Genomic DNA, 144,179 nt, shown 5'->3' with positions numbered 1-144,179 from the left:
GTAAAGCCTCCATAAGGCAGGCAGGCAGGCAGGCAAATGTGCTCAATGCATGGTTCCTAGCTGCTGACATTTATTGCTGTTATTACCACTACAGCACCCTCAGCGGCTCTTCTGAACAACTGCCATCCAACACTAGCAAGGGGGCAGCAGGGGGGGAACCTCTCCGCAAACCTTATTAACCCCAGCTTTGTATCCATTTCTTCCAAATCCACACAGCAGGGAATCCACATTTCCCCAGTTATGTGTGTGTGCCTGCACATGCCTAAAGCAGAATTTACCTATATCCTTTTCTCTGTCCTGGCTACAGCTGTACACAGATCCAGAACTTTGTGTTAAGAATGTGTTCCTTCTACAATAGTAGTGGAATATAAGTAAACTGGCCCAACTATACAGACCACAGCATTGACATATCAGTGTTCAGAAACAAGATGGGCTGTGGTGGCACAACTCATGGTGTTGTACAAGTACATCAATGCATGTTGGTTCTACTGTTCTAGTAACAGACCTTGCCATTTGATTCAGTACAGCAAATTTTCCTACAGGTCTGATAAAATGTGGCTAGCTTTTCTTCCCAACTTTTGTCTCTCCCCCGGCTAACAGGTTTAAACTGTTGTTAATGTTGTGATTTAATGCTGTTGTAACCCACCCTGGGACCTTAGGGTGAAGAGCAGGTAATTAATAATAGTAATTACTACTACCACCACCACCACACTGGGGTCTGTTTTAGACTCTAAACTCATTGGGAACAAGGACCTATTCTGTGTGTCTCTGTAAGACACAATGTTTAATGAGAAGATGGTATACATGACAAACAACAAAAATAAAAACTTGACTGGAAGAAACGCTCCAGGAGCAGCAGTGGGTTTTGCTTACAGTATGCTAATATAATGGCCATGAAACCACCAGCTGTTACATAAGTTCAAGTAAGGGATAGACAAATCTGTCACTTTTTGTTTATCTCAGTTTCTAATTTTTCCAGTCTTAAATTCAATTATCCACATGCCATCAACTGACAGCGGTGAGGCCAGCTCAAGATCCAGAAAATCTGGGCTTGGCTCAGACTCTCCAAGAGTGCTCTGTTTGCAGGCTTTCTGTGGCTGGGGATCCCCCCAGCAGTATTTCTGCGTATTCATTTGGCGGACAGTATGGAGAGTTCTGCACCTATGGGAGTGACACTGGCATTACCATTTGGCAGATGCCGGCAGGGATGGGTGGAAGGAAACCTCTGTTCAATCCAACCAAGTCCAGTATAAAAGGGGTTTGGATTGCAGCCATTTGCACTGCAGCGTGCCATGAACCAGTCACATCAATCTATAGGAATCAAGGGTAAATGGAATATTCAGCTATTTTAGACAAAATACTGGTAAAGTACATGAAGGAATATTAGGAGCTGCAGAACAGCCCATGGAACTTTTAAAAATCACTAGCTAGAAAAAAAACTCAAATGGGGAGGAGGGATTCAGTAGAACTCAATCCACAAGTAGCAGTAGCAGGCAGAAAGGAAACCTCTAACAGTTGTATGGAAGAGGTGAGATAAGCAGATGCAGCTTGTCATCCGAGGATGAGAAAAGGTTTTTCCTGGTTGAAGTTCTTTGTCCTGCATAACTCTTAAAAGTAAGGAAACTCAGTCCTCCATTGACTACTCGCTTTATTCACAAGCATAATAGGACAAAATATATGAATCACTTCTTCAAGTTTCAAAAAGCAGATGCCATGGGCAGATAACCCTTAAGGCGTATAAGGAGGATGTGTGGGCCTCCAGAGGCTGCTGGTCTACATCTCCTACTGGTCATGCTGGAGGGGGTGATGGGAACTGAGAACATTTGGAGGGCCACTGGCTCCATATCCATACCTTAAGGCCTGCCCACACTTACTGGTGGTGCTGTGTGAGCTGCTTTCTTTCACTTCTTCCCATGCCTCACTGGTAATAATAGAATCATAGAATAGGTACAAGGGGCCTATAAGGCATCAAGTCCAACCCCCTGCTCAATGCAGGAATCCAACTTAAAGTATAAACGACAGGTGGCTGTCCAGCTGCCTCTTGGATGCCTCCAGTATTGGAGAGCCTAACCCTAGGTAAGTGGTTCCATTGCTGCACCTCTCTTAACCGTTCAGAGGTTTTTCCTGAGGTTCAGTCGAAATCTGGCTTCTGTAACTTGAGCACATTATTCCATGTCTTGCACGCTGGGATGAACGAGAAGAGATCTGGCCCTCCTCTGGGTGGCAACCTTTCAAGTACTTGAAGAGTGCTATCTCCTCTCATTCTAATCTTCTCAAAGCTAAACACACCCAGCTATGTGTGTGAAGGAGTCATAAACATGAGACAATGCATGATTCCTTCCTATATGATCATTACCCTGCCTCCCACATGATTCCTATAGTACCATATTGAGTGTTTTTTTCTCTGTGTGTATTTTGTACTTCCAATGCCCCAGATTTTGTACATTCAGACACTGAACAATCAACATATTTGTTCTGCCCACTCCAATTTCTCTACATTTCTGCATGCAATTGTCCTTGATCAAGGTTATAGCTTAGAGGTAGAGTAAATACTGTGCCCACAAAAGATCTCAGGTTCAGTCCCTGGAAATTCCAGGTAAGACTGGGAAAGATCCTTATCCGAAACTCTGGAGAGCCACTGCCAGTCAGTATAGATCAAGTGTCCTCAACCTGATGCCAGGGAGTTGTACAAAACATCTTTGGGGAGGCACCAGATTGGGGAAGGCTGGTATAGATAATACTGAGTTAGACAGACCAGTGGGTCAGCTTTGGTACAAGGCAGCTTCCTGTTTTCCTGCAACAATACGCTGAAGCCTCATAAACTCTGTGATAGGCAGCCCTAGTTACTGACACCTAATCATCTGTCTTTCATTTTGTATTTCCTCTCTCATTTTCTTATTCCACCATGACATAATACATACCTTGTCTATAGTTACTTTCTTTTCCATATTAAGTGTATCCCGAGGCAAAGTGAGGCAAAGTCTTTCATTATTTCCACCAGAAAAAAACTAAATGAAAGAAGAAGATTGTATATTATGTCTACTCACTTTCTCCACATGTTTGTGGAGACATTTATTATTATTTTACATTACATTACATTATTATTCACTTGTTACCCAAAAGGTCTCCAAGCAACTTACATAACATAAACATAAATACATTATGGCATGGGGGGGGGAGAAAAATGCACATAAAACATTAACATACAATATACAAAAAGCACATCCCCCCAGTAGCAGTGATAGGAAGCTTTGGCAGCATATTATCAATAAACACAGTCTCTATGTCTTGAGAAAGTGTAGCCTCCACAATATTTTGCTCTAAAATCAAAGCTCTTTATATAGGGTGCACCAGAAGTAGCTTTACACTGCTCCCTAAATTAAAGAGATGAATTTAAAAACGTAGGGAGCCTGCCTTCTTTGGTACTTCAATTTCCAATGCAGATTCTTCATACTTGATGTAGTGAAACACAAGAGGATCAGCAAGATGCAACTCAGAGCCCAACACAAAGTCCTGGGTTTCTTCATAGGATCCTTGCACAGTAAAGGTGAAGTTTTTCTCTACAGGAAAAGGACAAATCACATAAATAACCTTTGCATTCAATTCATGAACACATTCCCATAAAAAAGCAACACACATTCTAGCTAGTGATCTCCAGATGTTGTTGGACTACAACTCCCATCATTCCTGATCAATAGCTGTATTGAATGCAACTGTTGGGAGTTGGTCCAACAATGTCTGGAGGGCACCACATTGGCTATCCTTGTCCAAATTAATCTAAGATGGCAATAGTATAATCCTCATGTGACCACACTCTCCCTCCCACATGCTGGTGCAGACAGCCGAGTACCAGATAATTCCATGCAGACTTGAGGAACAGATGTACAGCTGTGAAACTACCAGTGGCCCACCTTCATGTCTAGCTAGAGGAGATTGTGACTCTTCTGGTGAGTTGCACAGTTTCATGGTTCTATAGTTTACTGTCACATTTGCACAGGGTTTTCTGAAGCTCAGCTGCTGGCACTGGTAATGCATGGGACAGGGGCCAGAACTCTAGGGATCAAGATCCAAGTTCAGAAAAGAGCAAAAATGTATATACCAACATCATAACTAACAGTAGAGATAAATGTTCTGCACACATATGCTATTGAGAATGAAATTATGATTTCATAATTACTTGTCCTAAGGCACTAATTGTGGTTACTGTTACTGCTGGCATTTTTATGCTGCCTTTCAATCAAACTGGGCCTGGAAATGGACTGGGAGCCAGTGTAGCTGGCATAGAACAGGCATGCTAAGATAAAATGCTACCTGGAGCTGGGTTATAGGAGCAGCTGTAATTCTAGCTATGGGATCTTTGGGTGAATGGCAAGTAGTACATTATGATGATAATAATATACTCTATTTTATATATTGTCTTCAAAAGTACCCCCACATTCAACACATTGAGATCTACAGATCATGAGTATCTTCATTTACTTAATATGTAAAATATACTAAATGAATATAAAGTCTTAGGTTATACTTCACCATTTAAATCAGCTTCGATTGTTTCACTCAGACTTACGCTTATGTTTGTGTGCAAAATCTAGATTCCTGCTACTTTATATTGAACTGTAGTTTTACTTGGTCAATTATTCTTAATACAATATATAGACACTAAATAGCACATCATATTAAAATATCAAAATAGCCAGTATGTTCATTGGTAAAGGTTCAGAAGTGACACCTTGATTTTTAAAGGTTTTTATCATTAAAACTTCTTTAATTTACTTAAAACTGATTTTAAAAAAGGTGCATAATAACCTCCTGATTCCTCCTTTGTTGTCTTTCCCCCATTCACCTGTACTTCCAGGCAGGAAACTTCACGAGACTATTAGAAGACAAAGGCAAATAAAAAAGCAAAAGGTAAAATCTTACTGGCCATAAGATAGCTGTGAAGTAGGTCTTTATCTGGCAACTTTTAAATAAGTTAGAACCAGCCTGGAACATATCAGTGGGGTTGGCATGTGGCCCTCACCTTGATTTAATGTGAGTAAGTAGGAGCCCGAAAGGAGAGAAGATGTGAGGGAGAAGAAAAAAAGGGGGGAGAATTGAAACTGTTGCAGAGTGTAAGCAGGAGGGGAAACTGCCTTCTGTGAGTGAACAGTTCAGACTCTGACAAGAGTGATCTGTCCATTTCCTGGCTGCCCACTGGGTGAGATTGGAGGGGGGGGAGTTCCCCACCTCAGTCACAGAGCCAATTATTTGCCTGTTTTAAATACATGAAGTTAACATACATTTGCATTAACATGAAGAGTGCTAGGCCCCAAGAGACATACACGATGAACTTTTTCATTGCTGTTTTGTTCTGAAATCCCCTAGCTCCACCATCCAAATGTAAAAAAAAAATTTGACCAAGCTTCTAAAAACAATAATTATCCTAAATTACAGCTGCAATCATATGCATGCTTACTCCCCACTGGATACAATGGGCCTTACTTTTGAGTAAATATGGATAGATGCATACTTCTTTGCCTGCATATATAGGTTTGGGTGCAAATTGTGATCCTGACAGCCAGCACATCAGGGTCTTGCTTCTGTCTCATACAGTTCCATGTCTCATCTACCTCTCTAATATAACACAAGTAACATGGCATCATCTTAGGGCTTGTTCAAACTGACCCGGATAATTCATGTTTTCCATATTCGCTTTGTCATCTGACAGTCCTCACTTTGCCTGTTTGTTCGCTCTTTCCCGATGTAAAAAGATATGCTTTTTTTGCGCCAGCACACGCAGCAGGAAGATCCGTAAATTCTTTTTGCTTTTCCAAGCTCAACCTGTAATACCACCCCTATCAACCAATTGGTCCACAAAATATGACGTATGCTCCTCTCCCCCTTTGCACCGAAGCACAATAATGCGCATGCACTTGAACGTAAGAGCACAAAAGTTTGAATTCCCTGATGGTTTGGTAGTAGTGGCTGTAATGGAGTTCCTTGCCGCTCGCCACTCTGGAGCAGGGCTGGTCGGGTGTGTGTCTCCAGGTGCCCCTGACCGTCCAGGGGGATTGTGGGCAGTGCAAGGGATCAGTGCTTGTAATTGCCGGGCAAATCCCCCGTAACCCCTGGGCTCATTCACTGCAGGGCGTTGTGCAGCTCGGCGGCAGGAATGCTGCCCCCAAGGGAAGCAAACAGCCTCCCTGGCGGGTGGCCACTCTGGGCTCAGGCAGGGAATGCAGGCAAACAGCCTGGTGTGCTGCTACGTCAATCTGCGCTGAATCACCCAGCACAGGCTTTGCAGTGTTCCCTCTGATAAAAGAAACATGCAAACCACTTATATGCCAATAATTCCTGTATTTTTATTTGCTTGTATTTGCAATATTTCGCAGAACCAACTGTATGCTTTTCTGCCTTTATGCATATTAAAGTTTCTGGAGATACAGACGGCTGGCAATTCCACTTATTTCTCCAGAAAAGCAAGTAACAATGTGTCATGACTAGGAAGGTAGAGCACCAGTCTCTATGGTTCCAGGTGGCCGAGACGCTCTAGCAAACCACTTGTATGCTTATGCCAATAATTCCTGTGTCATTTTTTGCTTGTTTAGCGATATTTTGCAAAACCAACTGTATGTATACAAGACACAAGGCTGGTTGCCGCTCTTCCACTTGCCATCAATGGCAGAGGGTAAATGCTGAGCTTTTCTAGAGTGCAGCGCTCAGTGGCGGCTCCCAGTTCCTCCCCATTCTCTCTCTCTCTCTCTGCCTGCCTCTCGCTCTCCGTAGGCAGCGTCAGCGTCAGCGTCAGGGAAGAGCCACCAAGAGAAGCTTCCCAGCAGCTTCCCAACCACTTTGGGCAAAACTTGATGCTCCATTGCCTTCCCCCCTTCTCCCTTTCCTTCCTGTGGCCCTTTGCAAAGCGCCAGGCTCTCGCTTTTCTCCGCTGTGTGTGCCTGTGCATGTCTGTCTGTCTCCTAGCAAGGAGGAAAGAGCAAAGCGAGCTCCCTGAACCAACCAGCCGCACTTGAGTGAGACCAGCCAGGAAAAGGGGGGCTTTACAAACAACCACAATTACAGATCTCACCTGGAGTGGCTGCCCAGTTCGCAGACTGGCTAAAACTTAATGGCTGTTGCTGCTTCTGCACAAATGCACATTTTTGCATCTGTGCAGTAGAAGTTGCAGAGCCCCCCCAACACCACACTCTGATTGGTTCAGTTTTCCCCGGCTTTCCCCAGACATTTGCGCACATGCGCAAAGGTGGAAATACATGATTGGCTGGGAATGAGGGAAGGGGTATGGGTAACCGCCCAAGAACCGCCCATGAAATGCCCACAGCTCAAAAGTCCGCGGTATTGCATCCGAGCGCCTGAAGGTACAGCGGATGATTCCCAATTTAAAAAAGCAAATCGCTTTTTTTGCGGTAATGCAAATGCGGATTGAACCGCGAGAGAATGTGGAAAAATGGGTGACGTTGTATGGACCACTGAACATTAATGAATGCACAAAGCAATCATATCGCACATTATACAGTCGTCTGGATGAGCCCTTAGTGTGAGTTCTTCCCACTTTCATTACCTACTAATTATAGGGGTCAGGAAATCTGATATAACATCATGCCCTTTGTATTCATAGATGTTATTAGGGAGGGTAGTAGTAGGAAAATGTATGGATGTGGCTCTTGGAAGTGACCATAAGAGCTTTGTAATATCTAATTTGTTTAAGCCAAAGTCTTATGAGAACTAAAGGTTATGTGATCTTCAGGAGAGGCCCTTCTCTCAGTCCCAACACCTTCGCAAGCGCGATTGGTGGGGACACAAGATAGGGCCTTCTCGGTGGCTGCCCCCAGGTTCTGGAACTCTCTTCCTAGGGAAGCACAAATGGCCCCTTCCTTGCTATCCTTCCGTCGGCAGGCAAAGACTTTTTTATTCCGACAGGCTTTTGGACTAGAAGATGTTTAAGATAGGGCCTCATAAGGTCTGTTGTTTACTTATTTATTTATTTATTTTATTTTATTTTATTTATATACCGCCCTAAGCCCAAGGGCTCTCTGGGCGGTGTACATAAAATAAAACAGTCAGGAATATATAAATACAATAATACAATAAAATCAAGCCAACAAAGGTAAACAAAAATAATCAAACAGCAGCAAAATACAACAATACATATAATAAAACGCATTAAAATGCCTGGGAATATAAAAAGGTTTTCACCTGGCGCCGAAAAGATAGCAGCGTCGGCGCCAGGCGCACCTCATCGGGGAGACCATTCCATAGTTCGGGAGCCACAACCGAAAAGGCCCTATTTCTAGTCACCATCCTCCGAGCTTCTCGATGGGATGGTACTCGGAGGAGGGCCTTAGATGTTGAGCGCAGTGTACGGGTAGTTTCATATTGGGAGAGGCGCTCCACCAGGTATTGCGGTCCCATGCCGTGTAAGGCTTTATAGGTCAAAACCAGCACTTTGAATTTAGCCCGGAAACAAATAGGAAGCCAGTGCAGACGAGCCAGAACAGGTGTAATATGAGCGGACCTTCTTGTCCGCGTCAACAATCTGGCCGCTGCATTCTGGACTAACTGTAGTTTCCGAACTGTCTTCAAGGGCAGCCCAACGTAGAGCGCATTGCAGTAGTCCAATCTAGAAGTTACCAGAGCATGAACGACTGAGGCGAGGTCGTCACTGTCCAGATAGGGACGTAGCTGGGCTACCAATTGGAGATGGTAGAAAGCATTCCTTGCCACTGAGGCTACCTGAGCCTCAAGAGACAAGGAAGAGTCGATAAGAACTCCCAAGCTACGAACCTGTTCTTTCAAGGGGAGTGTAACCCCGTCCAGAACAGGGTGAACATCCACCATCTGGGCAGAGAAGGCACTCACTAACAGCGTCTCGGTCTTGTCTGGATTAAGCTTCAGTCTGTTAGCTCCCATCCAATCCATTATCGCGGCCAGGCAATGGTTTAGTACGTTGACAGCCTCACCTGAAGAAGATGAAAAGGAGAAATAGAGTTGCGTGTCATCAGCGTACTGGTGACAATGCACTCCAAAACTCCTGATGACTGCGCCCAGCGGCTTCATGTAGATGTTGAAAAGCATGGGGGACAGAACCGATCCCTGCGGGACTCCACAATGGAGAGTCCAGGGTATCGAGCAATGTTCCCCAAGCACTACCTTCTGGTGGCGACCCACCAAGTAGGAGCGGAGCCACTGCCAAGCAGTACCCCCAACTTCCAACTCCGTGAGTCTTCCCAGAAGGATACCATGGTCGATGGTATCAAAAGCAGCTGAGAGATCAAGGAGAATCAACAGGGTCACACTCCCCCTGTCCCTCTCCCGACAAAGGTCATCACACAGGGCGACCAAGGCTGTTTCGGTACCAAACCCAGGCCTAAAACCGGATTGAAACGGATCGAGATAATCAGTGTCATCCAAGAGCCCCTGGAGCTGGCCGGCCACCACCCGCTCCAGAACCTTGCCCAGGAACGGAACATTCGCCACAGGTCTATAGTTGTTCAAGTTATCTGGGTCCAAGGAGGGTTTCTTCAGGAGTGGTCTCACTACCGCCACTTTTAGGCAGTCAGGGACCACTCCCTCTCGCAAAGAGGCATTGATTACCTCCTTGGCCCAGCCGGCGGTTCCGGTCCTGCCAGCTTTCACCAGCCAAGAGGGGCAAGGATCCAGCACCGACGTGGTCGCCCGCACCAGTCCAAGGATCTTGTCAACATCCTCAAGCTGCACAGACTGAAACTCATCCAATAAATAAGGACAAGACCGTGTTCTGGATGCTTCATTGAATCCAGCTGCTATAATATTGGAGTCTAAGTCCCGACGAATGCTAGCAATCTTGTCCTGGAAGTGTCCAGCGAACTCATCACAGCGGGCTACAGATGACTCTATAGTATCCCAAGGGCCAAGATGTAAAAGCCCTCGTACAGTTTTAAAAAGCTCTGCTGGGTGGGAGAGTGATGCCTTAATACTGGCAGCAAAATATCTCTTTTTTGCTGCCCTCACCGCTGCTGTATATCGCTTAGAGCAGGCACTTACCAAGGCATAATTGCATTCGTCGGGAGTCCGCCTCCATCTGCACTCAAGCCTCCTCCTCTCTTCCTTCATCACTCTCAGCTCCGGGGTATACCATGGGGCTGTATGAGCTCTACATAGGAGGGGGCGCATGGGAGCGATCGTGTCAACCGCCCGGGTCATCTCCGTATTCCACAGTTCAACCAGGGCTTCAACAGGAGCGCCAGTCTTCTCAGTCGGGAAATCCCCCAGAGCCCTTTGGAAACCCTCAGGATCCATTAATCTCCGGGGGCGGACCAGTTTAATGGGTCCCCCACCTTGCAGAGGGAAAGGGCCGCCGTAAGCCTAAACCTCAGCAAGCGGTGATCTGTCCATGACAATGGGGTAGATGAAAAACCCCCAACCTCCAGATCACCATCTCCCTGTCCAGTGGCGAAGATCAAATCAAGGGTATGTCCCGACACATGCGTCGGGCCAGTAACAAACTGAGACAGCCCCATGGTTGTCATGGACGCCATGAAGTCCTGAGCCGCCCCAGATAAAGCAGTCTCGGCATGGACGTTGAAGTCCCCCAGTACCAGCAGTCTAGGGGACTGCAACAATAACTCCGAGACTACCTCTGTCAGCTCAGTTAGGGAATTTGTTGGGCAGCAGGGCGGGTGGTACACCAACAAAATTCCCAGCCTGTCTCTCTGGCCCAGCGCAAGGTGGAGACACTCCAATCCAGTCGTCACCTGTACAGGTTGCTCGGTGAGTGAGAAAGAGCTCCTATAGACTACGGCGACCCCGCCTCCCCGACCTTCGGCTCTACCATGATGCTGAACCATATACCCAGGTGGGCAAAGCTGGGAAAGAGCAACTCCTCCTGTATCACCCACCCAGGTCTCGGTTATGCACGCCAGGTCAGCTGCCTCGTCCACAATTAAATCATGAACAAGGGAGATCTTATGCTGGACCGACCTGGCGTTTAACAACAGCATATGGAGATCCGAAGGCTGACTGTATTGTTCTATGGTCCTATTCTTAATGTTTTAAATTGTTTTAGTATCTTAAGTGTATGTCTCATGATTTTAATGTTACAAATAGTTTAATTCTATTTTAATTGTATATTTTTGTATGTTTTTTACCTATGAGTAGTTTTTATTTGTAAGCTGCCCTGAGTTCCAGTTTTGGAAAAAGGGCGGGGTAAAAATAAAGATTAATTCATTCATAGGTATATATGACTCTCTTCTAATCGCTTTTTAATTACCCGTGGTTAATAAAATAAAGCCTTGGTGGTTTTATTAGTTTCAAACAAACATTTGCCATAGAATATGATGAATGGCAGACTGGGTTTGTTTTATAAGCAATGAAAATAGTAGGGGACAGATTTTGAATCCTTTAGTACATATTAGGCACAGTATTTAACTAACACATCCTCTCAATGCAAGGATTTCTGCTTGTGCAATGGAACTTTCCCTCTCTCTCCTCCCCCATGCATACCCCAGCCCCCTCCAAATCTGCTCTGGAGGGTTAGAGAAACCCCTAGAATAGATGAAGAGGCTGCATGGGGGGGGAAACATCCTGTTGAGCAAACAGTCATCCTTGCACTGACAGAACATTCATGTAGCACTATGCTGGATACAACCCTAGATTTTAATGTTAATTTAATAATAATATTAAAACCCTAGGTTTTAATATTTTTTATTGACAATGATGTGCATAGTTTTGGACAACATTTCTTACAACAAAATGTAAATTATAAATGTAAACAGGACTGCCCTATTTCACTGCTATTTCCCGTCAGCATTTTCGCACTCTATTTCCTCCCACATGTCTGCCCCACATCCAGCAGCAGGGCCACCTTCACCTTTAACGCTAATAGTTGCACAGAAGAGGAAATTTCAGCAGGAGTAACTGGTCATGACCTGCTGAAATCTCTTTCACACAACTATTACAAGTGCAGGAACTCTGTACTCTTCTGCATCTGGCCACCTTAGCCACATCCCTTACATAACTAGCTCATCAGGATGGTCTTTTGTAACTACATCTTTTGTAACTATCCTGTTACAAGTCGGCAGTTTCATTGCAAATGAAATATGCTTTAGAGGTAATTTAGAGCATGCGTTTCATCTATCCCACACATGTTATCCACTTTAATTTTAATTCCCAGCCTGCTGATTGGATTATCACTATAGAAGCAAGTGACCACATGACTTGCAGGTCTCACATGTGCCATATTCAGTGTACCAAAATTCTTTTAAAATAAAATCACTGTAATGAACATTTTGTCTCACCTCAACACACCAGCCTGGTAAGCTATAACTACCACTACTTTGACCACCCTGGAATATGTGGCCAAATGATATTAGAAGCAAGAACTTTTTTAGAACTACACCAAGATATCACAATCATATGCCCACACCTGATTTGATTTAAATATGATTTAAAAATGAGATTACCACTAATGCGCCATTAGTAACAATATGCTCATGAAGAACTGGGCTGCAAAACAAAATAAATATATTTGACATGTCACAGCCGGTCTTCAGTAATTGAAATCTAAATTTCTAGTTGCTAGCATGGCACTCTATGTTAATTTAATTGGCTAAACTTAATCCATATCATGCCAGCTGATAGAATCAGGCACTGAAAAGGATCTCCATTTAATTATCGGATAGTTACCTTTGGTGACCTTTGCCAGATCACAAGAAACTTGAGATCCAGATCAAGTTGACTGACATGCAACACAGTTCTGAAGTTTATTCTTCTGATACTATATATTGTTAAATGTGGGATGTACTTACATACTCTCCAGGCTAAACTCTACCTCCAGATTTTCTTGAATCTGTAAAAGAATAAATACGTTGTTTTGGGCTGAGATAATGTTTTTCCCCCTCTGTTAACAGGAAGAAAAAAACATGTACAAATGTGATAAATGTTTGTATATTGACACAAATGTGACAAATAATTACCAGATCAGTGATGCATCTGTTAAACACGGTCCATGGTTAGAAATTATTAGATACCCGGGGAAATGTAGCAACTTATGTTGCTTTTGATACTCAGTGTTGTAACAGATACAAATCAAGCACTCTTCCCAGTAGTTGTCTGCTCCACCAAGACATCAGTCCTGATACTACTGCTCCTCTAGCCCACAGTTTGTAGGTGAAGCAAATTCCTTTGCCAGATGAATCAAGAGGCTCAGTAGGAATGAACAAATCTCTCAATTTTTGTTTCTCTCAGCTTTTCACTTTTCCAATCTGAAGTTCAGTTTACCCGATTTCCACATCACTTTGTAAACTTTAAGTCCACATGAAAATTCATATGCATTTTATGTGCATTTCTCCCAATAAATACATTTTGCAAGCAATTTTCCATAACGTAATGCGCATTTTGTTTACACTTTCCCCTAATATATGCTTTTTGTACACATTTTTAGTTGAAGAACTGCATCATGAAATGAGTGGAAGTGAAAATGCTGGAAGATAACTATGTTCCAGTCCATATATTGTTACAGGAAGAATGAATTGGGTAGGTTCACATTCAAATGCTAACGGAATGAGTTTTTCCCCACGCCTAGGTGTAAGCATTGTTGTTGTGTAAATGTGTGTGTGCCAGTGTGTGCCTCTACCTAAGTAGCAGGCTTTTACCCTGCATTGAGATCACTGAGACTTAAGACAGTAAAATAAGAAAAGCTACTTTATTTATAGAAATACATAGTAGATAGAAAGGCATACCTAGTTCTAACTAAGTTGGAGGTGGAACGCCCGGGGTTGGGAGTTGCTCTCATGGCTTAGGAGAGAGAGAGCAGAGACAAAGGTGTCTCCTCTCTCTCGGACAGTCGAAGATGAGAAGAGAGGAAAGGGCAGAAGGAGGAGAGGCAGATAAGCTTCCCTAAGACATATCAGTCTAGAGATGGAAGGAAGTCAGTCAGAGCATCACAGGTAAAGGTAATCAAGCCTATCCATCTGGAGGACCCTAACTCTATCTCCCTTCTGGAACATAAACAAAAGAACAAAACAGGAGTTGCTCTTGCCCCACTTCCAACACCCCTTCTCAATGAGTGTTTGGTTCAGCCCACAAGGTTCATCTTGTCTCACAGCTTGCAATGTCTGACTTTGCCCAACGCCTTCTTGAGAGCATCTGCAGTCATGTCTTCTGTTGGACAATACTCCATCTTGAGTAGTCCTCTGCAGTAGATATCTCTAATGAAATGGTGCTTCACATCTATGTGCTTGGTCCATGAACTCACCCCTTCTGACTCCATGAGTCTGTTGCATCCTTGATTGCTTCCCAGTCCTTCTTGGTTGGCAAGCTGGTTTTTCTGCACAAGTATCCCACCGCTACCACCATATCTGGCCTGGTAACAGTATTGATATAAAGACATTTTCTGATGGCTTGTCTTGTAGGTGATCCAGTGGACATAGTGTACTTAGACTTTCAAAAAGCGTTTGACAAGGTACCTCACCAAAGACTTCTGAGGAAGCTTAGCAGTCATGGAAGAAGAGGAGAGGTCCTCTTGTGGATAAGGAATTGGTTAAGAAGCAGAAAGCAGAGAGTAGGAATAAACGGACAGTTCTCCCAACAGAGGGCTGTAGAAAGTGGAGTCCCTCAAGGATCGGTATTGGGACCTGTACTTTTCAACTTGTTCATTAATGACCTAGAATTAGGAGTGAGCAGTGAAGTGGCCAAGTTTGCTGATGATACTAAATTGTTCAGGGTTGTTAAAACAAAAAGAGATTGCGAAGAGCTCCAAAAAGACCTCTCCAAACTGAGTGAATGGGCGGAAAAATGGCAAATGCAATTCAATATAAACAAGTGTAAAATTATGCATATTGGAGCAAAAAATCTTAATTTCACATATACGCTCATGGGGTCTGAACTGGCGGTGACCGACCAGGAGAGAGACCTTGGGGTTGTAGTGGACAGCACGATGAAAATGACCCATTGTGTGGCAGCTGTGAAAAAGGCAAATTCCATGCTAGGGCTAATTAGGAAAGGTATTGAAAATAAAACAGCTGATATCATCATGCCGTTGTATAAATCTATGGTGCGGCCACATTTGGAATACTGTGTACAGTTCTGGTCGCCTCATCTCAAAAAGGATATTACAGAGTTGGAAAAGGTTCAGAAGAGGGCAACCAGAATGATCAAGGGGATGGAGCGACTCCCTCATGAGGAAAGGTTGCAGCATTTGGGGCTTTTTAGTTTAGAGAAAAGGCGGGTCAGAGGAGACATGATAGAAGTGTATAAAATTATGCATGGCATTGAGAAAGTGGATAGAGAAAAGTTTTTCTCCCTCTCTCATAATATTAGAACTCGTGGACATTCAAAGAAGCTGAATGTTGGAAGATTCAGGACAGACAAAAGGAAGTACTTCTTTACTCAGCGCATAGTTAAACTATGGAATTTGCTCCCACAAGACGCAGTAATGGCCACCAGCTTGGACGGCTTTAAAAGAAGATTAGACAAATTCATGGAGGACAGGGCTATCAACGGCTACTAGCCATGATGGCTGTGCTGTGCCACCCTAGTCAGAGGCAGCATGCTTCTGAAAACCAGTTGCCAGAAGCCTCAGGAGGGGAGAGTGTTCTTGCACTCGGGTCCTGCTTGCGGGCTTCCCCCAGGCACCTGGTTGGCCACTGTGAGAACAGGATGCTGGACTAGATGAGCCACTGGCCTGATCCAGCAGGCTTTTATGTTCTTATGTATCTCTCAGCACTTCCTTTAGCATCTGGCTTTTTCTTGAATTTCCTCTTGTAGCCTGCAGCTTTTCTTTCTTGAGGAAGCTTGGTCAGTGTCCAAGTTTTACTTTTGTGTAGAGCTTCTAGCCCTTTCTTGGCTGCCTGCCTCCACCTTTCAACTTCAGATTTGGGTAAGGCTTCAATCTCTTTGGACACATAATGGGAAGACAGGATTCACTAGAAAAGACCATAATGCTGGGAAAAAGAGAAGGGAGTAGAAAAAAGATGAAGGCCAAACAAGAGATGGATTGATTCCATAAAGGAAGCCACAGACCTGAACTTACAAGCTCTGAACAGAGTGGTTCATGACAGATGCTATTGGAGGTCACTGATTCATAGGGTCGCCATAAGTCGTAATTGACTTGAAGGCACATAACAACAACAACAACATGTCTTCTCATTATGTGTCCAAAGTATGATAACCTCAGTTTCATCATTTTAGCTTCTAGTGATAGTTCTGGTGTAATTTGTTCTAACATCCAATTATTTGTGTTTTTCGCAGTCCATGGTATCTGCAAGTAACATACATGGAATCTGCAAGTAACATACAAAATGTATTACATTAGGAGAAATTGCTTGCAACATGTGTATGTTAGTCAAAACTCTGTATGTGTTTATTAGGAGAAACTTGCACTAAAATACTGAAAAATTTACATGAGATTTTTTTTAAAAAAAATAGCAAATTTCTGCAGAAATGTGGAGAACTGAATTTAAGATTGGAAAAATGAGAAACAGAGGGAACTGAAATTCAGATCCTTCCATCCCTACTTGCCTTCCTTGCTTGAAGGGGGTGAGGAAGTCTGGAGCTGAAAGACTCCAATGTGTTACCTACACAAACCCACTTGCCCTTGCCTTCCCCCCAGTAATTCCTTGCAGTGATTTCACTTGTTAATAATATCCTCCCAGTGGCCTCCAGTTCTACCTTCTTACTTTTGGATCCAATGGAATTGTGATGTGAACTGTTTCTCCAAGCTGGATTTTAGAAACATCAAAGAAAATAGTGAGGAGATGGCCATCCACAAGGCAGTTGTTGGCATCGTGAACTGTCATCTCTAAAACATTCTGAGAAGGGAAACAAAGTTAGTCATCAAGCCTTGCTTCTGGTCAACAAAGAACTACAGGAAGCTTCAGATGTCAGTGTATTCACTCTATATGTTAGAAAGGAAGACAGAAAAGCAGTGGCACCTAGTGACTCCATGTTAGTGGGGCAGCAGAATCTACTCCAGGTTTTAGTCTGATGGTTTTGGGGAATTAGTTTCAGCCCCTTGGACAACTCCTTGAAAGTTCAGAGTAAAACCCAGTGCAGATTCCACTGCTCCACTAACATGGAGCCACGAGATACCCCTGGGAAAAGGATAAGGATGGTATGTGGTTATGAAATTGACATAAGCTATCTTTCAAATATGAATGAGATGTTGAATCTTATAGTTTAACTTTGGTTTACACCATGAACCCACAGATAAAACAACAGCTTATCTGGTGGCATCTTAAAGACTAACACATTGAGGAAGTGGAGTCTTTTGATTATTGGTTCAGAAATTGTGTATGATCATTTTGATTTTGGCTGTTCATTTATTTTTTTTGTAATTTTGTATCAAATTGTATTTTGTACATAAATCACAATGAGCCTTTTAAAATGTGATATATAAATTATATTATTAACAACAACAACATGGCACACATATCTGTAGTATCTTACGGTAAGCAACTGTGTTGAGTCCATCTTTTATGTTCCCTGTCAGTTGTCATTGAACTGAAGCAGTTTAGGTCCGCAATGATGTACCTGCTCTTTGAGAAATAGATAAATGTCCTTGGGATGAGTTGTTGCCAACCAAGCCTCTGGCATAAACCATTTCTTTTCCTAGACACACTTTTGGCCTATATAGGCACAATTTCTATTGTTTCCCACCTAAGTATTTACTGGTAGATTTGGGGTTGCCCAACTCGTGATCCAGCTGCCATTTAGCATGGCCCACCAGAGGCTCAATAAATCTCATAAATTTGCTGCCTGCTTAGGATTTCAAAAGTAGATGACTTGTTGTTAATCTACCAGTACTTCCTAATCTACCTTCTGCCCCCTCCCCTTGATTTATGGCATCAGTCTGGTGCATTCACTTAAAAAGTGGATTTATGAGTCTTGGAGTCCATGGTTTAAATATGACTTCCTGAACATAGGCAAGTTTCTATTCTCTACCCCTTAGTTTCTAAAACAAAATTTAAAAAATTCTCCACTTCTCTGCTTTAACCACAAAACAGCAGTGACAAAGATAGCCTCTTCATAAGAGCCACCTTTAGCCAAGGCAAGCCCTGAGGAAGGTGAGAGAAACCCAGCAGAACCTACACCTTGCTGCTGTGGCTTCCTGCAAAACTCTATCTGCAGGCTTCCTCGGGTGTCAGCCCTTACTCCCTGCAAGGCCTACTCCCTTGGGTGCCAGCTGAAGCCACTTGGGGCTAACGAGGGAGAGAACAACTGCCAGAGGGTGGGGCAGAGACCTCTCCTTCATAAGAGCCACCTCTATTCATTTGTTTTAACTTATTTTTAATTTTTCAGTATCAGGCTCCTTTTAACATGTGTCGGGGTAGGCGTAGTCAGGAGCCTGCCACTGAGGTAATATTGGGCAGGACATAATAGTGGTGGCAGGCAGACTGGCCGATACAGGGGAAGGGATACAAGACATCTTTGTGCTTGCATCCCTTCTGGTCCCCCTTCCAACCTCTGGGACAGTGGTGGCTATGCTGGGAACTCCCTGGATCTTACTGTCTTGCTGATGAATGCAAGGTCAGTGACTAATAAAAATACTTTAATTCAGGATTTAATCCTGGATGAATACACTGAGCTTGCTTGTATTACCGAAGCCTGCCTAAATGACCAAAGCAGAGTAGGTCTCTCCCAGCTCTGCCCACCAAGTTTTGTGGCACTCCAGCAGCCTAGATCCAGGAGATGGAGAGGTGGGGTCGCAACTGTCTGCGGGGAATCTATCTCCTGTCAGGTACCCTGTCCCTAACACTTCTGGCTTTGAATGTGTGTGCCTGGTGTTGGATCAGGGAGACAGAGTGGGGGTTCTGTTGGTATACTGCCCATTCCACTACCCAAAACTCTCCCTCCTGAGCTGGTGGAGCTGGTCTTGGCATTGGTGTTGGAGTTCCAAGGCTGATTGTCCTGGGTGACTTCAACATACTTGCTGAGGTTAGACTCACAAGTCCGGCTCAGGTCTTCATGGCTGCCATGACAACCATGGGACTGTCTCTAATATCATCTGGACCAACGCATGTGGCAGGACACACACTTGATCTTGTGTTTTGTTCAGGACAGGAAGAAGGTGATCTGAGGGTGGGGAGATTCTTAGTGACTCCGTTGTCATGGAAAGATCACCACCTGACAAGGTTTAGACTATGTGCCCCCGGTAACCTTTGCAGGGGTGAAGGGCTGATTAAGATGGTCTGCCCCTGGAGACTCATGGATCCAGATGGTTTCCTGAATGCTCTGGGGGATATTCCCAGCATGGCTGACGATACTGCCGAAGTCCTGGTCAATCTCTGGAATATGGAGGTGACCCGGGCGGTGGACACTATTGCTCCAAAGCGCCCTCTCCCACCAGGGAAGGCCTGTAATACACCTTGGTTTACTCAAACCTTGGGCGTGATGCAATGGCAGGGACAAAGGCTAGAGTGATGATGGAGAAAAACTCAATCTGCTTCCAACCAAACACAAGCTAGAGCTCATTTTCAAGCCTATCATGTGGCAGAGTGGCAGTGAAGAAAGTTCACTTCTCTGCCACCATTGCGTCTGTTCAGTGTCATCCGGCACTTTCCGGGTGGTCCGGGATCTTTCGGACTCTGGCCCTATATTGGACTATGAGTCTTTGTGACATGTTTGTGAGGCACTTTGAAGATAAAATTGCTCTCATTCGGACTGACTTGGACTCTTCATTAACTACAGTTGTGCCAGATGCCCCCGAGGCTTCAGCTTGTAAAGCCTGAGGTTGTGGACAGGATTCTGGAAGAATCAAGGGTCACTACTTGTTCTCTTGACCCTTGCACATCCTGGTTAATTAAATCTGCCAGAGTGGGAGTGGTTGACTGGTCGGCATATTTAATTAACACCTCCCTAAGGGAAGGTTCTATGCCAACATTGTTGAAGGAGGCTCTGATATGACCTTTGCTAAAGAAGCGTTTGTTAGACCCTGCGGATCTTAACAATTTCTGCCCAGTCTCTAATCTCCCCTTTTTGGGCAAGGTGATTGAGAAGGTAGTGGCTGCTCAACTCCAAGTTTTCCTGGATGAATCAGACTATCTAGACCCTTTTCAATCAGGCTTCAGCCCTGGTCATGGGACAGAGACTGCCTTGGTCACCCTGCTTGATGACCTACACGGGGCATAAGACAGGGGAGTGCATCCCTGTTGGTGCTGCTGAGCCTCTTGGCAGCCTTCGATACGATCGACCATGGTATCCTTCTGGGCCATCTAGCTGGGATGGGATTGGGAGGCACTGTTTTATGGTGGCTTCAATACTACCTGATGGACAAAACCCATAAAGTGATGCTGGGAGACTACTGCTCGACCCCCTGGCCATTGGCCTATGAGGTACTGCAGGTTCCATTATGTCTCCCATGCTCTTTAACATTTATATGAAACTGCTGGGAGAGGTCATCCGGAGATTTGGAGTACAATGTCATAAATATGCTGATGACACTCAGCTCTATCTCTCCCTACCACCTGATCGCAGAGAGGGTGCTTGGAGGCTGTGAAGGGCTAGATGTGGGCTAACAAACTGAAACTTAATTCAGACAAGACAGAAGTGTTGCTGGTCAAGGGGAAAACTGCGCCAGGGATAGGGTTGCACTCCCCTTGAAGGAGCAGGTCTGCAGTTTGGGAGTCCTCCTGGATCCTGCCTTGCTGATTGAATATCAGGTGGCTGCGGTAGCCAGGAGTGCTTTTGGCCAGCTCAAAATGGTCTACCAGCTGCATCCGTTCCTGGAAGCGGTTGACTTGGCTACAGTGACATATGCATTGGTGACATCGAGGCTTGATTACTGTAACGCACTCTATGTGGGGCTGCCTTTGAAAATGGTCTGAAAATTACAGTTGGTTCAAAATGCAGCAGCCAGAACGTTAACTGGAGCACTGCGCAGGGAGCATATAACCCCTGTGCTTTATAGACTCCACTGGCTCCCAATTTGTTTCCGGGCCCAATTCAAAGTTCTGGTTCTGACATTTAAAGCCCTAAACAGCCTTGGACCAATATACCTTAGGGACCGCTTACGCCCATATGTACTTGCCCGGGATTTAAGATAATCTTCCTCTGGTCTCCTCTGTGTGCCTGGAATGAAAGATGTTAGACTGACAGGCACACGGGAGAGAGTCTTTTCAGCTGTGGCCCCCAAGCTTTGGAATACCCTACCCCAAGAAGCCCACTCTACTCCTTCCCTGATGGTTTTCTGGAGACTTCTAAGAACGATCTTGTTCCGGAGTGCCTTTGGGAGGGACTGTGGGTAGAGCCTGACATTGATTTTATGTATTTTAATTTATTTTAATGTTTTTGTGATCTTTATTGTGTACAATTTTATTATGTACATGTTCAGTTTCATTGTAAGTTGCCCTGAGTGCCCTATTATAAGGTAGAAGGGCAGGATAGAATTTTTTTAAAATAAATAAATAATAAATAAACAAAAATCATTCAGAGTTCTTCAATGCTCCACAGGCAGCTTTTAGACAGCTTCACATCTTGTGAAGCCCATGGACTTAGAACAGAGAGACACGAGACATAGAACCTCATAGAGATAGAGTGTACAGAAAAGGAAAGAGTCCAGAAAAACAGAGAGAGCAACACAAGGCTTTATGGGCGCCCTGACTTGATTCAAAGTGGGCTAATTTTTCTATGATTGTTTTAAATTGTTTATTGATTGCCCTACATTGTTTTATACTGCTGCTATTTAAAATGGTTATGGTTGACTGCATTGTATTTTATTCTGTATTTATATTGTATTTTATTAATTTTACTATGTACGTTGCCTAGAGTGGCTTCGGCCAGATAGGCGACACAAAAATTAAATTTTACTTTTTTTACTTTTACTTTATAATGGTTCCACTTATGGAAGAGTAAAACCACCCCAATTCACCTCATTCTCCAGCCCTAGCACAGAGGGCTGCACACCCCTGCATGGCACAAATGACTCTGTCCTCCAATACCTCACCACCACTCCCTACACCCCAACATCTACTGCCTAAGGCAGCTGCATCATTCTGATGATAGGACCATGATAGGGCCTGCACGCCACTACATAGGGAGCAATCCAAACCCATGATCTACCAGGATCTGTGAGTTTGGAATAAGCAGATCTTGGGCAGCTCAGCCTGTGCAACATCCTAGCTCATCTGGGAATACATAGGTGTAAATCCCTCAACCCAGCTGAACTGGGACTATGCTGGGCTCGGACAATGGAATTTAAGCCAGCAGAACTTATGTCATCTTAAATCCAAAAAGAAGAAGAAGAAGTGATCCAGGTACAGGACAGGGCAAAGAGAGACTTATACCCATTCCAAACCTCTTTCAGCTCAGTCAAGTGACCTGGCAACCTGGTGGAACTTATGCCAGCAAAAAGGGTGGTGTAAATTAAACTCTATTTTAAAGGCTTGTTTTCCCTCTGCCAGGCTCAGGCCTGCTTCACCCAGCAGTAGCCCTGCTCCTGAACAGAGTTTGGAATATGGGTAATTTATGCTGGTTTAAGTTAAACTGGTGTAGATTTTGCCAGCTCCCTATACTTAGGATTGCTCTGTTAATAACTAACTCTTCTTATCCTCCATACCTGAACAATTATTTGTGCTGAAAGCCCTGTGTAGCTGATAACTTGGGAAAACAGTAGTCTAAACATGGCTGAAGAGTTCAGACAAATTATTAATCATTGACTTTGTGCCTTACTTTGACCCGATTCTGTATCCTGAAGCAGAAGGTTTCATTCCACTTTGGGTTCTTACAATCCTTAATAGTCTTGGTCTGGGCCCTTTCAAATGAAGCCGTTGGCAGGAACAAGCTCACATAGCAATCCAACTGGCTAACTGTTTTAAAAAGGGTGAGTTTAAGCAGCATTCTTAGGCTACATTAAATCACTAAACTTTAATATTTACCATTGTCATAACCACACAATGTTTACAACAAGAGAATACATGGAAACCAAGTCACTTCTTAATTGTATCCCATCTCTGTGCTCATCTATGCTAAGATTTATATCATAAAAATCTGTGACATCACATAAGTGCAGGGTGGGTTGCACTAATGTTGTATCTTCTTCAAGGCAAGTGGAACAGTTTTGTCCTGCCCTCTCATAAAACTAAAACTTGGGGCCATTCAATGAAGTGGGATGTTGGAAAATTCAGAACAGACAAAAGTAGAAGGGGAAGGGCTGTAGCTCAGTGGTACAGCATTTGTCTTGCATGCAAAAGATCCCAAGTTCAATTGTTAAGATAGGGCCATCAATACATCAGCTGCAAAGAAGCTTAAAATAAAACTACCACTTGAATGCCAGATACATAGGGTGTGTGTTGCCTGAATATGTTCCAGGGTTTCCTTTTCCATGCAGTTCTACCCCTCCCCCAGCCCAATAACTGGGGGGGGGAACGGAAAAATTGCTGCAAAGGGGGTACTCTTGTTGGAGGCATTCCATGGAAAGCATCCACCTGCTTTAGCCCAGCATTACCAAAATAGCAGTTCTTAGAAGAAGTCTATTTTTATATTTATGGTGTCTATCATATTTGTTGTGTTTATGTGCTTTTATGATAATATACACTTGATTGATATTTGATTAATAGAAAAAAGAACATTTCTTTTTAAACACCACCACATCTATTGACTTTACTCATGGACACCATTCACATACTGCTCTTACACACACACACACAACACACACACAACACACAAACAACACACAAACAACACACACACACAAGACCAGTTTTTGTTCCAGTGGTTTTAACACTTACTTATGTAATTTATTTCAGAATTCATAAACCACTCTGCATTTAAAAAAGAAAAAAAAGAAGCAATCATTTTTTATGGATCAGATTTGCAACAAATCAGAACAGAGGTAGCCAGCATAGTGGTGCTTGGGCTTCACTTCCCATCAGCTGCAACTAGCATGGTCACTGGTCAGGAATGATGGGAGTTGAAGACTAACGACTTCTGGAGGGCGCCGTGTGGGCTACATCATTTCCATGTCTGAGCTTACTCATAGTAATCATTGCTTCTGTAACCACCAAGCGGAGTGAGAAACCATATAAAGGATGGTCCAGACTGGTGGTATCCCTGGTGGTGCCTAGTGAAAGGCAGTAGCCACAAGCAGGTGGGAACCTGACAGGGAGAACCAGGGAAGGGCGTCACATGTGGTGGCTGTAGCAGTGGGATACGAACAATAGAGAGTCCCTAAAAGTGGTGTGGCTAAAAGAAATAACAAATAAAGATTACTTGTGAGAGTGACTGGCAAAGAGTGTGTGGCAAAGTGTGAGTGAACTCCTAAAAACATGGCTGAATATATAAAGATGAAAAGAGAGGAGCTGGTGGAGAAGTGCATAACATTCAATTTACCTCACGAGGGTAAAGGGGTAGATGAATTGCGAGTAGCATTGATAGCATTCGCATCTGTTCAACAAAAACAACCTGTCAGAGAAGAGAACCCAGAAGGGTACTCAAGCAATCCCGCTTATATAGAGTATTTGAGAGAGAAGTTAAAGTTGGAAACTGAGAGATTGAGGATGGAAGGTGTAGAGAAGGAAAAACAGCGGGAGTTGGAAATTGAGAGAATAAGAATGGATACTGAAAGGATGAGAATGGGGTTTGAGGAGAGGGAGAAGCAACGAGCATTGGATGCTGAGATACAGGTGGAAAAGTTAAAATTTGAAAGAGAGAAGTTTCATTCTGATGAAACAAGAAAGGACAGAAATGAAACCAAAATAAAGGTTACACCAAAAGATTTTGCGGTGTTTGAACCTGGACAAGACCAGAGCTTGGAAAAGTTACTTTTTTGAACTACAACTCCCATCAGCCCCAGCCAGCATGGCCACTGGATTGGGCTGATGGGAGTTGTAGTTCAAAAAAGTAACTTTTCCAAGCTCTGGACAAGACCCACAGATTTACCTCAACACCTTCGAAAAGGCAGCTCAGATGTGGGGGCTACCGGAGGATAAATATATGCAATATTTATCAAATCTGATCAAAGGGGAATTGGCAGAGGTATACCAATATTTCCCCTCAGACAGGCCCGTCACATATGCCGAGTTTAAAGAGGCAGTGTACAAAAGATTCAGACTGGGACCTGACTACTTTAGGAAGTTATTTCGAAACTGTCAGATCCAAGCAGGGAGGTCTTTTGTTGAACTGGGAGCAAAATTGATGGACATATTTGGAAAGTGGGTGGGAAGTGCCAAAGCTCAGTCAGTGGAAGAGGTGAAAAGCCTCATGATACTGGATCAATTATACCATCAGTTACCACCAGAAATAAGGCTCCTTGTCAAAGACCGTTCCCCTACATCTGTTCAAGAGGTCACAGAGTTGGCAGATCACTTTGCCTGCAATAGAACTGGCTGGGTGGGGAAAACATCAAGAGAGTTTAAACTGTATCGAATGGTCTCTAGTGAAGAGGCAGAGCAGTTCTGGGAAGAGCTGGATAAGGATGCAAGTTTGAAGCAAAGTTACTGGTATGATAGAACAGCCAGAGAACGTGTGTATGATGTGGGAGATATGGTTATGGCATTCATACCCAGGAAACACGATAAATTACAGGCCAACTGGGAGGGACCATATACCATAAGGGAAAAGCTTGACACAGTGACGTATGTGATAACCACAGCCCAATTAAAAAAGCATAAAGTGGTTCATGTAAATATGTTGAAACCTTATCACACCAGGGATGCAAAGGTGTTGCAAGTTACCTTATTCCCTGAGGGAAGTGAGCCTGAACTTCAAGATTTGGTACAGGAAAGCAAAGCAAAAGGAGGGGTAGATCAATTGGAATGGTCGGAGGAGGTGAAGGAAGAAGTCAAGAAAGAGATTCTAAGAGTTTTAAAAAATTATGGGGATCTCTTCAGCAATAAACCTGGCCGAACCAGTATAGCCAGACATTCAATTGATACTGGAAATCATGCCCCAATCAGATCTGTTCCGTACCGTGTGAATGGGAAAGTTTTGAATGAAATTAGAAAGGAGGTTGAAGACATGTTGGAACTAGGAGTGATCAGGGAATCCATCAGTCCCTGGGCCTCAAGTATTGTACTGGTTCCGAAAAAAGATGGAACCACAAGGTTTTGTATTGATTATCATTTAATCAATAAAATTACTGTCCCAGATGTGTATCCTATGCCTAGGGTGGACGCAATGTTAGAGCTATTGGGAGCAGCAACCATTATCTCTACCATAGATCTGTGTAAAGGATTTTGGCAGATGGAATTAGACGAGCAATCCAGAGCCAAAACTGCCTTCAGCACACCAGATGGGTTATATGAGTTTGTGACTTTACCCATGGGACTAAGGAACTCACCAAGTTCATTTCAGAGACTAATTAATACTGTGTTGCGAGGCATGTCAGATTTCGCAGTGGCCTATATAGATGATGTGGCCATTTTCAGCAGGTCGGTGCCTGAGCATGTCCAACACCTGACAGCAGTATTAGAGGCATTTAAGAAAGCAAGGCTAACAATAAAAGCCAAGAAATGCCAGTTTGGGTTGAATGAAGTGATCTATTTAGGACATAAGGTGGGGAGTGGGAAAATAACCCCCTTATGGAGCAAAGTTGAGGCAATACAATCGTGGCCCATCCCCTTAACTAAGAAACAAGTTAGGGCATTTCTAGGTGTGGCTGGTTTTTACCGTAAATTTGTAAAAGATTTTGGGGAAATTGCAACCCCCTTGCATGAGCTAACAAGGAAAAAGTGTGCTGAGCGTGTGGTGTGGACGGATGAATGTCAAAAGGCTTTTGACCTTCTGAAGCAAGCCTTGTGCCAAGGGCCTGTATTAATAGCACCAGATTACGAGCAACCATTCATCGTGGCTACGGATGCGTCGGAGCTAGCGCTGGGAGTCGTCTTGCTACAAGAGAGAGGAGGCACCAGACATCCAGTGGCGTATCTTAGTCACAAGTTGACATCGAGGGAGAAGAATTATTCGTCGGTCCAAAAGGAGTGCCTAGCGGTCGTGTGGAGACTGAGCAAGTTGCGCCCATACGTGTGGGGATGAAGATTTACAGTGACGACGGATCATCGAGCATTGTTATGGTTACAGACTATGAAAAATCATAACACTATGCTGCAGAGGTGGTCCTGGGCTCTACAAGATTACCAGGTGGACTTCAAGTTCATAAAAGGCAAGGACAATGTACTGGCCGATGGACTTTCAAGGCAGGTGGCCGGGACTGCAGTGACGTGACCCAGACGTGGGTGCAAAAAAAAAGACATTTTCCCCAAAGAGACTTGTTTTTTATTGTTAACGCGTCGTATGAATCCTAGAGCAGGAATAATACTTTGCTGTTATTTTAAGGGGGGGGGAAATGTGATGTTCCTGCTTGTAGTGTAAATATGGTAAGTGCTGTTTATATAGAAGACATATGGTAAGTGGAGTGAAAGAGGAGGGGGGAGTACATGAGCAGTAGAATGCTGGATGGTTGGCTGAGCGTTTGAATGGCTGGGAGTATAAATGGAAGAATGACAGTTGAATCTGGGTGGATGTTAGTAGGGTGGAGAAGAAGGTGTTTGGTGGTGGATGTTGGGAGTGTGGAGAAAGAGGGAGTTGGAGTTCTGATTAATAACAAGTCAAGTACAAAACAGGAATAGATGAAACCATACGCTTGTGAAACATTCTAAAACTAATCTTGTTATTTCTGATATTTAATAAATACTTATTTGGTTTACCAAAGGCCTGATCCTTGGCTGGGGGATATACATACCAGAAGGGAGGGCAAGGTAATTACCAAGGCTGAACAGAAACAGTATCTAATGGTGGCAGCGGTGAAGGGAGGAATAATAACAATTCAAGTATCCAGAGCAACCCAGAGTTGTATGCGTTATCTATAAAGATACAAGGGGGTTGGGAACAGCATAAGCATGCAGTCACAAAAGTAACCAGCTAGAGAGAGACTCAGGCAAAGTCTCTGGGAGTATTGGTTATAGGACGTGACTGGTGGTGCTGCCTAGCAGGGGGATCTAGTGAGATCTGTGCTAGAGCGGAGTGAGAAACCATATAAAGGACGGTCCGGACTGGTGGTGCCTAGTGAAAGGCAGTAGCCACAAGCAGGTGGGAACCTGACAGGGAGAACCAGGGAAGGACGTCACACGGGGCCCTGCAAGTATGGTTGTTTCTGGGTAAAGAAACCTCTTTTGCCAGAGAGCTCTCCTTCTTTAATGGGGAAGTGATATCCCAGCACTGAGCACTCCCTATGGATGAGCACAAATGGCAGAAGTTCAATCTGATCTATAGTTTTGATATAAACTCCTCTCATTCCCTTATCCAGCTCCTTTATCTCCACCTGCATTGTGCCGTCTATGTGACTGAGATGCTCTGAAAATCATTGCCCTCCTGACCACCAGACAGCATCTGTCTATTCAAATTATAATATAGCATCACAGCTTTTGCAAGATGTAGTCCAGCTATTTGCCTCTGTAGCTTATTTTGCACATACTATGATTCAAAATATTAACACAGGCTGCCTACAGATGTTGTGATAGGAGCTCAAAGTACTTCAGTCAGATCATTTGATTTGGTGCTTGTATAGAGGATAGACACCCTGCGCAAGAGCTGCTTGGGAATGTTGCTCCCCAAGCAGCCCTTATAAAGGGAGGCAGAACAATAAATCCCCTGGTCAAAACACTTCTCTTCTATATGAATGAACATACAGATCATATCACTCCTGACATGAAGGACTGAGTACAGATTATCATAATTGAAGGAAGAACCACCATGGTACATACACTCATTTTTTTCTATTCTCTTATGTTCAAAGAGATTTTGGAGAGGGTTTTGTTTTGTGTTTTTTTCAAAGTGCCATGGAGCTGTTTGGAAATGAACCAACACAATTCAGAAATAATTAACTTTTTATAATCTGAGCCAAAATCCCTTTGAATTTCATCTGGGCTTGTAAATAGATTTGGGTCATTCTGAGTTACCCTCACTCCCTTCCTGTTTCCCAAAACTTACCTTTCAGAGCAGCAATAGGGTACTGCCTCAAAGGGAAGGATTGTTCCTCCAACCTTAAGACTGAAAGCATTAACAACGTGAAGTTTCCAGTGCAAAAATCTCTGGGATGTATAGTTTGTGGGTTTTATGGCATTCGTGTGATGTTCCTTTTTATCAATCTCCACAATTTACTCTTTGAAAGAGTAAATTAAATTAATAAAATAAAGAAATGAATAATAAACTTCATAATCTTAGTAGCTTCTCTACACTCCTGTGTCCCTACACTGGAGCAGCAGTGTTGCTGTATTATCCCCATGTGAATGTGTCATGTCTGGGCAATTCTGCTGTACAGGATCCCTGTTGGAAGCGAATGTTTCCAGGATACTCACATAGATCTGCCTTTCGTAGATTTTTTATTTGTATGATTTTCACAGACAACAAATTGCAAGGTGATAGTTCCATCTGTAGAATGATGACACAACAAAACATTTATTAAACTATGCATGTATCTGTATGAGGATGCATCTGATGAAGTGGACTGAAATACCATAAATAATTTGCTAGTCTTCAAGGTGCCACTGGGATCTTTGTTGGTTTTGCTACAAGAGACTAAGGGTGCAATCCGATTTGTATTTATGCCTGGCTGAGAGGAGTTGGATATGGCGGACCCCCAGCTGAGCTGGGACCCTGACAGCTCAGCCAGGGGTCTGCCAGGGAAGCCCAGCCCAGCAAAGAGGTGCCGGCAGAAGCCACTGTAAGGCCCGAAAAAGGGACAGTCCAGCAGCGTTTCAGAGGAGGGGCTTGGGGAAGGGTCTTACACAACATCCAACTCCCGTTCAGAGCACTCCTATGCGTCCCGATCTGGGCCAAAGTTACACCGAGAAAAAGGTCATTCTAAGAAAATAATTCTACTAAAGTCAATGGGGAAAACTTACTCGCTAGTAGGAGTATTTGTGGGATCTGCCTCTTTCTTTTCCATTCCTGTGTGCAGCTCCCAGCTGAGCCAATGTTCAGCTGGCCCGGTGGCTCCCAAACGGCAAATCAATGCCACAGAGCATCCCGCTGGCTCCTTCTCCACCAGCACCCCTTCCACCAGCTTCCCATGAGTTTCATTGCTCTGTAACCTTGCTACCCCTCTGTTAAATTAACAGACTTCTTTCTGCAGGTTCACCATTATGTAGAGAGCAGTTTTCAAAATTTTCAGTCCTCCTGCAACCTACCTTTAGCCCAAACATGCATTTGGGAAGTCACTTCTTAATTTTTTACCATATTTATTTATTTAAAACATTTATATACCACTTAATAAATTGCATTTCTAAGCGGTGTACATAAAAACAAGCCAGACACAAAATAAACGATAAAATCATCATAAAACCAAACACTACTTTAAAATGTCTGCTGGAACAAGAACTTTTTTTTTTGTATAGTGCTAGAGCTGCTGTTGCAACCCATCTTAGGTCAGGTCCTGGCCCACCAACTGAAGACTTATAATACAGACAGGGGGTGGAGAACCTTTTTCAATCCAAGGGCCACATTCTCTTCTGGACAACCTTCTGAGGGACACATGCCAATGGTGGGCAGGGCCAGAGGAAAGTCGGCAGAGGAACAAACATAAAATTTACCTTTGTACAGTAGGCTACTTTCTATACTCATTCACACAACCCTCACTATCTCTATCCAGACAAGAAAGAGTCATCATTAGAGTTCAAGGACCCATACCCTGATCTAGTCCATATAGCCCCATCCCAAATTCGGTTTCTTAGTCACAGCAAAGCAAGACATAATTTTGGAAGACCTCAAAGTGAGTTAAAAGAGTGCATTCTTAATATATATAGCAAATTTTTGCTTTGAAAGAGGTGGTGATCTGACCACTCCTGGACCCATTTGTCTGCAACAATTACCAATTGGTCACAAATACCCCCTTCTTAGGAAGGTGACTGAGAGGGTTGTGGAGCAGCAATTGCAGGTACTCTTGGATGTCACAGATTATCTTGACCTATCCCAGTCTGGGTTCAAGCCTGGTTATGGGACTGAATTGGCCTTGGTTGCCCTGACGGATGACCTATATCGGGAGATGGACAGGGGGAGTGCAACCCCTGTAAGTAAGTAGTCAAAAAATACTACCTTTCATCAAAAACCTATGTAAAAACTGAGTGATGTGTGCTATGTGATGTGAAGAGACAGGAGAAGCGTGTTCCACAATCAAGATGCCAGCTTGTCAAGTTTCCTAATAAAATTCACAGTTACATGTTATTATGTAAGAACAAAAGAAGAGCTCTAGCGGATCAAACGTAAGGCCCATCTAGTCTATAAGCCATGAGGAGGAGGCTATAGATATTTTAATACTGGCTGGGCATTTATATAATGGGGTAAGGTTTTACTGAGGTTAGGCCAGGTTTTACTTATGTTATTTACTGCTGAATTGTTGCCGTTATGACTTTGTAATTAAAATGATGTGTTATTTTGTATGATTTTTTATTCATCAAGTGTTATTTGCCCTGAACTCCAGATTGGAGGAAGGGTAGGAAATCTTATATAAACTAATCAAACAGTCAAACATTTTGTTCTCACAGTCACGAAACAGATGCTGTAGGAAGCCCACAGAATGACAGGAAATGAGTGCAACAGCACATTGCAGTAGTGCAATCTGGAAGTTTTCAGGACAGGAATAATTGTGTCTTTTTTAAAGAGAGACTGCTTTCTTTCCAAAACCATCCAAAACTGGTTAAAGGTGTCATATCTAACAGCAGATCCTGATCTTTTACAACAGGAACAGAGAATCTCCAGTCCACAGGCCAAACTTGACCCATGAGATCATTTCCCCAAACCACACCCACCTGCTTCACACCAGACATTATATGTGATGCCAGGTTTGGGGCAAGAAGAAATGTGGCTGGCAGTGTACAGTTGGGAGCGTGAAGTTAATACACACTGATTGTGTGTTGACAAGGGAAAGATACTTCAGCTGTATCACCCATTCACTTATGTGGAGCAAAGCCAAAGCTCTGTGCAAGCAGTTTCTAACTACATGTAGTTTTATTTGTAAGCTGCCCTGAGTTCCAGTTTGGAAAAAGGGTGGGGTAAAAATAAAGTTTCATTCATTCATTCATTCAAGCCCTGCATGGTACTTTGAAGTCTGACTGAAGGTGCCTGACACTGATTTTATGCCTTCTATGTTAAATTTTACCTTTGTAGTCCCATTAGTACCAATCCCTATATATGTGTGTGTGTGTGTGTGTGTGTGTGTACAGTATTTTATGTATTGTAATTGTATTTTATATATTTTAATTTATTTTAATGTTTTTGTGATTTTACTGTTTACAATTTTATTATGTACATGTTTGATTTTATTTTTGTAAGCCGCCCTGAGTGCCCTATTATAGGGTAGAAGGGTGGGATAGAAATATTTTAAATAATAAATAAATAAATAAATAAATAAGTCCAGCTTCAAAGCACCCAATCACCAGACGTCATTGTGACATCAGCTGATTGACAGGTAGATGGTCCTGCTGAGGCTGGGATCAGATAAGGATCTGGCCCATGGAGCTAAAAAAGTTCCACATTCCTGCTTTACAGGAACTTAAAGCTACATAACCTGCCATTTCCGGAAAATGCAACTTCACCCATAACAGGCCTAATCTCTTCTTGGTGAGCTATGTCACTCTCCAGAGGTATCTTGGTCTTATCTAGATTGAGCTTTAGTTTGTTAGACCTATTAACAATTCCAGAAGACACCTGTTCAGTATATCTATAACCACACCTAGCACAGATGGAAAGGAAAGATAAAATGTGTGTGTCACCTGCATACTGATGACATTTTGCTACTGATTTTAGATTATCTCTCCCAGAAGTTTCATGTAGATCAGGCTGGGATACCTGTGGCTCTCCAGATATCATTGGACTCCAACTCCCATCAGCTCCAGCCATTGTGGCAATACTGGAGCAATGGTGGTCACAGTTGTATTGGAAAGTTTATTGAATAATTACATAATAATCACCTGGGATTGTTTTAAACCTGTGGGATGCAGGCGGGGACCCCATTCCCTGCTCTCTGCACCTGTGGGCCTGGCCCTCATGTGACATGCTCATGCTTAAGCCTAAAAATGCCTGTCAAATGATCTCACATATCATGAGCTCGATGAGCTGACAACAGCTGTCCAGGTCAGTTGGTTGGCCCTTATTCTGAGACTCTGCCCAGTAGCCAAGTACTGGCATCTCCACCTTCCTGGAGAAGTCCCCTCTGTCTTTTGATTACTATGACAGGAGTATATTGCCAGTTTTCTGGGCCCTAATTCCCCCCTTCTCTATTCCACCTGCTGGGTTGTGGCACATATCATATTCAACTTTGCCTTCACCTCTTGACTTCCTAAAAAGGGGCACTAAATCAGCTTAGATAGCAAGAAGGTTAACCTAAAAGGTACCCCAGAAAGCCAATGCAAAACCAGTGTGGTACAGTATAGTGGTTGGTATATCAGACTAGGACCTGGGAAACTAGGGTTCAAATCCACATTATTTTGCATGCATTACCTGGTTGGAGAATTGCATTGCAAAATTTGGAGAAGTGTGAAGGATAACTGTGCTTTGGTTTGTGTATTGTTTCAGGAAGTGCAAATCAGTTAGATTCATCTTTAAATGTGAACTGAAACAATTTTACCTCCAATTCTAACTCATGATGATGACAGACTGCCTTCAAGTCAATTCCGACTTATGGCAACCTTATGAATAGGGTTTTCATGGTAAGCGGTATTCAGAGGTGGTTTACCATTGCCATGCTCTGAGGCTGAGAGGCAGTGACTGGCCCAAGGTCACCCAGTGAACTTCATGGATTCGAACCCTGGTCTCCCAGGTCATAGTCCAGCACCAATGAAATGCCATGGACTAGCTGTGTGTGTGCATGCATGTCATGCTGCATGTTCTGTTCCTAGCATGAGACTACAGATTTTAATGAATGAGGCAAAAATCCAACCAAGTTCTCCTGCAAAACCCTGCTGAAATCAAGCATGGTAAAGACATAGTAGCATGATACAATGCAAAATAAACAAATCACGAAATTAAGTTCTTGTTTATATTTGCAAGCTTCCATAGCCTTCTTATGGTCTGCCCTTGTGTCCACAAAGTACACTGTCCACATTCCTCCACCTCAAAAACTGAATGGAATAGATATGTCACAACACTGAATATCTGTTAGTCATGCATCAAGACTCTGGCAATTTGTCGTAATGCTTGGATTAAAAGAAGATGATGAAATCATAATATAAATTAGAAACACCCTAGCTGCCAACAATTTCCACAAGGCATACAGTGTAATAATTACAGAGCAAAGGTGAACCTGGTATTTACAAGAATTGGCTATTGAAAATGGAAATGGACTGCCTTCAAGTCGATTCCGGTTTATGGCGACCTTATGAATAAGGTTTTCATGGTAAGTAGTATTCAGAGGTGGTTTACCATTGCCTTCCTCTGAGGCTCAGAGGAAGTGACTATTCCAAGGTCAGCCAATGAGCTTCATGGCTATGGGGGGATTTGAATCCTGGTCTCTCAGTTCATAGTCCAACACTTTAACCACTAAGCCACATTGGCTGTCACATAAAGGTTACAGCCTTTTAATTAATCCAGAATAGCAACCACCTCTTGCTTTCTGTATTTATATTCAATAAACATTATTATTCCTTCTTAATCAACAAAACATACATTGAAAGTATAGCTATTTAACCAACTTTATTTTGACAAGCTACACAAACAGCACAATCTTATACATGCCCCTCCAAAGGAAATCCCATTGAGTATACGATTGCAGTCAGAGAGTGTTAAGGGATCACTAATCAACATAGAGCTTGAGGTATGCACCCTAAAGTATGACTTTATTCACTAATAGGCAAAAAAAAACCCTTGCAGTTTAAGAACATACCTATAGCCAACAAATATTTCTATCAAACTTTAAAAAGCAGGGAAATTGGGCAACTATAATGAATGCACCAGGGGAACAGGAGACCTGACCTCCTTTCTGAGATATTGTACTGCCCTACAAATATGTAAAAATGGCAAACACAATTTTGGTTGGTCTTTCACAGTCCAATCCACTTCCTGCGTAGCTTGAAAGAATTTGGTAACGTGCCCCTGAGCATATGGTGAGTGGTGGCAACTCCTGTCATCTCCAAAGATTACATTTTTGTATGTTTGTTGGTGTTCTTCTTACTTTGCTTCTTTCCTGTGTTACTACTGTTTCTACAGAGAATCTAACGTAGAAAATTATATTTCTTTCATTTTTATCGTATAAATCTGTGTCATATTTATTTTTATTAATTTCAAAACCTTTTTATTGGTCAATGTCATATGATGGTGAAGATAGCCTTTTGTATTTTAAACTGGAGGTTATGTTCTATTTTTATTTGGGGTGCTTTAACACTTGAATCTGAAACTGCAGTTTGATGTAAAATCAAACTGATTACAATATGTTGCTACTTAAGCAATGGATCTAGCTGTTGGAAAAAACAAACTTGGCCTGCCCAAGATGCATGTTTTCAGCTTGCTATGCTTAAACCACTCCACTTAAGGAAAGGTGGACATGGTCAATTAAACACACCTAGAACACACCTTGAATTTGCTAGAATATATTTCACCTCCCACTGTTTTATTTTGTACAAATTGAGACACACCTCATGTTCACTCGAGACTATTCTGCAGAACAGTCAGTGCCATTATTCCACAATAGTTTTTGGAGTTGCTGTAGTTCACATATTCACAGTAACAGAAGCAAAAGAGAATGATTTACTAAAGGAAACGTCAATAAAATTGCAAAGTAAATAAAAATATTTAAAGTGACTATCTGAACTATATCAACTGTCTTAGTAATGTTGCTTCCTCCCTGCTAAAACAAGATCAGGACAGCACATGTTTCTGTTATTTGGGCTGATTGCAGTGGTTGCCAGCACTCACTATGGCTGCATAATAAAGGTCTGGCATGAGTGTGCCAGCCAAAAAGAGAGAGACCTCTCCGACTGCAATAAAAAATCATCATTTTTCACTCTCTGCTGTTTGCTGTTCTGGCACCTTGAGGGCTCCCTCTCTTTGGCTGGAGCATCATTGGGTGTCTCCCTCTTTGCTTTTTTGCTGGTGTGGGTGTGGCCCCCTGACTAGCCGAGCCAAACAGCTATGAGTCTGGCTTTTAGAACACTGACAGTTGGTTCTTACTGAGCATGCCCAATGTTATAATAGACTTCAATGCTAAATTTCTTAAATCAATTAAAAATCAGCCATGCATTTTTTTTTAACTTTTAAACTGCAGGAGATGAAGGTCAGAATATGGGGCAAGGTCAGTAATAGGATTACAGGTACTCTGTGAACATGGCTGATTTTTAATTAATTTCAGCAAATTATGAGACCACTGACAGAAAAAAGTCCAACAGGGGTCTGGATTTTTTTCTCTTGTTTTACATTTTGAACTCTCGATTCTCTCTGACTGTTGTGTGTATCACAATGAAAACTTAGAGAGTTAAGTAAGCGTTTCTGAGTTCAGGACTATAAGTTTTGTAAGGTTTTGTTTTGAAATATGCTTATGGGAAGCGGCAGAATGGCATTGGGGGGTATTTTCAATTTAACATTGCGAAATGCGAAAAATCCATGCTGGCTATAGTATACAGCCACTCTGATGGCAGTATAATTACATTGTTTCTCTCTAGAGTTAGATACTTACATGGTTTTCAATTATATTATTACCATTGTACCATGCAGATATAATAATATATTATTCTATTCTCCTCCCATTAAACCAGATTATCACTTCTAGGACAAATATATTCCACTAAATAAAAGTGTGGACTACAGAAAATAGCCTTTCATAACCTGTGGGTATAAAGAATACAGACTACTCCAGTCAGCCCTGAAATGGAAAACAATGCATGCATTTTTGTCTAAATAATTGGATATCTAAACAACTGAATAGGGAATATAATATTAATCCTCATAGTTTTCTTACCACCTTTGTGCTGTGAAAGGATGCCATCATCATCTCAGTAGCATAGAGTCAGAAATATAAACTGGCTCTTGTGTATTAGGACAATACCTCTTGAAAGAGGACTGCAAACTGACAGCTATTCATGAGCTTGCATTTAATGTATACAGGCACAGCCTCGCCTCTTTTGACGTTTCAGGAATGTGAGGATAAAGGAATGAGTGAACAAGGGCCAAACTGGAAGAAGCTTTATCACATAATTTGTTGTTGCTTGAATTCTTTTTTTTTTTTTTTTGACATGGAAAGTGGAAATGGACTGCCTTCAATTCAATTCTGACTTATGGCGACCCTATGAATAGGGTTTTCATGGTAAGCGGCATTCAGACGGTGTTTACCACTGCCTTACTCTGAGGCTGAGAGGCAGTGACTGGCCCAAGGTCACCCAGTGACCTTCATGGATTCGAACCCTGGTCTCCCAGGTTGTAGTCTAACCACTATGCCACACTGGGTCTCACTTTGTAGACATACCCAACATTTGTTTTAAGAGATACCCAGGGAGAGGGCAAGCTGGAGCAGAATGTAGGCATGGAGGAGGGCTGCTTCAACTCTTTGGCCATGCCACATTCCAATTGGAATCACCTCCCCCTACCCTGCACCTGATATTCGCAGTGGAAGTTTTTCTCCCATTAGGAACAGCAGGCACTGGGAGAGGGGGATTCCTATCAAGGCTGCAGTAGGGAGAAAAGGGTTAAATCTCCTCATCCTGTGCATGGTCCTAGTCCAGCTCAGGACCCCCTGCACTTGTTATTTGTAAAACAAAACAAAAAACAGCTACACAGTGCACTACGCTCAACATCCAAGGCCCTCCTCCGGGTGCCTACTCTGAGGGAAGCTTGGCGGATGGCAACAAGGGAGAGGGCCTTCTCAGTGGTGGCCCCCAAATTATGGAATGATATCCTTGATGAGGTGCACCTGGTGCCAACACTGTTATCTCTTCAGCACCAGGTCAAGACTTTCCTATTCTCCCAGGCATTTTAGCATGTGTTTTTAAATTGTTTTTATTTTATTTTTAATTGTGTTTTTAAATTTTTTTGTCTGTTTTAAAATTTGTATACTTGTTTAAATGTTTTTAGACATGCTCCTGAAAATGGGAAATTAAGAAGAATGGGAAAAGAAACCAAACAGTAAGAAACAAATCATCTTCACAGCAGAATCCTTCAGTAGGGTGTCGTTTTTAATCAAGTAATTTGTAGACCTGCTTTTCACCATATTAGTAGGTCAAAGTGAATGTGGCATCAAAGAACTTATAACACCACAGTATAATTACTGTTTAATATAATCAAAGAATATTAGCTAAATTATTGAACAGTGACATTCAAAATACCAGCCAGTGATTAATGGTAATCAAAAAGACTATTCTTTTTTATTTTTTATTATTACTTCACTTTGGGCAAGGTCCAGATCTCTCCAAAGCAGCTCATCTCACATGCAAACCAACCCTGATTCAGGGGTTGGGCTTTGCCTGAAGTGAATTCACACCCTTTTTTATTTCTACAAAAACAGCATGGCAACCTAATCCTTCAGCTTGACATTTAAGGTTAGCCTCCATACCCTCTGGACACAAAATACACAATATGATACTGTCTTTCATACTGAGCCCAGAGAGGGCATAAATGAGACAACGAGCATGGAAAAGAACTGGGTCTATAGAATCAAGAGAAGCTTCACAACCACTTACCCTGGGGGTGACTGGCAGGAATCAGCAGCCTGGTTCAAAACAGCTTCCCTTTCTTGCGCTCACCGAGTAACATCCAGCTAATTTATTGTTAGTCACATATCTCCAAATATGAGCAATATTCAGAGTGGAGTGGAGGAGAGGAGAGGTCACAAAGAAGGGGGAGACAGAGCTAGAGCAGGACTCCACCTGTGGGACTACAGCACTCAGGCAACGCAGTGGCAGCACTAACAGCAACAATACCCCAATGGCAAAACATTAGAGGAAGTTGCATCAGGAGTTTTACCAAGTCAACCCGGCTACCACTGATGGAATCCTCCCACACAGAAATCAAGACAAACTACTAGAGGAAGCAGTTGCTAAGGAGCTACTTCCCAGCTTGAACAGCACTCCACACCATATGGTTATGGTGTCTTACCTGTGTAATATGCTCCCCAGGGGAGGCTTGCCTGGGACCAGTTCTTCTACCTTTTCAGAAGAATACCTTTTTTCTTTTCCTGGTATTTTTTAAAAAAAACATTTTAGGCCTTTTAAGTCACTTTCAGGGTATTGTTTTAGCTGTCTATTCTGGTGTATATTTTGATCGGTTTGTGTTTTATTTGCTCCTCTGTGTAATTCTGTGGATTTTTATTGATTAATCATCCGGACTTATGGCTACCCTATGAATAGGGATTTCACGGTAAGCAGTATTCAGAGGGGGTTTACCATTGCCTCCCTCGGAGGCTAATTCTCCCCAGCTGGCTAGGGCCTGCTAAGCTTGCCACAGCTGCACAAGCCAGCCCCTTCCTTGTCCACAACTGCCAGCTGGGGGGCAACTGGGCTCCTTGGGACTATGCAGCTTGCCCATGGCTGCACAGGTGGCAGGGCACGTAAGCCCTGAGCCACTCACTGTGGGGGTGATCTTTAGCTGCCCCTTGAACCCCAAGAGACACGAGCGGGGATTTGAACTCACAGACTCTGGACTCCCAGCCAGGCTCTCCTCCCCACTGTGCTATACCAGCTTATCATTGCTTTAATAAAGGTGTTCAGTGGTGGGGTCCTCTTTGTTTCCTATGTTTTCAAGTCTGCTTCTGTTGAGGTATGCAATCTAGTAGAACAAGGTCGCTTCAGTGAATTGCACAAGGAGATCTGAGGAAGCTGTACCCATGAAAACATCGGGTAGGCAGCACACAGGAACTGTCTATTAAAGCCTTTTTTCCCAAAGGGTTTTCAGCAGAAGGGTTTCATTTTCCCCAAGGCAACTAGGGAAACAGGAGAAATTCAGGCCGGTTTACATTTTAATGCAAACCTACCTAATTCACACTTCCTGAAGCAATACATAAAGCAAAATACAGCTTTCCTTCTACATTCACACTTTGCAGTGCAGTTCTCCAACCAAAAGTATTGTTGCGCGCCTCCCCAATCTCTGAGCGGTGAGATTTCAGGGGTCCCCGTGCTTCTCCAGGGTTTGGTTTCCTTTGGGAAGAAGGTCAGTGGAGACTGCAGTGTCTTTATCAAATATGGTTTGTTTATTTACACACATTCCAACCTGAGGTTAGGAAGGAGGGGTTCAAGGCATCAGCAGTCCAATATCCAGCTTTTCCATCTGTGTTGCAGGAGGCATCCTAAAGCCATGGTTCAGAGGGATAACCTCTCTGCCTGCCTGCAGCCCCAGCCATTCTCTCCAAGAAGGGGGGGAAGGCTCTCCTGAAGAGTTTCAATGACAAAAGGGTCTTCCTGGCCCATTCACCAGTTGCTGGGCAACTGAAAAACCCATTATCCTACCTGGCCACTCTATTTGTTTAACATAAGAAATTCATCTGGCCAGCAGAACCAGCCCCAATGCTCATAACAGTATGTACAAAAATGTGAATATTAGGGATGTGTGCATAAAAATGCCTCTATTAGTGACAATAACATCTGGAAATGGATTGTACTAGAAAAATATACATACATATCTAAATAGTAGTAGAACAGTATCTAAATAGTAGTAAAAACGCACATTAAAATCCGGGCAATTTCTGTGAAGGCATTTTAAATTGCAAATTGATGTGGAAAACCGAACTTAAGTTTGGAAAAATGAGAAACTGAAATTGATGCATTCCTCCATCCTATTTACTACTGTATCTTTATTGCCTGATCTCAGACTGGGGGGAAAAAGCTTCCTCTTGCCCATAGCAGTCTCCATGTGAGAACTCTGTTAGGGTGCCCTTTGAACTCCGGCTGGGTTAAATACCCCCATCACTTTGTGGGACTGTTCAGCTGGAACCAGTATAAAGGGGAGGGGATACTGGAGACTTTTAGTGGGTAAGCAAAATCCAATCTTATTCCTTCCTCCCACTCTTTTGTTTTCTCCCACCCATCCCTGAAATCAATCAAATCTTCAGAGGGCATTTCAAGTACCACAAAGTGTCCCCCCCAAAAAAGCCTAGGCTGAGAACTTCAGCCCAACTTTACTTTTGCACCCAGAGATCAGGGCTGCAAGCTGCTATTAGTGAAGAGCAGAATTGTTGCCGGGAGGGAAGAAAAATATGGAGCAGACTTCTATTATGGAAGAGAGAATGTTATTCTCCTAGCATTTTTAGATCTGGTATTAAAAATGCTGGTGCTTGCTTGCTAGGCTATGCTATGGTGCCAATGGAAGTTGTTTGTCAGCTTGCATGGAAAGAAGAGAAAGAAAGGCAAGGGAGCTGTAGAACTGGCAGAAGAGACATGTTTCAGTTTTGTAGAGCTGCTTGATTGTTGTTGTTGTTGTTATGTGCCTTCAAGTTGATTACGACTTATGGTGACCCTATGAGTCAGTGACCTCCAAGAGCATCTGTCCTGAACCACCGTGTTCAGATCTTGTAAATTCAGGTCTGTGGCTTCCTTTATGGAATCAATCCATCTCTTGTTTGCCCTTCCTGTTTTTCTACTCCCTTCTGTTTTTCCCAGCATTATGGTCTTTCCTAGTGAATCTTGTATTCTCATTATGTGTCCAAAGCAGAGCTTGGAAAAGTTACTTTTTTAAACTACAACTCCCATCAGCCCCACCCAGTCAGTCAGTCAGTCAGTATAACTTTATTGCTTAGCCATAGGCCATCGCATGTCACACCATATAATCACAGGTTATACAAAAGTTTAAAACAGACACATATCATCTGAAGCTAAAATCCTATACGGTTTCTAAAACCAATATAGAGGGTCCTAAAACACTTGTCCCCGACTGTCCTGTCAACAGTCCATATAGTCTCACCCTAAGTAACCTCCCAACAATTGGACTCCAGCTCTGTGTCAGCTCTGCACTGAGACAGCAGTGCAGGGGGGGCTGAAAATTCCTGGGTATTTAACAGGGCAGGAAAGTCCTTAGCTGGCAGCTTGGTCATAAATCTGCCAGGCTAACAAGGATGAAGCGTGATAAGGGCAAGGCCCTTTCCAAGCTTACATGCCAAGCCAGAAGTCCAGAAGTAAGGTCAGTAGAGGTCCGGGTTCAATTGCTAAGGGGTCAGTCCAAGATAAGGTTCAGGGAATCTGGAAACACATGAAGCCACACCTGCCATTGTAGTCAGCAACAACCTGAGCCAAGGTTTGTCTTTTAAGGAGCAGGTTTGTCAGCAGGTGTGAGCCATCAGCATTTTGGCCTTAAGTGGACAGGCCTGCCCCTCTTCTGCCTGACCTTCTGTTGTCTACATTCTGCAGGTGAGGGGGGAGTATCCTGTTCCCTGTCTGCATCTGGCTGAAGGGCTTCAGCTGTGTCTGGGGTGCTCTGCAGCTGAGGGGGAGAAGGAGCTGGGTTCTCAGGAGTTTCCTCCGTTGCTCCTTCTGGGTCTGCTGCTGTTACTCCCTAGTCATCCTCGTCTGATGAGTCCTCCAAAGGGGCCATGACACTCTGCTACATGCTTTGCGCGCAGCTTTTGCGCCACCAGGGCAAAAAGGGCAACTCTGTATGTGATCGAGGGGTCTGTGTCCGATAGGAGAAAGGAGATACTGCGGGGACCCCACACCACACTCTGGCTTGGCAGCAAACCATTCAAAAATTTAGCCCGTGGATGGGAGTATAACGTACACTCTAACAGGTAATGGGGCAAATCTTCAACCACCGGATCACCGCAAATACACAACCGCTGACCCCAAGGAACCCGGTTGTAATGGCCAGTTAGGATCGCGTTCGGCATCGTTGAGAGCCGTGAATGCTTGCCTCAGATTTATTGTTAAAGGCTGGGCCAAGTACCGTGCTCTAAGATGGTCATGTTTTAAAACTCCAAACCATTTAGAGAATTTGGAGTTACTTATTACCAGTCTATCTAGCCAAGCACAATGTTGAAATATTGCCTCTCTCAGCCGCACACAGGTAGAAGGATTAATGGAGGCCAGCTGAGATATGTGATATAGTTGGTAAATATTGGCTAGTCTGGAGGACCAGAAATTATCGGCAGAAGCCCTTTCCACACAGGCTTTCAGTATTAACTTGGCTGGGGCATCTTTAACATTTCTCCAATAGTTAAGTAGGGCAAGATGAATTCGGGTTCTGATTGGCGGGAAGCCCACCTCGGCACGGATTAAAGCCGCTGGTGTACCTACAGGCAGTGACAAACGTTTTTTCAGGAAATTATTTTGGATAGTCTCTAAAATGTATAGGTGGGGGTTCTCCCAACCCCAAACAGTTGCACCATAAAGGATCTGAGCTAGCACCTTACTCTGAAAGATTTTCAATGCCGGGATGATAAGTTTACCCCCTGCTGTCCGATAAAAATTGAGTATAGCTCCACATGATCTAAGAGCAACCACTTTAGAAAACTCAATATGTTTCTTCCAAGAGAGATTGTCCGCAAAGTGCAAACCCAAATACTTGAAAACATGACATTGGTCAATTTGTTGTCCCCCAACAGACCACCTGAGGTTAAGGTGCCTTTTGCCAAACACCATGACCTTTGCTTTTGCGTGATTAATTTGGAGATTTTCTTTGGCACAATAAATGTTAAGTTTTTCCAAAAGTCTCCTTAGGCCCATGTGGGTGATGGATAATAAGATCATGTCGTCTGCATAGAGAAGTATAGATACTTTCCTAGCTCCCAGGGAAGGAGGGAAAGAATCCGGGTTTGATAGTTCAGTTACTATGTCGTTAAGGTAGAGATTAAAGAGAGATGGTGCTAAAAGGCACCCCTGTTTCACCTCCTTCCCAATGTCAAAAGGGTCTGATAGTGAGCCCGAGATACCATCCCTTACTCTAGGACTGGTATTGGAATGTAGTTTTTTTATAAGAAACAAGAGCCATCTGTCGATGTTAGTTTTTGCTAATTTTGCCCACAACAATGACCTATCTATGGAATCAAAAGCGGCTGCCAGATTGACGAAAGCGATGTATAGATGTTTCATGGGGCCATTCACACTCTGTCTGGCTAAGAAAAAAAGGGATAGACAGTGATCAATTGTACTTTGCCCTTTCTGAAAACCAGCTTGTTCAGGAAAGATGACTTGATTAGCCTCTTCCCATTCTTCCAGTTTAAGCAAGAGATATTTGGCATAAAGCTTCGCACCAATGTCTAGCAGGGAGATCAGGTGATAGTTATTAGGATCATGCCTCGGCCCCTTTCTGTAGATTGGAATGAGAATGCTCTGGTTCCATCTCTCCGGAAACATGCCTGTATTATTTATTTGTGTGAACAGCCTGGCCAGGACAGGGGCCCACCAGTCCAGGAATCCAGCACGGCCACTGGATTGGGCTGATGGGAGTTGTAGTTCAAAAAAGTAACTTTTCCAAGCTCTGGTCCAAAGTATGATAACCTCAGTTTCATCATTTTAGCTTATAGTGACAGTTCTGGTTTAATTTGTTCTAACACCCAATTATTTGTCTTTTTCACAGTCCATGGTATGTGCAAAGCTCTCCTCCAGCACCACATTTCAAATGAGTTGATTTTTCTCTTATCCACTTTTTACACTGTCCAACTTTCACATCCATACAGAGAGATGGGGAATACCATGGGGAGTTTGGAAAAACTAGGGTTGAACCTATTGGAGGATGGAATATGTTTCTCTGGGACATCGTTCACTTACCGAGGAGGAACAGACAATGTTTAATTCCCAGAGTGACATGCATGAATTGAGGTTTTTGTGGCCCAATGCCATCAGTGTTATTAGCCCTTCTTTTTGGTTCCATGAGAGCAGCAGGACACACTTATTTGGTGTTAAGGAAGGGCACTCCACATGAGCTCAGATAGACTCTTACTATATTTCCATTGGCTAATCAAAATTAGCCAATATTGCAAGCTGGCTGCTGTAAGGTAATGTAACGGGACTATGACTTGTATCTTTGACCTAAAGGAGGGCTATCTCCCTGGAAAAAAGAGGAAAAGCCGAGAAACAGAGACAGGAAAAGAGCTACAGTCTGAGCACAGATCTGTGGGGGCTGGTGAAGCACCACTGGGGACTCAGAGTGGAGAAGAAAATACATTCTAGTAGTCTGGAAACCAAAGTTTCCCTGGGATTTTTGGTAGGCAAAGTGGGTCTGCCCTCTCTGGCATGCACACCTTAACGTGGTGAGGGGGTTTCAGAGCATTGAAGAAGCTGAGAGCAATGCTGTCAGGAGTCTAGACTCCTAGCAGGGGCACCTAAAGCAGAATGGTCTAAGCTGACGTACCAGACTAAGATGCATCCAGACTCAGAGGAAGGCAATGGTAAACTGTGATGTTCCTGCTTATAGTGTAAATATGGTAAGTGCTGTTTATATAGAAGACATATGGTAAGTGGAGTGAAAGAGGAGGGGGGAGTACATGAGCAGTAGAATGCTGGATGGTTGGCTGAGCGTTTGAATGGCTGGGAGTATAAATGGAAGAATGACAGTTGAATCTGGGTGGATGTTAGTAGGGTGGAGAAGAAGGTGTTTGGTGGTGGATGTTGGGAGTGTGGAGAAAGAGGGAGTTGGAGTTCTGATTAATAACAAGTCAAGTACAAAACAGGAATAGATGAAACCATACGCTTGTGAAACATTCTAAAACTAATCTTGTTATTTCTGATATTTAATAAATACTTATTTGGTTTACCAAAGGCCTGATCCTTGGCTGGGGGATATACATACCAGAAGGGAGGGCAAGGTAATTACCAAGGCTGAATAGAAACAGTATCTAATGGTGGCAGCGGTGAAGGGAGGAATAATAACAATTCAAGTATCCAGAGCAACCCAGAGTTGTATGCATTATCTGTAAAGATACAAGGGGGTTGTTAACAGCATAAGCACGCAGTCACAAAAGTAACCAGCTAGAGAGAGACTCAGGCAAAGTCTCTGGGAGTATTGGTTATAGGACATGACTGGTGGTGCTGCCTAGCAGGGGGATCTAGTGAGATCTGTGCTAGAGCGGAGTGAGAAACCATATAAAGGACGGTCCGGACTGGTGGTATCCCTGGTGGTGCCTAGTGAAAGGCAGTAGCCACAAGCAGGTGGGAACCTGACAGGGAGAACCAGGGAAGGACGTCACATAAACCACCTCTGCAGATCTCTTACCATGAAAACCCTATGAATAGACTATCCAAAATGCAACACGAGATAGTGCTGCAAGATGAGACCCCCAGGTCAGAAGGCACTCAATGAGCTACTGGGGAAGAACAATGGACAAGTATGAGTAGCGCTGTGACTAATGATGCCACTCGGACTCGGTGAAAGCCAAATGGAAGCCCAGAGGCGGATGTGCACAGATGCGAAAGGAGAGTCTGGAGTTGTACAAAGTACACAATAGGAACATGGAATGTGAGAAGCATGAACCAGGGAAAGTTAGAGATTGGCAAGCAAGAAATGGAATGCATCAACATTCTAATACTTGGCATGAATGAATTAAAAGGGATGGGAATGGGACATTTTCAGTCAGGCAATTACAAAATATTTTATGAAGGAAATGAGAAAATTAAGAAAAAACGGGGTTGCTTTAATAGTGAGAAGTGATGTAGCAAAAGCAATCAGGAGCTATACTGCAAGGTCTGCGTGAGTGATATCAATGAGATTAAACTGAAAACTTATTAACATAACCATCATCCAGGTCATGCTCCAACAGCAAAGAAGAGGACGTGGAAAGATTTTACTCAGAAGTACAGGAATAAATTGATCACATACCAAAACAAGATGTGAATTCTGTGAAGCCAATAACTTGTTTCTTGCACGCACATTTTTCGAGCAACTGAAAAGACGACAATCATAACGCCAAAATACAATTTAAATAACATCCCAGAAGAATATAAAGATCAAATAAGGAACAGATTTGAGGCTTTAAACATAGTGGATAGAGAACCAGAATAACTATGGATTGAAGTTAGAGACATTATCAGGGAAGAATGCAAAAAGACAATAACTCTAGTTAAAAAGAAAGACCTCAATGACTGATGAAACTCTTAAAATGGTTAAAGAGAGAAGGAAAGCAAAAGCAAAAGGATATAGAAACATTGTTAGAACCCTAAATGCAACTATACAGTGACTAGTATGTAGGGACAAAGAGAACTATTACAATAGTTATTGTATAGGAATAGAAGAGGACAACAAAAAGGGTAGAACAAGAGCCCTATTCCGAAAGATTATAGAGAAATTGAGGGGATATTTAAACCAAAAGTAGGGATGTTGAATAATCAACAGGTGAGCATACTGACTGACAGAGATAAAATAAAAGGAAGATGGAAGCAATACACTGAAGAACTCTGTAAAAGACATGCAAGGATGACAGATTCATTCACAGAGGAACTGTATGATGAAGAACCAGAAATTTTAGAATGTGAGGTGAAAGCTGCTCTTAAAATACTTGGAAGAAACAAATTCAGGTTGCTGAATTATGGTTAGATACATGAGTCAATATTGCATAAAATGGGGTGGGGGTAGGATGATTAATAAAATTATAATGTTATAAATTATAACATTATAATGTTACAAATTACAATGAGTAATGTTTAAATATAGGGGACTTGTAATACTGTAAGGGGAGAATTTGCACATTTTAAGCAAGATTCATACACAGTAGTGGTTCAATCTGCACCTCAGCTTCGTGCAAAGAATCCTGCTGTGCTTCATAAGGGCCAAGGAAGAAGTGGGGTCTGATACTGGGGGTTACATTAAATCCCCAGAAAATGAATGGTACAACCCTGATACTCTTACCCTCCATTTCACCAGCAACAAAGTTCTGAACTGTGAAGACAAATGAGTCAGCCTTTTTAAATAGTGAACAAAAGTAGATTCCCTTATGGTAAATGTTGCCATAGTTGGGTCTGCATAAGTACACAAAAGCAATTGTATAAACAATTTGTTTCTGTCCCATTGGGAAGGCCTGGGCTGAACAACTACAGCAAAACAACCTGCAGAACATATTAAGATTATTAATTTACCTTGGCTGATTTTGCCCTAATTTCCAAAGGCCAAAACATGTAGGTCTTCCAAAAAAGGGCATAGCATCATAGCAAGACATCTGTGGAAGGAAATTCTATAATTAAGGGCAGCCACTCAGAATGGTGTAGATTATTTGCAAGGGCTCTTGCCCTCATGTCCTGCTTGTGGGCTTCCCACCAACATTTAACTGGTTACTGTAAGAGCAGAATGCTGGATTAGAGGCCTTTGGTCTGATCCAACAGTGCTCTTCTTATATTCTTTGGGACTTTAAAGTACATGTTCTTATGTTTTAAGGCTACAATCCTACACATGCTTACTTAGGAGACAATGGGCCTTATTTCCAAGCAGGTGTGCTTAGGCTTGGGCTGCCCATGCTATATTACCCACTTAGATCCTTTGGGTTAATCACAGATGCAATGAAAACTAAGGCATGTGCAAGTAGTTTCTCCTTAGTTTTTAAACAATTAAAAATAAGCATTAAACAGATATTCTGATATATTTAATCACAGATATGTGTTTTTGTAATGTATTTCATAGTGCAACTCATGAGAGAAAGCAAGTTCAGTAACACCTTATGTGGAGTCCTTGACTTTTGATTAGAGATAGTCTCTGGGATTCATTGTGTGGGAAGTTAATCTAGCACCCTAGTCTATCCATAACATAATTCACGTGGGTTGCATTAATAGTCTGGCTAGTTTTAGGGCATGTTTGCACATGAATGGTTCCCTCTGGGGGGAATACACAGATCATGAAGAGACAGTAAAGATTATTACTGGGATTCTGCTAGTTCAGGCTGACACCATCATAAAGCATAATAAGACTTTACGGAACTTAATGGAATTTATGGAAACACTGATAAGTTTTTTAATTACAAAATGTTTTACGGCTAAAATCAAGGCAATTTCAGTGTCTTAAAAATAAAAATAATGGTGTGTGTGTGATCCTACATGTAAGGGCCGAACTCAGCATGATGGGGTAACTGTTTAATGTGTCATCTGCCCTCTTCACATATAAAATGGGGTCAAATGGTCTTCTCTTTCTTTTGTTCTACCTCTTTTTGCAAATATGTTTTTAAAGAATGAGCAGTAAACTGTTATATTTCAAAGTTTAACACTAGCAAATTGTTAAATTTTAAACAGTAGTTGCTGCAGCTGAGGCAATCTTCAAGCCCCCCTTGACAATGTCTTGCTCTGAGGAAGGCCCCATCTGCTGTGAGAGTCATTGGAGATGGAGAGCTTCACTTCAGTGGCAAAAAAGTGGCAGAACTTCTAGAGTAGTAAATGGTTGCAGGTGAGGACTGGTGTGATAGCCTGCTGGGTGGCGAGGATGCACAGATCCTCTGTCATAAGAACATAAGAACATAAGAAGAGCCTGCTGGATCAGGCCAGTGGCCCATCTAGTCCAGCATCCTGTTCTCACAGTGGCCAACCAGGGGCCTGGGGGAAGCCCACAAGCAGGACCCGAGTGTAAGAACACTCTCCCCTCCTGAGGCTTCCGGCAACTGGTTTTCAGAAGCATGCTGCCTCTGACTAGGGTGGCACAGCACAGCCATCACGGCTAGTAGCCATTGATAGCCCTGTCCTCCATGAATTTGTCTAATCTTCTTTTAAAGCCGTCCAAGCTGGTGGCCATTACTGCATCTTGTGGGAGCAAATTCCATAGTTTAACTATGCGCTGAGTAAAGAAGTACTTCCTTTTGTCTGTCCTGAATCTTCCAACATTCAGCTTCTTTGAATGTCCACGAGTTCTAGTGTTATGAGAGAGGGAGAAGAACTTTTCTCTATCCACTTTCTCAATGCCATGCATAATTTTATACACTTCTATCATGTCTCCTCTGACCCGCCTTTTCTCTAAACTAAAAAGCCCCAAATGCTGCAACCTTTCCTCGTAAGGGAGTCGCTCCATCCCCTTGATCATTCTGGTTGCCCTCTTCTGAACCTTTTCCAACTCTATAATATCCTTTTTGAGATGAGGCGACCAGAACTGTACACAGTATTTCAAATGCGGCCGCACCATAGATTTATACAACGGCATTATGATATCGGCTGTTTTATTTTCAATACCTTTCCTAATTATTGCTAGCATGGAATTTGCCTTTTTCACAGCTGCCGCACACTGGATCGACATTTTCATCGTGCTGTCCACTACAACCCCGAGGTCTCTCTCCTGGTCGGTCACCGCCAGTTCAGACCCCATGAGGGTATATGTGAAATTCAGATTTTTTGCTCCAATATGCATAATTTTACACTTGTTTATATTGAATTGCATTTGCCATTTTTCTGCCCATTCACTCAGTTTGGAGAGGTCTTTTTGGAGCTCTTCGCAATCCCTTTTTGTTTTAACAACCCTGAACAATTTAGTGTCATCAGCAAACCTGGCCACTTCACTGCTCACTCCTAATTCTAGGTCATTAATGAACAAGTTGAAAAGTACAGGTCCCAATACCGATCCTTGAGGGACTCCACTTTCTACAGCCCTCCATTGGGAGAACTGTCCGTTTATTCCTACTCTCTGCTTTCTGCTTCTTAACCAATTCCTTATCCACAAGAGGACCTCTCCTCTTATTCCATGACTGCTAAGCTTCCTCAGAAGCCTTTGGTGAGGTACCTTGTCAAACGCTTTTTGAAAGTCTAAGTACACTATGTCCACTGGATCACCTCTATCTATATGCTTGTTGACACTCTCAAAGAATTCTAATAGGTTACTGAGACAGGACTTTCCCTTGCAGAAGCCATGCTGGCTCTGCTTCAGCAAGGCTTGTTCTTCTATGTGCTTAGTTAATCTAGCTTTAATCATACTTTCTACCAGTTTTCCAGGGACAGAAGTTAAGCTAACTGGCCTGTAATTTCCGGGATCCCCTCTGGATCCCTTTTTGAAGATTGGCGTTACATTTGCCACTTTCCAGTCCTCAGGCACGGAGGAGGACCCGAGGGACAAGTTACATATTTTAGTTAGCAGATCAGCAATTTCACCTTTGAGTTCTTTGAGAACTCTCAGGTGGATGCCATCCGGGCCTGGTGATTTGTCAGTTTTTATATTGTCCATTAAGCTTAGAACTTCCTCTCTCGTTACCACTATTTGTCTCAGTTCCTCAGAATCCCTTCCTGCAAATGTTAGTTCAGGTTCAGGGATCTGCCCTATATCTTCCACTGTGAAGACAGATGCAAAGAATTCATTTAGCTTCTCTGCAATCTCCTTATTGTTCTTTAGTACACCTTTGACTCCCTTATCATCCAAGGGTCCAATTGTCTCCCTAGATGGTCTCTTGCTTTGAATGTATTTATAGAAGTTTTTGTTGTTGGTTTTTATGTTCTTAGCAATGTGCTCCTCAAATTCTTTTTTAGCATCCCTTATTGTCTTCTTGCATTTCTTTTGCCAGAGTTTGTGTTCTTTTTTATTTTCTTCATTTGGACAAGACTTCCATTTTTTGAAGGAAGACTTTTTGCCTCTAAGAGCTTCCTTGACTTTGCTCGTTAACCATGCTGGCATCTTCTTGGCCCTGGCGGTACCTTTTCTGATCTGCGGTATGCACTCCAGTTGCGCTTCTAATATAGTGTTTTTAAACAACTTCCAAGCATTTTCGAGTGATGTGACCCTCTGGACTTTGTTTTTCAGCTTTCTTTTTACCAATCCCCTCATTTTTGTGAAGTTTCCTCTTTTGAAGTCAAATGTGACTGTGTTGGATTTTCTTGGCAATTGGCCAGTTACATGTATATTTAATTTAATAGCACTGTGGTCACTGCTCCCAATCGGTTCAACAACACTTACATCTTGCACCAGGTCCCGGTCCCCACTGAGGATTAAGTCCAGGGTTGCTGTCCCTCTGGTCGGTTCCATGACCCACTGGTCTAGGGAATAGTCATTTAGAATATCTAGAAACTTTGCTTCTTTGTCATGACTGGAACACATATGCAGCCAGTCTATGTCTGGGTAGTTGAAGTCACCCATTACTACCACATTTCCTAGTTTGGATGCTTCCTCAATTTCATATCTCATCTCAAGGTCTCCCTGAGCATTTTGATCAGGGGGACGATAGATCGTTCCCAGTATTAAGTCCCTCCTGGGTCATGGTATCACCACCCACAACGATTCTGTGGAGGAGTCTGCCTCTTTTGGGATTTCGAGCTTGCTGGATTCAATGCCTTCTTTCACGTATAGAGCGACTCTGCCACCAATACGTCCTTCCCTGTCCTTCCGATATAGTTTATATCCAGGGATAACCTGTTCCACCATGTAAGGCAAAAGACCAGGGCCAGTTCTAAAAAGCAGCCAGGTAGGGCACTGGCTCGAGGGCCCCTGGAGCTATAGGAGCCCCTGAGGGGCCCCTCTGCTCACTTTCCACAATCTGCAGCAGCAACTTCCGCCTGCCTGCCTTTCCCTTGCCCAACCTACCTGCCTCCTTTTAGCATTGCCCTTAATGAAGATGGCGGCCAAGGTTTCCCTAAGGTGCTGAAGCCCCTGCCGCCATCTTGGTTGGTGGCAGAGATGCACGTGCATAGCACGTGTGCATGTAGCATGCACGCATGCCATCAACCAAGATGGCAATGGAGGCTTCATCCCCTTAGGGAACCTTGGCCACCATCTTGTTTAATGGCAATGCTAAAAGACAGGTGATAGGTAGGTGGGGGGCTCTGTGTGCATGCACGTGCGCACACACACACACACACCAGGGCCCGGGGGAAGCTGATGTCCAAGGGCCCCGGCGTGCCTGGGGCCAGCCCTGAAAAAGACTCAGTGTGTCCAAAGGGCATACCAGCTTTTCTCATTGCACAATAACACAAGAGAAGAGATATTCCCTAGTAGTAATGAATTACCCTTCCATTTTAAACATACTACTTTTATATTTTCAAATATTCACACAGTATTAGTTACTACTCAGTCCTCTAACTTAGCTCCAAATGTCTTGTATAAACTTTCCCAGTGACATCAAGTAATGTAATACATTTATAATTGCCTGGATTTTTTCTTCAGCCCTTTTTATGTATTGCATATTCACACAGGTAAACTTATGTTATTGTTTGTTGTTTTTATTTTTAAAATTATGATATACCTGCCCATCAATAAAAAGATGTTTGTTTATTGTTATAGTGTCGCTAGTCCTGCCCTACCACTAGTACACTAATACCATAATATGCCAGTCCCATCTACTGGATGGTGTAACATTGTTGCATGGAACTAGTTGTACGTATACTCTTTTTAAAAGCTAAGGAGACAGACATACAGTAGTTTTTAAATGAAAGAAAAAAAGAATAAGTTTGACAAAATACCAAGTATTTATACAAGAAACAATGTATCTGTGTTAATGTGAACCAGTAGTTCACTAGTAGTCCTCTACTAGAATGGTGCAGTAGGAAGATGGTTAATCAGCCTCTAAAGATAGGTTTTAATTTGACAAGCTAGTTCAGAGAGGTGGTTTTGCCTTTCATTAATGATGCCATAAGCACTGTAGGCACCTTTGATCCTGACATTCCACAGAGCATTCCCCATGGCAATTGGTGCCCTTGCTGGAAGAAACAGGACTCTCATTCACTCATAGGGATGGGTGAATTACAGTGCATTCCTATATGTTTACTTATAAGTAAGACCTGCTGTGTTCAATAGGAATTACTTCCAGATAAGTGTGTCTAGGGTTGCACCCTTTGTCTGTTGTAGTATGTATCCTTTTTGCATGTGTTCACCTATAGGTCCATTCTGTCCCATTTCTGCGTTAATCTGTGTGATGTCCTTATATGTTAAAACCTGTAAATATGGTAAGTGCAGGTTTATTAAGGGATATATGGTAAGTGAATTGAATGAGACGGGGAGAGCATGGGTTGGAAGGCTGGAGAATGCTGGATGATGGTTGGCTGAGTGTTTGAATGGCTGGAGGTATAAATGGGAGGATGACAGTTGAGAGGGGGTTGGTTGGTGAGAGTTATTGGAGAGTCGTTAGTGGAGAGTTATTTGGATGGGTTGGTTGGCAGAGTTCTGAGGGAGGGTTGGATTATATTTGGCTGATATTTAGACAGTATATATATGACCAGAAACATAAAGAGTGACACTATATGAAACCATATGCTTGTTAAACATTCCTAAAGTAATCTTGTTATTTCCTGGTGTTATCAAATAAATACTTTTATTGGTTTACCAAAAGCCTGATCCTTGGCTGGGGATATACAGACCAGAAGGGAGGGCAGGGTAATTACCAAGGCTGAAGGGAAACTGTATCTAATGGTGGCAGCGGTGAAGGAAGAAATTGTAACATTGTCAAGTATCCAGAGCAACCCGGGATTGTATGCTTTATAGACAAAGATACAGGGGGGTTGTGGACAGCAAGGGCATCCAGACACAAAGTAACAAACCATAGGGAGACTAAGTAATAATAATAATAATAATAAAATTTTATTTGTGAGTCGCCTATCTGGCTGAATAAACGGCCACTCTAGGCGATGTACAATATCATGATAAAATACAATATAACCAGAAATATAATAATTAAAATTAAACAGCACTAAACAACATTAAAAACTGACCTATCCCCGGAGATCCCATAGGCCTGCCTGAATAGCCAGGTCTTTAAGGCCCGGCGGAAACCTGTCAGGGAGGGGGTGTGACGGAGATTGTAAGGAAGGGAGTTCCAGAGGGTGGGGGCCACAATCGAAAATGCCCTCTCTCTGGTCCGCACCAGCCTAGCTGTTTTAAGTGATGGGACCGAGAGAAGGTCTTGTGTGGCTGATCTTGTCATGTGGCCTAATTGGTGATGCTGGAGGCGCTCCTTCAGATAAACTGGGCTGGAACCGTATAGGGTTTTAAAGGTCAGTACCAACACCTTGAATTGGGCCCGGTAAACAACTGGTAACCAGTGTAGTTCCACTAACACCGGGGTGATATGATCACGGCGACGGCTGTTCTTAATCAAGCACGCCGCCGCATTCTGTACCAGCTGTAATTTCCGGACCGTTTTCAAGGGTAACCCCATGTAGAGCACATTACAGTAGTCTAAGTGAGAGGAGACCAGGGCATGTATCACCCGTGGGAGCAGATGGACAGGAAGGCAGGGTTGCAGCCTCCGTATCAGATGTAATTGATACCAAGCCGCCCGGCTCACTGCCGAGACCTGAGCCTCCATAGACAGCTGGAAGTCAAGAATGACCCCAAGGCTGTGGACCTGGTCTTTCAGGGGTAATCTTACCCCATTAAACATCAGTCTCTAGCAGTATTGTTTACAGGGAGTGGCTGGTGCTGCTGCCTAGCAGTGGGATCTTGAGAGATCTGTGCTAGAGCGGAGTGAGAAAAAATTAAAAACGATGATCCTGACTGGTGGTGTCCTGAGGTGGTGCCTAGTGAAAGGCGGTAGCCACAAGCAGGTGGGAACCTGACAGGTGGAGTCAAAGGTGGAAACATCACAATCTGCAAAACAAGATTTTTTTTAAAAAATCACACATTTAAATATGTATTGTTAATAATATTATCTCCCAAAATATGCATTTCTAAATGTATGTTTTAAAATATTTTTGTGTGTGCAATTTTTACATGAGAACTGCCTCAGAACATACAGGAAGTGATGCCAGTGGATAATTAAGTTCCGACCTACATAGTAGTCTGGGGTGTGTGGATCAGGTTTGTCCATATCCAAAATCCCGGAGACTGAATTCATCAAACATTATTATTCACCCAGGGTGCCTCCAGGCTATCATTTAATAGAAGGCATTCAAGCACATGCTGAGAATATAGGTTTGTGCAGTTAAAGTGGATTGAAGTGCTCTGTCAACTTAATACCAAGACAGCTTGGAAGATTACTTTAAAAAGTAATAAATTACAGTTACTGCTACAGCTACATGTCCCAAAAAAGTAGTAATTATCATTACAAGTACAATTGCTCTGAAAGTAACCGATTACTTTACTTTTTCTCAAAAATAATCACTACAAGTACATTTCAGTTACTTTTTTTTAAAAAACGCCTACAAGATGCTGCCTTGGCTGCTGCACATCCAAGTAGCCTAAAACAACATTAAAAATAAATACACACATACAGAGATAGTAGAATAATTCTTTTTTATCCATAAGATAGCAATGGTGGTCTCTCTACTGGTAAGGGAGGGAGGGAGGGAGGCAGAGGCCACAGCTCAGATCTTTGCACGCCAAACCAAGTGCAACCCCTCCACTCAGCCAGCCAGCATAATCTCTCTCACTTAACCACCTCCCAGACCCTGCCCTGCCACCAACTAAGGGACCCTCACTCAAGCAAACATTTTCCCCTGAGATGCAAAAAAGTTAAAATACTGCAAATGCAGCACAGTAGCCAGAGAGGGTGGTGGAGGCCACTTTGTGTGCCATGTGCAAACACAGTATTCACACACACACACACACACGTTGTCATCTTTGACCTCCACAGTTCTTTATCTCCATTCTGCTGCTGCCTCCTTCTCCTCCTCTATCCATGTTCTTGCCCTCCAGCTCTTTTCCCTCCACTTCATTCTTCACCACCACCATGCATTTGTTTGAATGATTGTTTTCTCCCCTCCACCCCGTCTCACTCTCCACCTCCTCCCTCGTTGCCTCCTACCCACCCACAGAGCATGAGGGAAGAGCAATGCTGCACAGAAGCCCAGTTTGAGGCACATGATTTTCATCCACAAATCAGAGGAGCAGAAAACTTCCCCTGCTTCCCCCCCCCCAAGTAATGCCCAAACGTAATGCTGGAAACATTACAATTACTCCACGAAAGTAATAAAATCACTCCTTGTTCTATTACAATCAAAATGTAAAGGAAATACCCACTAGTTTCTCAGAAAAGTAATGAATTACAAGTAATTCATTACTTGTAAAGAATCACTTCCCAGCTCTGAGTACAAGTCCATGGGAGATGCACCACTGAAAAGTGTGGGATGAACATATTATTAATGGGAAGATATATAAACTCCCCACTAGCAAATAAGGATGAATGTTCATTGACATATAAATGCCCCGCAAACAAATCGGAACAGACATATATTGGACATAAACTCTATGTAAGATTTGTACAAGCAAATCAGGATGAATGAGCAATTAACAGGTTATCTGGAGGAGCCACAAAATATTCCAGTTTGTAGGATGGGATAAATGGAAACATCTGCAGTAGAAAAACCCACCCTACGTTTCTTTCATACCCTTGAAAACCAAAGAAAGCCTTTTAAATGATAGGAGAATAGAAGTATCTCGGTTCCACTTCCTAATCCCTTATGTCTCAGTTCCTTCCTCATTTTCTTTGATATCAAACCCTGTACTTAAGGGAGCATTTTCTGCCTTAAGAGACCAGCCAGCCAGTCATCACTCCCATCCCATGGACTCAGATCACCTAATGAGGGCTTGTTCCAAATTCCATCTTTTGTGAACCCATGTGACCTTCTACTGGAAGGCTCTCTTCTGTATGAAGATCCCTATGTTAGATAGTGTCTACCCCCTCCCATGGAGAGACACATATCTCATTTAGCTTTCAGCAGTGGGGGAATGAAGGAGGTTGGGATATGTCTCCTTCATCTTACTGCTGTTTTAAGGATTCTTTGTAGATTTGAAGATATTTTACTATTTTGAGGTGCTGTTTAAAAATTATTTTGTTAGTCAAGTTGGGTGCTCCTTGAGACAAAAGACTGAATAAACATGAAGAAATTAAATATCTAAGTTGTATTTGTGTGTGTGCTTTGAAACTGTCAAGATGTCAGGCATTTTAAACTACACAATGCATTCATAATTAAATTTCCTAAGTATGCATACGCAGCAGGAAAAGCAAGACTCACAGGGTGGGGGGGAATGAAGTGACAAGGTGATGCAACCTTTTGTTGTTGTTTATTCATGCCTTTGGCTTTAGCATTTCTTCACATGAAAGCCAGTTTACCTCATGACAAATTTTTCAGATGATTATATACAAACTACCATACAGGAAACCAATTCTTAAAAGAAAAGACAGATGAGCAGGAGTTGAATGTATCCTGTTATGAAAAATAAAGGATTAAATATCTAGTTTTGTGTCTACAGCAATGAAATAACATGGTAAGAGCACAGTCTTGACAGTGCAATCCTATACATGTCTACTAAGAGTCAGAAATAAGCCCCATTGGTTCAGTACTCCCAGATTTTATATATTTATTGAATTTATATCCCACCCTTCCTCCCGAAGGATATAAGCACATATAGGATTGCATCCTGTGACATAAACAAGCCTACAAAGTATGACTCAATTGTCCAACCATTATTTCGATCATTCATTTATATAAGAGTGTGGGTTGTGTGCTCTATTTCACAGTTATTAAGAATCATTCTTTAATCTTAACAATATCAAGGTAAAAGAATAATCACATTTTCAAATGAGTTCAGAGAAAATTCTTTGAGAACACTACCTGCGCTGGAATACAGTTGATTTAATTGAACACCACTTCTGTTTAAGTAGGATCATCCAGAGTGCAGAATCGGGTGCAATGCAATGCAATTTGTAAAGTTCCATGGATACAGGCAAACATTTAAGTAATCAGGAATCTGAATGTATGTGAGACATTGCTCTGGTATATATACTGTGATCCAAATGTTTGTCAGCTCTAGTGCACAGATAGAACTCTCTACCCGCACCCCACTAATTAAATACTAGAACTGTTGTCGTGATACTTGGTAGCCAAAGTTTAAATTACTCCAGTTCATTTAAAACCAGCTATCCTTTTGGCCAGCTATTAGACCTCCCCCCACCCTTATATATATTCTGTTTAGAAAGCAACAACAGCATATTCATGAAGAAACCTAAGATGTCAGAGCCATTTTTTTCCATTCCACTCTTTTGTGCAAAACTTGCAAGATTGTGTTTGCATTATTCTGGACATTGTAATTCGTTAAATTCAGCATCTTGTTGAAATCATCCTCCTGCAGCGAGACCTGTCTTGTAGAATATGGAGAAAAGACACTAGAGATATCGACATTGCCTAGTGACATTTCAGCAGTACTACGTTCCACACCTGCAGAAGAAAAGAGAGTCAAAGTCACCGCTAGGCCATCTCCAAAGTTTAGTTGGTGGCATCAAAGGGCATACTTGGAAAGACAACAACACTACCCAAATTTCATGTCTAAAGGTCCTATCCTACCACAGAAACATAATGGGTGCTATTCTTTGCCAGTATGGTTCAAAGGCTAGAATATTGGGTTGGATGTGAGATGCCCAAGTTCAGATTTCAGCTATGAAGCTAATATGGTGGCCTTCAGCCAGTCCCTATCTCTCAATTTACAACTTATTTATTTATTTATTTATTTATTTACTTACTTACTTACTTACTTATTTATTTACTTATTTATTTTACTTGATTGTAAAAACAAAAACAAAAAAAACCCCTGTAGGCGGTTGACAAAAAAACTAATCTACCTCAAGGATTCTTTTGGGGCTAGAATGCCATTCTGAGCTCCTCAGAGGAAGGGCAGATTAGAAAAGTGACAAAATAAATTACTCAGTATTTTAAAAGCACAGATTCAGAAGATTACTATGTTTATTTCCCAACTTTCTTCAACTGAACCCAAGATAGGGTTCCCCAAGCAATCTCACATCCAGGCACTGACCTGCTTAGCTTCAGCAAAGCTGTTTCACGGCTTCACAGCCATGGTTCAAATGTACTGACAGGAGCACAAGCAATTTGCACTTTTGATTCTATGAATCAATTCTAAATATTTGATAACAAGGGGAAGAGAGTTCTTGGTGTGATCAAGGGATGTCATTCAAATAGTTTATTTTTAACTGTCATTATCAGGGGTTTTTTTGGATGATGTTCAGCACCTTAGAAAATAAAGCAGAATGGTGAAATATAGATATTTTAATATGATTTTAATAAAATGTGGGGATGTGGGCAGGTAGGCCTGCCTGGAAAACAAAATAAATGTGTGATTTATAATAATGGTACTGAGACAGAGATATGTTGCTGGCAGACTACAATGGGGCAGCTTTATACACCTGATGTATAACACTCATCATTCTGGAATATAAGCGGTATAAAAATAATAAATAATAAAATCCCTTCTCAGTCTCAAATATATTAATCAGTTATGATCTCGGTATACATGGAGTCTCCCCACAAAAATAAATATTCCAAGTCCCTCACATCACCAGAAAAAAATGGTCTAAGACCATAGGTGAGTGAAACCCTTACTAATAAGTGCATCACAAATTAACTGAGATTGTAATTCTAAACACGTTAGCTAGGAAATAAGTTCCACTGAACTCCATCAGACTTGCTTCCAAATATATATATTTAAGATCATATACCAAAGCAGATGTCAATTTCAGTGGAACCAAAAAAATGTTTTTAGGATGAAGTACCTGATATAAATTGATTCATTTCTGTTTTGTACTGGCTGTCATTAACTCACCAGGTGCAAGGTATCTTTGGAAGGTGTCATTTACTAGTGGAAAATATATCACAACAGGAGCTTCTGGATTGTGAGCATCTTCAAACACATAACACTCCTTTAGATTTTTCTTTTCTTCATCATTTAACAAAGTCTTGGGAAATGGGATTCCTTGCTCTGTGAAGTATGTAGAGGCTCGCTCCAGAGGCTAGAGGCACAAATTGGAGCATTTTTAGCAGGGCCAAAAAAGAAAAGAAACCAAACTATGGATTTCTTGACAAACAGTAATTCATTTGAAATTATAATGTGATCTTTGAAATTATAATGTGATCATGTTGGTAATACAAAGCAGAATGCTAATTTTTGAAAACAGGAAAGTGTAACAATAACAAACTCGGTCCCAGTTATTGATTTGGTCTCCAATGTGTTACAAGAGATAAACAAGAACTGAAACTAAAGTTGGTCTAACTTTGAAATTCAGCAACATTTCTGAATTTGAGTTTTTTAATATTGATATTTTTCAAATTCAAATCTAAAATAGACTTAAGAAAAACACATCTTAAACCTAAAGGTATGTTGATTAACTTTAAAGCACTAAAGCTCAATGCGTACTATTCAATGCTAGCCCTACTCAAGAGTATATCCGTTAAAAATAAACATGACTAACTTAGGAACATTAATTTCAATGGCTCTACTATGACTACAGCACAATATCAATTTGGCATATTCAATACATTTATACCTTTTTAAATTAAAAATAATCACACTAACTACATCAATAATTGGGAATGATGAAAAAAATTAAGAACAGTATACTTTTGAATTTTTGCAACAAATTTAAGCTAAAATAATCTGAACATGATTTTTTCCAAAAATAAATTACACTTTCCTTGACTACAGAAATAGTTAACTCCTACAACACTGGAAAGATTTTGGAGAGTTGTTAGCTGTTGGAATGACTACATTAATCAAAATGTTGTGGCGTTATGATACTAACTGGATTATTCAGTAGTTTAATAATAATAGAAAATGTAAATTACTGCCTTCAAGTTGATTCCGAATAGGGTTTTCATGGTAAGCGGTATTCAGAGGGGGTTTACCATTGCCTCCCTCTGAGGCTGAGAGGGAGTGACTGGCCCAAGGTCACCCAGTGAGCTTCATGGCTGTGTGGGGATTCGAACCCTGGTCTCCCAGGTCATAGTCCAACACCTTAACCACTACACCACACTGGCTCTCAATAATAATAATATTGGTTATTAATTTCTGGGTATTGTTTAATATATACACACTACAAATAGAGTTTGCATTTGAATTATCTTGCAAAAAGATTTAATAACTAATTATAAAAAGAAAGAGATACTTCTAACCTTCGTTTGTGATCCTCCAGTATAATTGAAGTGCAGAATGACATCTATTTTCCTTTCTGGTCTTAGAAGTGGAGGGCAACTGGTGTCAAAGAAGAATGCTGTATCTACCAGTTCCAGCTGATCTGCAGGATCTCTCAGTTGATTAGGGGACTCATCAAGGACAGTATCTACAAATAAGACATTTGTTTTAAAAAGAAAGGGAAAGAACCAGCATAACAGCTGGAGATTAGCAAAATCCAGAAATAATAGCCTTTTTTCCCTTGGGAAGAATTATTTGATCTTAAAACCAGCACTGGTTTCATTGCCATAAAACCTGCCTGTGCAATTTTTGAGCTGTCAGGTTAACATAGCCTGCCACTCATAGCCCTGGCAAGACTACAATTCTGGGGATGAGACAGTGGATGTGGCAAAGAACAGCAGAATCACATTCACTAGCCCTGCTCCCCTTGACATCTATACGTTGATCAGCTCTTCTACACTGAGTCTGTGTGTATATAAGCAGTACATACATAAGCTCTCCATATAATCTGTATCCTGAATTTTTGCAGGGTACCCTTTCACATATGCACAGTTTATGAAGGTTGGAGGTGAGCAGTTGATTAACCCCAAAATATGCACAAGGGTTTTGTATTGTGGCCTTCCAGGCACATAACAGTTCCTGTTTTTGTCTCAAACTGTTTTTGCAGTTCTGGTTTTATCAAGCCCTTGGTGGGCTGCCACACATGGCTGGTGAACTGCATTCAGCTTGATAGCTCACACATTTTGTAAGCCTGATGAAAGCATAGTACTAAACAACTTACAACTATAGTTTTGAAGGCTGCTTAAAATGACTTGAAGATTATGTTATGTAACGGTAATAGATATCTGGCTGCCAGAGCAGACCCAAAAGTCATACTGGGCAATTTGAAACCCTTTCCCCCCATACCCCCAGATGTGGGAATACAGTGTATTCAACATGGCATAGCACTGCACAGGTCAACCTGCACAAGATCAGGCACACTTGGTCAGTACTGGCTCAAAAGGCCCCTGATCCCCCTGTGCTAGTGTTGGCCTCACTTCTGCACAGTGGCAACAGCAGTAGCCACATGCAGTAATGTCTGAGAGGTGGGGAACAGTTCCTATGCAGTAGAGTCTTTTTTCCTGGTAGAAGGGGTAGTGCAGCTTCCATTATTCCTTTGCATTCCATCCTAAGACCTGTTCTAGCTCTCAAAGTGGAACAGTTTAGAGCAGTTCACAGGATCAGATTATCAGTGACCTAATAAGAGTAACAGTAGCAAATTGTCTCTAATGAGAAAAGATGCAATTAATTTAGCCTATTTTATGCAATTTCTCAAAGAAATGATGCTACTGGTATACCTTTCCATGCAGAAAACTGTTGATTCTGTATGTACTCATTATGGATTTGAAGCCCTTTTAAAAAATTATGGTACTTTGACACTGCTGGACGGTCCGTTAAAATATCCCGTAGAGCATTGGAAAGGCCTCCTGCAGGAGTGAACATGCGAGTTGGTATATCATGAGGTCTCTCTGGTAAATCAGGTACTTCATCTGAAGAAAGACAAAATTAATTACGCTAAACAAGTATGTGAATAGGGATGAGGTGCAATATTTGCATTTGATTTATTTAAAAATTATCCAAAGGGGCTACTTAAATGCTAAACGAAAGGTGTGGTAATATTTCAAGGAGGTAGGGAAGGGCCAGGCCCTTACTTAAGACTTTTTGAGTAGGTATAGATACTATTATTTTTTCCATCCACCTTGGTTCAGTTCAGATGACACCCATTGTTCACTGACGCCATGGCGAACAGTGAGAGGATGGCCACTAGATGTGCACATGTGTAGGCCTTTTGAAGTATTACAGCCACATGTACAGCAACAATCAGACTCCGACTGCATGTTCAGTTTCTGGATTTTATCTGGGGTGTTGTTCAGGCCTACATGTGGTTGATTTCATGCATGAAATTTACATAATTCCCATTCCAGAGGTGAGGAACTTTTTTCAGACCCAAGGCCATATTTTTATCCGTGCAACCTTCTGGGGTTCACATGCCAGTGGAGGTGGGGCCAGAGGCAAAAGTGGGCCGAGGAACTGATGTACTTTTTACTTTTGAACAGTAGGCTAGTATTTAGGCATGCGCGCACACACACGTACACACCCCTCTTTATCCTCCAAGCAAGTGGCATTATCAGAGCTCAAGGACAAATTCCAGCTAGGCATAACACTTAAGGAGGGTGTGGAATAGGGCTGGTGAGCAGTGTAGCCTGAGGAGAGGGGGCGTGACCTGGGGAGAGTCCCAAAGGCTAGACAGTGAAGCCTGGAGGACTGCATTTGGCTCTGGACCTTAGTTTCCCCATTCATGTCCTATTCAAACATTACATCATCCTTTGTAAGCCTCATGTCCTCCAGATATTTTTGACTACATCTCCCATCAGCCCCAGCCAGCAGTGGCCACAAAGGTAGGACAGATGTGTAAGGTGGGTGAGGATGAAAGGCATGCTCAAGCTCCCAACCATGTATTGAGGAGTGATCAGATAAAAATATTGACCAGTCTGGGACTAGGTGGTCTTGTGATGGACTGAAATGGTGGCCACATTCACACCATACATTTACTCTGCTATTATTCCACTTTAAACAGTCATGACTTCCCCCAAAGAATCCTCCTGTTCTCCTCAAAGTTATAATTGTCAAAGTAGTTCAATAGTCAGTTCCCCTTTCCAGAGAACTCTGAGAATTGTAGCTGTGAGGGGAAAAGGGGTCTCCTAACAATTTCCAGGATTCTTTGTGGTAAGCCATGACTACAAAGCTACAAAGAAATCACATCAGATCTTGGGGCCCAAATAGTTTTCTCATCCATCTTTCTGGTACTTAGAAGAGGGGCAGAAAGGGAAAGAAGAATACTCTGGGTGAATGACTGGCTACGAAAGTGGAGCTGATGCAAGAGATTTGGATTCTGGGTCCATAGGCTATGCTTCCTGGAAGATGGGCTGCTGGCAAGCAGGGCTGGCCCAGACATGCTGGGGCCCTGGGCACAAGCCTACCCCAGGCCCTGGCGCTCCCCTTCCACAATTCGCAGCAGAATTGCTGCTGCGGATTGCATGGAAAGAGCTCCGGAGTCCCCGCCATTCCCTTGCTTCTTCAACCTACCTTTCTCGGCTGTTGTGCGGTTGCGCGGTTGTGTGGGCACACTGCCCTTAACCAAGATGGCGGCCAAGATTTCCCTAAGGGGCTGAAGCCTCTATGTCAGAAGGCAGAGCTGGGGTCCCAATCCCGGGGAGCTGGATCCCGGAGAGTTGGGAGAAGAGTATTCGGATGGATGGCAGAGGGAAGGGGGAGGAACTTCCCCCCTTTGGAGCGAAGACGAAACAGAGGAACTGCCAGTGATAAGGTCGCTTAGCAACGGGGAGCCTGAGCCCTCCCTGGACATTCTCACGCCTCCCCCTCTTTCAGGCTCAGAGCAAGAGGGGAAGAGGGAGGGCTGCTCACAGCCGACAAGCGGGGAGGCAGTTTACCATCAGCCCCTCCCCTATCCCCCATCCTGGAATCGGAAACTTCAGAAGAGGAGGGGGTGATGCTTCCCCCCTCACCGCGCACACGCAGACAGCTGAAAAGACAGGAGAGAAGGGGGGAAGGCGGGCAGTACCTGAGGGGCAGTTAAGGAGGAGCGAAAGATTGCGCGCCTGTTTGGCCCCTTCTTAAAGAACAGGCGGGAAGAAGTCCCTTGCTCTGTCAACTTTCTCCCAATGCCGCAGGACCTGTATCCCTGTATTGCTTCATGAGAAAACGCAGTCTTTGTTTGGACATTACCCTAATAAAACACGAATTAACTACAATCGTTGGTCTGGTTCCTGAGTCACATCCTGGGCCTGACAGCTTGACAGAGCCACCTAAATCACCCTCAACGCTCTCTTCACTTGACTGGGACAAGATGTCAAAGGGAGCAGCGGGGGGGACGAACCCCACTTCTGAGATGGAAGAAGTGGAACTCCTGAGGACTAAGGTAGCTGATTTGCAGACGGATGTTCAAGCCCTGCTAGCAGCAGTCAAGGCGCTGAAGACGGATAATCAAACCTTGAAGGCCACGATAGACCAGATGCGAACAGCCCCTCCAGCTGCCGTAGTAAAGGTTCCCATTGGATTGCCCCCAAAATACGCGGGACAAAGTGATCAGTTGGCAACCTTCGTGGCTCAATGTGAGTTATATCTGGATGTCAGGCACACGGAATTTCCAGACGATGGGGCTAAAGTAGCTTTCGTGATTAGCCTCCTGGAGGGAGAAGCTGCAAAATGGGTGACTCCGTATCTCGTGAGAAAGGATACTGTCTTAGGAAGGTACAGAGGATTTATACAGGAGATGGCCGAGATGTTTCAAGACCCGCAAAGGGCTGAAACAGTAGCGCGGCAACTAGGCGCTCTGAAGCAAGCTAAAGGGACTGTTTCCGAGTACACTAATGCTTTTAAAATTCTGTCCCAGGAAACTGGTTACAATGACGCCGCCCTGATGTTTATGTACCAGAGTGGATTAAATGCTGAAATCCTGGATGAGCTGGCCAGGACCTCCCCCCCCCGCTGACCTACCAGGGCTCATCCGGCTATGCCTACAGATAGATCACCGGATGGAAGGAAGGCGCCTGGAAAGGAAGCAGGAGGTCCCGAGATACTCAGCCTCGGCATCCTGCAACAAGACCCTTCCCACTACAGGGATGGCAGGTAATGCAACTGAGGGACAGGGAGGGGCTAGGCCAAGACTGTCGGAAGAAGAAAAGGAAAGACGACGCTGGGAACGTTTATGCTTTTATTGTTCAAAGCTGGGCCATGTGGCCAGAGACTGTGGACTAAAGGGGGGGAAAGCCGAGCCGTCGGGAAACTAGAACACCCAGTCCACGTGCAGGCCGGTGGACTGGGGGCAGCGTTGTATAAAGGCCCCCCAATGATCCAACCTCCCTCAAAGGGGGTGTTGGTCTTGCCTATTCGGATTACAACTTCCAGAGGAGTGGTGTTTAATTCCACTGCCTTAATTGACAGTGGAGCCTCCACAAATTTTATTGATGCAAAGTTAGTCAAGCGTCATGGAATTTCCCGGTGGAAACTGGACGCTCCCCTAGCTGTGGAGACTATCGATGGGAGACCCCTGAAGTCAGGAGGGGTGACACAAGCCACGGAGGAAGTGAAACTTCAAATCCCCGGGCACGAAGAGTTCATTTCGCTATACGTGTCAGATCTCTCGAACTTTGAGGTGATTCTGGGAATGCCCTGGCTAGCAAAGCATGAACCCACAATAAGTTGGAAGGAGGCGGTGGTGTGGTTCAACTCACAGTATTGCCAGGAGAACTGTCAACCTGAAGGAATCAAGAACACCTTAGCGGGGGCAGTGCAAGAGATCGAGCAAGTGACCCTGCCGCCAAAGTATGAAGAATTCAAAGATGTGTTTGATGAAAAAGAGGCAGAGACTTTACCCCCCCACCGCCCTTACGACTGTGCGATTGATCTAGTGCCAGGAGCCAGCATCCCATCAGGGAGAATCTACTCTCTCACATAGAATGAGAGGGTGGCCCTGAAGGAATTCCTGGATAAAAACCTGAGGCGAGGATTCATACGCCCCTCACAATCCCCTGCTGGAGCGCCACTATTGTTTGTGAAAAAGAAGGGGGGGGAACTCAGACCCTGTAACGACTATCGCGCATTGAACCAGATCACCATCCCCAACAGCTACCCGCTGCCCCTGATCTCAGAGTTGTTGGACCGACTGCGCTCTGCAAAAATCTTCACGAAGTTGGATTTGAGAGGAGCGTACAATCTGATCAGGATGAAGCAGGGAGATGAATGGAAAACAGGGTTCTTGACCGCTTACGGACAGTATGAATACCTGGTCATGCCGTTCGGACTTTGTGGAAGGCCAGGAATTTTTCAAAAATTCATGAACGACGTGTTTAGAGACTTGTTGGACACGTATGTAATCTGTTACTTAAATGATATCCTGGTGTTCTCAAAGAACCAGGAAGACCACGACCAGCATGTGAAGACGGTGTTGAAGAGACTGAGAGAAAATCACCTGTATGCTAAATTAGAGAAATGTGGATTTGACCTCAAGTCTCTAGACTTCCTTGGATATCGAATCTCAGCGGAAGGTGTGGAGATGGACCCAGGGAAAGTAAGCTGCATATTGGACTGGGGCCAACCTGTCACCAAAAAGGATGTACAATGGTTTTTGGGGTTTGCCAATTATTACAGAAAGTTCATTCCAGGGTTTTCCAAATTAACAGCTCCTCTGACTGACTGTTTAAGGGGGAAGAAGAAGTTTCAATGGACAGAGAACGCCACCGAGGCCTTTGAGGAGCTGAAGAGAAGGTTTGCTACTGAGCCCATTCTGCGCTTTGCTGATCCGAACCGCCCTTTCGTAGTGGAAGCAGATGCTTCAGATTTTGCCATCGGCAGGGGGGTCCTGCTACAATTAGACCAAGAAGGGAAGGAGCTGCACCCCTGTGCGTACTTCTCTCGGAAGTTAAAGCCTGCAGAGAAGAACTACACAGTTTGGGAGAAGGAGCTGCTGGCCATCAAGGACTCTTTTGAAAACTGGAGACAATACCTAGAGGGGACCTCTCATCGAATTGAAGTGCGCTCCGACCACAAGAATCTTGAAAGCCTCCAAACAGCCAGAAAGCTGAACCAGAGACAGATAAGATGGTCCCAGTTCTTCACCAGGTTTAACTTCCAGATTACTTACCATGCCCAAGCCAAAAACCAGAGAGCGGATGCCTTATCCAGACAGCCACAATACAAAGAAAGTGAATCCGAGGACCAGCCTCAGTACATAATCCCGCCAGAGAAATTAACGTTGGGAGTATGCCAGCCTTCATGGGAAGAGGAACTCAAAAAGGCACAACAAGAAGATGCAGACATGCTAAAATATCAGCAGGAGACGGGACAAGGTCAAGACTCAGAAGTAACCTTTCACTGGAGAAATGGACTGTTATGGTTCAAAACCGCCAGATATGTGCCAGAAGGGGAATTAAGGCTCAGAATCCTACGCCAGTGTCATGATTCCATCACAGCGGGACACTTTGGGATTTACAAGACCATTCAGAACGTGGCCAAGGACTTCTGGTGGCCTAAAATGCATTGGGATATTGAGAGTTATGTAAAGTCCTGCTCTGTCTGTCTGCGGACAAAAACACAAACAGGGACACCAGCAGGACTGTTACAACCGTTGCCTGTCCCACACGAACCCTGGAAGGACCTCTCCATGGATTTTATAACTGATCTACCCAAGTCCCAAGGAATGACAGCCATCTTAGTAGTGGTGGATCTACTTACCAAAATGGCACACTTTCTTCCTTGTGCAGGGACCTTAGAGGCTAAAGAAACGGCCAAGTTATTCATAAAAGAAGTCTACCGGCTGCATGGATTGCCAAACAGCGTAGTCTCAGACCGAGGAACTCAGTTCACAGCCAAATTTTGGAGAGCAATGTGGAAACAGTTGCAGACGGAATTAAAACTCTCCTCCGCCCATCACCCCCAGACAGATGGGCAGATGGAACGCTTGAACGCCGTTTTGGAAAGATATTTACGAAGTTATGTGTCCTATCAACAGACTGACTGGGTATCATATTTGCATTTTGCAGAGTTCGCCTACAACAATTCTCTGCACTCCAGCACTCAACAAACCCCGTTCTTCTCTAATTATGGATTCCATCCTAAAGTCTTTCCAAGCAGCTCAGAAGGAATACTGGTACCGGCAGCTGAGAACTTCCTTAAGGAATTGCAAGCGGCGCAACAGACCCTGAAACAGCAGTTAAACGAAGCCAAAACGGAGTACAAGCGAGTTGCTGACCTGTACAGGAAGGAGGGCCCCCCCCTTCAACCGGGAGACCAGGTATGGCTGTCCACCCGCTTCCTCCAGATGCCGGGCAAATGTAGAAAATTACAAGACAAGAGGATGGGTCCTTTCAAAATAGAAACTCAAATCAATCCCGTGGCGTACCGACTGAAGCTGCCTGACACGTTTAAAATACATCCTGTGTTCCATCGATCCCTCTTAGCGAAAGCCGCCCCTCCCAGTGAGTTACGGCCGGAAGAACCTCCCGGAGCTCCACTCCTGGTAAATGAGCAGCTTGAGTTTGAAGTTGAGGAGATCTTAGATTCCAGGATCAGACGCCACAAGCTGCAGTACTTGATTCACTGGAAAGGCTATGGGGTGGCTGACAGATCATGGGAAGATGCAGCTGATGTGCATGCTCCAGAATTGGTAAAACTTTTCCATCAACGTTTTCCCACCGTCCCAAGCCAGACAAGGGAGGGGGGCACAGCCTGGGAGGGGGGATGGTGTCGGAAGGCAGAGCTGGGGTCCCAATCCCGGGGAGCTGGATCCCGGAGAGTTGGGAGAAGAGTATTCGGATGGATGGCAGAGGGAAGGGGGAGGAACTTCCCCCCTTTGGAGCGAAGACGAAACAGAGGAACTGCCAGTGATAAGGTCGCTTAGCAATGGGGAGCCTGAGCCCTCCCTGGACATTCTCACGCCTCCCCCTCTTTCAGGCTCAGAGCAAGAGGGGAAGAGGGAGGGCTGCTCACAGCCGAAAAGCGGGGAGGCAGTTTACCATCAGCCCCTCCCCTATTCCCCATCCTGGAATCAGAAACTTCAGAAGAGGAGGGGGTGATGCTTCCCCCCTCACCGCGCACACGCAGACAGCTGAAAAGACAGGAGAGAAGGGGGGGAAGGTGGGCAGTACCTGAGGGGCAGTTAAGGAGGAGCGAAAGATTGCACGCCCGTTTGGCCCCTTCTTAAAGAACAGGCGGGAAGAAGTCCCTTGCTCTGTCAACTTTCTCCCAATGCTGCAGGACCTGTATCCCTGTATTGATTCATGAGAAAACGCAGTCTTTGTTTGGACATTACCCTAATAAAACACGAATTAACTACAATCGTTGGTCTGGTTCCTGAGTCACGTCCTGGGCCTGACACTCTACCACCATCTTGGCTCATGGCAGCGATGCACACACGTAACATGCATGCATGCCATCAGCCGAGATGGCGGCAGAGGCTTCAGCCCCTTAGGGAAACTCGGCTGCCATCTTGGTTAAGAGCAGCATTGCAAATCGCAGAAGGGGAGTGGAGGGGCCCCTCAGGGGCTCCGTAGCCCCAGGGTCCCTCAGCCAGCGCCCCACCTGGCTGCCCTTTGGAGCCGGCCCTACTGGCAGATGATGGATTGCATCTCACAAGGACTGGGAAGAATGTGTTTGGCCACAGCATGGAAAACTTCATCAGGAGAACTTTAAACTGAATCCCAAGGGGGAGGGAGACATAAATTTGTGCGCATTTAAGAGGAACTAAGGGAACGGCTCTAATGGGGCCTAGTAATAGTCTTCATAAAAATGTAGGAAGGGACCAGGCCGTAAATTACATGGTCTTCGATGTCTGTATACTAATGCCCAGAGTATGGGAAACAAACAAGACTTGAACTCTTAATACAGGAGAATAAATATGACTTGATAGGTATAACTGAAACTTGGTGGGATGACTCCCATGAGTGGAATACAACAATTGAAGGATATAACTTGTTCAAAAAGAACAGAAGGAATAGAAAGGGAGGTGGAGTCGGCTGTATGTTAATAATATATATCCCTGCACAGAAATATAGGAGGATGAGCTTAGTAGCTCCACCAAGAGTATCTGGATTAAAATTAATGAGGCAAAGATGGGAGAACGGGAGTGCTTGCTCTTAGAGGAGAGCATTGATATAGTGAGCATAACGGAGACCTGGTGGAATGGAGAAAACCAGTGGGATACGGTTATCCCTGGATATAAACTATATTGGAAGGACAGGGTAGGTAGGCCTAGAAGGTAGGCCTAGAAGTAGGCATTGTGAGAGCAGGGGCACAGGATATAAATTCAGAAGAGCAAAATTACCACAGGCCTAACCACAAGTGCCAAAGACACTTGAAGAGAGACACTGCTTACAAGTGCCTGTACGCTAATGCTAGGAGCCTCCGAACCAAGATGGGAGAACTGGAGTGCTTGGTCTTAGAGGAGAGCATTGATATAGTGAGCATAACGGAGACCTGGTGGAATGGAGAAAACCAGTGAGATACGGTTATCCCTGGATATAAACTATATCGGAAGGACAGGGAAGGACGTATTGGTGGCGGAGTCACTCTATACGTGAAAGAAGGCATTGAATCCAGCAAGCTCAAAACCCCAAAAGAGGCAGACTCCTCCACAGAATCGTTGTGGGTGGTGATACCATGCCCCAGGAGGGACTTAATACTGGGAACGATCTATCGTCCCCCTGATCAAAATGCTCAGGGAGACCTTGAGATGAGATATGAAATTGAGGAAGCATCCAAACTAGGAAATGTGGTAGTAATGGGTGACTTCAACTACCCGGACATAGACTGACCGCATATGTGTTCCAGTCATGACAAAGAAGCAAAGTTTCTAGATATTCTAAGTGACTATTCCCTAGACAAGTTGGTCATGGAACCGACCAGAGGGACGGCAACCCTGGACTTAATCCTCAGTGGGGACCGGGACCTGGTGCGAGATGTAAGTGTTGTTGAACTGATTGGGAGCAGTGACCACAGTGCTATTAAATTAAACATACATGTAAATGGCCAAGAAAATCCAACACAGTCACATTTGACTTCAAAAGAGGAAACTTCACAAAAATGAGGAGACTGGTAAAAAGAAAGCTGAAAAACAAAGTCCAGAGGGTCACATCACTCAAAAATGCTTGGAAGTTGTTTAAAAACACTATATTAGAAGCTCAACTGGAATGCATACCACAGATCAGAAAAGGTACCGCCAGGGCCAAGAAGATGCCAGCATGGTTAACGAGCAAAGTCAAGGAAGTTCTTAGAGGCAAAAAGTCTTCCTTCAGAAAATGGAAGTCTTGTCCGAATGAAGAAAATAAAAAAGAACACAAACTCTGGCAAAAGAAATGCAAGAAGACAATAAGGGATGCTAAAAAAGAATTTGAGGAGCACATTGCTAAGAACATAAAAACCAACAACAAAAAATTCTATAAATACATTCAAAGCAGGAGACCATCTAGGGAGGCGATTGGACCCTTGGATGATAAGGGAGTCAAAGGTGTACTAAAAAACGATAAGGAGATTGCAGAGAAGCTAAATGAATTCTTTGCATCTGTCTTCACAGTGGAAGATATAGGGCAGATCCCTGAACCTGAACTAACATTTGCAGGAAGGGATTCTGAGGAACTGAGACAAATAGTGGTAACGAGAGAGGAAGTTCTAGGCTTAATGGACAATATAAAAATTGACAAATCACCGGGCCCGGATGGCATCCACCCGAGAGTTCTCAAAGAACTCCAATGTGAAATTGCTGATCTGCTAACTAAAATATGTAACTTGTCCCTCGGGTCCTCCTCCGTGCCTGAGGACTGGAAAGTGGCAAATGTAACGCCAATCTTCAAAAAGGGATCCAGAGGGGATCCCGGAAATTACAGGCCAGTTAGCTTAACTTCTGTCCCTGGAAAACTGGTAGAAAGTATGATTAAAGCTAGATTAACTAAGCACATAGAAGAACAAGCCTTGCTGAAGCGGAGCCAGCATGGCTTCTGCAAGGGAAAGTCCTGTCTCAGTAACCTATTAGAATTCTTTGAGAGTGTCAACAAACATATAGATAGAGGTGATCCAGTCGACATAGTGTACTTAGACTTTCAAAAAGCGAGTGAGCAGTGAAGTGGCCATGTTTGCTGACGACACTAAATTGTTCAGGGTTGTTAAAACAAAAAGGGATTGTGAAGAGCTCCAAAAAGATCTCTCCAAACTGAGTGAATGGGCGGAAAAATGGCAAATGCAATTCAATATAAACAAGTGTAAAATTATGCATATTGGAGCAAAAAATCTGAATTTCACATATACGCTCATGGGGTCTGAACTGGCGGTGACCGACCAGGAGAGAGACCTCGGGGTTGTAGTGGACAGCACGATGAAAATGTTGACCCAGTGTGCGGCAGCTGTGAAAAAGGCAAATTCCATGCTAGCAATAATTAGGAAAGGTATTGAAAATAAAACAGCCGATATCATCATGCCGTTGTATAAATCTATGGTGCGGCCGCATTTGGAATACTGTGTACAGTTCTGGTCGCCTCATCTCAAAAAGGATATTATAGAGTTGGAAAAGGTTCAGAAGAGGGCAACCAGAATTATCAAGGGGATGTAGCGACTCCCTTACGAGGAAAGGTTGCAGCATTTGGGGCTTTTTAGTTTAGAGAAAAGGCGGGGCAGAGGAGACATGATAGAAGTGTATAAAATTATGCATGGCATTGAGAAAGTGGATAGAGAAAAGTTCTTCTCCCTCTCTCATAATACTAGAACTCGTGGACATTCAAAGAAGCTGAATGTTGGAAGATTCAGGACAGACAAAAGGAAGTACTTCTTTACTCAGCGCATAGTTAAACTATGGAATTTGCTCCCACAAGATGCAGTAATGGCCACCAGCTTGGACAGCTTTAAAAGAAGATTAGACAAATTCATGGAGGACAGGGCTATCAATGGCTACTAGCCGTGATGGCTGTGCTGTGCCACCCTAGGCAGAGGCAGCATGCTTCTGAAAACCAGTTGCCGGAAGCCTCAGGAGGGGAGAGTGTTTTTGCACTCGGGTCCTGCTTGCGGGCTTCCCCCAGGCACCTGGTTGGCCACTGTGAGAACAGGATGCTGGACTAGATGGGCCACTGGCCTGATCCAGCAGGCTCTTCTTATGTTCTTAAGGAATAAAAGGAACATGGGGGTTGGAGTCTACTACTGACCACCCAATCAAGGAGAAGACAAGGATGAAACTTTCGAAAAGCAAGCTGCCAATGTTGCAAGGAGACATGATGTAGTAGTAATGGGGGACTTCAATTACCCCAATATCTGTTGGGAGACAAATTCTGCCAAACACAGCCCCTCCAAGAAATCCTTCACTTGTGTTGGAGATAACTTTCTCCAACAGAAAGTGGAGGAAGCAACTAGAGGATCAGCTATCCTTGACTTGATACTAACCAATAGGGTTGACTTGGTGGATGAAGTGGCAGTTATGGGAACTCTGGGGGAAAGTGACCATGCTAAACTTGAGTTCTTTATTTTAAAGGAAACAAAAGCTGAGAGTAGCCATATGCGTACCCTGGACTTCAGGAAAGCTGACTTTAATAAACTCAGAACAATGGTAAGAAAGGTTCCATGGCAAGCAACCCTAATGATAAAAGGAGTCCACGATGGCTGGAAGTTTCTAAAAAAGGAAATTCTAAAGGCGCAATGGCAAACAATTCCATCATGGAAAAAAGGTGGAAGACAGCAGAAGTTAACATGGCTTCACAAAAAGCTTCACAAAAAGGGACACATACAAGAAATGGAAGGAAGGCCAGGCCACAAAGGAAGAGTCCAGGCAGACAGCATGGAATTGCAGGGATGGTGTCAGGCAGGCTAAAGCTGAGAATGAGCTGAGGTTAGCAAGAGATGCCAAAAGCAACAAAAAAAGCTTTCTTTAGGTACATCCATAGTAAAGACAGAGAAAATAAATGGTGGTACAGCTACTCAGTGAGGATGGCAAAATGATAACAGATGACAAAGAAAAGGCAGAAGTGCTTAATTCCTACTTTGGCTCAGTCTTCTCCCAAAAGAGGGTTCATGGCCCTCCTGGTAAACATGAAGTTGAAGGGACAGGATTGCAGCTTGAAACTGAGAAATGGTCGAGGAATATCTAATCACTCTGAACGAGTTCAAAGCTGTAGGGCCCAATGAACTGCATCCTAGAGTATTGAAGGAACTGGATGAAGAACTCTGGAATCACTTTCTATTATCTTTGAGAAATCATGGAAGATGGGTGAAGTGCCAGATGACTGGAGGAGGGTTAATGTTGTCCCTATCTCCAAAAAGGGCAAAAAGGAGGAAACGGGGAACTACAGACCAGTTAGCCTGACATCAATCCCTGGGAAAATTCTTGAGCAGATTATAAAGTGGTCAGTCTGTAAGCACCTTGAAAACAGTGATTACTAGATGCCAACATGGATTTATCGAAAATAAATCTTGTCGGACTAATCTTATATCATTTTTTGATCAGGTAACCTCCCTTGTAGATTGTGGGAATGCTGTGGACATAATATATTTCAACTTCAGCAAAGCTTATGACAAAGTGCCCCATGATATTCTGATTAGCAAGCTAGCTGAATGTGGGCTGGATGGAACAACTATCAGGTGGATCCACAGTTGGTTACAGAATAATAATCAAAGAGTGCTTATCAATGGTTCCTTCCCAAACTGGGGTGGTGGTGGTAATGAGTGGAGTACCACAGGGCTCAGTCTTGGGCCCAGTGCTCTTCAACATTTTTATTAATGACTTGGATGAGGAGGTTCAGGGAATGCTTATCAAATTTGCAGATGATACAGAATTTAGAGGGATAGCTCATACCCTGGAAGATAGAAACATAATTCAATGGGATCTTGATAGGCTGGAGCATTGGGCTGAAAACAACAGAATGACAATTAATAGGGATAAATGCAAAGTTCTACACCTAGGAAAAAGAAACCAAATGCACAGTTATAAGATGGGGGATATTTGGCTCAGCAATACAACATGTGAGAAGGATCTTGTGATTGTAGTTGATCACAAGCGGAATATGAGCCAACAGTGGAATGTGGCTACAAAAAAGGCAAATGCTATTTTAGGTTGCATTGACAGAAGTATAGTTTCCAAATTGTGTGAGATATTAGTTTCCCCCTATTTGGCACTGGTTAGGCTTCATCTTGAATACTGTGTCCAGTTCCGGACACCACACTTTAAAAAGGATGCAAACTGGAAGAGGTTCAGAGGAGAGCAACAAGGATGATCAGGGGACTGGAAACAAAACCCTATAAGGAGAGACGGAAAGAACCGGGCATGTTTAGCCTTGAGAACAGAAGACTAAGGGGAGATATGATAGCACTCTTTAAGTACTTGAAATGTTGCCATGCAGGGGAGGGCCAGGATCTCTGATTGATCATCCCATAATGCAGGTCACAAAATAATGGGCTCAAGTTGCAGGAAGCCAGATGTCAAATGAACATCAGGAAAAACTTCCTAACTGTTAGAGCAGTACGACAATGGAACCAATTATCTGGGGAGGTGGTGGACTCTCCAACACTGGAGACACTCAAGAGGCAGCTGGACAAGCACCTATCAGATATGCTTTAATTTGGATTCCTAAATTGAGCAGGTCTTATAGGCCCCTTCCAACTCTACGATTCTATGGTTCTATGATGACTGTTTAAAGTGGAATAATAGTGGAATAAATTTGTGGTGTGAATGTGGCCTGTGTCCTGAAGTTCCACCTCCAAAAAGCACTTGCATTGTAAAGCTCAGAATTAGATATTACCAAATAATGATCGGTCAGCCAAAAAAAAACACATTTTGTATACGGTTACACCTGGAATAATTTGGAACATGTATTATAACTCACCAATTTCAGTGAAAGTATCTTGGGTCCATCTGTTCCAGAAATCCTCTGAACTGTCAGCACCATGCCAGGCATCCAACAAATTTTTGGAAAATATACTACTCCACATTCCTTTGAAAGAAAGAGACTAATGTAGTAGAAGCATTCTCCCTTCAGAACTTTATTTTGAGCTGTGTGTTCAGCAAAACAGTAGCACATATTTTACTTAAAATGTAATTCCAACACAGACACAGACTGGGATAAGGCCTCTACTTAAAAGGCTTGTTGAAGGAGGAAGGTCTTCAGTAGGTGCCGAAAATATAACAGAGATGGCGCTTGTCTAATATTTGAGAGGAGGAAATTCCAAAGGGTAAGTGCCACTACACTAAAGATCGGTTCCCTATGTTGTGCAGAACGGACCTCCTGATAAGATAGTATCTGCCAATGGCTCTCACCTGGAATACATAGTGATCGACTGGATATATAAGAAGTAAGATGATCTTTCTGGTATCCTGGTCTCAAGCTGTATAGGGCTTTGTACACCAGAACCAGAACCTTGAAATTAGTCCTTGAACCTTGAACTTAGTCCAGAAGCTAATGAGCAGTTGATGGTCCCTATTTCAAATTAAATTTCATCAAAACAGGTTGTTCATTTATACCTTGCTGTTTCTTCTTTTTTTCCCTAGACAGCATCAGGCATTTGTTATGCATCTGACTTCATTGTTTACTGCTGCACTTAACACAAATAGTTAATATAGCCTTCCCCAACCTGATGCCCTCCAGATATTTTAGGCTACAATTCTCATCAGCCTCCCACTGTCCTGGCTGAGACTGATGGGAGTTACAGTCCAAAACATCTGGAAGGCATGAGGTTGGAAAAGGTTACATTGATGTCATACCTAGGCATTCTGTACTGGTTTGATGTACATGGATCAGGATAGGACTACAGAGTATGAGGAACCCAAACATTTTGCAAAAGACAAAGTTTGGAAAAGTACAAGTAATATGAACATTAAAAAGTTCTGCTGATTAAGACTAAAGGTCTATCAGTCCAGTCTTCTAACAGTAGCCCGCAGATGTCTTTGGGAAGCCCACAATCTTGACATGAAAAAAAATAATTCTCTCTGCTTCTCCCAGTAACTGATATTTAGTGGCATATTGCATCTGAACATGGAGGCTTCATACAGACATTGTATTTTCCTCCATTAATTTGTCTAATCCCTTTGAAAGCCTTCTAAGGTAGTGGCCATCATCACATCTTGAGACAATAAATCCCTTAAATTAATTTTGTGCCATGTGAAGTATTTGCGTTTGTCTGCCCAAGATCCATCACTAATCAATTTCATTAGAAGATCTCCTGTTATAGTATTATTGGGAGTAGGGGAACTTCTATCTCCTTTCTCCACACCACACATAATTTTATGAACCTCTATCATGTCACTGCATCACCTTTTTTCTAAATTAAAAGCTCTGAACACCTTAGACTTTTCTTATAGATAAGGTTCTTCAAGCCTTGATAGTTTTGACTCCACCTTTTCTAGCTCTACTATATTCTTTTTGAGATGGATATTGTAGAGATAGAAAAGGTTTAGAAAATAGCCACCCAAATTATCAAGGGCCTGGAGCAAGTCCCCTATGAGGAAAGGTTGCAACATTTGGGGGTTTTAGTTTAGAAAAACAATGCAAGTTAAGGTGGTGAGGACAGAGATGCATACGATTACACGTGGTGTACAGAAAATATACTAGACGTTTTTTCTCCCTTTCTCATAATATTAGAACCCTGGGCAATCCAATGAAGCTGAATGTTGAAAGATTCAGGATAAAGAAAGTACTTCTTCACACAGCACATAGCTAAACGATGGCATTTGCTCCCTATGGATGTAGGGAACGTTATCAAATTGGATGGCCTTAAAAGCGGATTAGACAAATTCATGGAAGATAAGGCTATCAAGGGCAACTATCCATGGTGGCTATGTTCTATCTTCACTGTCAGAGGCAGTTTGCCTCTGAGTACCATTTGCTGGGCATCACAAGCTGTTGCGCTCATGTCCTGCTTGTGGGCTTCCTGTAGGCATTTGGTTGGCACTGTGAGGCTGAACTGGATGGGCTTTTGATCTGATCCAGCAGGGGTCTTTTTATTTTTTGGCGTGACCAGAACTGTGTTTCCAAGTGTAGCCACACTACAGATGTGTAAAAGTGCATCATAATACTGGAAGTTTTATTTCCAGTTCTTTTTCATGTAATCCCTAGCATGGAAATCACAATTTAAGCATGATATGTGGAATTTAACACTTGCTTCAACCCTGGGAGTCACAATGCAATCAACAGAAAAGACACAGCTAGTGCAGAAACATCACAGAAACATGATATTCATCACCATTCCACCCTGCTATTGTTTTCAAGTCATTCAGGCTATGTTTGTATTACTAAATACATCATCATCTGTATTTTTGTCAAACATGTCCTCCCCTCCCTCCAGCCACCTGCCTCAGAGATAAAAAGTTACCTTGCATAAAGCAGATCCTTGATTCTGGGAGCTTCTTCATCAGGTGCCCCATGAAGAACTCACTTCCAAAATCTTCAGCATGAACAAATGCTCCATATTTTAGGAATCCCACCTCATATGGTGTGAACTCTACCCACTCTGCAAGGAAGCCAGGAAACAACACATGACGCCGTATAATGAGTCAGACCACTTGTCCGTCCAGCTCAGTCAGCTCATCCCTAACTGGAGATTTTGGGGGTTGAATCTGGGACAGTCTGCATGCAAGGTAGATGTTCTACCACTGAGCTACAGCCCTTTCCTAATTTAATATTTCCTAATTTCCTATTTAATATAAGAATATCAGTATAGAGAGGGAGGCTTTCTTGGTGAAGTTGCTAAATGTGAATCACACATGGGGATTTTACTTGTCTTCCATTTTGATTGGCCTTATAATAACCCAATAATGTGTGTCAATCAAAAAAGGATTAAGTATTTAAATCACAATTTCCCAACTCATTCCTGCTTCTTACACATACAAAGAAATGCAAGAAAGGAAACCCCCAGGTACACATTATATTCATCCCAAGCATTTCAAATTGAGTTCTTCCTCAGAGCCCTATGTAATATTTAAAAAGTATAAAATTTTGCTTGGCTGCCTTCATGCTTACCCCAAGACTCACTTATATGTGCATCATACATTCTGTCAAAAGCAGCATATGAGGGGTACCAAGTGGCAGTGGTGCCCTCCCAGCAACCTTTTCCTTTTTTTGCACATATCAGGATGAGAAGGCTGTGAGGTCGGGGAAGCTCTGACTTTGTTCATGCCTTGCCCCACCTTATCTCCATCTTGGCAAGCAACAGTGCCACCACCAGGAAGACACTGCTGCATTCTGTTGTAGATGCAGTGTGTGTGTGGGTATATGCAAGGTCAAGTGCATATAGTGGACAACCATTGAATTACAATAGATCAAGAGTTCAGTGCTATCACTTGTGGATTAAATCAGCACAATGGATTTTTTTTAACCGCAATACATATGTTAATCAGCTTACCGATGCCAGGATGTCTGCATTATCAACTATCATTTTACTGCGAATGGCCACTTTCAATAAGGTAGTTATCACCATCAGTATTTTTCTGCATTTTATTTCTTTCTGTAATTTCTTTCTCGCTGTTTATATCACCCCTCCCCAAATACACAGACCATATTTATATGTACCTGCAGTTCAGAATAACACTTCATGCATCCAAGGAAGTGGACTGTAGTCCATCAAAAGTTATGCAATAATAAATTTCTTAGTCTTTAAGGGTGTTGTTTTTGCTGCAAGGGACTAACACAGCTACCCCTCCAGAAATTGTTACAATGGGAAGGTCTTTTAATTCTATCTGGACAGGGAAAACCTTGCTTCAGTTGTTCATGCTCTGGTAACCTCTAAATTAGACTACTGCAATGCACTCTACGTGGGGCTGCCCTTGAAGACAGTTCGGAAACTACAGCTCGTGCAGAATGCAGCAGCCAGACTGATAACTGGGACCAGGCGGTCCGAACATATAACACCAATTCTGGCCCGCTTGCACTGGTTGCCTATATGTTTCCGGGCTCAATTCAAGGTGCTGGTTTTAACCTATAAAGCCTTGCACGGCATGGGGCCACAATACCTCATGGAACGTCTCTCCCAATACGAACCTACCCGTACACTCCGCTCAACATCGAAGGCCCTCCTCCGGGTGCCTACTCAGAGAGAAGCCCGGAAGGTGACAACAAGAAAAAGGGCCTTCTCAGTGGTGGCCCCCAAACTATGGAATATTCTTCCTGATGAGGTATGCCTGGCGCCAACATTACTATCTTTTCAGCGCCAGGTAAAAACCTTCCTCTTCTCCCAGGCATTTTAGTTTTAGTTTTAGTTTTTAGCTTTTTAGCATTTTAGTATTTTAGTATTTCGGCTTTTAAATATTTAATATGCATTTGTATGTGTATACATATGCTTTAATTTTTGATATCATTAATGTATGTTTAAATTGCTTGATATATGGTTTTAATTGTATATCAGATGTTTTACTTGTTGTGAACCACCCAGAGAGCTTCGGCTATGGGGCGGTATATAAATTGAATTAATAATAATAAATAAATAAATAAATAAATAAATAAATAATTCTCCTACACAGCTGGCTAAGAACATCAGAAGAGCCTGCTGGATAAGGTCAAAGGCCCATCTAGTTCAGCATCATGTTTTCACTGGTTGTCAGTCTAAGTCCAATAAATGGCCTGCAGGGTACAAGTTAAGGAGGTGTCACCAGTCATCATTCATCGTAATCCAAATGGGTGTTGGCACAGTTGTACCATGTAGGGGAAATGGAAGAAGGGCAGAACAGTGCACCAGTAATGCTGCTGTCGCTGTGCCTGAGCTCAGCTTTGGTCCCCTGTGGTTACCAGAGGACGAGATTTCTTTTTATTGGTCCTGAGATGTGCATACCTGACCATATAAGGCCATACTATCACACCATTAAATTTAAAATATTAAAAAAGATTTGGAAAGATGTTACCTCTAAAGTCTCTCGTGGCGACATTGTCCTTAACATTAAGAGCCAGGTAGATAGGAAGTGGGTTCTGACCTCTGTTCACTGCTCGCCGTTGCTCTGAGAGTTTATGGTGGTTGTTCTGGGGGTTTGTGGGAAAAATAAATAGACATTATACATCTGATTAACTGGGAAAAAATTGAAACCAGTAAGGCTGACCCAGCACATTTTGCTGCCTCAGAAGGAACAGCAAATTGTGTTGCCCAGCTTTCAAATCAAGGTGCATAGTACCCAACACTATTCAGGTTATTTGGCATCTGAGGTAATAAATCTCACAAGTGCTTCTTCCCTTGTTTGGCAGGAAAAATACAATAATAAATTAAATAGCTAACAATTTGCTGCCTTTAACATTCAAAATCAGCTGTCTGAGGCAGCTGCCCCACTCTGCCCAATAATAGGGCCAGCTCAGAACATTTGAATTGGCCCTCTAGACCTCAAAAGCAAGTTCAGATCAACTGAAGGTCAACTTTCATGTAACTTTGAGCAGGCTTTTTTTAAAAAAAAGCCTGCTCGACACTGGCTACTTTGTTTCCTCAAAAAGCAGCCATGTGAGACCCAAATCCAGATTGGGATCATAGTGTGCAGAAAGGAAGGGATTAACCCTTTCCTCTCCATGTTGTTTTTCTGCAGGAAATCCCCTACCCCCATCTGCTAATTGTCCTCACAGGGTGCTATTTTTTTAAAAATAGCAGCTTTCTGAGGTAAATAGCAGTGAAGGATACTTCCTAGCCTGAAAACGGTGTGAGAGGATCTTCACCTCTGTAATGCGACCACCCGCCCCTCAAGGCGCGAGGACCGTGCTTCAGACCCAATTCCCACCCTTAGGGCAATTGTTCTGGAACCCAAATACCAAATTCCCCCTTGCCAAGGCTGTGCAAACTAACACCAACCCTGCAAGGTAGAAAGTAGGCTGCCCCACCCCTGTCACTGGTTCAGCTCAGAGCTAGGGGAACTCTGAGCCCAGAAAATAGGTAAACCAAGGTCCTATAAGACAAGAGCCAAATTTACACTCCTTGTCAAGAAACCTCTGGTAAAACCCCACAAATTAGAATTAAGCTTTAACTCCTTTTCCCTTTTGGTAGTTGTATAGCTGAATGGTCAAGGTGCTGAATTCAGAACCACCCTTACCCTCAATGAACACACCAGGTTAAATAGAAGTAGCATTATTCAAAAATATAAGTGCACATTAAAATATAGCAGCAAACAATTCTTCAAAACCATACACCCAAACAGGGGTTTAGGTACACATAAGAGAATTCATTCACACAACAAGAAAATAATAACCTAACTAAACTATCTACTTACATAGGAGATAGTTGGTTGAAGTCTCGTCTCTCCTCAGAGAGAATAGCATCAGTTACAAAGCAATGGAACCCTGCTTAGGTAACCTCCCATAGGCACCAGTCAGAAGGAACCTTTCAGAACCTTCCTGAGGGAACAAAGGCTATGGGTCTCAAGCCCTATACTTAAGGAAAAGAAACCCAACGGTCCAAGATTAATTAACCAATCAGGAGTTTTCTGATGTAATCCTTTTCTAGATGTTTCTCCACTTTTGCGTGCCTTCCAGGCCCCCCTCCCAACGGTGTTTCAACCTTCACAGGCTAGGATGGCCTTGAGTGCCAGGCTCTTACTGATTAGCACAGATAACCAGGTGCTTCTGTTTAGGCCTCCCTTAACTGTCTTCAGCTGGAAACCGAAACTTAACATTTTTACCCTTTCAGAGGCCTGTTTTCTAACAAGATGGAACTCCCAGAGTTTTTTGCACTGAGCCATGACGTTACATATAATTTTAACATTTCATAAAAATATACAAGTTCATGACAACCCCCTCTCCTCTCCTTAGTAATTGCAGCAATTTTGCTAGTACAATAGGGCCCCGCTTTGCTTTAGCCCCACTCATATGGTGCTTGTTCCGCTTTTATAGTGGTTTTTGGGCATCGTGCGCCATTCTATTCAATGAGTTCCACTTTTCAGTGGGTTTTGCTTTACACGGGGGTCCAGAACATAACCCGCCATATGAGTGGGGCCCTACTGTATGGTTTTTATGATCTTATGTGCAGATTTGGCATTGTATTAAATTTTGCTGTTCTCTGCCTTGAGATGATGCCAATGATCTAAATAAATAATAAATAATTTTTGAAGGGAAGAGCAGATAACATTTCTGAAAACAAACATATATAGAATACCCCATCATTCAGCATGGCTTCAATCATGAGTCCCCAAAGGTCTATGAAGGATGTCTTATATCCTGCTGTGGTCCTCTGAGACAGCTCCTTATGATAGGTCTTTAGGCTTTCCAAGGAAAATGCACTCATTTTAGATTTGGCTGCTTGAATTCGAGCTTTCTTGATTATCTCTCCAAGATCCTTATATGACCAATCAGCATCTTCATACAAATCTGTCATAGCCCTGAAAAAAAGGGAATGAAGATCATTCATATTGTTTGTTTTAATTCCAAAGCTTCAGAACAGTGTTAATAACATTAATATCTTCTGCTGAATTTCAGAATGGCACTAACTCAAAATTACTAATCCCAGTTGACTTACAAGTCTGTGGAATCTGTCAAGTTGCTGATTTCGTGATTCCCATGGGAAAGTAGCCGCTTAAGGAATTTCAGTTATTTGTTTGTTTTAGAAATTTATACGCTCACCATTCAATAAAATTCCCAGAGCAGTTTACATTTCAGCAATCAAATTTAAAAATATAAACATATTCTAAAACTAGCAAAATCAATAAGTACAACATAAAAAGCATAAGAAAACCAGCCAATAATAATAATAAAAGATTGAATGACAAGGTCTGAGAAAGGTCTTTCCTTGCTACTGAAATGACAAACTTGGCGCCAGGCAAGCCTCCTTCGTGGAAATGAGCCACATTTAAGGCACAACACCTTTTCTCCAACCTGCTCTGCTAGAAGGTGGTTTCTATGTGTGCAATTCCTGCTCACAGTAGAAACTTGGTCCCGCTGTACACGCGTTCACCCCAATGCGCATGACAATCCACAGGGGCACCTGCCAGTTATCCACAGACCGGAGTCCTGCAAGATTCTTGAGGGGCGTCCTTACCCTTACCTACCTCTCCCTCCCCCAAATTCCTCACCTGCCCGAACTCAATGCCAAAACTGGCCATCACCACACCACTCCCCTAAAAGCCAAACGAATCGTCCCGACAGTATAAAGTAGGCAAAACGTGAAGGGCTCCTAAAAGTGGGGCCGAACCAAAAAATTCCTACTTGGCCCCACTGGTGACTGGCAAAGCCCATACTGCCATAGGGAGGGAGGGAGGGAGGGCGCGAACAAACACGAAGACAAGAGTTAGGGAGGCGGAGCGGTATTAAATACTACCCACTACTCTCCCCCACACTGAGGCATGACGTGGCCTCACCCTACTCCCTCACCCAATCGGAAGTAGACCTCCTGAGCCTTCTCTAGCCATATGGGGTGAGGGCAAACTCGCCCCCACTCTAAGGTGGGGAATGCCATTCTTGGCACCTGCTCTGATCTAATTGTATATTGTTTTTAGGAATGGAAAGATCTATCAGTTTTAATTCTTTCAGTTTCTCATTTTTCCAATCTTAAATTTGCTTCTCCGCATTTCTGCAGCAATTTGCAATTTTTTTAAAAAAACAAAAAATCCTCATGAAAATTCTCCAGCATTTTAGTGGAATTTCTCCTAACAAACACATTTTTATCGGCAAGGTCCTGGAACGAGTGGTTGCGGATCAGCTCCAGACACTCTTGGATGAGACCGATTATCTGGATCCATTTCAATCGGGTTTCAGGCCCGGTTTTGGCACCAAGACAGCCTTGGTCATCCTGTATGATGACCTTAGTCGGGAGAAAGACAGGGGGAGTGTAACTCTGTTGATTCTCCTTGATTTATCAGCGGCCTTTGATACCATTGACCATGGTATCCTTCTGGGGAGACTCACTGATCTGGGAGTTGGAGGTACTGCTTGGCAGTGGTTCTGCTCCTACTTAGCGGGTTGCCTCCAGAAGGTAGTGCATGGGGAGTATTGCTCGGCACCTTGGGTCCTCCAGTATGGAGTTCCGCAGGGGTCAGTTCTATCCCCCATGCTTTTTAACATCTACATGAAGCCACTGGGTATGGTCATCAGGAGTTTTGGAGTGCGTTGTCACCAGTATGCTGATGACACACAGCTCTACTTCTCCTTTTCATCTTTTTCAGGTGAGGCTGTCAAGGTGCTGAACCGGTGTCTGGCCGTGACAATGGACTGGATGAGAGCTAATAAACTGAGGCTCAATCCAGACAAGACTGAAATGCTGTTAGTGGGTGGTTCTTCTGACCAGATGATGGATGTTTGTCCTGTCCTGGATGGGGTTGCACTCCCCCTGAAGGAGCAGGTTCGTAGCTTGGACGTTCTTTTCGAACCATCCTTGTCACTTGAGGCTCAGGTAGCCTCGGTGGCACGGAATGCTTTCTACCAACTTCGGTTGGTGGCCCAGCTACGCCCCTATCTGGACAGAGACAACCTTGCTTCAGTTGTTCATGCTCTAGTAACCTCTAAATTAGATTACTGTAATGCGCTCTACGTGGGGCTGCCTTTGAAGATGGTTCGGAAACTGCAGCTCGTGCAAAATGCAGCGGCCAGATTGTTAACAGGGACCAGGTGGTCCGAATATATAACACCAATTCTGGCCCGCTTGCACTGGCTGCCTATATGTTTCCGGTCCCAATTCAAGGTGCTGGTCTTAACCTATAAAGCCTTACACGGCCTGGGACCACAATACCTCATGGAACGCCTCTCCCGATATGAACCTACCCGTACACTTCGTTCAACATCGAAGGCCCTCCTCCGGGCACCTACTCAGAGAGAAGCTCGGAGGGCAGCAACAAGAAAAAGTGCCTTCTCAGTGGTGGCCCCCGAACTATGGAATGATCTCCCCCTTGAAGTACGCCTGGCGCCAACGTTGTTATCTTTTCAGTGCCAAGTTGAAACCTTCCTCTTCTCTCAGGCATTTTAATCATGTAACATTATCACATCTTCGTACTTTTACATTCAATAATTTTAGTATTTTAGTATATTAGTATTTTAATATTTAGTATTCCTGTGTGTTTTGAATTCTATATGTGGTTTTAATTGTATATTGATGTTTTATCCTGTTGTGAACCGCCCAGAGAGCTTCGGCTATGGGGCGGTATAGAAATTTAATTAATAAATATAAATAAATAAATAAATAAATAAATAAAAATAATAAATATAATAAATAAATAAATAATATAATAATAAATAAATAAATAATAATAAATAAATAATAAATAAATAGGTGGGAGTGGCAGTGAGCTCTGCGTGTGCTCCAATACAAAGGGCATGTGGCAGCTCCTCAAAATTTAAGCACTCCCCTGTTGGTGGTGAAAGCCTAAGTACATTATATATACCTGTTTGCAAAACGAATTGAAAATGTTTAGAGCATACTAAGAAATTAACCAATAATTATTTAGCTGAATTGCAAAATGACGCTAGAAGAGGAGTTTTGACACAAGTAACTTACACAAATCACAATAAAAACATCATCCCTTACCATGTTGTTCCTGAAGAGCCAGTTATATATGAAACACAGTCCAAAAGCTTCATTCTCTGGAGACCCCAAAGGGTGCCGTATGTAGCTGCCAGTGCTCTCATCCCACCCCCTGTAGTTGTCACAGCAACCACAGGCACCTGTTCAGCACAGAAAAATGACCAATTATCTTTTGCCACTATAACAACAACAACAAAATCTAGGAAGAGCCCTGTGGCGTCTTTCAAGTCTGATACATTTCACATGGTGTGAGCTTTCATGGACAGACTTCATCAGAGGCACAAAATCAAGAAATTGGATTTGGATATAGATTGGTGAAACAATCTGGATTAAAATATCAAGGAAAACATCTTGATTGTCAGAACTGAAGATCAGTAACATCTTCACCTAACTGTAAAAACAAGACTATTGTAGAGTGGTAAGATTAAGGGAGTTTTTATGGTTGATAATCTCTGTCAAAAACAACCATAATAATAGATTTGGCCTGGTTAATAGTTTAAGCCATCTGGTGCTTGTTGCTCTTTTGCAAATTCTATCCCTAAAGAACAGTACATGAAGAGTTCTAGTGCAGTTCATTTCCTTTTGTGTACTTTCTCTTTACCACCAGCACCTCATTCAAATCTATACACCCAACCAGACCTGTGTTTACCCACCTTCCCAATATTTACTAACATTTTTCACTTATTCCAGTTTGATTTAATCTTGCTCTTCTTTGCTTTTCAAATTTGTCTAGGTGTTCATATTCACTAACAGGCAAAAAAAAAACCCTTGCAGTTTAAGAATGTGCACATAGCCAACAGATATTTCTATCAAACTTTAAAAAGCAGGGAAATTGGGCAGCTATAGTGAATGCACCAGGGGAGCAGGAGACCTGACCTCCTCTCTGAGATATTGTACTCCCCTACAAATTTGTAAAATGCAAGCACAATTTGAGTTGGTCTTTTACAGTCCAATCTACTTCCTGTGTAGCTTGGAAGAATTTGATAACACTTGCCACTGAGCATATGGTAAGTGGTGACAACACCTGCCATCTCCAAAGATGGAGAATTACATTTTGTATGCTTGTTGGTGTACTTACTTTGCTTTTTTCCTGTGTTACTACAGTTTCTAACGAGAAACTAACCGAGAAAATTATATTTCATTCATTATTCATCCTAGAAATCTGTGTCAAATTTATGTTTATAAATTTCAAAGCCTTTTTACTGATCTATGCCCTATGATAGTGAAGACAGCCTTTTGCGTTTCAAACTGGAGATTATGTTCTATTTCTATTTGGGGTGAATTAACAATTGAATCTGAAACTGCAGTTTGATGTAAAATCAGACTGATTACAATATGTTGCTACTTAGCGAATGAATCTAGCTGTTGGAAAAACAAACTTGGGCTGCCCAAGATGCTATGCCTCAGCCTGCTATGCTTAAATCACACCACTTAAAGGTGGGCATATTCAATTAAAAACATAAAGCACACCTAGAAATTGACTAGAATATATTTCGACTCCCACTTTTTTATTATGTGCAAACTGAGACATTCCTCATATCCACTGGAGACTCTTCTGCAGAATAGTCAGTGCCATTCTTCCACAATTGTTTTTGGAGGTTTTTTTTAGTACTGCAAAGTGTTGGTGTACTTCACAGAAACAGAAGCAAAAGAAAACTGCACTATAATTGCAAATCAAATCAAACATATTTAAAATGACTCCCTGAACTATATCAACTATCTTAATATTGTTGCTTTTCCCTGGTAAAACAAGATCAGCACAGCACATCTCTTGTTTCTCTTATTTGGGCTGATTTCAGGTGTTGCCTGAACACGTGAATGCCTGAACACTCACCATATGGTCAGAGGGAGGAGGAAGGGCAGAGGGGAGGTGGGGGATGAGAGGAGGAGGGTAAGTTTGATCGTTTGCATGCTTATTGAGTTCAGAGGGATTTACTCCAGTACAGTAATGATTAGGAAAGGTGAAACTAACCTGGAGGAGAGAAAGGGAGGGGGAAGAAGGGGAAGGGGGAGAGCAGTGACGGGTAGGGGTAGGGGAGAGGGAGGTATGGGGAGGAGATTGGGTGGGTTGGCACTAGGCAGAGGGAAAGCCCCTTTCCTTTCCAAAAGGAAACAGTATTGTCGTGCACCTCCCCAATCTCCGAGTGGTGAGATTTCAGGGGTCCCTGAGCTCATCCAGGGTTTGGTTTCCTTTGGGAAGAAGGCCAGCAGAGACTGTGGTGTCTTTATGAAATATGGTTTGTTTATTTACACACATTCCAACCTGAGCTTAGGATGGAGGGATTCAAGGCATCAGCAGTTCAATATCCAGCTTTTCCATCTGTGTCACAGGAGGCATCCCAAAGCCATCGTGCAGAGAGATAGCCTCTCTGCCTGCCTCCAGTTCCCAGCCTTTCTCTAGACACTCCGAACACACTCAAAGCACAAGCCTCTGCTAGCCACCGGGGGGGGAGGCTCTCCTGCAGAGTTTAAATGGCAAAAGGATCTTCCTGGCCCATTCACCAGATTCTGGGCACTTGAAAGACCCATTAGCAAACTGGCCACTCTATTAGCTTAACAAAAGAAACTCATCTAGCCAGCAGAGCCAGCCCCTCCCCCAATACACAGGATTGCAAATCAGAGGCTGGAAGGGGACTCACAGGGATCATCCATTCCAACCCCCAAATTCACAACACTATGATTGTTTTTCAGGGTTTTCCCCACCATTGTATTCTACAGCAAGCACATGTAGTCTCCCATCCAAATTTAAACCAAAGCTGGCCCTGGTCATCCACACCAGACCTTTATTTCACTTTAGACAGTCATGACTTCCCCTAAAGAATCCTGGGAAGTGTAGTTTGTGAAGGGTGCTGAGAGTTGCTTGGAGAGGCTCTATTCTCCTCACAGAGCAACAATCCCCTGAAGAGTGGCTGACTGTTAAACCACTCTGGGCACCGGAGCTCTGTCAGGGGAAAGGAGTCTCCTAACAACTCTCAGCACCCATCACAAACTACACTTCCCAGGATTCTTTGGGGGAAACCATAACTGTCTAATGTCAAATAAAGGTCTGGTGTGGGTATAGCCACTTGATTAGCCAAGCCAAACAGTTGTGAGTCTGGCTTTTAGAACAGTGACCGTTCTTAACTGGCATGACCAATGCTATAATAGTCTTCAATATTCAATTCCTTAAATTAATTAAAAATCAGCCATGCATTTTTTAAACCTTTGAACTACAGAAGATGAAGGGCAGAGTATGGGGCAAGGTCAGTAATAGGTACTCTGCCTACCTCCAGTTCCCAGCCTCTTTACAGGTACTCTGTGAACGTGGCTGATTTTTAATAAATTTCAACTAATTATGAGACCGTTGTTGTTATGTGCCTCCAGGTCGACTACGCCTTATGGCGACCCTATGAATCAGTGACCTCCAAGAGCACCTGTTATGAACAGGGCCGGCTCCAGGAATGCCGGGGCCCTTGGGCATCAGCTTGCCCTGGGCCCCAGTGTGTGTGCGCATGTGCGTTCACATTCATGCTCGTGCACACACGCAGCCCACCCCACCCCCACCTACCTGTCTCCTGTCTTTTACTATTGCCATTAACCAAGATGGCAGCCACAGTTTCCCTAAAGGGATGAAGCCTCCGCCGCAATCTTTGCTGATGACATGCATGCGTGTTATGCACACGCATCTCTGCCATCAACTAAGATGGCGGCAGGGGCTTCAGTACCTTAGGGAAACCGTGGCCGCCATCTTTGTTAAGGGCAATGGTAAAAGACAGCAGACAGGTAAGTGGGGAGACATGGGGGTTGTGGGGGGCCTGCAGATCACGGAGGGGGAGCAGAGAGATGGCTGAGGGGCCCCCTGTAGCTCCAGGGGCTGTCGGGCCAGTGCCCAATCTGGCCGCCCTTCAGAACCAGCCCTGGTCATGAACCACCCTGTTCAGATCTTGTAAGTTCAGGTCTGTGGCTTCCTTTATGGAATCAATCCATCTCTTGTTTGGCCTTCCTCTTTTTCTACTCCCTTCTGTTTTTCCCAGCATTATTATCTTTTCTAATGAATCATGTCTTCTCATTATGTGTCCAAAGTATGATAACCTCAGTTTCATCATTTTAGCTTCTAGTGATAGTTCTGGTTTAATTTTAACACCCAATTATTTGTCTTTTTTGCAGTCCATGGTATTCGCAAAGCTCTTCTCCAACACCACTAACAGAAAAAAGTCCAACAGGGGTCTGGATTTTTTTCTCTTGTTTTACACTTTGAACTCTTGATTTTCTCTGTTTTGTGTATCACCATGAAAACTTAGAGAGTTGTTAAGCAAGCATTTCTGAGTTCAAGACTATTGGTTTTGTAAGATTTTCTTTTGAAATGAGCTTATGGGAAGTAGCAGAATGGCATGGAGGTGTATTTTCAAGTTAACATTGCAGAATGCAAAAAATCCATACTGGCTCTAGTATACAACCACTCTCGTGGGTGTATAATTACTTTAGAGGCAGTGAAATGTACCCTTCTTCTTAAAGTAGTTCTAGGTCTGGTTGATTAATTTTGTTTAATAATAATTCTGCTGCTTCCCATAAGCTCATTTAAAAAGAAAGTCTTACAAAACATATAGTCATGAACTCAGAAACGCTTGCTTTACAATCCTCTTTAAAATGACATCTTTGTGCATTCCAAGCACTTTAGGAATAATAGGATTAAGAATACACATGGCTTCTGCTTTGAAGTGGTGACTAGAAAACAAACAAGAACTCTTTTTAAAATATGAATAGAATAAATCAATTAAAAGAGGACATATGTGTTACCCATGCAGCGTCAAGCCCACTGGTACAACTTGTAATTATTTTGTTTTATAATTCAACTCCCCAACTAAGAACAAAGCCTTAAGTGAGTACCTTCTTTATAATTTTTAAGGTAACTTTTCTGGCCTTGTTGAAAATTCAGTTCCTGTGTGTCTACTTCTATTGGTGAATTTCTATAGGTGCACAATTTTTAAACAAAAGCACAAAAGAGGTCTGATAATGTGAAAGCATGAACATCTTCTATTTGTGGGTGTATAATAATGTGCTGCTTTGATGTTTACAAAAGTGAGTGCTTGTGAACCCTAATCTGCTACTAGCACAGTACAGTACAGAACCAGTAACAACAACAGTGGGCTTGTGAAAAAGTTGAATATAAAAGGACAGACAGAAAGATACAATAACAGATGGGCAGAGCACTATGGCTGATAAATAAAATGCATCACATGAGGTAGACTAAAAGATAAAATAGACTAGTACTTATTATTAAACAAAATTCCCCACTCCAGTGGCCAGAGTAGTTTAACAGTCAGCCACTCCTCTGGGGATTGTAGCTCTGTGGGGGGAATAGAGCCTCTCCTAGCAACTCTCAGCACTCTTCACAAATAACATTTCACAGCATTCTTTAGGGGAAGCCATGACTGTCTAAAGTGAAATAAAGGTCTGGTGTGGATGTGGCCAGGGCCAGGGCCAGCTCTGGTTTAAATTTGGGTGGGAGAGTACATGTGCCTGCTGTAGAATAAAAAGGTGGGGGAAACCCTGAAAAACAGTGATACTGTTTCCTTTTGGAAAGGAAAGGGGCTTTCCCTCTGCCTAGTGCCCGTCCACCCAATCTCCTCCCCTCCCCCTCTCTCTTCCTCTCCCCTACCCCTTCCCCCTAACCCTACCCATCACTGCTCTCCCCCTTCCCCTTCTTCCCCCTCCCTGCCCCTCCCCCAGGTTAGTTTCACCTTTCCTAATCATTACTGTACTGGAGTAAATCCCTCTGAACTCAATAAGCATGCAAACGATCAAACCAACCCTCCTCCTCTCGTCCCCCACCTCCCCTCTGCCCTTCCTCCTCCCTCTGACCATATGGTGAGTGTTCAGGCATTCACGTGTTCAGGCAACACCTGAAATCAGCGCAAATAAGAGAAACAAGACATGTGCTGTGCTGATCTTGTTTTAGCAGGGGAAAGCAACAATATTAAGATAGTTGATATAGTTCAGGGAGTCATTTTAAATATGTTTGATTTGATTTGCAATTATAGTGGTTTCCTATAGTAAATCATTTTCTTTTGCTTCTGTTTCTGTGAATATGTGAAGTACAGCAACGCTTTTCAAAATTTACACTAAAAAAATTCCAAAAACATGGAAGAATGGCACTGACTGTTCTGCAGGATAGTCTCAAATGGACATGATGAATGTCTCAATCTGCACAAGATAAAACAGTGGGAGTTGAAATATATTCCACCCAATTTCTAGGTGTACTTTATGTTTTTAATTGAACATGCCCACCTTTCCTTAAGTGGTGTAATTTAAGCATAGCAGACTGAGGCGTAGCATCTTGGGCAGCCTAAGTTTGTTTTTCCAACAGCTGGATTAATTTGCTAAGTAGCAACATATTGTAATCAGTCTGATTTTACATCAAACTGCAGTTTCAGATTCAATTGTTAATTCACCCAAAATAGAAATAGAACATAACCTTCAGTTTGGAACACAAAAGGCTGTCTTCACTATCATAGGGCATAGATCAGTAAAAAGGCTTTGAAATTTATAAACATAAATTTGACACAGATTTCTAGGATGAATAATGAGTGAAATATAATTTTCTCGGTTAGATTCCCTGTAGAAACATTAGTAACACAGAAAAGAAGCAAAGTAAGAACACAAACAAACATACAAAGATGTAATTCTCCATCTTTGGAAATGGCAGGTATTGCCATCACTTACCATATCCGCAGACACACATATTACCAAATTCTTCCAAGCTAGTCAGGAAGTGGATTGGACTGTGAAATACTAACCCAAATTGTGTTTGCATTTTCATAAATTTGTATGGGAGTACATATCTCAGAGAGTAGGTCAGGTCTCCTGCTCCCCTGGTGCATTCAGTATACCTGACCAATGTCCCTGCTTTTTAAAGTTTGATAGAAATATCTATTGGCTATGTGTACATTCTTAAAGCACAAGGGTTTTTTGCCTATTAGTGAATAAACATTTAATTTATCATTCATACACATATGTACACCCACACACTTTATGCCTAACACACCCTATATCAGATAATGGGCAGGTTGCAATTCATAGCAATGGATCAGTGTTTTAGTAAGCAGCCTATTTTGGTTTGATGCACTTCAGAGGTTTCTCAGGCACCAAATCTGGAAAAGTTTACACGATAGTGGGGAAGGGAAAACTAACATTGGATCTCCCTCTGAGATCGGAGCTCTCTATCCACTCTTGGATAGGGAGATCTGAAGCTTTCTATGGTCCCTTGGACACCCAGCCAGGGAACAGTCCACTTACTTCATGATCTTTCAGGCCTTGCTCTAAATGAAGCACATCTTTCAAAGCAGCAGCCACCACTTTCTTCCGTTTCTGTAGGAAATTCTTTTCGTCTGGGCACAAATCATATCCTAGACGCACATCAAGATTTTTTGGCCTTTTAAACAGTAGGCCCTGAGTCCTAAGGATGGGAGGAACATACAGAGATAATTTTACATGCTGGTGTATCTGTTGGCAGTAATACCAAAGAAGCATTTGCTCATGTGAAAGAGTAGCACATGTGCACACAATGTGTTTTATAACCTTTTGGGGTACAACAGCAAACTTGTCCCCTCCCCATGCTGAACCACTAGCTGCTTGTCAAAGATGGCTGGTGCCCATTGAGACTGGCAGAATCATAGATTTCATAGAGTAGTAGAGTTGGAAGGAGCCTACAAGGCTATCGAGTCCAACCCCCTGCTCAATGCATACCCGCCAAATGTCTGTCCCGCTGCCTCTTGAACTCCTCCAGTGTTGGAGAGCCCACCAGAGCAGAAAGCAAAGAGGCAAACAGAAAGTGGAGGCAGAGGCAATGACAGGCAGAGCTAACTAATCCTAGTTTTGCCTCCATCCTCCTCCCTGCTGAGTTCTACAAGGGCAGCACTGAGACTAAGGTGGAGGAAGCTGATGGCAGGCAGTGCCACCCCTGGAATGGATGTTAGTAAGAAGGCAGGCAGTCCAGCTGAGGTTGGTTGGGCAATGCCTCATTTGCCCTCGTGGACCACCCTGCACTACTGGTTGTTGTTCACAGCAGCTCAAGAATGTAGGGAAATGGCTAAACCCCTGGATCCAGTGAGCAATTTTTCTGAACATACCCACAATGTGGTTTTGTTAAAACTCTGCACACACTTAAATACCATGGACACCATCCAACAAAGAATTGTGTGCTTAAACCGACTGAAATCAAGGGGATGATCAAGGGGATGAAGCGACTCCCTTACGAGGAAAGGTTGCAGCATTTGGGGCTTTTTAGTTTAGAGAAAAGGCGGGTCAGAGGAGACATGATAGAAGTGTATAAAATTATGCATGGCATTGAGAAAGTGGATAGAGAAAAGTTCTTCTCCCTCTCTCATAATACTAGAACTCGTGGACATTCAAAGAAGCTGAATGTTGGAAGATTCAGGACAGACAAAAGGAAGTACTTCTTTACTCAGCGCATAGTTAAACTATGGAATTTGCTCCCACAAGATGCAGTAATGGCCACCAGCTTGGACGGCTTTAAAAGAAGATTAGACAAATTCATGGAGGACAGGGCTATCAATGGCTACTAGCCGTGATGGCTGTGCTGTGCCACCCTAGGCAGAGGCAGCATGCTTCTGAAAACCAGTTGCCGGAAGCCTCAGGAGGGGAGAGTGTTCTTGCACTCGGGTCCTGCTTGCGGGCTTCCCCCAGGCACCTGGTTGGCCACTGTGAGAACAGGATGCTGGACTAGATGGGCCACTGGCCTGATCCAGCAGGCTCTTCTTATGTTCTTATGTTCTTATGGTGCTTAACTGTTGGGTTGTGCTTCATGTGGTCCATACAACTACGACTTATCTTAAGATCTATTTTTCTCAGAGTGGATTACCTAACTGACCAATGAATGCATAAAGAATGTGATGGAGGACAGTGGTTTAAAACACATAGTAGAAAATTGCTTTGACGGTGCACATGTTTCTTTCATTCATTCTAGGTGTAACAGACCTAGCTTGACATTGAAAACATCTTGTCTGTGAAATTCCATATTAAAGCAACATAGATCACGAATGGGAGGAAATGCATGTGAATGGGTAGCTCAGGCTGTCTTACCAATCTTTTGACTTCACATTCAAATCAAATGTTTTGTTCTGGAAAAAAATTAATCAGAAATACACATATTAGGGATGAAATGAATGTTTGCCTTCTAAATTCTGATTATTTCAGATAAGGGTAACTCCTCTAACTATTAGGAGAGTGGCGAAACATTTGGTGGGGGACGATGAAATTTGGGTGAGGATTTGGAGTTTTTGAATGTACATTTTAATGAGGTGCTAAGGGATTTCCCCCCACCTTTCACTTATACAGAAAGACAAGTCACCATTGCAAGCAACAGCTTGATGCAGACACCGCAAAAGTTGCAGAAATTATTTTTCTACATTAGTGACGGTCCTGTGAAGGTTGGGTGGAGATACTTTCAGTTCAGCTAAATATATATCGTAAAGGGACATTTGAGTATTCATTCCTTTCAGTTCCAGAAAGTATATTATTTTCTCCATAATTTTACTTCTTCCCCAAAATACATGTAGAAGGCAATTGCCACCTTTTTTTAAGCCATGAAAAATGAGACTTGCATTCCCCAAACTGGGTAGTTCAAACCCAAAGTAGATCAAAATCTCAGAGTAAAATAGTTAATGAACAAATAGCCCAAGAAATGAAAGAACCAACCAATTCCTTATTATAAAGATATAAATTGGTGGTGGCAAAATACAAAATATCTACTGGACGCTGGTCATGGACTATGGGTTAGGGTAGTTTTATAGCTACAGATCATCATTTGTAAGATGTTCTTTTAGTGTGGCAACCCCTACTCTTTGGAACTCTGTCTATTGACATCAGGCAGGCACTTTCACTGTATTCTTTTCAGTGCCTCCTGAAAACTTTTTTGATCAGGCAAAGCCATCCAGGCACATAGATGTTGATATGTTATAATTGTTTTACTTGATAGCTGTTTAAATTGTTTTAAATGTTTTATTACATCTTTAAACTGTTTTTATTGATAATTTTAATGTTTTTCGTAATTTAGAGGTCTACAATTAAGCAGTATATAAATTCTGTTAAATAAAAAAATTAATTTTGTAGGAAAAATAAAGAGAATACAAAACAAAAGCCTATTTATTCAAATCAAACAAATCAATTAAGTATGAACTAGACACCTAACCTCCTCTAGGATGCACACCTTAGTGTGGTGAGGGGGTTTGAGAGTGTCGAAGAAGCTGACAGTAATAATGTCAGAAGTCTAGACCAAGAGGTTAGACTCCTAGCAGGGGCACCCAAGGAGGAATGGTCAAAGCTGAGACACCAGACTAAGATGCATCCAGACTCAGAGGAAGGCAATGGTAAACCACCTCTGAATACCTCTTACCATGAAAACCCTATGAACAGAGTATCCAAAATGCAACATGAGATAGTGCTGGAAGATGAGACCCCCCAGGTCAGAAGGCACTCAATGAGCTACTGGGGAAGAACAATGGACAAGTATGAGTAGCGCTGTGACTGATAACGCCACTCGGTCAAAGCCAAATGGAAGCCCAGAGGCTGATGTACACAGATGCAAAAGGAGACTCCAGAGTTATATGACATACACAACAGGAACATGGAATGTGAGAAGCATGGACGAGGGAAAGTTAGAGATTGTCAAGCAAGGTATGTATCAACATTACAATACTTGGCGTGAGTGAATTGAAATGGATGGGAATGAGGCACTTTCAGTCAGGCAACTACAAAATAATTTATGCAGGAAATAAGAAATTAAGAAGAAACAGAGTTGCTTGAATTGTTAGAAGTGATGTAGCAAAAGCAATTAGGAGCTATAACACAAGTGAGTTATATCAATGAGATTTTAATGGGAAACCTATTAACATAACCATCATCCAAGTCTATGCTCCAATGGCAAACACAGAAGAAGAAGAATTGGAGAGATTGTATGCAGAAGTACAGGAAGAAATTGATCACACACCAAAACAAGATGTTCTGATAATCATGGGGGACTGGAATGTGCACAAGAGTAGGGATGTTGAATAATCAACAGGGGAACACACTGACTGACCGAGATGAAATAAAAGGAAGATGGAAGAAATACACTGAAGAACTATATAAAAGAGATGCCAGGATGACAGATTCATTGATGGAGGAACCATATGATGAAGAACCAGAAATTTTAGAATGTGAGGTGAAAGTTGCTCTTAAAATACTTGGAAGAAACAAATCACCAGGAACAGATGGCATACCAATAGAGTTGCTACAAGTTACTGAGACTGAATCTGTCCAAATTTTGACAAAAATCTGTCAACAAATATGGAAAATAGAACAATAGCCCACAGACTGGAAGCGTTCAATAAACATCCCAATTCCAAAGAAAGGGGATCCCAGAGAATTCAGTAATTGTCTAACTATTGCCTTAATATCCCATGCAAGTAAAGTAATGCTCAAGAGTCTACAACAAAGGCTCTTACCAAATATGGAGCGAGAAATGCCAGACGTCCAAGCTGGAATTAGAAAGGGAAGAGGTACCAGAGATCATATTGCAAACATATGTTGGATAATGGAATGGACCAATGAATTTCAGAAGAAAATCACCCTGTGTTAGATTACAGCAAAGCCTTTGATGTAGATCATGAAAAACTATGGAATACTTTAAAAGAAATGGGGGTGTCATAGCATCTGATTGTTCTGATGCACAGCCTAATCTCTGGACAAGAAGCTACTCTAAGGACAGAATACGGAGAAATTGATTGGTTCCCAGTTGGAAAGGGTGTGAGACAGGGATGTATTTTATCACCCTATTTGTTTAATCTATATGCAGAACATATCATATGGAAAGCAGGATTGAACCAAGATGTGGAGGTGTGAGAACTGGAGGGAGAAATATCAATAATTTAAGATATGCAGACAATACCATACTACTAGCAGAAACCAGTAATGTTTTGAAATGAATTCTGATAAAAGTTAATGAGGAAAGCATAACAGCAGGACTACAGCTGAACATCAAGAAGACTAAAGTAATAACAACAGAAGATTTATGTAACTTCAAAGATGACAATGAGGACATTGAACTTGTCAAGGATTATTAATAGCACAGTCATTAACCAAAATGGAGACAATAGTCAAGAAATTAGAAGAAGGCTTGGACTGGGGAGGGCAGCTACGAGACAACTAGTAAAGGTCCTCAAATGCAGAGATGTATTATTGAACACTAAAGTCAAGATTATTCAGACCATGGTATTCCCAGTCTCTATGTATGGATGTGAAAGTTGGACACTGAAAAAAGCGGATAAAAGAAAAATCAACTCGTTTGCGGATGCCAGGGACCACGAAAAAGACAAATAATTGGGTGTTAGAATAGATTAAACTAGTACTATCATTGGAAGCTAAAATGATGAAACTGAGGTTATCATACTTTGGACACATCATGGGAAGACATGATTTACTAGAAAAGACAATAATGCTGGGAAAAACAGCAGGGAGTAGAAAAAGAGGATGACTAAACAAGAGATGGATTGATTCCATAAAGGAAACCACAGACCTGAACTTACAAGATCTGTACAGGGTGGTTTATAACAGATGCTATCGGAGGTTGCTGATTCATAAGGTCGCCATAAGTCGAAATCAACTTGAAGGCGCATTACAACAACATCAAGACACCTAAGCCTGGTTTGAGTCATAATGCAAGTATGGATTAGCTAACACAATAATTTACAACAGGTAGGAAATTGTGAAACTTTTATCAATGCACCCTCCATTTGATGCTGAATTGTCCTATAAATATTTAACATACTTCATACCATGACTAAATATAAATCAGATGATGTGGGTCACATTAATAGGCAAGCCTCATCACAAGTGTATGCAAGAAAAACTGGAATGGCTTTTCTCTCGTACACGTTGATATAAATGCTCTCTATGTGTTGATGTGGGGTAGGCAGGGTCGGTGCTATCATTAGGCCAACTAGGCAGCCGCCTAGGGTGCAGTCCTCAGAGGGGCGCAGTACTGACCTTTGAGGGGCACAGTTTTATACAGATTAGTTTTTTTAACCCTTGTAAAAATGCAACTGACAATTTATATTTTTTATTTTAAGATAAATACCACAACAATGCTATGGAATATAATTAATTATTAAGTCTTATGAAAAATTTCTATATTCTGTTTTTTATTTATCCTTTTTATATGTATTTTTATTTTTGAAATTTAGTAATATTTTTGGCTAAGAAAAAAATCTCTTATTTTTCTTAGTTGGCAACATGTATTGTTTACAACTGGATACGTTATGTCATGTCACTCATGTCGTCAATCGTCATCAAGTGAGTAACAGCATGTTTGTGCAATTTTTGCGTACTTTTTGTTATATCTTATAAATTTCTGATAATATTTTACTTTTATTTTATATTTTAAAGAAATGTATCATTTCTGAAGTAAAATTTGCAAAGGAAAAGGCACGCAAAGTGAGATTCTGATGTGCCTGAAATTGAAACTTTTAAGAGACTTAAATTTTAACATCACAATTCACAAGATTATTCAAAATGATTTGTGTGCTAAAACATTTTCTTATGTATTTGAGAAAGGTAATCAAAGATTGTTGTATTACCTATTCTTGCAATTTAAAATAAATTTAGCAGTTTCAAGTTTTGTGCTTTTCATTTTTTCTACAAGACATCTGTTTTTGAAAATTGAAGTTAGCAATTCTGGGGGGGGTGCAAGTAGTTAGCCTTAACTAGGGGGCAAAATAGCCTGTCACCGGCACTGAGGGTAGGGGGTTTGTTCCAAAAAGTCAACAGCTGAGTCTCACCGGTACTATTGTCACTTCCTCTTGTATAGGAAGTGTATTCAAGGGAACAGTCGCCGACTGATTTCTCTCTCTGGAAGCCTGCACATAAAATGAAATTTATCAGAAGAAAAAAAATGGCTAAAACAATCAATATTTTCTGTCGGGAGCTGCTGCAGCTAAAATTAGGAACCCATCACTCTGCGATAAATCATGAGGGCTAGAGCTTGAAGTGTCTCCCTTGGCAATGAAGGGTTTCCAGTTTCTAGAATGGCCCTGTCCATCCAAGACTAGCCTCGGGCTCTCTTCAACAGGAAGGCTATTCCATTAAGGTTTCCAGTTCAAATTGAGAAGTTGCCTGGCAAGGATAATCATGTCTGGGACTGGCTTATTGTGTGTACTCTGGTTCGACTCCCTCAGCCTCGCCCCCTGGTGGCTCCTAGCTGATGGCTGTCTAGTGCTCAGCCCTAACACTGACTCCCCCTCCATGGCAGATACAGCTCTTCAGCCTCGTCTTGGAGACAAGAAACAACATACCGCACAGAGCTGCCTCCTTGGCAGTTCAATATCTAATTCCGATTGGTTATATTTGATGTAGTGAAATTTAGCAGGAGATGCAGGGCAAAGCCAAGTTCGCAATGTGAGGTTTTGAGCTTCTTCATGGGATCCACCCACTGAAAGTGTGAATTTTCTTTCTAAAGAAAAGCAAAACAAAACCAAGATAGAGATCTGTATATTAAGAATCCCTACAAAAACACTGTGACAAGAAGGTCTCCTTCTGTTTGCAAAACGCCTGGTGCTGCCATGGAAGATGCAAGGGGAAAGGGAGGCCATTTTCAGATTCCCTCTTTGTGCTTGCAGGCTTCAGCAGCATTTTCCATGCTATCCTGGAGGGTTGCTTAACTTTCTGGAGCAGATTGTGAAGGAATGTAGAAGAAAGGGGAGGTCAGTGGAATTTGCTTCCCTCCAGGGCTGGCTGAAGATATCTTGCTGCCTGAGGTGGAGGACAAGATTGTGCTCCCTCCCCATTCAAAGTACAGATGCCAACTGAACTGGCATTTGAATCTTATTTCAACAACACTGGCAACAGGGTTGTATCCTCCACTGCACCTGAGGCAGCAGGTTCAGGATCTGGGCTTGGGCTGGATCCAGTGCACAGCACTAGTTAAAATGGTCATAAACATTCCATTACTTCTTAGCAATTCAGTGAAGAGCAGACAGAGGAGCTGCTCACAGACAGGCAGAGAAGGCATCAGGCAATTCTTACCTTACGATGATATAAATATAACATAGACACATAGAAAGCTATCTTATACCAAAGTCAAACCTTTGGTCTATCTAGCTTGAAACTGTTTGCTTGTTTATTTATTTATTTATTATTTTATTTATATCCTGCCCTACCTCCCAGCAGGAGCCCAGGGCGGCACTGAGTGGCAGCCCATCTCCAGGGTTTTAGACGGAGGACAATCCCAGCCCTACCTGGAGATGCCGGGCATTCAAAGGAGATGCTCTTCCACTGAGCTATGCCCCTTCCCTGCCTCCCCCCAATTAAAAATTGCCTACCGGTTGAATCCTTTTTCATTCTTCCTCCATCCACTTGAACTTCCAAACAAGCAACTTCACGAGCCTGTAAAGAATAAAAATGAGAATAAAAGATGGAATGCAGGGCAAATGCACATGTTTATGCCTCAGCCTGGCTCTGTTACGCATGATGAGAGATTAAAGTGGCACAAATGAAATAAGCTAGAGGTGGGCTCACAAGGATTATCCTCTAGATAAGTTTCCTATGCTAGAATTTAGCTCTACTAAACTAATAATAGAAGAGGTTGCTTTTTAAAATGACAGCAATATTTATCTCCCACTCGCCTTCCATCATGGAACTCAAGTTGGCATACATGGAGTTCCCAGGCAGTCTCGCATCCAGGCACTGATCAGAGTCAGACCTGCTTGGCTTCAGCAAGGTGGCTGCCTCTTATACCTTCAGACTGTGCCCTGGGACATGTTGGGGAAGCTCTTACTGCACAACTGAGTATCCAGCACCAGACCCTGTACCCTGGGGAGCGTCTTTGCCCAGCAGCTCCCGAGGCAGGAGGCTTCACACTGGCCCTTCCCTCAGGAAAGGTTGATGTAGGGTGGGTGTCTTAGAGATGCTGCTTGAGCACCTTCAAGCAGCAGTGTTGATGTTTGATGTGCAGGAAGGACCGACAGGGGGCCTTCTGGGAGAAACAGGAGCTGGCAACCACACTTTTTTGCTTGGCCAGTAAAGGTAGCCCCAAATTGTAGACTCCTGCCCAAGGATTTATCTTCTATCAATCTACTTATAACAATCACTACTAGGGCAGGGATGGGGAAGCTGTGGCTCTCCAGATGTTGCTGTCCAACACTCACCAGCCCCAGCCAAATTGCCAGGGATGATGGGAGTTATAGTCTAACAGCACCTGGAGGGCCATGGGTTCCTCATCCCTGCACCACAGACAGAGCTTTGTAACTATGAATATTTTACCACAACACAATGGAGTGAATACAAATATTAGGGCAGGGGAGGGGAAAATGTTAGTCACAGAGAAACTTAAACCAACTGTTATTTCCCAATATCAATGGTTTAGGAACCTTTGATTTGAAGACAACAGGTATAGCATGCTTGTATTTTTACCACTTGGCGGTAGACGGTAGAATTGTAGATGGTGTATGGAAGCTGTAACAAAGTGTCTCAAATCCAGTCTAAGCTTCCCTCACCTCAGGGAATTGTGTGGGCGAGCTAAGAGGCAAGGAGTACAAATTCTAGTTCCAACTAGTCACACACAAGAAAGTTGTGTTTAGGTGTGCAGCATCTAAGCACACTCCATTAAGGGACCTTAGCTCTACTAGCTGGGCAGTAAAGGAAACAGAACAGAATTAATAAAATTACCACTAGGACTCCATTAGTAACAATCTTCTCTGGGACATCGGGGCTGAAAGGGAAAGAAAAGAAATTAAAGTTTTTCATTAACGTTAAGAATGGCATTCCATTTGGAGTTAGTTTTGTTTTCTCATGTATGAGGAGCAATGTCTCTTGTGGCTTTTCATTGGCTCTACAGCTTGTCTGGCCCATCCAGATGTTCACATGACCAGACCAGAAGGGATATGGCAACACCAGCATCCCAGATCAGCCCAGGAGCTCTTTGAAATGTCTCCTTTCCAGAGAGGGTAGGGGGACAGGATATGAGGGCAAAGCTCAGCTCATGAGGAAGCCCAAGACAGAGAGCAATAGGAGGAGGAGTGCCAGGGGAGAGGGAGCCACTCTGAAATGTTCATGCCAAAGGACACTCCAAAGTGAGGAAGCTAAAGGAACGATGGGGGAGCTATTAAACAGGCAGCCTTGCAAGCAACATGGAGTTTTCTACTGCAACCAATTGCATCAAGATCGACTATAAGAAAAACGCCAGACACGCAAGTTATGAGATGAATTTCCCTTCCTGGGAACGTCAATACTGAGAAGGGGACTCAAGCACACAGCTGGCATATGCCAAAAGTCAGAGCTGATCCCTCTGAGGCAAACCCTATGCCATCTGTCCCTCACTGGCAGCTCTTTACACCATACTTTTGTCTCATCATAGCAATGCTTAGCTGGAGTACAGATTGGCATGTGGGCATATTTTGCAGGTAGATCCCATATTTATCATGCTGCGTACAAAACATTAACTATTGTTCTCATCTACCAATTTCTTACATACACAACAGCTCCTGCTGCCAACCCACTAAGGGCTTCTTCTCTGCTCATTTTGATAGAAGCTCTGTGAGCAAGAATTATATGCAGAGTTGTCTTTCCACTGAAGTGGATAGGGAAGACTGGTTGTATAGTACCTCTATACAATGTCCTAGAACATATGAGGCCCTGGCTGAAGGACAGCACAGAGAAACATAGCACATGCTATGCAAGGACTTTTCTCCCTACTTCTCTCCTGCTCTAACTCCTTGCTCATACGTGTTTTGAGTCACTTCCTAGTTGAGGGTATGTTCCCCAAGACTACATGCACACTAGTTGTTTCAAAAGCAGTGAGACCATTTTTGTCCAGCTGCAGTTTGACACATATTTGCCCACAGCTAGACACATCTCCTTTTCCCACTGCTGATGTCAGACTCTTTAGGACTGCCCAGAACAAAGTGTTGGGCCTATCGCTGTCTCTGCCTGAACCTACAGCAAAGCATTTCTATTGGAGTCCCAACGGGGTTGATGGCCAATCAGTTTCGAAGTCTGTATGAAGCTGACTTCAAGGTAAGATGCACTCCAGTTTCCCAGGTTTTGGAGTAAAGGGATAGAGTTTGACCAACGTCATGTGCCCCCATTTTAAGAAAAAAGAGGTGGAGATGTGCTGAAACCAGTACAACTGCAAATGTGTCTCCAGCCTCAGTCTCTGTCTTTGTGTCACTAACTTTCTCTTGTCTGATTTCCTGACTCTCTGACTTTGTTCCACATATTGATGCAGCTCTTACCTGCTCTCCATTGTGAATTCAACTTCCAGTTCCTCCTTACCCTGAAAGTTAAAACAACAGTGACTACATGTTTACATATTCCTCTTAGTAATAATTAGCTGTGGATGTCTAAGCCATGGAAGACTACAAGCATAGCCTTCCACAGGAGCTGGAATCCTGCTCAGTCAGGGTTCCAGCTCATATAGAGGTGTATAGGCTTCCACAGCTCAGAGGTCCACAAGCTCAGTGAGTGGAAGTTGAGGGACAGGACCGGGGAGTCACAGAATGTCAGAGGAAGCCCACAGCCCTATTCAATGCATGCCTATTGTTAAAGTTATGATATCATGTGCTTTTAGGAAACAGTGGGCACAGTAGATACTGGGTGGTACATGTGTACCAAAAATCCAGAGTACCAATCAGCTACATAAAAGTGTAGAAGACCAGAAAGATGTGACGTATGACCAGTGGATAAGAAAACTAAAACCAGGGTTGGATCTCACTTCCCAAGTGCACACAACTGTGGGAATCACCAGCACTCAGGGTCGCCCCAGAAGTAGGGAAGTATAGGTGATTCTATTGCCAGTGACTGCTGCTGAGGGCGATTTCCTAAGGTTGTGTGTCACTTCATATTTGGAGGAGAGGAAATGAAAGATGATACTGGAAGATCTGAGAGCAACCAAGAGAGCAACCAACACTGGACTCTGGAACAAGGGAGAATCAGATTCAGAGGGGATTGGTAGTGACATGAGAAGTGGGAAGAATCTCAGTCGTGCAGGAACAATGCAACAACTGCACGGGTGGGAAGTATGCTGATGTACTCAATTCTAATTTAAAGAACCATTCATCATACCCTTGACTCTGGACCTTGAATATGCAAATGCCACTTTTAAAATCCCCAGTCCAACTGCTGATTTAAGACTTAAGGAACTCCAATTACTAAAATCAATATACACCTAAATTTGCATTGGGCTGAGTCACTGAGATCACGATAAATGATTAATTAGTTTAATTAACTTAACAGTTAATTCAAAGGCTTACATTTCCCCCTCCCCCCAAAAAATGCCAACATCAGTACAATAATATTTCCAAGCAAGTAATGTTTACACTGCCTCATTATTAAGAACATAAGAAGAGCCCTTACAGATCAGACCAAAAGGCCTATCTAGTATAGCATCCTGTTCTCACAGTGGTCAACCTGATTCCTATGGGAAGCCCGCAATCAGGTACTGAGGGCAAGAGAAAATGTTAAATTCTACTGTATACATCATGCTTAAATAGCGAATTACATGGTAGGGATTATATGAAAAGGGACTGGAAATTCAACATCCAGTATTTTAATGCCCTTTTACAAATCTGTAGTGTGGCCACACTTGGAAACATAGTTTTGGTCACTCCATAACATAAGAAGAGCTGCGCTGGATCAGACCAAAGGCCCATCTAATCCAGCATCCTGTTTTCACAGTGGCCAACCAGATGCCTATGAGAAGTCTGCAATCAGGATCTGAGTGCAATAGCACTCTCCCCTGCAGCAGTTTCGAGCAACTGGTATTCAGAAGCATACTGCCTCTGACAGTGGAGGTAGAACATAGCCACCATGGTTAGTAGCCATTGACTGAATTGGTTGGCTGAAATGCCAAAGGGGCCGTTTCGCCAATTACTTGGGGAAATGGTCAGCTATCAAACAGGCTTGGCCAGTGATGTAATCACTCTAAGTCATATGGACTTAAAGAGCTTCCTAAATCTCATTGGGCCATTTTTTTCTCTCATGGGAGTTGTCTCCTTGCACAAGCAATGTAACACGTATCCCTGCAGTTTATGTTTTGCAACCACATCAGTTTTCACAGGAGACTCCAAAGGTAGTCAATGTGATGTCCTTCAGATGCCACTGGACTATAACTCCTAGGTGCTTTTAAGGGAAGACCATGTGTGTTTTGGGCTGTTGCTGAGTGGTAGAGCATCTGATTTGCATGCAGAAGGTCCCAAGTTCAATCGCCAGCATCTTCACGTACGGCTGGAGAAACCTCTTAGCTGAAAAAATAAGACAGCTTCCTATGGCCCTGTCTCTGTTCATTGGCTATGCTGGATGAGGCTGATAGGTGTTAAGAGTCCAGCAACATCTGGAGGGTATCAAGTTGGCTACCTCGGTATACTCCATAACATCAAAGGTAAAGGAATCTGCTGAAGCTGAGATCTTTGAGCTACCAGCTTACATATAACTTTATTTGGGTCAGTAGATTATGCCTGTGATTGGAAACATAGCCACAACAGGACTAATCATAATGTGTGAATTGGCTCTTAACTTGCCAGATAAATAGCATGATCAGACCTGGCACCAGTGGTGGACAGGCTGAGACCTGGCTGAGGGCCCCTGTGGCCCAGAAGGGTACCTGAGGAGCCCCTCCTTAGGCTGGAGGATGGAACTTCTGCTCCGTGATCCACACCAGCATCAGGTTGCAGGACCCAGCAACCCGACTCTGCCACAGATTGCAGAACAGGAGATCCCAGGCAACACACAAACACACCCAATACATGTGGCACAGGCTTAAATAAGCCCACCCGCCCCACCCACCTAACACATCAGTGTGCCTGCCATGCGCACTGCACATGCATGCCTTCCATCATCCAAGATGGCAACAGGGGCATCCCTAAGGGGTTGATACCCAGTCACCATCTTGGGTGATGGCAAGCATGACCACTGACACACAGCTGCAAGAGGTTGGTGGGGCAGGACGGCCTATTTAAGCCCCACATTGCTTGTATTGGGAGGGAGTGTTGGGGAGTATGATGCTGTGGGCCCAGGGCAGACTGGTGTCCAAGGTCCCAGTGATGCCTAGTGCTGGCTGAGCATGCTAAGGAGGCAGTGTTGATTTCCCTCTAACCGGACTTAGAGGAAGATGTTAAAGTGTCTAGAGGAGCCTATTATCCAGAAGAATGCTAATAAGCTTTGGCCAATAATGTTCCAAGGCAGCTCTCCATGTTACATGGCAACATTGGCATTGCCTAAGCAGCGATGCCTAGAGTCCCAATATTAAAAAAGATACTCATACTTAAGCCCAATGAACTTAAATTCCATTAATTTCAGTCACAAGTAATATGTCCCATTTATTTCAATGAGATTTGAGTGTGAATAATACTCTTTGAATTTGGGTCCTGGTGTACACATGCCTGGTTGGACTGTGGCTCCCTGACACATGTACCCAGATATTTAAAGAAATATACATATTGCTCATGCTTTACATGTTTGATGTGGGAGTCATGTATTCAACACCAAAACATTAAATTCTATTCAATTAGGTCTGAACAGAGATAATGACTTCTACTTCAGGTGATAATTTACTCAGCAATGCTAAAATGATTCTGCTATTACCAATCACTGCTGCTGTGAAGGGCCACTGAGCTCATGTTGCACACATTTAAGCTATAATTATATAGTCACTCTACTCAGTAATGCTAAGATGATTGTGTTATTACCAATTACTGCTGCTGTGAAGGGTCATTTTCTTTAATTTTAAACTCTAATTGAACTATCAGAGGGCATACCTTTTGCATTCCATTGCCCTTTAACTCTAAGTTTCACATTATCATTACTACTACTACTACTTTACACTCATGTATGTGTGTGTGTATACACACACACACACACACACACACACATATTTTGAGAATCATACTTCAGGTACCTGATGAAGTGGGTTCTAGTTCACAAAAGTTCATACCACAATAAAATTTGTTAGTCTTCAAGGTGCCATAAACTCTGTGTTATTTTCAGAGTATTCAGAGCAACTGGAATTCTCACACATAATATAATTACGTAATTGCTGAAAGAAGACTTTACTGAAAACTGAGAGAAATGTGTGTTTTCTAGGGCAGTGCACGTCCCCCCAATCCAGTTTGGGCCCCTATTCAGCACCTCAGATTGGGCCTGATCGGAGCCAGGACACTTTGGAACCAACCCGATTCAGGCCAGATCCAGGCCCTGAACCAAATCAGGGACCTTATACAGTCCTAAGTTTAATTAGGGTTTAGTTTAAACCGTAATTAAACACATAGTTGGTTCAAAAAAGGGAGTGGAAGAAGGAGATGCAGGCAGAGACTCTTGCCTGCATAATCTCCTTCTCTGCCCCCTTCCAAATGCATGAATAATCAGGAATTTAAATCCTAATTAAACATGCAGTTGGCACAAGGGGGAGGAGAAGGAAATGCAGCCAGAGACTCTCACCTGTGTCTGCTCCCCCCACAACTGTATGTTTAATTAGGGTTTAAATCCCCAATTAAACATGTGGTTGACCTGACTATCACCCCTTTTGATAGCCCTGGATTACTCCAGGTGGACCAGGTGGGATTTGCCCTGAGCCAGTGCACAGCCCTAGTATTTTCCATTCAGTGTTATAGCCTGCTTTTCAATTTAAGTACTCACCTTTGGATTCAGCTGAAAGTTTAGCAGAACTGTTTCTCCAAGTTGGATTTTAGAAACATCAAAGAAAACAGTGAGGAGATGGTCATCTTCAGTATGTTTGTCTTCATCACAAACCTTAAGCTCCAGAATGTTCTAGAGAAAGCATGAAAGAACTTTAGGACCTCTTGTAGTCTAACCTGATCTTTTCTCCAGGGGAACCTCATCCAAGGAAGAGAATTGGGACTGCATGGAGACCTTCTGTATCACCAGGGACCCTGAAGAGGCTGTTGTCACAGTTGAACAGCCTGACATTGCCTGCCTCCCCCAACGATCCCACACACCAGATCTGTACTCAGGGCCAGCCCTATCATTAGGCAGAGTCTAGCAACTGCCTCGGGTGGCAGATGCTGGTGGACAGAGAGCAAAGGAAAGGTGTTGGAGGACTGAGCTGTGTGTGTGCCATGTCCCTGCACTGGAACCCCTAAGCTAGTCTGTTGCCCTCAGCTGTGGTGGACACAGTCCCATTATCAGTGATGAAATAATAGTCAATGCCAGTCCATTATCTGACAGCCTCAAATAGGCAGGGGGCACCATTTTGTCTTTTGCTTCAGCCATAAAAATATTTTGGGCTGGCCCTGCCTGGGTGCCACCTTGATGCAGGATCTCTCTCTTCATTCCTAGTCCCTCAGCAATGGAGGGCCCAGCAAGACATCCACAGCCAGTGGAGGAGTGCTTGCCTGGCAACCAGATAGCTTCACTACCAGAGGTCTCCTTGGGAGGTAAAGGAAGCTAGAGAAGGACCAGGTTTGCATGGAGATCCAGTAGATGACCAGGAAGGAAGAAGAGGTGCCTGAGAGGATATAAACCTTCCAAACTCTCCTGGGCCCTTGCTGGGATAACAATTCTAGCTTATCTAGCCAACTATGAACCTTGCTCCAGCTCTGATTTGCCCTGCTCCCAGGTATGAAGAACTGATGGCAGGCAAACCCTTGGTCCTAACTGGTGTCCACCTTCACTATAATGAAGTCCTGGAAGACTCTTTTGCTCCTCATGCAGCAAAAGAGTGAGCATCCCTACTCCACAACTACCACCCCTGGTAATTATAAAATAATTATATATATTCCATGTTTTGCTTCAGTTTGTTTGCTAATTGCACATCCTGAGTCTATAATGAGGGGGATACATATTGATCCTACAGTCACATACCACTTAGTGTAATTGTGCTTCCACTAAAAGTGTTTGTCAGCAAAATAAGTGACTGTAGCTAGCTGTGTATTAGAGTAGTCTCACATGAAGCTGAACCCAGCAGTCAACAACCTTACCCCACATACTTCAGTGTAATCCTAGTCAAGTGAAATTAAAAATGGCATTTCTGTGTAACCTTTAATGAAGGCGAAATTCAAAATAAACATGGAAGTTCCATGAACCATGGAAGTTCCTGCTCAGACAACCGATTCTAAAGGGTTTTTGTGCACATCTCTTGAGTTTCTACCAGAAACTTACCTCAGGCAAGTATGAAGCATCCAGCCTGGATCTAGAACTACTCTGGCTGAAAATAAAAACCATGACCCACTTACAACCTTTATCGCAAAGTATCTTCTCTTTAAAAAATAAAGACGTTATGTTGGATCCAGACTCAGGCAGTTAAGCTTAGGTCCCATTTAAATCAATGGAATAGGTCAATAAAGACTAACACAAGGCCCACTGGTTTCAGTAGGAATTAAGGGCAAGGGATGTTCTCATGGGGTGGCCTAGGAGACCCAAAGGCTGGGTCTTTTCAGAGCTTGGAAAAGTTACTTTTTTAAACTACAACTCCCATCAGCCCCAGTCAGCATGGCCACTAGATTGGGCTTATGGGAGTTGTAGTTCAAAAAAGTAACTTTTCCAAGCCCTGGGTCTTTTGCACTGGGCCTGGATCTTCTCCCCCAGTGGTTCCAAAATGTTTCCCTCCAGAGACCACTTGGAAATTGCTGAGGTCTTGGCAGACCACTTAATGGTTTTTGTGTCTGTTGTAGCTGTTATAGTATGCTGTGCTAGGTGCCGCATGATTTTTTCAACTGTATTTTTACAGACCATCTAAACAAAGCTTGTGGACCGCTGCTGGTCCATGAACCACAGTTCGGGAATCCCATCTTACCCCTTCTCCAATTTAAAAAAAACTTTTTTTCCCACTGGGCATGCTACAAAGCACAGAACTGCTGAGACCCAGCCAGCCAGCATCTCAATCTAAAGAAGGCCCCATCCACACAGAATGCACTGGTCCATAAAACCCTGTTGGCACTCCATAGCTCAAAGTCAGCCTTTCAGCAAGGGCCATAATTCCCCCTCTGAAAGTCAGCCTAAATTTGCTTCTGTACATAAACACAACATGGCATTTCAGCAGACGTAAATTTAATGATATACATCCATTCATGAATGTATTAATTATTCCCCAAAGATAAGGATGGAAAACCTCTTGCACTCCAGACGTTACTGGTCTCCAACTCTGATCAGCCCCAGCCACCAAAGCCAAACCTGAGGGATGAAGATAGTTATAGCCCAACAACCTCTGGAGGGCCTCAGGTTCTCCACCCATCCAAAGGGGCCAATCCAGAGGTAATTCCGGTTTTATACAGGAATATTTTATGTTATTTATGTGTCATCTCCCAGAAAGTAGAACAGTTCTGTTTGTATGATTTTAATACTTGGGAAGAGGGGCAAAGATTGGGACTCTTCCCATAGAAATGAATATTATGGACCTGCTTTTAAGTAACTCCTGTGCCGTTCCCAGTTATCTGCCTCTGTGACTGCCTGAAGACCTAGCGTTTCCTGTTGAATGTGGTTGGCATAGCTTCTTACCTTTACTTGGTTCTGAATCCTAAAGTGAAAAGTTTCATTCCACACTGGGTCTTTGGTGTCATTCACAGTTTGGGTCTTAGCCCTTTTCACTGAAGCAGTTGGCAGCCATAAATTCACGTAGCAATCAGACTGGGTTACTATTTCAATCAAAAGATAGAGTTCTTTAGTGATAAGTTGCAATGTGTTATTCATAACTGCTTACACTGCAGGCCTAAAACCACTAGCTTTGGAATAAGCCCCAATTATTATTATTATTATTATTATTTATTAAACTTATATACCGCCCGACTAGCAATAGCTCTCTGGGCGGTGAACAACAAAAAAATACAATAAAATTACACAGTAATACAACAGAGCATATAAAAAGTACAAAATCTAAAATCAGATTACAACACATTTAAAATTAAAATTAAATTAACTTAAATTAAAATGCCTCGGAGAAGAGGAAGGTTTTAACTTGGTGCCGGAAAGATAATAATGTCGGCGCCAAGCACACCTCCTCGGGGAGACTATTCCACAGTTTGGGGGCCACCACTGAGAAGGCCCTAGATCTTGTCGCCACCCTCCGGGCCTCCCTATGAGTCAGAACCTGAGGAGGGCCTTCGTAGTAGACCGTAGTGTACGGGCGGGTTCATATCGGGAGAGGCGATCCAACAGGTACCCAATGAGCTCAGCGAGTCTTCCTTCTGGCTAAATATGCTTAGGATTGCAGTATCAATGTAGTGTTTAAGCTATATTTATTATATATAAACACAAATATGCATTCCAGGATCCAAAGAGCTGCTTGTGGCCAACATGCCTGCAACATTAAACATGTTATTGCCCTTGAGTACAGGGCATTTCTGGCAGAAACAACCAGCAAAATGGTCATGATTCATTTGGGATCCTAGCATGGTGGGTCAGAGAGTTTTAGCCCTTTGCACCCTTTGCCTTCCTGCTCTGGGTGATTTTCATTCTAGGAGTAGTTCCCCCAATCTGAATCAGGATCACAGTAAGGATCACAGTGGGGACAAAGGGCTAAAGTTCTTTAATCACCCATGCTGAAGTCTACATCTGGATTTGGGGGGGAGGGGCATTCTGGCTATTTCTGTAAGGAAAGTTCTGCAGACAACATGATCAATGTGACATGTAAGAACATAAGAAGAGCCTGCTGGATAAAGCCAATTGAGCCATCTAGTTCAGCATCCTGTTCTCACAGTGGCCAACCAACTGGGAACCCTCAAGCAGGACCTGAGCACAAGAGCACTCCCTCTCCAGCACTTCCAGGAACTGGTGTTTGGAAGCATGCTGCCTCTAACAATGGAGGCAGAGCAGAGCCATCATGGCTAGTAGCCATGGATAGCCTTATCTCCACGAATGTAGGAGGCTCCTTGTTACATCTTGTCATTTAATCAGTTCAGTTGTCTAGAGGCTGGTTTTTCATAGGATCCAGCAGGGAGAACGGGTGAATTCAGAGGGGAGAAAGATGAAGGGGCTGTAGGGTTGGGTGAATCAGCTAGTTTCGGTTTCTCTCATGTTCTGTTTTTTTCCCAGTGTTTTCAGTCCTCCACATTTCCACATCAGTTGGCGATTTAAAAAAAAAAGTCCTCATGAAAATCCATCAGTGCAAATTTCTCCTTATATTTATTTATTTTATTTATTATTTCGACTTATATACCGCCCTTAGCAAAAGTAGCTCTCAGGGCGGTGAACAAACAAAGTAAAATACAATATATCATAATACAAACCACAAAAACATATACAAACAAACAACAAAAAACACAATAAAAACGAAATACAGCACAAATTAAAGAAAATACAGATTAAAAGATTAGAAAGGTTAAGAAGATTAAAAGATTAAAATGCCTGGGAGCATAAAAAGGTCTTTACCTGGCGCCGAAAAGATAGGAGTGTAGGCACCAGGCGTACCTCTTCGGGGAGGCTGTTCCACAACTCAGGGGCCACCACAGAAAAGGCCCTAGATCTGGTAACCACCCTCCGGTCTTCCCGATGGGTTGGTACCCGGAGGAGGGCCTTAGATTCTGAACGAAGTGAATGGGTAGGTTCGTAGCGAGAGAGGCGTTCCACAAGGTATTGAGGTCCCACGCCGTGTAAGGCTTTATAGGTCAAAACCAGCACCTTGAATCTCGCCCAGAAGCAAATAGGAAGCCAGTGCAGATGCGCCAGAATAGGTGTTATATGCGAAGACCGACTGGTCCTCGTCAATAGTCTGGCAGCCACGTTCTGCACCAGCTGAAGCTTCCGAACTGTCTTCAAGGGCAGCCCTACGTAGAGCGCATTACAGTAATCTAATCTTGAAGTTACCAGAGCATGAACAACGGAGGCGAGGTCGTCCCTGTCCAGACAGGGGCATAGTTGGGCTACCAGACGAAGATGGTAAAATGCATTCCGTGCCACCGAGGCCACTTGGGCCTCGAGAGACAAGGAAGAGTCAAAAAGAACCCCCAAACTACGTACCTGTTCTTTCAGGGGGAGTGTAACCCCATCCAGAACAGATCCGCATCTGTTTTAATGCAATTTTGTCTAATGCACACAACTTGCCAAAAAAAATTTCTGTAATATAATGCATTTTAGTATTTATTTTCACTAGTATTTATTATTGATGCACTCTTTACCCTAGCAAATGCATTTTTATGCATACTTTATCCTACTATGTGCATTCTTGTACACATTACTTAGCTGAAAAACTGCAGTGGAAAATTCTGAGAAGTGCAAAATTTTAAGGATGGTTGTGTTTCGGTTTGCATATTGTTTTGGCTACTGCGAATTAGTTAGTTTTGCGAAGGAGGGGAAGGAGTGGATGGAGTTGTGCCTTAACAAAGTTTCCTATGCAAACTACACCTGATATCTTATATTTGTAATGAAGCAAGACACAAAACATGTGCATTTTTAATTATGGTTATTATTTGAACAGCAGACCCTCATAGCATACCACAAACTAATTCTAAAACTCTTCCCAGCATCAGTTTGCCATGCAACATTGGGAGGACAGAGTGCTGTTCAAGAAAAAGGCATCTAAAGCGCCCCTTGAACTTATGGAATTATAGATCTTTGGATCTTCTCCATAATGAGTTTCATTGGATCAATGACAAATGATCCGCCAAATATGCACAATATGTTAAAAGGACCATTTCCTCCTTCTTAAAAGTTAATCAGTTCTATATAAAATCAGGCTAAAAATCAACTGGAAAGACAGCAAATGAACACAATTATCATATACATATACAACAAAGTTCCACAAGCAAACCCTAGACCAAATTAGAGGATGGCTAGATTTAAAATTTTTTTAAAAGTGATGCAACCTTTACTAAGTTAGATGCTAGCCTGACAAAATAACATACAATAATTAGTTGTACATGGTGCTTATTGGGAATGGTAGGTCAGAAGACAAGATCCTCCATGGCCCAGAGTGGTAAGTGGCGGTAACGCAGCCGAAGCTCTGCTTACGGCCGGAGTTTGATTCCAACGGAAGGAGGAAGTCGAATCTCCGGTAAAAGGGGTTGAGGTTCACTCTCCGTGGTTGGTAAAATGAGTACCTGGCATATGCTGGGGGGTAAAGAAAGACCGGGGAAGGAACTGGCAATCCCACCCCATATATACGGTCTGCCTAGTAAACGTCGCAAGACATCACCCTAAGAGTTGGAAACGACTCGCACTATAAGTGCGGGGACACCTTTACCTTTTTTTTTTAGGTCAGAAGACAGGGATGCCAAAAGGAAGGGGGGCACAGCCAATTATAAGTATAGCCAGAGCCAATAACAGGTGAAGCCAAGTAGTTCTAGTTCTGTACCCATCCTCCCATTCTGTAGATGAGTTCTACAAGGACAAAATTAAGACTAAGGATGAGGAAGCTGACAGCCAGGCTAAGCCCCTGGGCTTGTTAAGTAAGAAGGCAGGTAAGTGGGGGCTGGCTGAGGGCAGATTGCCGTTGGTGGGGCACTGTCCCATTTACCCTAATGTACTAGCCTCCACTGGTGACACTATTTCCCACTGAGCCTGAATATCAGTCTGGTTACATTTGCCATAAGGAATTTAAGATAAGAAAGTCTTGAAAAGTTGCATGGCAGATGTAGGCCATTTTGAAAACCGTGGGAGAGATTTGATCTCAGATATGGTATGAGGTGTTAGTCATCAATACATTGATGATAGCCAGCTTTCTCTCTCTTTTTCTTCAAATTCGAGTTCATGTATATACATAAAAAGTTGCCTGACTACCCCATCATAGAAACCAAAGACATAGAAATTGACTATGGGCTTGCTGGTGATAATGAGCTAAATTACTCAGCTTTTAGTAGAGAATGGTGTATAAAAAGTGGCCTCACTTTGGTTTCAAAATGAACATGCAGTGTGCTGGTGTGCAGGCCTAAAATTGCAGGTGCTTTGCTCCTACCCCATTGCCCGGAGCTAAGGAAAGGTTTGGCTTAGTATTGCATCCAATATCGGGATCGTTTTCCCCAAACAAACCATGAGTGGTAAGTCAACATTGGTTATAGTTTATGTTCAATCCCAGGTTCATACATAACACTAAGTCAAACCATGGCTTAGCTTCCAGCAGTGCAGCAACTGGAGCTCCAGAACTGCCAGACCACTCTTGGTCTTGGGCAATAGACTGAACAAGGCAGAGCAACTTACATTTTATGGCCTCACAGCCACTTTACAAAGGCTGGTAAACAAGGTACTAGTAATTACTAATTACACCAGCGGGGCTTGGGGTTTCTTGTGGTGCATATGCAGAAAGCATCAACGCAAGCACATCTAAGTTCTAGATGAAGGAATAGTAATGCTACACAACACTTCAAACAGCAGCAAGGAACTCATTACAAGGAATCACATGTCGAGAGTCCTATATTTTCACACCTGCATATAAAAAAATAATGGATGCAACACAACCCCTGATGCTAAAGCTGTTGATTTGAATTAATGTAACAAATTGGAGTAGACCATCAGGTCCAGCATTCTGGTGGAATTCTTTGCTCTCTAAAACAAACCTCTCAAGCATTCTGAATGATTGGACATGTTCGTTCAATCCCTTTCAATGAGAGAAGGTGATAGCAGAAAAATAATATTTGTTCAAAGGTACATGGAAAGCCATACTGGGGTGGGGAATGTCCATGCTGTAGCAAAGCTTCTAACAATGTCTTTTTCTAACACACAAATCTTTCATTTGGAAATTAATAATATTCATTGGGGTTGTGCACAGACCCCTCTATCCACCCTGTCACTCCAATCTGGAAAGGGGGCATCAGGCCAACCCACCCTGGGTCAATCCAGGGATCACCCACTCTGGCTCAGAGCCACTCCCAAATAGGTCTAGCTCATTTTTAATTTGGGTTATAAACCCTAATTAACATATGGGGAGTGGCAGGGAAGGGAGACGTTTCATCTCCTCTCCCTCCCGACCAAGAGCATGGTCAATTAATCTTGCGCAATGCTGTTTTGCAAAGGGCTCTCCGGCAGAATCGCTCATGAGGACATTTGCAAAACAGCATCATGCAAGATCGCTCCCTCAGCTCATGAGGGAGCCCTGTCCAAGGAGGTTTGTGAGCAGAGGGAGTGATCATGCATGATGCTATTTTGCAAAGAGCTTTGACCTGGGAAACCAGGGTTCGAATCCCCACACAGCCATGAAGCTCGCTGGGTGACCTTGGGCCAGTCACTGCCTCTCAGCCTCAGAGGAAGGCAATGGTAAACCCCCTCTGAATACTGCTTACCATGAAAATCCTATTCGTAGGGTCACCATAAGTCGGGATCAACTTGAAGGCAGTCCATTTCCTGCAGAAAAGCCCTTTACAAAACAGCACCCACATCCCCAGTGGATCGCTGCCTCTGCTCATCAGGCAAAAAGGAGAGTCACAGCTGTCTCTTCTTTCTGCAAGCTTCCCTGTCCCATGACAGCCCTTGGTCACTCTGCATCATCAAATTCAACTCGTAGCAATCCATAGCTGTCGGAACCCGACTCAGCTAAGGCTCAAAAATGTCTGAATGGGACCAATTTGGGTTGGGCCTTGGCCAAATCTGGTGCACAGCCCTAATAATATTCATCGCATCTATAGACTGGAAATGGTATTTATACATAGCATCTATGGACTAAAAAATGGAACCTATCATTGCCATTAATTTCGCATCTTCACTTATGTACTTTGTCTCTTGTTTCTTAAATTAATTTTACCTGACTCCATGAGACTAGTCGCTTTATCTCTTGCTGCAGAATTAATTTTCAATCAGATCTTTATGCATCTATGAGGTGATTTATCTCTCTGCTGCTAAATTGAAATGTGTTTGTTTTGGTTTTATTTGGCTTCATATCCATTGCACTTTCTCTTGCTCCAAATTTTGGGTTTGTCCTCAGTGGTTTCACTAGATGTTTGGGCAATTTTAATTATATCAACCTGGGGGAAAGGGACGCACCATATTTAAGGTTATTACAGGCAGGGAGAGATGCAATAAGGACAGGGTTGACAAACTGATTAAGGGGAAAGGGAATTTGAGGGCTATTCCCTCGATTAATTTCCCAGAAATTAATAAATACCTCCTTGTTTGAGGGGGTAGACCCATTCCTTTAAAAACCCTCCAAAACAATACGGAAGAGAATTCCTGATTCACTGTGAAGCTCTTTTTGGGGTCTTTATTGGTACATGTGTCACTCTAACAAATTTCTCTCTAGACTCAGACAGTAGTATAGTGGCAAATTCAGAAGTGCAGGGTCCCTACATGATAGTCACAGCCACACCCCCTCCTATCCTTTTTTCCCCACTGCTGGGTTGGGAATGAGGTCTTTGTTAATGCTTTCTCCCACAACAACAGACTTCCTTAGGAGCCAATAAGCATGAAAAGGGAGTGTGTTAGCTACTGAGGAGAGTCTTCTCATGGGCTGACTCACCTTCTTTAACTCTGATTGGCTCCAATCAGCAGGAAAGGACATTCTTGACTCCCTGCTGTCCATGGAGGCTCAGGTATCAGCAGTGAGCCGGACAGCTTGGTATCAATTACATCTGATACAGAGGCTGCAACCCTATCTTTCGGTTCATCTGCTCCCGCGGGTAGTGCATGCCCTGGTCTCCTCTCGCCTAGACTACTGTAATGTGCTCTACGTGGGACTACCCTTGAAGACGATCCGGAAATTACAGCTGGTGCAGAATGCGGCAGCACGGTTGATTAAGAATAGCCGCCGGCGGGATCACATCACCCCAGTGCTTGAAGATCTGCATTGGTTACCAGTTGTTTACCGAGCCCAATTCAAGGTGTTGGTGTTAACCTTTAAAGCCCTACACGGTTTCGGTCCAGGGTATCTGAAGGAGCGCCTCCAGCATCACCAAGTATGCCGCCTGACAAAATCAGCCTCTCAAGACCTTCTCTCGGTCCCACCAGTTAGAACAGCTAGACTGGTGCGGACCAGAGAGAGGGCATTTTCGGTTGTGGCCCCCGCCCTCTGGAACTCTCTGCCATACGACCTACGCCATGTCCCCTCCTTGGCAGGTTTCCGCCAAGGACTAAAAACATGGCTGTTTCAGCGGGCATATAGAATCCCTAGTTAATTTTAATTCTACAGTGTATAGATGTGGGTAAATTGAACATGTTATGATTGTATTTATATGTGTATTTTAAATTTTAATTATGTACGCCACCTAGAGAGGCTGTTTATTCAGCCAGATAGGCGGCCTAAAAATAAAATTTTATTATTATTATTATTATTAAGGAAGCATGTTAGAAAACTCTTCTCAGTGCCCAACACACTCCTCTTTCATGCTCATTGGCTCATAGGATGCCGGAGACATAGGGACTCGGCTGAGACGCTGCTCCTAAAAAAGTAAGGGGTCTAAGACCCCCTGAGGCCCTAGACAACTACACCCCTGGATTCAGACAATGGAGAAGGATTCCCTGACAACATGTAATGCCTCTGCTGAAACATCTGCACTGGCTGTCCATATGCTACTGGGCCAAATACAAAGCCGTGAACAACTTTGGTCTAGGATACCTTAGGATATCTGCGTCCTTATGTCCCAGCTCAATCACTGAAATCATCCAAAGGAGCACTGTTAGTTATCTACCGTGTTACAGATGCCCAAATAGCTTCAACTAGAACTTGGGCATTTGGTGCCATCCTCCCATCCTGTGGAATGCTCTTCCAGCAGAGATTGAGCAGGCACGATTGACTTTTCGGCATCTCATGAAGATCTTTTCATGCCAAAAGGCCTCTGCTGTTTAAACCTTCTTGATTAGCCAGTCATTTTAATAATTGTTTTGTATATTTATGGTTTATGTTTTCTTGTTAATATGGAAGCACAATTCTTGGGAAAGCTTCACCAGTTGACATTCTGTTCATCAGTCATCTTATTACTTACATGTGGCCCCTGATTTATTTTGGGGTCTTCACTTCACTCACAAAAGCAGATACAATTTTGCATATGACACCTCTGCAAATTTCTGTCCACTTTTGCAAGTGGGGTGATGGGCAACACTACTATCTCACATCTACAATGTGGCTACAATATTTGATGGACTACAGAAAGTAAAATATCTGCCTAATAGCTAACACACTAGCACAGAGAATAATAGCAATAACTCCATTCTATTATTTGTTATATTTGTAGCCCACATTTCCTCGGAACAAAGTAGTGTTGGCCTCACAATAACCCTGTGAAGTAGGTCACACTATAAGATGATAACTTGCCCTGAGCCAGCTCCCAAGCTGCACAACAGAACAGAGATTTGAACCTAAGTTTCCCCTTATCCAAGGCCAACACCTTATCCAAGGCCAACACCATCTCACATGGATTGTCTTATCCTTGATAAGAGGGATGTACAGATTATTTAGCCCAGCCCCTATTAGTATTGAGACAAGATAATCTGTACTAAGATTCTGCTAAAAGGCACATAACTGCAAAATATGTCATCAAATGTCATCAATGCTCATTGAATTTACTATGGCCTGGTTCAGACTCTATGCTTCCTTAGTCTACACGTGGAAAGAAGAGGAAGACCTTGCCCTTTCATCCTGCCAGCTTCACTCATCTGCTGTGCGGGGTATCCACAATGTTTGAACAGGATATACATGTGTGAAATCCAACACACAGTATGACTGATGTCCCAGACGAAATCCAGGAATCAACCATGTAATCAGTGCCTATGTGTATTGGAATTTATTACATACCATATGCAAATGTTACACCCACAAATCAACAACTGGTGGTTTCACAGAAGTGGAACGGATACACTGGATGGATGGGGAGAGGAGAGATTTCATAAAAGCATCTTCTGAACTAAGCCTTTATCACAGAACACACCTAGAGGGGCCAAGGTGCACCATATTACCAAAAGGGCCTGTAAGAGTAAGTCTAGGTTTAAGAGGAAGATCCTTGTGACTAAAACAGTTTTGCAGCAGGCAGATTAGTAGATAAGTGGGAGGAAAGAGAGCTCAGTGATCTTCCCAAATGACAACATTCCTTCCCACCTGTCAAATATGTTGGTGATCAGTCAGATTGTGATCACACAAGTGATACTTGTCCATCCAACCACCCCTGTTCCTGTTTTCCTCTCTTCCTGTTTTCTAATTCCTAATTATATTGTGTGTCACTAGTCACGACTGATCAGGTGGAGTTCTCCCTTTCCTCCATCCAGACTTAGATCTTGGGATGGTGAGTAAAGCATAAAGGCCAACAGTTAGTCTCAGTCAGTCTCTAACGTCAGAGCTCTGAGGCATAACTGTGGCTATTAGTCTCTTTCTGTCAACAATGTAATGCTAGATGGTAAGAAGTCCAAATATTTTAGAATAATTGCGGGCAGGATGTAATTGTTTTAAAATATTAATTTTAAGAAGCAGACTGGGGTTTAGGCAAAAGCAGGGCAGGGGAATTTAATACAATTGGCAATTCCTTCTGTGTCATTTTTAAAAACAAACAAACACAGGGCTTCTTCATGTTGACTACATCATCCCAGCCAATGGGATCTTCACACAGTCAGCATATGTCATTATGATGCTATATGAAATGTAGCTCATTTTGGCTTTATGATGATGATGTCACAGTCAACACTTCTTGCCTTCACACTGTGTGGATGGATGAACACTTTTGCTCCTGTCAACACAATGCCCTCAAAACAGCTGTAGATGGTTAACACTTTTTGGCCAATTAAAGCTTTGACAAAACCTGCCACTCCTTGTCACCTCCACCTTAACAATTATTAACATCAAGACAAGAAGTATATATCTATCACATGTTGCATGGTTGTGAGAAGAAAGGAAAGTATTATACTTCACTAGTTTAATTAAATATTTCTGCACAGCAAGGAACGATAGGCGTCCAAGGAGAAGCAGATTGGTCCAGCAGAGACAGAGCTCTCTGGAAGGCAATCAAAAGGCTTTGCCACTGAATTACGGAGCAGCAAGTTTCCAGCAGCATCTTACTGTTTTGTCTTGCAGAGATTGACAAGAGGATAGATCCAATAAAGCTAAAGGAATTAAAAGAGCTACACTTTCAAATGCAACAGGTGGGGTAAGGCTATATTCTGGCACCTACCTTACTATTCACCAAGATACATTTGATGTTTTAATTCAGTCGTTAGATAGCAAAAATACTGATTCATAGTCCTCAGACATGACATCCCACTATTAAATTGTATCTGTTACTCTAGGCCATGAGATTGTCCATATTATTCTGTATCTTTTTCTCATAATTTTGTTAATTAGCCATACCTTTCAACTTTAGAGTCAAATGCCATCATCTCACTATATTAGCTCACCAAATGTTGCTAAAAGCATGTTTAATAACATGAAGCTGGCCATAGATCAGTTGGAACACCTACATTTTACTTCTTTCAAAGGTCTTCCACTAGGACCTTTGTACACTTTCTCTTCCTCTTCCTTTGTGTACTCCAATTAATTGAACAAAGAAAGAAAACTAGAATGGTCAAGCATTCTTGGTTCTCAATTAATCCTTGCTGTTAAATAACAATAACTGTTAATTATTGCTAATACATAACATTTATTCATTCAAACATTTGTATACCGCTTAATCATTTGCAGTTCTAGGCAGTGGACATAAAAACAAAACAAACATAAAATCATCAATAGAACAATAAAACCAAACATAAAACCAATTATTACTTTAAAATGGCCGCTAGAACACAAAAGTTTTAGTCATATACCTGAAGCTATATTGTAATAATAAATAGATTGATAATATAGTAACCACTCTATTTTCTTCTTGCTGTTTAGAGAAGTGATTGTTTTATTATTTGCGCTATTCTGTTTATTATTTGCACTATTATCTTTGCATAAGAATAAGAAGAGCCCTGCTGGATCTGCTCAAAGGCCTATCTAAGTCCAGCATCCTCTTCTCACAGCGGCCAATAAATGTTATGGAAAGCCCACAAGCAGGACCTGAGGGCAAGAGCACTCTCCTCACGTGGGATTCCCAGATACTGGTATTCCGAAGTATACTGCCTCTGACAGTGGAGGTAGAACATAAGCCATCGTGGCTAATAGCCCCTTCCAGTTCCAGTAGTAGACACTGAGCAAAACATCTTCAAAACATTTTTTAGACAGATGCAGACCATTTAGTTATGAATGAGGCATTTTCAAATTGTGCATTGTGATGGCTCTTGCCACATAGCGGCTTGCACATGGTTTGTATGATTTTGCCACACACACCACTACAGGTGTTGGAAAACGGTGACCAAATGCACATAAATGACTAGCTACATGGTAAGAACAATTTTGAAATGGCTTTAAACTGTCCCTAACTAAATGCAATATTTTTCATTTCATTTATTTATTTATTTTAACAAAGCTTATATACCACTTGATTCTAAGCTGCTTACAAAGAAATATTAAAACTATCAATAAAAACAGTTAAAACAAGCAATTAAAATTTTTTTAAAAGATAATTAAAATTAATGACTAAAAAGAGATTCAAACATGTCAGTGTCTGTGTCTGGGCGGGCTCGCCTGAACAAAACTGTTTTATGCAAGCACCAAAGAGAGTACAACAAATGCTCCTGCCTGATGTCAATATACACAGAGTTCCGAAGTGTAGGTGCTGCCATACTAAACCAACAATTTCTTACAACTGTGGAACAAGTATTATGTGGCACCTGTAACAGGGCCAGTTCAGATTAAAGTGGCTGAGTGGGCACATACGGGGTAAGGCAGTCCTGCAAATAAACTGGCCCTAACCTGTGTTAAGGGCTTTATATACCAACAGTAACACCTTGAACTTGGCCCAGTAACAAATTGGTAACCAGTGCAGGTGTCTGAGCAGAGGTGTTACACACTGACAGGTTCTCACTCCTGTCAGCACCTGTGCTGCAACATTGCACGCTAACAGCAGTTTCTAGATCAAGCACAAGGGAAACCCCACATGGAGTGCTTTGCAGTAATCCAATCCTGAAGTCTTTTAAATTTGACAAAACGTTCTGCATTAGAGGTTGCTTCAGCTGCCCAAACAAGTTTACGGCAATAACTTCTCACAGTCTGAGAAGTTTCTTCTTGTTCTTTTCTTGCAATTATTTTTTTAATTTGGAGCTCACTGCATTTTTTTTAAGGGAGAGGTACATCCTTTCCAACAAACATTCCCCTTTTACCAGCATAATTTCAATTGTGTTTGTGCAACATCTTCCGATTATTCATGATGCTAATCTGTTTCTTCAAATAAAGGGAAGCTTGCAGGTGTTGATCACATGCTTCCAGTTGCAACATAACAAGCCACCACTTGCCAGTGACTGTAATCAACAATCACTCACTTTATTACCATAGTCTCGCTGAAATCCCACAGGTATCAGAGACTGCACCACCATTTTGGATTTAAATGATTTACGAAAAGTATCACAAAATAAGATGAATTACCTAGTGATAAATACTCATAGAGAGCCATTTGGAGGCTCTTTGCAGCCACAGTTGGGAAATGAAGAGGTGAGACAAGGTGAAGTGTGGGTAAATCAAGGGCCACATTTATTTAGATAAAGCCAATCAAGTGATTAATTATATAAAATGTTCTGCAGAGATAAAGTGCAGGACAGAACTCTTAACCAATCGGCCGAGGACACCCTGCCATGAAAAGGGGAGTGGTCCAAGTCCACTCCCCGGCCCCAGACCCCAGCTCCACAGGGTAGTTAGGGAGGCCTTTCTGTTCCACATCCCCTCAGGGCCGCACAACTCTGAGTGGGTGTTACAGCTTAGCCCCAAAGGTGAGCCTTATCCTGCCAACAGGCCGCACAACCCGGAAGGCAGGCCTCAGATCCCACCTATCACCTTAAAGGGTGCTTAAGGGTGCTCACCAAACCCTACCCTGTGAAATTCCTGCACATATCCTCCGAACGTGACCAAATTAAACTATTTACAGTATTAAACTACCTGGCCAGGTAATAAATAAGCCAAATCCAAATGAAATAAATTAGCCAAATCAAGACAAGCCAATCAGCTGAACTGGAAAAACAGTACAGGTTAGGCAAAAAACTTGCTGGCACACAAAGGCCAAAAAGCTAAAACTTCCTACCCAGCCTCAAAAGGTGACCAGTAAAACTTGTACTGCCCTGAGGCAGGGTGAGTGGGGAGGGCTTAAATAGCCACCCTGCCCCACCTCCTGTGCAATGCGGTGTGCATGGCCACGCCGCTGCCAGGAGTTTGAAGCCACACCAGGACTTCCCCCAGCATGGCTGCAAAGACCCGTCGCCAACAGAGCCCTCCTGGTCTGTCAGCAAGGCGGGAATTTTTAAAGTTGGGCATTAGAATGTCTGGAATAAAAATGAAGGAATAACAAGTGGAACCTGGATGTTGCAGTGTGGAGTAATTCTCTTTGGGGTTCCAGCTAGCCAGTCATGTCCTTTTCCAGGAAACTCCATTCCATTACCCCCCTCAGTTTTGTATCCCCTCTCCCCTGAGCATACTCAGGGCCCATCCATATGACTGTATAATCTGCAATGTAATTGCTTTGTGTCCTCATTAATTCACCGTCGTCCATATGATGTTGCAGGCTAATATGGATTTTTGCATTAACAAATCCACATTAGAAATAACCCCAAAAAACCGATTAGCTTTCCTAAACCGATAATCAGTCGCATTAACGTTCGTGGGCTCAGACGCAATGCTGTGGACTTTCCTGCAATAGGTGGTCCATGGGCATTCCTCTGTCATATGCCAAGCCCCTTTTCCTTTCCCCCACTCTCTGTCCACACCTCCTCCTCCTTGCCTACAGTTCTTTCCTACTTCAGGTGAACTGGGGTACTTCTTCCTTCTGGCTTCTGTAACTGTATTGCATTGTTGTTTTTTAAAAAATCTACCATTTTGCGATCAAATGTAAAATCAAATGTTTTTGTTATGTGCTTTCAAGTCAATTACGACTTATGGCAACCCTATGAATCAGTGACCTCCAATAGCATCTGCCGTGAACCACCCTGTTCTGATCTTGTAAGTTCAGGTCTGTGGCTTCCTTTATGGAATCAATCCATCTCGTTTGGTCTTCCTCTTTTTCTACTCCCTTCTGTTTTTCCCAACGTTATTGTCTTTTCTAGTGAACCATGATCTCATTATGTGTCCAAAATATGATGACTTCAGTTTCATCATTTTAGCTTCTAGTGATAGTTCTGGTTTAATTTGTTCTAACACCCAATTATTTGTTGGCTATTAAACCGAGGAAGCAGAGGTTAAATTTCCACAAGTGAGCTACGTGGATTAGAAGCGAAAGTTGGCAGAGCTCGAGCCATCTTCAAGGACACGTTGCTATGCAACCTAGGCTCGGGCAGCTGGCCTTATCTATATAGAGGGCCAGCAGACACTTGCAGAGTGTGGGGGTCGAGGAGTTTGTACAGAGAGAGCTTGTGATATATAGTCAGTAAAGTGACTCTTAAAACTTATTGCTTGTCCGGCTCATTGCTTCAACTGGCATCTAGCCTGTCACTATACTGTTCTGCATCCTGGGCATCTGCTTGCGCCAGATACAACATCCAACAAGTGGTAGCAGAGGATGGTTACCTGGTGCTGAGGGTTACCTGGTGCTGAGGGTTACCTGGTGCTGAGGGTTACCTGGAGCGGAGGATTGCAGACAAGTGGCAGAGAAAAGCCAGAACTGGAGAACAGCGAGAAAAGAGCAGAGAGACGGCGAAACCGAAAGCTGAGCTGAAAGCTGTGAGAGAGCCGTGGGAAAAACTGACTGAAGGACAGAGGTGAGAAGCTCTAATTACAAAGGCGGTGAACTGTGTAAAGTGAAAGTATGTCTGTTACGTTATCAGCCGGGATTCCCCTGGAAAGGCTGACAGGGAAAAATTATGGCACTTGGAAACAGAGAATGCAGGCTATGCTAGTGAAAGAAGACCTGTGGAAAGCTATCGCAGAAGACCCACCCGCCGTGGTGCCTATTCCAGCAGATTGGAGAAGGCTGGATGAGAGGGCAAAGGCGTTAATTGTTCTTGCTATTGATGATTCTCAACTACTGCACGTGCGTGACGCAGTAACAGCAAAGGAAACCTGGGAAGCTTTAAGAAATATTCATGTGAAAAAGACTGCTAGTTCTAAAATATATCTTGCCAGAAGATTATATCAGATGCGCTTATCTGGAGATACAACCATGTCAGAGCATTTGTTGGAAATAAACAGACTGTTTACTGAGTTGTCAGAACGTGAAATTGAACATTCTCAAACGCAAAAAGTGTATATCATATTATCTTCACTAGATTCAAGTTATGATAGTCTGGTGAGCTCTTTGGAAGCAATGGACGATGCAAATCTCAACATGGATTATATTGAGGGTAAACTTTTACAAGAATTTCAAAGAAGGCAAGAAAGGGCAAAGCAAGAAAGGACTGAGTCTAAACACAACTTGGAAAAGCTGAACAACAAAGCAGCGCAAGAGAGACTGTATGGACAAAAAGCATGTCATTTTTGTGGTTCCAAGCAACATCTTCAAAGGAATTGTGAAGCAAGAAGAAGAGAAAGAGAAAGAAAACCATGTGTACAGGTGATCTATGCTAGTAAGAATAAGCAATGTATTAACAATGAGCAGGGAAATAACTGTGATGATTTATGGCAATTGACAGTGGGGCTACAAATAGTATAATCAAAGATAAATCCATGTTTCATACATTTTGTGACGTAGAGGATTATGTGATAATGGCTGATGGATCTAAGAAACTTATCAAAGGTAGAGGAACAGTGAAATTAGCAGGTTTTAATACAATAATGACAGATGTGCTGTTTATTCCTGACATTGAATGCAACATTATGGCTGTGTCGAAACTCAATGAAATGGGGTTCAATGTAATGTTCAAAAGGGGTTCAGTTCATATTATGAGAGGAGAACAAATATTCATGAAAGGAATAGTAAGGAACTCATTGTTCTTCTTACACTTGAAACAAACAAATCATGTACTCATGTGTGCTAATGAGAAACCCCATAATGATTGTGTACATTTATGGCACAGAAAACTAGGCCATATAGGATATGAAAATGTGGTGAAAACAACTGAGAACAGTAATGATATTACATTGAGAAACTGTGGTAAATATGTAGACTGCCATGTGTGTAAACAAACTAAGGCAGTTGTGGCTGCAAAGAACAAAGAAGCCATGCCTAGTACTGATGCACCTTATCAGTTAATACACGTGGATTTAGTGGGGCCATTTCAACCTACTCAGGGGGGTGCAAGATATTTCCTGACGATAGTTGATGATTTTTCAAAATTCTGCACTGTTTATTTACTAAAAGCTAAAAGTGAAGCTGCAGAGAAACTGAAAAGATTTGTTACAAAAATTGAAGTGCAGTTTGGTGTCAAAATACAGAGAATAAGATCAGATCAAGGAGGAGAGTTCTCAGGACACTCTTTTACTGAATACTTGGATAAAAGAGGGATAAAACAGGAGTTAACAGCCCCTTATAGTCCTCATCAGAACGGGTTAGCTGAACGCTGGAACAGGTTGCTTCAGGACTCAATAAGATCAATGCTGTGTGACTCCTCTTTAACACAAGGTTTCTGGGGAGAGTGTGTTCTGTATTCAGCTTACATTCAAAACAGAATATTCCATAAGGCCACTGGAATGTCTCCTTATCAGAAATTGTATGACAGAAAACCCAGATTAAAACATTTGATTAGGTTTGGAGCAGAATGCTGGGTACATGTTCCCAAAAATAAAAGGACAGGGAAGCTGCAAAGGAGAGCAGACAAAGGGTACATGCTGGGATTTGAAAACACGTATTACAGAATTTGGATGCCAAAACAAAGGTCTGTGGTGTTAAGCAGAAGCGTGCAAGCAATAGAGCAGGATTGGGAAGAGAAAACATATGTGGAGTTGGGAAACAGTGAAGTTAGTAATGAACAAGAACAGCAGACACAGTACCAATAAAACAAGAAGAAACAGGCAGCAGTAGTGAATCAAGCTCTAGCTCTGAGAGAGAAACAGAGGAATCGCCTGACACAGACACAGACACAAAGGCAGAAATACAACCACGCAGATCAGAGAGAACAACCAAAGGTATTCCACCTGTTAGATTTAAAATAAATTCCATTAAACATATAGACTTCAGTAACTGGAAAAAGTGGGATGATGGAAATCATGAAGAGTAATAAATAATTGCTGTAATAAATGTATGTAATAAAAATGATGCTAAGATTCTAATGAAATGTAATGGCTGTAAAACCAGATGATGCAAATGTAAATATGAAATGTAACACATGTAAATGGAAAAGAAATGTAACTGGCAGAATGTGGAAATTTAAGGTGGGGGATTGTTGGCTATTAAACCGAGGAAGCAGAGGTTAAATTTCCACAAGTGAGCTACGTGGATTAGAAGCGAAAGTTGGCAGAGCTCGAGCCATCTTCAAGGACATGTTGCTATGCAACCTAGGCTCGGGCAGCTGGCCTTATCTATATAGAGGGCCAGCAGACACTTGCAGAGTGTGGGGGTCGAGGAGTTTGTACAGAGAGAGCTTGTGATATATAGTCAGTAAAGTGACTCTTAAAACTTATTGCTTGTCCGGCTCATTGCTTCAACTGGCATCTAGCCTGTCACTATACTGTTCTGCATCCTGGGCATCTGCTTGCGCCAGATACAACATCCAACATTATTTGTCTTTTTCTTGGTCCATGGTTTGTGCAAAGCTCTCCTCCAACACCACATTTCAAATGAGTTGATTTTTCTCTTATCTGCTTTTTTCACTGTCCAACTTGCACATCCATACATAGAGATCGGGGATAATATTTCCACAAAACGTCCATTGCCCAACCCAGTCATACAATTAGGAATTTATTCCTGATATTACCCTGACTCAATAGTGTAGTGGCAAATTCAGAAGTACAGGGTCACTCCATGATAGTTACACCATGCCTGTCATAGCCACGCCCTCTTTTCCACTTTCCTTCACCTCCCTTGCTCTCCTGTTGTCTCATGAATCCACACTCCACTACAACAAATGTCCAGAGGAACCAATCAGTATGAAAGAGGAGTGTGTTAGCTACTGAGAAGAGTCTTCTCAGTGGCTGACTTACCTCCTTTCACTCCTATCAGGCTCCAATCAGCACGAAAGGCCAAAGACTCTGTTCAGTGGCTGATACGCTCCCTTTTCATGCTGATTGGCTCACACATAGGGACCTGGCTGAGTCCCTGCTCCCAAAACGGGTCTATGACCCCCATGACCCTGGATGACTACACCCCTGCCCTTCCTTTACTGTAATCTAATCCCCTTTGGTCCTTGCTAGCCTGACAGTTTTTCTCATTCTCCAAAATACACATGCCCCTCTTGGTTTCTGCCTTATTGGAAGTAATTATGCAATATTATCATCCTTGCCAATATTGTCTCTTGTATTTATCTTCCCCAAACTCAGAAGCTTCCTTACAGCCCAGTGATTACTTGTTTATTGAGAAGTAAGTTCCACTTCGTTCAATTCTATTAATAGAATTGTAGCCTTAGTCTAGGAAGCATCACTTATCCTGTGTATGCAAATGCCATTGGTATTATTAGGATATATTATCTCCTACTGTTTGGTGGTATTTTCTACTGTATTATCGGAGGATGAATAACCCCTGCTTCATTACTCAGTCCCAGGTTAAGTGAGAAAGACACTTTCAAATGCTATTTGCTTGGGGTGGGGAGTAGTTTATATAATGCATAACACAACTCTTTCGTTCTGTGGTGGCAACATTTGAACTAAGTTGGTTCTGTACATGGGATTCCCTACTTGCACTGAATATAAATGCTGCCTTCTTAGGCTTGCATACATAAAATCTTTCAGTGATGTCTATATTTGTATTCATTATGACTCTAGGCTTCTCATAATGGCAAGGAAGCTCTCGGAACAATTGCAGTACTCACGCAGGTCTGCCTTCCGGAGATTTTTCATTTTTATGACCTTTACTGTAAGGAGGCTGCAAGGAGCAGGTTCTGTCTGCAGAGCAAAAACAAACATGAAGGATGGGTTAACATTTTGCTTATTGTAGTGATTGCATCTAGCTGACTTTCAGCATACCACAGGCTGCAGAATTTCCCCGTAGGAGAAAAAAAAAATTACAAACCTACCTCAGCGAAACATGCATTGCTGCAATGAGAAAATAGGCTGCACTGATGTAGCTAGAGAAGCATCTGTTTGTAAGCCAAGCAGGGCAAATCTGTTCTGCCGTATTGCGTGGAGTCTGCTTACAACACTGTGTGCACTGCTAGCATAGAAATGCACCTCTCTGGGGCAGATGCTTGCTGACTGGGACAAGCCAGTCTGAACAAATAAAACCAATTCTGGCGTGACTGCACTAGCTATCAGTTAGTTTCCAGGCTCAATTCATAGTGCTGCGTTTGACATATAAAGCTTTATGTAGCTCAGGGCCCCAATACCTCAAAGACTGCCTCTCTCCACAGGAACTAGCCTGGATCCTGCATTTGTCATCTGAGGGTCTCTGTGCCCTCTCTGAGGGAGGCAACATGAGAACAGGCCTTCTCAGCGGCTCCCTACTTGATGCTGTCCCCAGGGTGGCATGCCTGGAGCCATCATTATCTTAGGTACCAGGCAAAAACATTTCACCCAGGCTTTTGGCCATTAATTTGGAGGGCATTAGGTATATTTGTGGCCTCTTTCTTGCTTATCTTTTAGTGGGGTTGGGATGAGTTAGATCTGCCTTTTGATATGTATTATGGATGTGTTTTTAGACTTTCATTTTATTCTGGTTGTTAAACTTCATTTTGACACTGGTATAATTTTGTAAGTTGCTTTACGTCATGTCTCGTGAAAAAACCAACTAATAAATGCAATAATAATACATAATAATATGTGAGTGCTGCTCCAGATGGCTGTATCAAACATGGCAAGTGTCAGTCAGCTTCTTTCCTCCACTTCTATCCTCCTCCTTGCCCCTTTTGTATTCCTTTCCATTACTTTAGCCTGGTGCACCATGTGATGCACTATTATCCCACCTTTTCTCCAAGGAGCAGAAGGTGGTGTGTATGATTCTCCGCCCCTCTCCAGTTTATCCTCACAACAACCCTTTGAGGTAGGCTAGGGTAAGAGATTGTGACTAGCCCAAGGTCACCCAGAGCTTCATGGCTGAGTGGGAATTTGAACCCTGGTCTCCCAGGTCCTAGCCACTACACCACATCGGCTCACTACATCAGCTCCTGGTTCCAGCATGTTGTACTATAGTTATGAAATCATGATAACACAGAGACATTTTTCTGCCTGAGGCAAAGGGTAAGATTCCATGTCTAGAAGCCAACTAGACTGGCAACTGAATCTCACATAGCACAGTCGGGTTCACCACAACTGAGGACAGAAGGCTAACTTAGAAGGCACAGAGCAGGCTGCATGGTACACATAGCTCTGTCCTTCAGCACCCCCCAACTGTTTTCTGCCCCACAGCATTTGCAGCCTGAGGAAGCCACTTCACTTTGCCTAACAGTAGTGTCAATGTTGGCCCTGATAACATCGAGGTCATTGTGTTCTTAACCTATTTTCCCACTGGCATAGTAACCAAAAGGCTCTGGCCTTTAGTCTTACATCGTGCAGATTTCTGTTCCAAATAATATTGTAGCATAATACAAAGACTTTTGCTGATTATTGGGAAATAGTAGTAAATTTCTGGACTTCTTAAATAACTTTTCTTCACAACATTCCTGCATTGACAGAGGCAAAGTCAGACTATGAGTTCATGGATGAGGTAAATCCGATCTCCCCAGAAATGTGCAAAAGCCTACTGAGACATTTCATCATACTTAAATTATACTTTGATTCCTTTGAAATGCCTACATATGTTAAGTTTAATCCTCAAATTTATGTAAAATATTATAATTTAGAATTTAAAAAATCACTAATAGGCAAACACCCTTGCAGTTTAAGAACGTACCTATAGCCAACAGATATGTCTATCAAACTTTAAAAAGCAGAGAAATTGGGCACCTATAGTGAATGTACCAGGGGAGCAGGAGACCTGACCTCCTCTCTGAGATATTGGACTGCCCTACAAATTGGTCAAAATGCAAACACCATTTGGGTTGGTCTTTCACAGTCCAATCCACTTCCTGTGTAGCTTGGAAGAATTTGATAACATGTGCCTCTGAGCATATGGTGAGTGGTGGCAACACCTGCAACCAGCCCAAATAATAGAAAGAAGACATGTGCTGTGCTGATCTTGTTTTGGCAGGGAGGAAGCAACAATATTAAGACAGTTGATATAGTTCAGATAGTCACTTTAAATATGTTTGATTTTACTTTGCAATTTTAGTGAAGTTTCCTATAGTGAATTATTTTCGTTTGCTTCTGTTTCTGTGAATATTTGAAGTACAGCAACACTCTGCAAAATTTACACTAAAAAAAACTCAAAAAGCAATTATAGAATAATGACACTGACTATTCTGCAGAATAGTCTCCAGTGGACATAAGGAGTGTTTCAGTTTGCAAAAGATAAAACAGTGGGAGGTGAAATATATTCTAGCAAATTTCCAGATATGCTCTATGTTTTTAATTGACCATGCCCACCTTTCCTTAAGTGGAGTAATTTAAGCATAGCAGACTGAATGCATGTGTCTTGGGCAGGCCAAGTTTCTTTTTTCCAACAACTAGTTTCATTAAGTAGGAACATATTGTAATCAAACTGCAGTTTCAGATTCAACTGTTAATGCACCCAAGGTAGGAATAGATCATAACCTCCAGTCTGAAACACAAAAGGCTGTCTTCACCATCATAGCACATTGACCAATTCAAAGGCTTTGAAATTAGTAAAAATAAATTTGACACAGATTTCTAGGATGAATAATGAGGGAAATACATGGTTTTCTGTGTTAGATTCTCTGTAGAAACAGTAGCAACACAGGAAAGAAGCAAAGTAAGAACACGAACAAACATACAAAAATGTAATTCTCCATCTTTGGAGATGCAGTCCTGATTGCAGATGTTGCCACCACTCATCATGTGCTCGGAGACACATGTTACCATATTCTTCCAAGCTACACAGGAAGTGGATTGGACTGTGAAAGACCAAACCAAATTGTGTTTGCATTTTTACAAATTTGTAAGACAGTACAATATCTCAAAGAGGAGGTCAAATCTCCTGTTCCACTGGTGCATTCACTTTCTCTGCTTTTTAAAGTTTGATAGAAATATATGTTGGCTATAGGTATGTTCTTAAACCACAAGGGGTTTTGTCTGTTAGTGAATTTCTCTGTTTTTTAATCTGAGGGGTAAGAAATGGGATCCTGTGCAAGTTTGCTGAGAATGGATTGATCATTTGCATGCTTATTGAATTCAATGGGATTTGCTCCCCTGCAATCATACTTAGGATAGATGAAACTGACTATGGGACGGGGGAGGGGAAGAGGAGGAGGATGGAGGGCAAGAGGAACAGCAGAGGGGAGGAGGAGGATGGGAGCAAGGGGGGAGGAGAACAGGTTTCATCATTTGCATGCTTATTGAATTCAGTGGGATGTACTTCCATGCAATCATGCTTAGGATAGGTGAAACTGACCACTGGGAAGGAGAAGTGGGAGGGAGGGAAGGCTGGAGTGGGCAGGGGAAGAGGAAGAAGGAAGGCAGGAAAAGAGGAAGAAGTGAGGAGGAGGGGTTGGGGAGGGGAAGGAGGGGAGAGGGGAAGGAGGGGAGAGGGGGAAGGAGAGGGGAAAGGAGAGGAGAGGGGAGGGGTCATTTGCATGCTTATTGAGTTCAATGGAATTTACTCCCATGCAGTCTTGCTTAGGATAGTTGAAACTGACCATGGGGGAGGAGGAGAAGGGGGAAGGAGGGAGAGAGGGAGGGAGGGACGAGGAGGGGAGAGGGGAGGAGAGAAGAAGAGGGAAGGTGAGGAAGGGTAGGGGCAGGGAGGAGGGGGGAGGGGGGAGTAGGAGGAGGGGAGGAAATTGGGTAGGTAGGCCTAGGCAGAGGGAAAGCCCCTTTCTTTTCCAAAAGTAACACGTTTTTAACAGTATCATTTGGGGGGATTCCTCCACTTTTTTATTTTACAGCAGATGTGTGTAGTCTCAAATTTAAACCAAAGCTGTCCCTTTAGGCATATATTCCACTTTAAACAGTCATGGCTTCCCTCAACGAATCCTGGGAAGTATAATTTGTGAAGGGTACTGAGAGTTGTTAGGAAACACCCTATTCCCCTCACAGAGCTACAATCACCAGAAGAGGGGCTGACTGTTAAACCTCTCTGGCCACTGGAGTTCTGTCAGGGGAATAGGAGTCTTGTAACAAACTGCACTTCCCAGGGTTCTTTAGGGGAAACCATGACTGTTTAAAGTGGAATAAATGTCGTGTGTGTGTGTAGCCACTGGATTAGCCAAGTCAAACAGCTGTTAGTCTGGCTTTTAGAACACTGACAGTTGGTTTTTACTGACCATGCCTGTGCTATCATAGATTCCAATGTTATTTTTCTTAAATTAATTAAAAATCAGCCATGCATTTTTTTTATCGTTTAAACTGCAGAAGATGAAGCTCAGAGTATGGGACAAGGTCAGTAATAGGATTATAGTACCCTTTAAACATGGTTGATTTTTAATTAATTTCAACAAATTATGAGACCACTGACAAAAAAAGTCCAACAGGGGGTCTGACTTTTTTTCTCTTGTTTTACAGTTTGAACTCTTGATTCTTTCTGGCTGTTTTGTGTATCACCATGAAAACTTAAAGTGTTGTTTAGCGAGTGTTTCTGAGCTAATGAGCTAATGGGAGGCAGCAGAATGGCATGGGGGTATATTTTCAATTTAACATTGCAGAATGTGAAAAATCCATGCTGGCTATAGTATACAGCCGTTCTTGTGGCTGTATAATTATTTTGCAACCTAAGGTTGTGAAGGGAGATAATTATTTATTTATTTATTTTTCTATATCATACCACATCACTGTGTTTTGCAGTTTACAAACTAACAAAGGCACATCCCAGATCCGTGCCTTAAGGAGTTTCCTATCTAAAAGTTGACACTGGAAGAGGAAATAACAGGAGGGGTAGAAGATGGAGATGAGGGAGACAAAGAATGTGCATTTGGTTCAATACTCAGGCTTAGTTTCAGTAGGGCAAGGGTGAGGAACCTGTGACCCTCCTGATGTTTCTGGACTATGACTCCCATCATCGCTGACCATTGGTCATGCTGGTTGTGGCTGATGGGAGTTAGTGTTCAACAAGACGTGGAGGGCACACGTTCCTTGACTCTGCAGTAGAGGCCAGAGGAGGAAAGACAATTGCTGGAAGTGACCTTTCATCTTCTTGTTCTTGTCATCTCACTGTCCAACCTAGGTCCCAAACAGTCTCAAATGCGCACTACAGCGGATGCCATTTGGCACTGCCATTCAGCAGCTGCCCAAAGTAGCTATTTTGGATGGCTGACAGTTTATTAATACTGTTGAGTTGGTCACACCCTTTAGTTTAGGCCCAAGGAGAAGCCTGGAAGGTGTGTCTTATGTTGGAAGGATGAGTTTTCAGCAAATAACATCAGTGTAAGGCAAATTTATTTTTGAATATTTGGAGTTCCTTGACTGTCTTGCTATGTGCTGAAAGCACACACACATACACCAAAATATTTGAAAAATGTGCTTGTCTTACTGAAATTCCCTCAGAATTTCTACAAATTTATCACATAAGCATGACCCTTCAAATATATTGTGAACCTGGTTGGCCACTGTGAGAACAGGATGCTGGACTCTTCTTATGTTCTTATGTTCTAGGAAATTCAGTTAGAGTTGTGGGAACTCTCCTGACCTGATAAGAAATGTTGCTTTCCCTCAAAATTCCTATTAAGGTTTTACCAGAGCATGACACAGTTCCCAGCAGACACCCCCCCCCCCAGAATTCCACTTTAGGCAATATGTAGTCAGAGATATATGGGCATCTCTCCCCATCCTGAGAATTTCAACTTTCGTCTGAATGGCCACAGATACAATATTTTGAACCCTGAATTTCACTTTAGATTGGGGGTGTGGAACCTCTTGCCCTTGAGCCTAATTAAGCCCACTAAGCATCCACATTTGATCTAGGAGACCATTGTGGCTAAGCTCACACACCTGCCTTACCCCTTGGGTAAGTAAAGATACAGCTGAGCCCTCAAGGGTTTGCATACAGAGCTGTGCAAGCCTCAATGATCAGCTGATCAAACTTCAATGACAACTCCGCACTTCTCACATGACTGTGCCTGGTAAGGTACACAGGGCAACACCAGATCTCCTTGTGGCTCAAGAGGCAATAAAGTGAAAATGCTCACTGCCTTCATCAACACTGCTGCAATAGAATTTGCCTCATGACCCATCCGGTAGAGTGAGTGTTACCATATAACTAAGAGCACTTGCATCATCCTGAGCAACTGCTTTACGTGTCAGACTTCCTGCAAATATTCTAGGCATATTCACTCTGCTGATGGCGGCATAGCTCTGGGCTGTTCCAGTTTTCCTGGCAAGGGACAGAGCCAGACACCTCCCCTTTCCTTGCAGATAGTGTATCCCACAGTAGTTGTTGGTGTGCCAGTTAATGATGAGGATACTACAGCTACAGCAGTATAATATGAATGATGTGGCTGCTGATGACACCCAAGGCGGGTCAGGCAATTTTGTATTATTATTTAAGGAGGCTTATTGAACTACATGGGTTGCCCGTATGGTCCCAAAAGCACTTTCAGACTCATCTGAAATAAATATCCATTATTGGCTCGTAGATCAGCCCATCACCCCAAACTCTGAGAAGGATAGGAAGCTTTGTGCTCAGATAAATGGGTGTTACCTTCCTATTATCTACAGCTCTGGTTAGCCTACCAAGCTGCCCTCATGTATAATGACTGCAACAAGAATGCTTCCATCTGTGGGAATAGGCCACAGAAGCTCAACCCCTTCATTGATGTCCACTCCACTGACGTTCCAAGAACTCCTGCGGTCCTTTTCAAGGAGTTTTTATCATGCATGTTTTTTATCTAATTGCTGTAATGAATCAGTGGGCGCTATAAGTTCCCACAGCATGTTCCCACAACATTCCCTTTAACTTGACTGTTGCAAGTTGCATATTTGGACCAATCACCAACTTGTTTACAATGTTTCTGCCAGATCCATCTCTGATGGCTTCCATAGCAAGTTTGCTTACTTGCTAGTGGCATTCAGAGTAGGGTTGCCAGGTTCAAGGCCTGAGACTGATCCTGTATCTTTAGGAAAAGAGAAAGTCAGCCAAGCGCAGGTGTTCTTGCAACCCTGTAATGAGAAAAACCACAAAGTGGAATTCTCCCTTCCCTCTGCACAACTTTCAAAGGTACAAAAGACCTCTTGGTTGCCAAGCCCAGCCTCCAAGAGGTCTTTTGTATCTTTAAAAGTTGTGCAAAGGGAAGGGAGAATTCCACCTTGTGGTTTTTCCCATTACAGGGTTGCAAGAACACCTGTACTTGGCTGACTTTCTCTTCTCCTAAAGATACAGGATCAGTCTCAGGCTTTGAACCTGGCAACCCTAATTCAGAGTGAATCTGGAGGGGCTCAATTATTATATCACTAAAACCATGGTGTGTGGCTGTAGCCACTCAGCATGTGCATACCTACCAACTTTTGCCATCTGCTAAAGGTGACAATTTTCACCAATGGAAGTTAACCTATGGGATAAAGATGTCATCCATAAATTGACTGATCTAATTTTGGTTCTGAATACAGTCAACATGGCCCAATATTCCATTCTATATACCAATTCAGTACAGTAAGCGGGTATGCTGAAGCAATTTTGTGATAACTTGCCACTCATCTTACTATTATTTTCTATGGCCAGACGTGACCTGAGGCAGCATGAGAGGGCGGAAAATGCATCTACAAAGGTTTGTTGTAAATGGTTCCCTTAATAGTTCTGAGAAGTGCTCTGCTACAGTCCAGGCCTGGTGGAGATGTTTATGGGTAAATCTAGAGCAATCTTTAAAATGACATCTTTGTGTATTTGAAGCACTTTGGGAATAATAGGATTAAGAACATACATGGTCTCTGATTTGAAATGGTGACTAGTAAAAAAACAAGAACTCTTTTTAAAAGATGAGGAGAGTAAGTCAATTAAAAGAGGGCAAATGTGTTACCCATGGAGCATCAAGCCCAAGGGCACAACTTGTAATTATTTTGTTTTATAATGCAACTCCACCATCCCTGCCCCAACTAAGAACAAACCCTTAAGTAAGTACTTCCCTTGTAATTTTTAAAGTAACTTTTCTTGCCATGCTGAAAATTCAGTTCCTGTGTGTCTACTATTGTATCAGTGAATTTCTACATGTGCACCATTTTTAGACAGAAACAAAAAAGTGGCTGATGATGTGAAAGCATGAACATCTTTTATTTGTTTTAACCTCTTAATGTAACTTCAGCTATACACAAAATCCCTCATTTGGAACTGCTATTGTACATGGACATTTCCCCCAGAAAAAAAAGGTGACTTAGCCCTTAGGTACCTGGTGCACTTGAGCAGTAAGTCAGCTGCAGAGTCTGCACTAGTCCCACACTGATAGCTTCAGACTGCACTGTATTGTACTGGAGGGATAGAATGCACCATGAAGTACATCTGGCCCACAAAGAAGAACCACGTGAATGATTTGTTATTGTTACATAACCCACATTCTATCTGACAAGAGATCATCCGTGTCTCAAGGGCTAACCCTAACCCTTCCCACCCTTTCAGCCCAGCCACATTCTGAGTTGATCTTCATTAATTAATTCTTCCAGTTCCTATTTAGTGCAACCTTTCATGGCAACCTGACAGTTTTCTTTGCCCTGGCTTATTGATCAAGATGACAGTATAACCAACAAACATCTATCAAATGTTTAAGGAGAAATGTCCCACAAACCTGGAGATATCAAAGAAGTAGCAAGTTTAGTTCTGTACTAAAGAATCATTTTAATGAGAAACCCCTACTTACAATGCCCAGGAAGCTGGTTGAATAATATGGATTTAACTTTGTATTCCCCAAGTCCTTACCTGTTGTTTGCTTGTAAATATCCCCATTGTGGCCCTGGTCTGGTAGATCCCACAACAGTTTCCCAGCAGGCAGCAATGGCTAAAGCAGATTTACAGCCTTTAAACTCAGGAGTTGATGAGCAGGTGTTTTACAATCTGACTCACAGCTCCACCCCTGTTTAATTTCTCTCACAGTGTAGCAATCTCTTTCATCAAACTCTTATGCTATGAGCAATGAACACAGGCACTGGAAGTGTACTTGCAACTTAATTGAATAGAAGACTGTGACGTCCTCCCCTGGTTCTCCCTGTCCCACCTGCTTGTGGCTACTGCCCTTCACTAGGCACCACCAGAGATACCACCAGTCCAGACCGTCCTTTATATGGTTTCTCACTCCGCTCTAGCACAGATCTCACTAGATCCCCCTGCTAGGCAGCACCACCAGTCACATCCTATAACCAATACGCCCAGAGACTTTGCCTGAGTCTCTCTCTAGCTGGTTACTTTTGTGACTGCTCGCTTATGCTGTTCCCAACCCCCTTGTATCTCTATAGATAACGCATACAACACTGGGTTGCTCTGGATACTTGAATTGTTATTATTCCTCCCTTCACCGCTGCCACCATTAGATACTGTTTCTGTTCAGCCTTGGTAATTACCTTGCCCTCCCTTCTGGTATGTATATCCCCCAGCCAAGGATCAGGCCTTTGGTAAACCAAATAAGTATTTATTAAATATCAGAAATAACAAGATTAATTTTAGAATGTTTCACAAGCGTATGGTTTCATCTATTCCTGTTTTGTACTTGACTTATTATTAATCAGAACTCCAACTCCCTCTTTCTCCACACTCCTGACCTCCACCCTCAAACACCTCTTTTTCCACACTCCCAATATCCACCTCAAACACCTCTTTCTCCACACTCCCAACATCCACCCAGATTCAACTGTCATTCTTCCATTTATACTCCCAGCCACTCAAACGCTCAGCCAATCATCCAGCATTCTACTGCTCATGTACTCCCCCCTCCTCTTTCACTCCACTTACCATATGTCTTCTATATAAACAGCACTTACCATATTTACACTATAAGCAGGAACCAAGGAAACCTAAGACTGATCCCTGAGCATTGGACTGGTAGTAAAAATTGACTAACGTTTCTAGAATCATCATAGTTTGGGGTGAAAAGGATAGAGATGAGAATAACCCAAAAAGATTCAAAGAAGTCATAATTGATTGAAAAACATAGCAATTTTATAGCTGAATTAAACATCACGCTTATTTCACGGATTTCATCCCTGTGGCAAGTTCTACAACCCCTGATTTTAATGTTCAGATGTTCTTACCATGTGGTACACTACCCATCCTGTAATAAATACCCCTGCCCCCATTTTATTTCTCTGGCAGTTATGGGGACGGCATAACTCTCTCATGCAGCTCTCTCCCATATACTCTCACACACAATGATTGTTTCCCATAAAAGCTATATTTTGGCAGTAGTGGGAGCAAAACCACTTTTAAAAAAATGTTTTTTTTTAAAAGGCGAGTAGAAAGAAATTGCTGCTGTTGCTGCTACTGCTCACTGCTATGGTAAGTGCCCTCTAAAACATTTGAAAAAATTCAAACTTCCCACTCCACAAAATTCCTCCTGCAAATAAGTTTTCCAATTTTGGTCTGGCCCTAATTTCTTGGCAATTGTGAAGGCTGCTAAAACAGTTCCGCAAAAAGCATGGAGATGGTATTTCTCTTCCTCAAAGGATTACATAGGGTTACAGCTGACTGAAGATCAGACATGGAGGGCTGTCTAAGATAGTAGATACAATTCCTAGGTGAGGCCTGAACTATCTCTGTCCAGTATGACGAGGAAGAGTGAAAAACCATTTGCAGGGGAGGAAAATACTTTTCTTTCATTAAACTGACTCAGATTGTGATCTAGGGAGTGGAAGAAACAGTGTCCGATCTTGGGCTTCCAGAATGAAATCTGTTGCATTCTTCCAGAAACAAAATTGTTTTTTGGGTATCCAGTGTTCTTTGTTGATTTAGCAGCTCACTGTGACGAACTCAGGTCACTTCTGAACGACTTGCTTAAAACGAATGTTGATGAAAGTTAAAGAGGAAAGCACAAAAGCAGGACTACAGCTGAATATCAAGAAGACTAAAGTAATGACAACAGAAGATTTATGTAACTCTAAAGTTGACAATGAGGACATTGAACTTGTCAAGGATTATCAATACCTTGGCACAGTCATTAACCAAAATGGTGACAATAGTCAAGAAATCAGAAGAAGGCTAGGGGACTAGGGAGGGCAGCTATGAGAGAACTAGAAAAGGTGCTCTCCCCAGTCCTAGCCTTCTTCTGATTTCTTGACTATTGTCTCCATTTTGGTTAATGACTGTACCAAGGTATTGATAATCATTGACAAGTTCAATGTCCTCATTATCAACTGTAAAGTTACATAAATCTTCGGTTGTCATTACTTTAGTCTTTTTGACATTCAGCTGTAGTCCTGCTTTTGTGCTTTCCTCTTTGACTTTCATCAGCATTTGTTTCAAATCATTACTGGTTTCTGCTAAGAGTATGGTATCATCTGCATATTTTAAATTATTGATATTTCCCCCTCCAATTTTCACACCTCCTTCATCTTGGTCCAGTCCTGCTTTCCTTATGATATGTTCTGTGTATAGATTAAATAAATAGGGTGATGAAATATACCCCTGTCTCACACCCTTTCCGATGGAGAACCAGTCGGTTTCTCCATATTCTGTCCTTACAGGAGC

At 42.8% G+C, this 144,179-nt stretch overlaps 2 protein-coding genes across 8 annotated transcripts in view; both read right to left on the bottom strand.

Moving 5' to 3' along the window:
- The window catches only part of LOC133377366 (cytosolic phospholipase A2 epsilon-like), a 76,459-nt gene extending 37,669 nt beyond the window's left edge, over positions 1-38,790 (bottom strand). Inside the window, exons 1-10 of one of the 7 annotated variants that reach the window (XM_061611329.1) lie at positions 38,562-38,578; positions 29,262-29,334; positions 27,647-27,767; positions 22,639-22,775; positions 16,650-16,781; positions 12,780-12,820; positions 12,435-12,477; positions 4,807-4,873; positions 3,415-3,560; positions 2,922-3,008 (exon numbers count right to left, since the gene is read on the bottom strand). In XM_061611329.1, coding sequence (XP_061467313.1) covers positions 2,922-3,008; positions 3,415-3,560; positions 4,807-4,873; positions 12,435-12,477; positions 12,780-12,820; positions 16,650-16,769 — 504 coding nt within the window. In that variant the 5' untranslated portion in view covers positions 16,770-16,781; positions 22,639-22,775; positions 27,647-27,767; positions 29,262-29,334; positions 38,562-38,578. Of the gene's footprint in view, positions 1-2,921; positions 3,009-3,414; positions 3,561-3,911; positions 3,999-4,806; positions 4,874-12,434; positions 12,478-12,779; positions 12,821-16,649; positions 16,782-22,638; positions 22,776-27,646; positions 27,892-28,893; positions 28,970-29,261; positions 29,335-36,847; positions 36,930-38,561 lie in introns of those variants that run through there. The other 6 variants (XM_061611326.1, XM_061611325.1, XM_061611331.1 and 3 more) reach the window with 6 other exon arrangements.
- An 18,868-nt stretch (positions 38,791-57,658) lies between these two features.
- Positions 57,659-141,532, bottom strand: LOC133377365 (cytosolic phospholipase A2 epsilon-like). Its single transcript, XM_061611324.1, has 20 exons — positions 141,423-141,532; positions 132,349-132,421; positions 113,053-113,189; positions 110,236-110,367; positions 105,840-105,880; positions 104,275-104,317; positions 102,930-102,993; positions 101,904-102,061; positions 101,391-101,468; positions 96,658-96,695; positions 94,852-95,011; positions 87,580-87,716; positions 84,223-84,445; positions 82,004-82,118; positions 79,483-79,620; positions 77,001-77,108; positions 62,928-63,119; positions 61,572-61,738; positions 60,226-60,412; positions 57,659-58,829 (listed from the first exon to the last, which is right to left on the bottom strand). The coding sequence occupies exons 1-20, from the start codon at positions 141,447-141,449 to the stop codon at positions 58,618-58,620; spliced, it is 2,430 nt and encodes an 809-aa protein (XP_061467308.1). The 5' UTR covers positions 141,450-141,532; the 3' UTR covers positions 57,659-58,617.
- Positions 141,533-144,179: the final 2,647 nt, after the last annotated feature.

Source organism: Rhineura floridana, chromosome 2, assembly GCF_030035675.1.
Source record: "Rhineura floridana isolate rRhiFlo1 chromosome 2, rRhiFlo1.hap2, whole genome shotgun sequence".
In the NCBI taxonomy this organism is placed as follows: domain Eukaryota; kingdom Metazoa; phylum Chordata; class Lepidosauria; order Squamata; family Rhineuridae; genus Rhineura; species Rhineura floridana.
Note: the sequence above shows the minus strand (reverse complement) of the source record. Positions and strands in the feature narration are given on the sequence as shown.

Excerpts from the sequence above, each read along its gene's own strand:
- LOC133377365 (XM_061611324.1), bottom strand. The coding sequence starts at position 141,449 with ATGGGGATATTTACAAGCAAACAACAG. Across the intron at positions 102,062-102,929 it reads AATGAAAAAGGATTCAACCG|AAAGAAAATTCACACTTTCA; the intron begins GTAGGCAATTTT and ends GCTTTTCTTTAG. Across the intron at positions 58,830-60,225 it reads CCAAAGATACCTTGCACCTG|GTGTGGAACGTAGTACTGCT; the intron begins GTGAGTTAATGA and ends TTTCTTCTGCAG.